General features: G+C 47.5%; 1 long non-coding RNA gene across 1 annotated transcript; it reads right to left on the reverse strand.

Moving 5' to 3' along the window:
• Positions 1–37,065: 37,065 nt before the first annotated feature.
• On the reverse strand, positions 37,066–109,545 carry LOC125429972. Its single transcript, XR_007244073.1, has 3 exons — positions 109,433–109,545; positions 48,782–48,897; positions 37,066–37,207 (listed from the first exon to the last, which is right to left on the reverse strand). It is a non-coding gene; the product is annotated as an uncharacterized LOC125429972 (long non-coding RNA).
• Between the last annotated feature and the right edge of the window lie 34,634 nt (positions 109,546–144,179).

The raw sequence follows: 144,179 nt of genomic DNA on the forward strand, positions 1-144,179 counted from the left end.
TGAGAATATTACTGAATTGGTTTATAGCAGCAATTCAGTAAGTTCCCATAATATTTGTCCAAAAGAGGGGGCTCCAACACAGAATCCAAGAAATAAGGGGGCACATTAGCGAATCAGTCTTTCTAGTCTTTGTCTGGCTGGCTCTGGAACCAGAGAGGAATGAGACTTAATAAGCTTATTCAGAAGTGGGCAGAAACTGACCTATCTCATCAACACAAGAGGGACAAGGGATGTTCAGTGCAGTGTAAGTTAGCCCTAGATAGCACTGTTTTATGTCCCCCCCCACCCCTAGCCAACCCTGCTATATTTTTCTTCACTTGTAATATGCTTCTTAACTACCTGTGCTTCCTGCTTAATTGTCCAGCGAGGTAAAAGCTGATGTTTTATAGAAGTCAGGCCCTGCCATAAAGTAAAGCAATATTGTTCTTAGTACAAAGCCTTCCCCCAGAAAGTATTCTATGAGTGCATTTGCAATTTGCTCAATAGTGTCACTCTTGAAATGTATTAAATATTTAGTATCCCCTTAAATTACAGACTTTATTGGATATATTTGCCTTGCTGCTAAACAATTTCACCATCTGCCTGATTTTTCATACAGAAAAACACTCCTCCATATTCAGTGCGAAGATATGGGGTGATACTGTGCTGGACTTTTGATAATGCCACTTAGAGCAAATGAGAGCATTTAAGAGCATGAGAGCAACGTAGAGCATGAGCATTTCTCCCTAGATAAATGGCTGATTATAGTCAATTTTGTAGCAAGCAGAGTGACATCACAATTCTATGTTGATAACACACCTGACCTATGGGCTAACATTGCTGAGGACAAATGAAGTCAATTGAAATGTTACAACAGATGTTAAGGTAAACATTTATGGTGTTTCAAAAAGCCATGGAGACAGGAAAGGTTTTTTTTTAATTTCAATTGAAAATATTTGCAAAAACTATATTTTCAGCTCTAAAGCTGGATGCTATGGGTATTGTTACCCTGAAATGCCAACTTGGACATTATAATAGCATTACTGCTGCCAAAGAATCAGACTATAAGTGCCACATTCTACCTGGTGTGGAAGAAAAATAAATATATCTCCAAAATGGCAGTATCTTTCTCAACCGCAGAACACTTCCCTGTCACCAGCTGCTTTCAAAGTAGTTGCTTCACTTGGAACACTCTTCATCCTTGCTGCTCAGAGCTTGACATTACAGTGTAATTTGGAAGTATAACAGAAGAGATGCAGAACATATTGCACTAATAATGTACCTGGGATACTTTGGGTTGGATTCTACTGAGGATTTCTTTCCTTGGAGTAGGCAGGGCTTTCATCCTCCTCCTCCTCCTCCTCCTCCTCCTTGCTGTTTCAAAAATGCTGTTCCTAGGGACAAGGAAGCCCCCAGTAACAGCATGATGGGAATAGTCAGAGGTTTGTAGCAAAACAGGGAATTGTTGAAAACTGTCCCCTTCCACATTGCATCTAAACCATCATCCCTTCTGCGAATAATGACTTGGTATTCTGTGACCGATTCAGATGTGACCTCATTACTCATTTTTAAAGTGAATTTTTAAAGTTTAAGTCCAAAAGTGAAAAACTTCTCTGGACTATATAATATATTTAGATATGAATTTCCACATGTTTATATATGAAGCAAACATTTGTCTACTTTTTGTTTGTTGTTTTACACACTTACTGTTTTCTTAATGAGAAATTGATGAATGACGACATCTGGCAAGGAGCAAAAACATATGGTCTGAATAGCTGTTTCTACAGAGGTTAAGATAGGCTTTGCAGTTTTCTCTGGTTGCCACTATGATTGACAGAATCATAAAATAAATCACTCATTTCTCTCCCCCTCTGAGCTGGTCCTCTGTATCATCAAAGACACTAGGGGGTAAATTTGCAATGCGGTGCATAAGGAATTAGACACGCAAGGTCTATTAGCATAAATGGGATTTGTGCACCTAATTCCCCACACACCATGCAGAAAATCTACCCGTAGGATATGATATTAATGTTTTCTTCTTCATTCTGTTTTTCATTTCAAATATAATTGTGTTTTTTAACAAGATGGGAGTGCCTGGTAAGTTATCTAAAATATTTTTAAGAGCCTTTTGGCCTTGATTCCTAAAAGGAGAGGAGATGGGTGTGCATGGGAACTTTAAAATGACACACACACACACACACACACACACACACACACACACACACACACACACACACACAGATATGCAATGGTTAAAAGGAATGGGGCCCTACAGCTCCATCTCCTTTCTCATAAAATCTTCTAAGTTCTTTCAGTTGTCCACTCTTTTTGTCTGACAATTGCCTCTTATTATCACAATACATTAAAAAATAACCAAATATTGTTGAAAATGTGCAACTTCAGAAATACAAATCATGATCAAGCGTTGTTCACAAAGTGATATAGTTATTACCAGGCAAGAGCAGGAGAAGGGGGCTGTAAGTACTCGTGTTTCTACTGCTTCTCTACTATCATGGAAATTGAAACTGAGAACCAACATATTATTGTGGTTAAAGTGTTGGTCTAGTATTTAGGAGACACAGGTTTGAATATTTGCTTCGCTATGGAAGTTTGCTGGTTACCTTAGACTGTTTAGTCTTTCTCAGACTAACTTATTGTAAATACTCGTATATAAGTCGAGTTTTTCAGCCCTTTTTTATGCTGAAACATGCTTTTTTGACTTATACACGGGTCCCACTTACCGGTCATTCTTGTGTGGTATTCTCCCTCTCCCATCTTCGCTCTTTCCTGCCTTCTTCTCTGCCCTTCCTTTCAGCCACTTTCTGTGCCTTGTTCTCTGCTTCGCTCTATCCTGCCTTCTTCTCTGCTGCTCCCCTTTCAGCCGCTTTCTGTGCCTCGTTCTCTGCTTCACTCTTTCCTGCCTTCTTCTCTGCATCCCCCTTTTTCATCCGCTTTCTCTACCATGTTCTCCTCTACCTTCTCCTCCACCACCTCCCATCCCGTTCACCCTCCACGGCCCCCAGCTTCTTCCCTCTCCCCGGACCTGCGCGCGCCCACCTTGCCCCTCCTAAAAAGCCTCCCAAAGGCTTCTGGGGCACTCCTTTCCCCCAGCTGTGGCTCCTTTGCCAGCTCAGTGCCCTGCCTCCCGGTGGACCTTTCCCATGCTTGACTTATACTCGAGTCAATAAAGTTTCCCAGTTCTTTAAGATAAAATTAGATGCCTTGACTTATATGCGTGTCAACTTATACGTGAGTAGATACGGTACTTCACAGGGCGGTTGATGATCGAATACCAGTGAAGAGAACAATGTCAGCTGTTTTGGGCCCCATTGGGAAGAACAGATGAGTATAAATATCTAAATAAATTTCTCTTAAGGAAAAAAGTCTGTAAAACATACATGCTATTATCAACTCTCACATAACCCTTTCTGTATACTAATATACAAAAGGGAATCCTCTCATTTGCTATTAAGGGGTGGCCACAGTTCTTACTGGTTTTTCTACAGTGGTTACAGAATATGGAACACCCTTTGTGGATTCACTCACTAGGCTACCTATATACTTTAGGATCAGTTGCAAACTCTCCTATTTATTCAAGCTTTGTAGAACATTTGTTTTTTTTTTGGGTTAGTTGTTGGTTTTTATTTTACTTGTCTAATTATCTTTTTAAACATTTAATAGTGTCCCTTTAATCATGTTTATTAGTTGCGTGCAGATGTGCGGAGGTTTGCTCCTTTGATTGCAGACACCACATTTAGATGGAATAGGAAATTGGCCACAGCCCGTTTATTAATCACAGCATCATAGGAAGCTGGGTGAACATAATGGTGCACATCCTGGTCCCCTGGTTCACAGGGCAGCTCCAGCTGATCTCTCAGGCCTTTTGGACAGCAACTACTGTCCAGCACATCCCCCCCCAAGGGGACCATGGAACAGAAAGTTACTAGGTGTCACTTGAGAGCATACCCATTGAGTGACACCCCTTCCTGCCGAGTAGCATGCTCTCCGCATGGCCCCAAGGCGTGCACAATCGAGCCCTCCATTACTTCTTATTGAGGCCCCCACCGTGGGAAGGCCTGGCATGCAAGCTCTGCCTTTCAGAAAAGGATGTGCTCCTTTGCCCGAAGTCACCAGCTTACTGCGTGCCGCTTAACCACTGCAATAAAGCATGTCTTATGGCATGTAGCCAAATGTCCAGTTCCCACTCGGACAGGTGAACTCTGTCTGGACGCAAATGTGCCTCCTGCACATGGGATATCTCAAATTGCGGGATAACCTCACCGCCCATATCCCGTACCACTTGGGCTGCGGCCTGGCAGGACTCACTTTCGAGACCATAGCTACTCCAATAATGTGTTCTTCATGGCATATCACCACACCTCTCTGCTTGACTTGGACTGGTGTGCACCAACAAGGCAAAATTACATTGCCGGTAATGAGAGTTTTCAACCTGTGGGATAACCTCACCACATGGTTCCCATATCAATTAGTTGTATCCTTGGATATCATATACCTGGCCAAGTTTTAGGTTATTAACTGAGAATAATAACCAGAGCCTCCCCCACTTAGCTCCAGAGAGCTAGCAGGATCAAGCCAGAATGCACTCTTGTAATAGCCTCCACTTTACTAGGGGTAATAGCACTACGGCATGTCTGCCTATGTAATAGTGTAATAAAGTATTCTGGCCAATGGACGCATCCCATTGCAAACCATGTCATCCAAGCCAGCTATCACAATGAAGGAGTCCCAATTGGGGCTTCACCACATCTGGATCAAGCAGCAAACCGACCGGCCCAATGGTCCAAGCTGTGTCCAACGATCCATACTTCAGATGGCTGGCTCAATGAGACTAAATGAATAAATTAGAAAAAATAATGTTGCATATACGCTCTGTAACGTAATGACCCCAATGGCTGACTTTTTGCTCTGGGGTGACTGTCCTGCGCCACTGCAACAGCAGCTCTTAAGTGGCAATAACCTGGCCCAGAATCCCTAGTGGTAAAGTCCCAAGCCACCACTCAGAGTCATAGCCCAGCACATCTGTCACCTAAACTGGGAAGACCCATCCCCAGTGATCAAGAAAAGTTCCTTAAGTTGCTGGTTGCAGAGCTAGGATCACCCCAGTCCAAGTGACTGGGCATGAAGACCCCGTGGTGTGAGTTATGGGTAAAGGTGTCCCTCTCTCAAACTTGCACCAACTCACTACTGTCTTGCTGGTTGGAAAGAGCATTGTGATCAGGGATCCCCTGCTTTTTTACCAAAGGAAAGAGGCCTATGAAGACTCATACAGAGGGAGTTTGCCATGGGCCATTTCTATGTAGTGGTCTCCCATCCAAATATCAACCGAGGCCAACCCTGCTTAGCTTCCGAGATCTGACAAGATAGGGTTAGACTCGGCCATGCAGGTGTGGATGGCTGTTCTGTAATGGGTGGCCCACTTAAAATGGCCACCCGCACACGTTCGGTAGCACCCAACCTGAAAATGGCCAACCCTATACCTGTAGGGCACCTGAAGGAAAGAGAGAAGGTGGCTATGGGAAAGCCCCAAACACACCGTGATCCTCCGGTGCCACTCCATAAGCCTAGATGGAAAGAAAAAAGAAGGGGAGGGCGTGAATGGCTACCCTGGCGCTCGCTGAGGCTGTGCGCCAATACTTTCCCTGGCTATGCAGCAACAGGCGAGGCTTCCAAGCTACCAAAGCCTGCTACCCGCTTGCGCCCGATTCTGCCGCCCCTTCTGCGTCCTCCGCTCTTTCCCAGGCCTGTGCCCAAGCTCTTTTGCATATAGGACCCAGTACAAGAGCGAGCGACTGCTCCTCTTTTGTCGGGCCTCGAAAGAGGCCGAACCAGCTGGATGCTGCCTTTTATAGGTATGCCCGGCCTCCCTTGCCCACATCATGTGACTCAGGACTCGATCAGCATTAGGGAGGAGGGCAACTGCTCACTCCTCCCTGCCGCAACTCTATCACAAGTAAACTACAATGCCTGGTCTTTCTCTGTTTCAGTTTGGATCATTTGCAGCCTGCATGTTCCCTCATTTTGGGAACTAGACCTATGCCTGGACCTCCATGGCTTCAACCCTTACTTATCCTCTTACTTATCCTCTTCATTTGCCTGCTGTTTTAAATGTAGTATGTTGCCCCGTGTGCGTATGCTTGGGATATCTGTCTCCTTTTAGTGGACTTTCCAGAGGTGGGCATGAGTCGCATGATATTACTTTGCTTGACAATTTTTTGATGCTTGATATTGATTGCTTGTGTTTGCTAATTCTGCAGACAACCTGTCTATATTATTCACAATGTTTTTTTTTCAGCAGGAGTATTAGCAGTGAATAAAATACATTTAGCAATTTATTTTGCATGACTGAAACTCACTAGAAGATTCGCATAGAATTCTACGGACAGAAAACTGACTCAATAGAGATTTGCCTTATGGGAAGCTATAAGTCTCCCCTAGGTCCTTAAATATTTCAGTGAATATGCTCAGGAGATCCCCAGCCTAACAAGTGAATATCAGCTCTCCAGCAATGCCTTCTGTTTGCTGTTCTTTTCTTGTGCTTTCTTTTCTGTCTTTTCTGATTTATATTAGTATTTTCCTGCAGTAAGGTGCCCTGATCAGAATGCAGCATTTCTGTATTTCCCATGTTGTTCAAGTACAGTCTTACAGAGCAGAACTATTAGATCCCTCTCCTAACATGCAGCTCAGATTATCACGCGCTGGTTTAAGCAACCATTTCACCTTGCAGTCTCATATTTAATTTACTTTCTACTCTCACTGTCAGAGTCTAAGGCCTTTCTCAGCATTATCGCTTTCTCAATTTTTACTTCCCAATAATTTCCTGCAGCAGCATTAGCTCACATTTCCCCAGATAAATAGCATGTTGATATTTACTGCTTATGCTTCCAATCTGTCTTTTTTGCACCATGTTCACCACTTAAAATGGACCTTTCTACAGTTTCGGTGCTAGTATTACTTTTGGTGCTGTTCTGTCTATTTTTGAGGTCTACAGATATAAAACAACAATGTACTATATGACAGCTTATTACATACATTTGCTGATATACCTAGTAATTGATAATGATGGTATAATTGGTTATGTGCCTATTTAAGTTGCAGTCTCCATGCTTTTCTAAAAAGTATTTGCACTGTTAAGATTTCATCAGACCCACTTTCAATCAGATGGCAGGATGCTGCCTCAGTTTCCCCCCATCCCTCACACCCCCAGTAAGCAATTTTTCTTACAGTATATTTTTTGAGTGGTCAGTAAAGTTGAACAGAAAAATAATCATGCTAGAAAACACACAATGGTCGATTCCACACAGCAATGTATAATGAGTTGCAATCATTATAAAGGAAACTGCTTTCTTTTTCCCATTGATGTACATGCCATGTGGGCAGTGATCTAAGCCCATGGGAACAATCTGGGTTGCTGTTGTGCCTTCTCATGGAGATGCTTCTCTTTTTAAAAAATTTCCTGCAACACATACACAGTGACATAGACATGCAGAAATGAATTCCCACAGCCATGCTGATTGTCCCACAATACTATCAGCTGCACCTGTGTAGCTGCCCATGTGCAACACACAAAATGTAAAAAAGGAAAGGAAAAGGGGCAACCCTGCAACAGCAGGGCAGTAGCAGGAAGATTCTCATTGAATGTGGATGGTATGGTGGAAGGGAGAGAAATAAAGTGCATCCTGCTTGGCCATTCATGCGGGAGCAGCTCCAACCCGGGATTTTGCAAAAGGATCACTAGTTTCGCAATTTTCGAAAAGCCTGGGTTGAGGGAAATAAAATGGGACAGACCCGTGTTGGGGACAGGACCAGTGTGAATTCCCCCCCACCAGTGGTTTCTATAGTGCTCTACACCTGTTATATTTGCCCTGTGTGGAATCCACCATAGTTCAGATGAGACCAAAGAGTGGGAGTGGGAATAGCAGTTTCACTTATCTCTCAAGGTACTGAAGCTCTGATTTGAAGGGTTACGGACAGTGGCCATGGAATGCTTACCTTAGGCCTGGGCTAGCCTCATGTTTCTCTGTTTGCACATGAGAAGGCAGCTTACAGCATGCAGTGCAGCTGCATGCTTTGGTTCTCCTGGTTCTCTTAACTCTGCCCATCAACAGCCTTAAAGGCTCAGAGATCTTAGCTGAGATTATCTTCTCTTCTCTTCTCCTCCGTTCCCCTCTACTCTCTCTCTCTCTCTCTCTCTCTCTCTCTGCTGCAAGAAAAGATAGAGGCTTGTTTTTAAAACAGAGCCTCATCAAAAGTAAAGTTTTAAAGGCCCTCCTGATAATTGGGAAGGGCAGAAGCTGAGAAAGGGAGGTGGGGCCAAAAAGACACCCTGCTTGTACTGTCCTTTGCAAAAACTCATTCTGTTCTTTTAGATTGAGAGATTGATCTCTTGATCTGTGCACTTAGACCCCTTCCGCATGGGTCAATAGACACAGGTATAGGACACTAATACACCAATTTTTGGGGGTGGGGGACTTCACATCGATCCCGCCCCCAAAACAAGTCTACCCCATGTTATTTCCTCCAACCTTGGGTTTTTTTTGAAAATTGCTAAACGAGTGAGTATTTTAAAAAATCCTGGGATGCAGCCACTTGTAAGCAAACAACCAGGCAGGAGGCGCCTTATTTGCCTCCCTTTTCCTTTTTTTAATTTTGCACCTTGCATCTGCGTAGCTATGCAGGTGCAGATGGTCATATCATGGGGCATTGGCATGGCTGTGGGAGTTCATTTGTGCATGCTCACTTAGCTACATATGGGTGGGAAGTAATTAAACAAAATAGACACATCTCCGTGCGAAGGCTCAACAATCTGAATTGTGGGCTCCAGTCACTGCCTGCACAGATGCATTGGAATGAGAAAACAGGAAAACAGGTTCCTTTATCTTGACTGCAACCTGTTATACATTTGATGTGCAGAAGGGGCTTTAGAGAAGCAGGAAAGAGCTGACAGCATGGGTGGGTGAAGGATTAGGGGCACAAAGTGGCACAAGGGAATGAGAAGTCTGGCTGGATGTGAGCCAGAAGATCTCTGGGGCAAAGGTGTTCACTGAGAAATCTGGTCTGGCAGCAAAGCAAAATTTAAAATCATAATAGAAGTGGTCTTACTTGTGGCTGAGGGAATGAAAAGTATAAGCGGGGCTTGAAGAAATACATTCATTCAAGAAATCTTGCTGTAACTGACATTCATCCTCACCATGCTGCAGACACATTTTGCATAATCACCATACCAGATTCTCAGGGTTGCATAAATGCCAAGTTTCAGTCACAGAGAGAGAGAGAGAGAGAGAGAGAGAGAGAGAGAGAGAGAGAGAGATGTTATGGTTGGAGTTTACTCAAAATGGCTTCTAAGGGAATGGGAATCTAAGACTCTTGAAAAGGTCTCTGTTTCTCTCAGGATCCCCCATCCCTGCACAAGTTAGCAACATGCTATTTCTCTGAAGTAACCTAACCTGCCTAGTACAGGATATCTAAGATAATTCTGCCTTGCTATAGATCCTAGAGTCCTACCTACTTATCTCTATCAATGTCTGATCCTATCTGAAGAATTTTGTTATTGTTCATTTTTCTACTCATTTTCTCCCTTTTTTTTCTCCCTCTGACAATTCCACAGCTTACCATTGGTTGGAAACTCTAATTTGCACCCAAAGCAGAGAATAAGGTATTGCCTGTGATGCATTGGAAGGACAATGGAATCTGTTACTAAGATCCCAAATCTATTACATCTGCTTCATTCTCAGTATCCACTACAATAATTTTTAATGTGCCGTTGGGAAGAAACTGATGCTAAAAGCTGTGACCTGTTTGATTCCAATGTGATCTGTTTGATTCCAACCCTGAATTGAGAGAACTTTCATGTAAAGTGGCAGACTCTAATCAGGTGGAAAGGATTTGTTTCCCCTCTCCTTCACATGAAGCCTATGGGTGACCTTGAACTAGCCACTTGTTGTGGAGATGAGAAGGGAAGAACTACTTTGAGACTTCTTAAAGATAGACAAAAGGGTGTATAAAAATGAATTCTTCTCCGTCTAAACGCTTGTAACAATCCCAAATACATAATTATTTGTAAATCAGTATTACAAAAATCTCTCTTTAAATATTATTTTATTCCCCCCTCCCTTTTCCCCATTAAGCTCAGAGGAATGTCTGGCTCACTCTCATCTATTTTATTTCTTTTTCTAAAATCAACCTGTGATGTAGGTTGATTGAATCCCAGTGCACAGTGTCTATTCACATGTTGAATTATTGCATGGGGAGGGGGAGCTGGCACTAGCTCAGGGGTCTGCAACCTGTAGTGTAAGAAAGGTGGTGTGTAATCCTGACAGTCACTTTTATAATCAGTCCTTTGCTGCATGATTTGTTTTCCTGTCTGTCATCAAAAGAAGGAAATCAGTAATTTCAGTCTTACAGACATACATTTGTTTGATAGCAAAGGCTGAACTCTTTGGACCCTGTTTATCTGTGTTATCTTAACAAACATTCCAATTGTGTTGTAGGGCCTCCCATTCTCCTGAATTCTTAGGTGGACAATGATGACTTTCAAACATCATTTTGCAGGGTGCTTTTCTCTATTTAGCTTTTTTGGAGGGGGTAGTTTTATTTTTAGCATTTTCCTGTCTGCATTCTTACATTAGGCAGTGACGTACCTAGACTGTGACAATAAAATAATATGGTGAAAATAATATGGTGAACAGTCAGTCATTTCTCAATTTTTTCCGGAGAGGTGCTGTAGAAATGTTATACATTAATTAATACGACTGGAACAGCTTGGGTTTGGTTGTTATCAAGAAACTGAGAATTTTTGTGGCACAGGGTCATCTGAGGTGGTAGCCCTCCACCAATATGCCTTTCAGGAATATTACCGAGAAGATACATGCCTTGCAGATTTAGATATAACAATGACCCTCCTGACATACTTATAATTCAGAGGATAAGAAATTACAAAGAGATACAAAATAAGGGTAAACACCCAGTTCTATATTATTCCTGAGCCTTTCTCATTCAGCATTGAGAGAGAAATGAGACAATTAAGAACAAATTCAACAAGAGAAGGAAAAAATCTTTCTGAAATTCAAAGAGAATAAGATTATTTTAAATTAAATCATAAATCTTGCAATTTGTCAAATTTGTAGTGCAGCTGTTGACATTTTTGCTCCTTTCCCTGAAGTCTCTGCTAATGATAAAAGATTGAAGTAGGGAAAGGAAGGGAAGTGATGAAACTCATACTAGTATAATTATAAACATCTGGTTATGATCATATTATAGATACTTCTCTTTATAATTATTTTTTAATTTAAAAATAGGAAGCTGATATCAAAAAGGAGTAAAAAGATTGAACTGTCAGAGCTGAAACATGAGATGATGATAGCTAAAGAATATTTGTTTGTAATACAGTGTAGTTACCTGCTGGTGGTGATATTCTAATATCACCAACTGACCAGAGGCATAGCTAGGAAAAATGGAGCCCAGGGCAAAATCTGAGTTTTGCACCCCCCTGGCAACTGCCCCCCCACCAAACAATGATTTTTTTTGCACCATGTCATTCTAAAAGGGGCTGGGAGGGGGGCTAGGAGAGCTTGATCTGTCCATGAATCCTATGATCCATGGGCAGAGTCAGATTGCTGGGATTGGGGGGGAGCTGGATGAGCTGACTCTGGGATTGGGGGGAAGCTGGAAGAGCTGATCCTGTCATCCATGGGCACAGACAGACAGCTGGGGTTGGGGGGGAGGCTGGGAGAACTTGATCTGCTCATGGATGCTATGATTCATGGGCAGAGTAAGATGGCAAGGGATGGGGACTGGGATAGCTTTCCCAGGAGAAAGGCTGGTCTCTCACCCTTGCAGAGGCGAGCAGTCCTGACTGGGCTTTTTGGGTGGGGGAGGAGGGAGGGGAGGCTTCTGCGGGGGCCCTGCAGTTCTGACTGGGCTTTTTGGGTGGGAAAGGAGGGAGGGGAGGCTTCAAGCTGCGCCCCCTCCCCTGCACCCCACTTACCTTTGGTGCTGCAGTGGTCTGGGGCAGCCTGGCAGGGCCTGGCCTCCTTCCCTCCTTGGCCTGGCCCTTCCCCAACAGACTGCTCTTTCAGCCAGCAGAGGGAGCAGTCCCGAACAGACTGCTCTTTCAGCTGCTTTGCCAGGAACAGTCTGTTGGGGTGGGGCCAGCCGAGGCAGGAAGGGGGAGGGGTTTGGGGGTAATTGTGCGCCCCCCATGTGACTCAACTGTGGGGCTCCCGGGTCAAGTGTCCCCGGATATCCCCATTATAGCTTTGCCACTGCAACTGACCCATGCTGAATCCATCCCTGACATATTAGGATTGAGCTCCATCTTGCAGTGAGATTTTTAGAAAGCACTCTCTGTGTGTGAAGTATATATTTGTCTGTGAAATGAGAGGGCTGAAGGGTATTAACAGGCAATCCAGCAATTCTATATGTGAAGGAAACTAATATATGCTGAGAGTGTTGACTCAATAATTGGGGAAAAAACAGAATTCAACCCCTCACTCACCAAGCTCATTGAGACTTATTTATTCCCTTTATTTATCCCTTTTACCCTCATGCTCAAACGGTGTGTCTACATTTTAAAAGACAAAGAAAACACTAGTTATCCAAATTACTTGTAAGTAAATAAAGATAAGTGTGACCAGTGCTACTAGTGAATCTGATAGGGAGTAGTGGTAAAGCAGACTAAATACAGTAAATCACAGTAGCAACTCCAGGGGGAAAATTCTATTCTACTTTTTTCTCTTTCATATGCATAGCTCACCTATTCACAGTCTGAGGTAGGATGAGTGGGATGAACATTATGATCAATGTCACAATCTGGAAAAAATATGATATAACACACTCACAGGTAATTGTATTTCACAGCTACGCTCAGCTGCTCCATAATATTTTAAGCCAAGCTAAATTATTAGGATCAATTTTTAACTAGGAAATATACACGGACACATGAAGCTACCTTATGCTTAGGTAATCCTCTTGGTGTTTCAAAGTTAATATTGTCTACTCTAATTGGGTTGTCTCTTCCAGTTCTCAAGCAAAAGTCTTTCATATCACCATTTTAAAACCTGAGATATCAGGGATTGAACTAATAATTTTATGTACGCAAAGCAGATGGTGTACCATTCAGCAGCAGCCTCATCCCTACAGATATCAAAAGGTATCTATCAAAATTCAAGGACTAAAGATTCTGCAAGGCCTTTTATGTTAACAAAATAATTATTAATGTATCCAAGAAGAAAAGTGAGGTGCAGTTTTAAAAACATTAATTCAGTTTTTTTAAGAACAATGCTTTTCAAATGTGGATGAGGAAAATTTGATTTGCAGAAATAAGCATAAAAAAGTAAAAGCAACAGTTCACACTGCTCATATTTTTGAAGACTTTTTGGCATTTTAGAATAATTGCTGAAACAGGAAGTACAGACATAAATAAAGTAGGTCTGAACTGCATGAGTTATCTTGTTATTCAGGTACCCTTCAGCCATTTAGGAAGATCAAATGTAGTTTCCAATTAAGAGGCAGTTATTCTCTCTGTATCCAAACAGTAACTCAGTAAAAGCAGATACCATCAGAGAAGTCCAAGGAGATGCTGTGATAACACAACATGTATTAGCTCCAACCTTAAATTATAGTAACAGTTCTGCTATGCCATGGATAGAATTTCATAATGGATAAATGACTAAAAGAGAAAAGGTATGTATGATACACAACACAAGGCTACTGTTGCATCCACTTATACATTAAGTAGTAAGGATACCTGGAAGGCCAAGCAGTCTCCCCAGTTTTGCCTGTCCTAGCTTATCACTCTTTTAAACAGTGTCATCCAATATTAATGTTTCAGGAATGGACTTGGATATAAGTCAATAACACGGAGACAAGTGCATCACATATGAATGTCTTACTGAGAAAACAAACTGATTTTGTACACCTGTTGCCTATTTACCAATATTTTCCAATTCATCACCATACACAAATGCCAGCAATGCTAACTGAAGTCTCTTAAGATGTTTCGATTTGAAGCATGGTTGATAGTCTGTTACCTTTATTGTCTTTTCCCCATTATTCTGCCATTTCATCAACAAAACGTTTTTCTTAACCAGACTTTTAACTGAAAGTTTTCACCTTCTTTTCTGCTTCTAGCTAGAGAGTAGTTTTATAGATATATTTCTGGTTGCTTAATCTTGTTTTGATGGCTTGTTTTGCATTAATAATTTTATGACTGTGTTATGTTTTTATTGTTTTTTCTTTGTGAGCCTCCTCAAGTAAGTCTCTGGAGAGGAAGAATATATATTTTTGTAAATAATTTTTTGTAAATAAATAAGTAGGTGTCAACTGATGGTGTAATTTAAACACTTAGCAAGATAAAATGAATATTTGAGCTCTATTCAAGTAACGTTAGCTTGCAATTCAAACACAGGAGATCAGGTCTTCCCATAGAAACTAATGGCCCTTTAAAGTGTAAAGTTTAAAAAGTGTGGACTGGATGTGAGCAAGGGCTTTTCCGCTGTGTCTGCTGCTGAGACCTCAGGGGATGGTGATAGTGGGGGTGGTTTCGACATTTTGTGTTTTAACAGTGTACACTATGGGGCTGCCAATGGCTGCTAAGCACCACTGCTGGAGCAACACAACAGCTCCACCTCCCATAGCCTGCTGGGCTGGGGGGGGGGGGGTCAGAGGCAGCTTGAACAGTCGGTGTGATCACTGTGTATGCACAGAAAATGCTTTTTAAGAAACTTAAAGGATTTAACCCCCCATTTTTAAAATTTCAGATTTTTCTGCGGACCTAGGGTATCCTCCAAGTCTGCAGAAACATCTGTTTTATGTGAGTGTATATCCTTGGGCAGGGGGCACATTTTGGAAATAGTCCTATCTAGATTTTTTATCCAGTTGAAATCAGAAGCTCCAACATAATTTTAAGTACAGGCTCCAAGATGTAAGTTTCAAAAAATAAGAAAAGTTTATTTTAATAGCCGCAAAGACAAATCTTCTCTCTCAGTAGCCCATCCAGCAGGAGCTAACTGACAGCTCGGTCTGCCCTGTGTTTATACACATAAGAGATCATCAAGTACAATGCATCACCACTTTTTTTCCACTTTTCAGTCCACCTTCTGTCCATCAACACAAATGCCTACAGAGTTCCTTGAAGTTCATAACATGGCTCAAAGGAGCTGAGATATGGCAAAGTGAAGGGGACCAGAGTTTGCTTTCAACTATGTCACAAGGTTGGATACCAGATAATTCTAAGCACGTCACCTGACCTAAGTGCTTCAGTCAGACTTCTGTATGCACTGTGCTTTGTTAATGTTCACTGTGCCCAGTGAAGCTAACTTTGTCTTATCAAGAGTCTGAGTGGTTGTGTATTGTCTACAGTAAGTTCAATAAGCAGAACAGCTGCAAAGCCTTTGAGGTCTCTGTCCATGTTTACCATACTTTCAAGAAACAGATTTCAAGTCATGGCTATTTCACAGTTGTAATACATTTCAGGTCCTTTTAAATAAACTCTTCATAATATAATCTTTTTTACTCTTAACAATACTATTCTCATATTATGTTATCCTAACAACTGATTATGGCTTATAGTATATTCTAAATTTACAATATATTCTTATCTTAACAATCTTATCACTTAATATTTAAAACGTATATATCTCTAATTATTTATTAAAATATAAATCTCTGGCACCGTTTCACAGATGTAACTAAGACATGGATCACTGTAGGTAGATTTGACTGAACCAGTAATGGGCATAGCTAATGTATCAACTACAGCTGGGCAAAACACTTGAAGCCACCATAGCCATCTGGTCAAGCATTGCTAGGTCAAGCAGCACTCTCAAGCTACAAACCTGATTTTGGAAGGGAGTTTAACCCCATTTAAGACAGGAGAGATTTTATCCTTTTCTATTCCTTTTCTACTAACCCAGAGAACCTTTGTCTTGTCAGGATTATCAGCCTCTGAGCATCTACAGAGTGAAATTCTGAAATCTTATTGAACATTTCTCCCTGCCCATCCCCTCTTTGAATTCCTCTGTTGATCAAAAAGGAATTGATTTGAAACAGATTCCTAATTCCTAAAAAGAGGAAGAGAAGAGCATTATTGAATTTCATGGAGAAACTGAAAAAATAATAATTAAGGGACTTTAACCAATAACTCCCCCCCCCCACTTTATATGTCAAAATTTCTTTATGAATTTGCAGCCATACAATGAAATTAGCTCTTCCTGACTTGTGATCTGCCTTGTGATTTAAAACAGTAAATCGATAGAATACAAACCTTACTAAGAAATGTACATGTTGATTTTTGTGTTTAAATAACAGGAAACAAGGGCATCAGCAATCACTTCCATTCTACTTGTTAAGTTTTGCCCTATTCCTTTACAAATGCAAATCAAGTTTCAGTACACGGCATTTAAAGCCTACCCAAAAACATAAGCCTGGCCAAAGACAACAAGCATGTCAATTTATGGAATACAACTTAACACAGATAAATGATTTGAAGGACAGATATTTATTGCATATAGTGACACTACTCCAGGCAATGAAACAGACAGACCTTGTTTATTTTTGTCATCTGTGTGACCTGACACCATCAATTCAGGTACAATTTTGCATAAATAAAGTCTTTGGTTCCCTATAAATTACTACTCATTCTTGTTTGTTTTTTTTAAAGCAGCAAATTTAGTTTTGCCAAGCACCTTTGAGGTGCCCTGTAAAATCTAGTCCAGCTCGATGGGAGATGGAGGATTTCTGCCGCATAATCTTCTTTGCGTGCCTCTTGAAAACAGTAAGATAGAGAGGAACAGTGGCGATTTACCCACTAATTAGCTGTTCTTATTAAGAGTAAGATAATTGATTTTAGGATGCACTACCCCTTATTTAAGACCTAATTAAGCTGTATATCAAATGCTAATTAAGTATCTTTATTTCATCTCCCTGATGGGTTTTGATGCTTGACAAACAGATTTGAATGGGGAGATGAACCCCTATAGTAGATTTCAGAAACAAACAGGTGATATATTATCCTGTTCTAACTGGCTTATCTTTAGTCTTGACAGTAAGATGCACAATTCTCCTTTCTTTTATTCTAATTTAAACATGCTTTTCATTACACTGGCACTGTATTTAGGAGCAGATATGTTTCCAGAAAATTCTAGCATTAATAGTCACTAATTAGATTAGAAGTTTTAAGAATCTATTATTAGAAAACATCTAGTAAAGCCCTGTCCTCGCTGGCATTGTCATCAGCTGTTTAAATGAAACTGAATAGCATGTGCCATTTCAGATTAATTTATTAAAGAACAAGAGCAAAAAGGTGAAAGGACTATTACCATCTGATTCCTTGCAAAAGTCACAAGCTGAGATAAACACAACAGATAGGAAAACAGATGCTGCTCTTGAGAAAACAAATGGTGTGAGCAGAGATTATTAATAAAGTTTGTGTTTTTGACACTTCATTCTCACATTAAATGAACTTGCTCAACACAAAACAAAATCTTTAACAGCTATGTCATCTGTCTGATAAAGAGACCCTTTGCATCTTTTTTGCATCTGATGTAAATCAATTCATTGTTATAATCTCATCAGACTAAGCCCCATTGCCAATAGAACAATATTACACTGACAACACAAAGTCATCATCCTGTTTAATCTATGAGGTTGTGACCCTACGGATTATGGTGGGTTGTCTCTGAAATTCCCCAGTGCTCTATAATACGGTGTCTTTTGGATAAATCACAAGATTGCCACAGAAAGTAATGATTTCTCTAGGAGATATTTGATTACCTCTAATAGTTATTTCCACTGGCAGTGAGATATTCTGCAAACAATAACATCAACCATATGTCACTTCAGAACTCATTAATAATCAAGGTATAACTCTCTCATTCCAATAATCTATATTTGTGAACATCTAAATTAAATGTCACTCAGTACTAAGATCAGGATGTTCATTTAACAGTGAACTTTCATAGGTACAAAGATATATTTAAAGTTATCTAAAGTATATCCAGTGCTATCCCTTGTATATTAGAAGCATCACAAGAAATAAGTACACACATCACTGAAACAAAATCTGTATAATAGAGGGAACAAATTAGCATGGATAAATTATGTACTCCAGGCTTTCTTTTAAAATACCATAATAAAACAGTGAGTTGTTTGGAAAGAACATCAATTAATTAGTAGTTAAACACAAAAAATCAAATCTATAAACTGAAATAAAGTTGGGGGGTACTAGAAACCTCCACAGTCAGAATATTAACATACTAGCAGCAAAGCCCTTGCGGAAGAGGATGGCAAGGGGTGAGTAGGAGTGAGGGAGGGTGGCAAGGGGTGGGCATCCTTTCGCCTGCTGGTGTATGATAACAGGGCTGAGGGAAATCGGTGACCTACTTCATGCTACCATATTTTTTAGTCACCTCTGTCCCTGGAGTGAAAAATGGGAAAAATAAAAGTTAGTGGTTTCCCTGCCTAGGGCGGTTTCTGCACGGGCTGAAAGCAATGACTTCAGCCCGGTAAAATACCATTTTGGCGGGGACCCTTCGCACAGGCATTGCTGCCAAATTGATGCAGCAGCACTCTGTGTCCGCCCAAATGGTGTTTTCGAAACTCACTTGGGGAGCGAGTTTTCCTGCAAACGCCGGCTTCCATCTGCTGCCATGCGAATGGCAGTGGGTGGAAACTGGTGTTTTCCCTGGCGTTTTCCCCTCCCCTCCCCTCTCCTCCCCGGCCCCAAATGCCTCCTTATCTTCTGCTGGCAGTCGTCACTCTGTCGTCACTTTGAGGAGGGAAGGGGATATGCCCCCTGGCCTCCGGTGCTTCTGCCATCGCTCAGGCCATGGGGGCGTGTCCCCTTCCCTCCTCAGAGTGACAACAGAGCGATAGCTGCCAGCAGAAGGAAAGGAGGCGTTTGGGGCCGGGGAGGGGAATAGGCAGCTGTGTGGAGCTTGCTCCCACAGCTGTGCATACCATGGGGCCGTTTGTACGAACGGCCCCAGAGCCTGCATCAGCATGATTAATGCCGATGCAGGCTCTCTCCCTTGGCTGTGCAGAAATAGTCTGGATGTTTTAGTAAATTGAGTGGGTGTCCATTGCAAACTCTGGCGGATTCCGCATGGGCCAAAAACAGCACTGTCAAAATGGTGTGAAAACAGTGTAAAACCTTTTACACCATTTTAAACCCTTTCACACTGTTTTCACACTGTTCTTTTTGGCCCATGCAGATTCTGCCCTTGCTTCACAGATATTAATAAACTGCTTAATGTAATTTCTTAACTCTTGCCTAGTCAATGATAATAATAAGACGTCATCAGCATACAGCATTATATTAACTGGATAACCTCCTAACAATGGGGCAATTACGTTCACCTTTGACCAAAAAAGGCCCCAGGTCAATTTTGTAGAATGCAAAAATTGGTTTTTGTTCTATTTCTCTCTCTCCTCTGCCTCCAAATTCTACAAACTGCTGTTGAAGAGACAAGAAATAATAGAAGTAGGTAAGACAAAAGTGGTTAAAAATAAAAACAAACTAATGGCCTTTTCTGCCCAAATTGTTTACAAGAAATCTTGCTGCCAAGTGCTAATTTTTATTTGAATTCTGCATGCTTTCCCCCACTCCATTTGGTTTCAGAAATGTTTCTCTTCATTTATATATTTATATATTTTTCTAAACATTTAACCACAAATTTTTCCATTTTCCAGCCAGCTTACCTAAAGCATGTGATCATTTTGAAACAGTCTTTATGACTCCACCCCATCAATTACCTGGCCCTTACCCAACCCTCATCCTGGCCCTTACTCATCCTCCATTTTTGAAAGGATTTTATTTTTTCTCCTTTGTCATATTGAACTAGCAATGTAACTTTGAGACATAAATAAGAAGTATGTATTATTACATCAGCTTTGTCAATTTCACCAACTGCATGTGATATTAATGTTCAGGGCCAGACAGAAAGAAACATCGGCAATTAGATCAGCTTTGTCAATTTCACATAGAGTTTGCTATAGAGATACAAAACAGTGGCGTGATTGGATCAGCTTTGTCAATTCTATATTGAACTAGTGAAGTAATGTTAAAGTGAAACTACACCATGTTCACAGTTATGATTGTGTAAAATTGGCAAGGGAATGCCACAGTAAGGATTGTGTGTCACTGTAGATCTAATCTGGCTGAAAAATGTAGTCTTTTGTGGGGGCGGGTGGGTAAGTGGCGGGTTATGTGTTTCTGTGCCTTTAGGTAACAGCACCTGCTCCAGCAGATTTTTATGGCTCCCATTTTGTGGGTAGTTCTCAATAGTAGAAATGGAAGCTGAGACAGTTTTTGAATTGCTGCTTCAATGTATCTGCACACTAATGTTAGAGTACATGTGAAAAAGTAAAAAACGGGGTGGGTAAGAACTGGTTCTTCTGCATCATACCACCACCATTAAGAATAATACTTTTTCAACAGTAGTGTGTGGAATAAATGCAACTGAAAAGACAGGAAAATGTGCGTGCAGAATGATTTCACAGAAGTGTGCAGAATGATCTCACAGAAAACATTTCCAAGGCACAAGATTTGACCACTAGGAAAATCTGTAGTAAGTAATCCATGTGGAAAAAGTCAGTAAAACAACCAATCAAGAAATCATCACTACCAATGGAGGTAACATTTATGCACCAAATACCAAGAGGTAATAAAAGTGTTTCAAGTATTTTATGAAGATGGAAAGCTTTTTAAAAACTCCTTTCACCAAGCAAAGCTCAGAGAGTTAGCACCCTTCATTAGAAAGACTTAATTCTAACACTAGAATTTTGCCTGTTGAAATGAAAGATCTCCTCTTCTCTACTGAGGTCACACAGAAATGGCTATAACTAGTTTATCTATTGCGTTGCTGTTCATTGAAAAATGGCTTGTTGTGAAACAGTCTGAAATCTTTAGATCTGAAGGGGCATCTTATCCATTGCTGCCACACAAGTGGAAATGTATTGCAATGCAATGGGAAATAGAAATAGACTCTCACTGATATTCCATCACCCTGTGCAATGTTAATACTGGATTGGATCCACCAGAAGAGTTCACAGAAGGATTTGGTGGAGAGGATCTATCTTTTCCCAAGCAGCATGTTGTTTGTACCAAAACATGTCTCTGTGAATATGGAAAATTTTGCAATCAAAATATATCATAAGATGGGGCCCACAGCAATGATGGGGAATCAAGCAAATCTGCTTCTTCCATTCTTTTCCACTGACACAAAGAGTTAATAAAATGAGGGTGGTTCGGGAGAGGAGAGAGATAATTTTCCTTGATTATCAACCATTACTGTATCTCTCCTCATCCTGTTGTCACATATTGCTTACAAGGTTCTGTTGATCCTCACCAAGGAGTCTTGGGACAAATAATTGGCTACTTGAGGAAAGGGAAGATGGCTCCTTCTGCACATGCACACTTTCAAACTGCTTTCAGTGCTCTTTGAAGCTGTGCGGAATAGCAAAATCCACTTGCAAACAGTTGTGAAAGTGGTTTGAAAACGCATTATTCTGTGTGTGTGGAAGGAGAAAGATCCTCTCTGCCAATATCTACTGTGGATGCCACTCACTTTCATCCTGACTGTGAAGACTGAACAGTAATTGACCTGAGTTGGGTACACTTTTTACCATGTAGGAAAACAGGAACTGGAACAGAGTCAGATTTAACTATATTCTATGCTTCTGCCGGAATGCAAAAAAAGTACAGAAGTATGAATGATCAAGATGCAGAAACCTACATTGTATCCCGGAAAAAGATATGCACATACAGAGTTTCTACTACAGATGCACACGTGGTTGAACTGGAAAGTCAGTTTTATCATGCATCAGAGTTTGCCTGCATATGTAGTTGTTATAGCAATCTCACTTCTGGCTTTTTGTGTGGTTTTTCCTCTTCATGTGCATCTAGCTTTGAAGGACTGCAGTTCCAAGTTATTCACTCTCCTAAACAGACACAGTGCAGCTATTGATGATAAAGCAGACAAAAAAATGCATGATTTAAATGCTGAAGCACATCTGAAGCATTCTAAGTAAACAAGTGTTCTGGACAACTGATGAACAACAAATCTGTAATAAGCCGTCTATAATTAGCAATAAAGTCCTTAAAATATCTGTGTCCTCTTGAGACAGCAATGGCTCTATCCTTGCCGAGTTATGGAAGTAACAGAATTATTTTTTTCTAGTGTAACTAAAATGGTAATTAAAAGATGATTTAGGATCAAAGGCAACCTCAAGGTTATAAAAATTAGTTGCTTGCTGTGAAGAATTCCCATCCAAATAACTTCAGTAGGATGCACTACTCAAGAGGTGGTAGCAGTCAAGTAAAAATCAGATATTTTCTCAGACAGAGAGCAGGTCACAGAGGAGAGATTGTTAAAATGCAATTATATAGCCTTAATGTAATTGGGGGAATAGGTTGACTGAAACATTTAAGGGTATTTTTACTAGCTGATGGTAATTTTCATTAATTAGATTTCTTTACCCTCACCCTTATTTTATTTTATCTTCATAACAGTATGTCAGGTAGGTTTGAAATGGTGAAATGGTGGCATACCCAATGCCTTTCAGTTTGCTTTATAACTGGAATAGGGATGAAATAAATACAATCATTTTAATTCTGAGGATAAAATTACTTTGCAATTGCAATAAGAACATAAGAACATAAGAACAAGCCAGCTGGATCAGACCAGAGTCCATCTAGTCCAGCTCTCTGCTACTCGCAGTGGCCCACCAGGTGCCTTTGGGAGTTCACATGTAGGATGTGAAAGCAATGGCCTTCTGCGGCTGTTGCTCCCGAGCACCTGGACTGTTAAGGCATTTGCAATCTCAGATCAAAGAGGATCAAGATTGGTAGCCATAAATTGACTTCTCCTCCATAAATCTGTCCAAGCCCCTTTTAAAGCTATCCAGGTTAGTGGCCATCACCACCTCCTGTGGCAGCATATTCCAAACACCAATCACACGTTGCATGAAGAAGTGTTTCCTTTTATTAGTCCTAATTCTTCCCCCCAGCATTTTCAATGAATGCCCCCTGGTTCTAGTATTGTGAGAGAAAGGGAAAAATTTCTCTCTGTCAACATTTTTCTACCCCATGCATAATTTTATAGACTTCAATCCTTATCCCCTCTCAGGCGTCTCCTCTCCAGGCTAAAGGAGTCCCAAACGCTGCAGCCTTTTCCTCATAAGGAAGAGATTGCTCCAGTCCACCTCAATCATCCTCGTTGCCCTTCTCTGCACTTTTTCTATCTCTTTACAATATCCTTTTTGAGATGTAGTGACCAGAACTGAACACAATTACTCCCAAGTGTGAGCACCATGGCTTTATATAAGGGCATGACAATCTTTGCAGTTTTATTATCAAAGTTCCTTTCCTGATTATCCCCAGCATAGAGTTTGCCTTTTTCACAGCTGCCATACATTGAGTTGACATTCCCATGGAACTATCAATTAAGACGCCCAAATCCCTTTCCTGGTCTGTGACTGATAGCACTGACCCCTGTAGCGTGTATGTGAAGTTTGGATTTTTTGCCCCTATGTGCATCACTTTGCATTTTGCCACATTGAACTGCATTTGCCATTTCTTAGCCCACTCACCTAATTTATCAAGGTCCGCTTGGAGCTCCTCGCCAATCCCCTTTGTGGTTCTCACCACCCTACATAATTTGGTATCATCTGCAAACTTGGCCACCACGCTACCCACCCCTACTTCCAAGGTCGTTTTATGAATGGGTTAAAAAAAAAGAGCACTGGTCCCAATGCGGATCCTTAGGGGACACCACTCCCCACATCTCTCCATTGTGAGAATTTCCCATTTACACCCACTCTTTGCTTCCTGTTTCTCAACCAGTTTTTAATCCATAGGAGGACTTCCCCTCTTATTCCTTCATTGCTTAGTTTTCTCAATAGTCTCTGGTGAGGAACTTTGTCAAAAGCCTTTTGGAAATCCAAGTAGACAATGTCCACTGGTTCCCCCTTATCCACATGCCTATTTACATCCTCAAAGAACTCTAGTAAGTTTGTAAGACAGGATTTGCCTCTGCAAAAGCCATGCTGACTCTTTCTCAGCAGGTTTTGCTTTTGTACATGTTTTATAATTTTATCTTTAATGACAGATTCTACTAATTTACCAGGAACAGATGTCAAACTGACTGGCCTGTAATTTCCCGGGTCCCCCCTAGATCCTTTCTTAAAGATTGGTGTGACATTGGCCATCTTCCAGTCTTCAGGGAATAAGTGTTCCAATAAGTGTTCCAATGGAATAAGTGTTATTGGAATAAGTGTTCCAATAAGTGATAACTGTAGTTAGAAGACAGACAGAAACTGTAGATAGAAGACAGACAGAATAGACACACAAATATTTACTAGCTTTTGGGATGAGTGGGTGACATGGTAAGCCCTACTGAGGCAAAATGGCTATACAGTCTAATGATACTGGGTAGTTAGTCTCTTGCCCTGTTCAAATATTACAATGAATACATCTTACTGAGGAAATGAAAAACCACTATCTCAGTCGTATTGTCATACATGCAAGAGTTCTTAGATAACTCAAATGTGAAAGTGTTGATCTAGTAACTAGTACACTAAACTTGCAACTTGTAACTTGCCACTAAAATCAGCCACCCCTAAAGGATTGGAAAGAAGCAAATGTTATACCAATTTTTAAAAAGTTGCCCAGATGAGAACCTGAACATTACAGACTAGTTAGCCTAATGTCTGTCCAAGGCAAATTAGTAGGAGTTTTAGTAAAAATAGAATTATTTGGCACATAGAGGAACAAAGTTTGCTGAGCAAAACTCAGCACAACATTTGCAAAGGGAAGTCCTGTTTAGCCAACTTTTTGGAGTTCTTTGAAAAAGTGAATTCCAACTTGTAGTGAGCTGACAACCTTATATTCTTCGACTTTCTAAAGGCTTTTGACAAGGTGCCATACCAAAGACTTCTGAGTAATGGGATAACAGGATGGTCCTTTTATGGATTAAAAATCAGTTAAATGACAGGAATTGAAGATTAAATGGTGAGTTCTCTCAATGGATGGAAGGAAGCAGTGGAGTCCCCAAAAGGTTGGTCGGGCTGGTGCCAGCCATGTAACCAGGGGGATTAGGCAATCCTTGAGAGGGTGCAGGAACAGTTCCCAGCTTGATTGATCTAGCCTGCCCTCACCACCAACAATCCCAGCCACTACACCATTTCTTCCTGCATCCCAGGCCCACCAGTCTCTGCCTCCTGATTAGAGGCGGAGCTACCATGGGTGGGGGGTGCATTGCACCAGGTGCATGCATGGGGGGTATAAAATCACCCCTGCCCCCCATAGTGCCCTCCTGCCCCTCCCCCGTGGTTCCCACACCCCTCACACTTACCTTAGTTCAGCCTGAAAGTGCAGACTGGAAAAACAGCCTGTTCGCTTGAGGCTGAAAATGGCTTGGTGGGCCTTGCGAGCTCCAAGGCTCGTATTTCCCACCAGGCCATTTTCAGCCTCAAGTGAATGGGCCGCTCTTTCCAGCCTGCACTGTATGTGTGTGGGGGGGGGAGGGCGGAGGGGCACCATGGGGGGGACACAGTGCACACTGGGTGCAGTATGGCCCAGCTATGCTGCTGCTCCTGATGCCCTGGGAGTAGGAGGGGAGAAAGGAGGGGCAGATCCAGTCAGAAATTGGAGCAGGGAATGAGAGGCAGATCCAAAAGTTGAGGAGGAAAGAGGCAGGTCCAGAAGTGTGGGAGAAAAGAGGCAGATCCAAAAATTTGGGAGGAACAGGCAGATCAAAAAGTTGGGGGTTTGAGAAGCAGAACAGTCAGAATAATTTTCATGTTGCTGACATTCAAAGCATGCACATGTCATTTAAACTGCAGATTTGTTCAGGTACTTGTTCTTGATTTCATTTGCAATGTTAATATGAGTTACCATTTTCTTATAAAAGACATGTACATGCAAGTTGTACATGCATTCACTGTAACAACACATTTTTCTGTTGTTTGTATGCCTTGTGGGTGGTGTTAAGAAAACAGTGAGAGTGGAAGCAAGCCCATCTGGAACTTTTCCAGCAAAACCTCTCAACTTATTATGTTCCACTACATAATTCAAAATATTTGGAAAGAAAGCAAGAAACTTGTGGGCATGTATGAATTGTGCTTTTGTGAAAGGTGAAACAGTACCTTACTTTTGCTCCTCCTTAGGTGGTAAATGTAACCCATACAAAACTGTTGCATCTCCTCAGGTTCTGTGCTTTTCATAGTAGTCAGTTAACACATTCACCTTTGCCATGGGTTTAAGACATGCCAGTGATGTAGGTATAGATTTTTATGGGGGGGGCGTTCTGGGGGAGAGGTCATGCCCCCCACTCACCCTGGGGGCATGGCCACACCTCCCCAAGCCCCACCCCTGGCCTCAGTGCTTATAAAAGCAGCTCTCTGAGGCAAGGGATGGCAGACTTCCCTGCCCCCCAGTCCACCCACCCCCACTGGCTGGGCTCCCAGCCGGCAGCCGGCAGTCCCTTCTCCCTCCCCTCCAGGCAGAGGGGTACCTAGCGAAAATGGAGCCTGGTGCAAAATCTGAGGTTTGCGCCTCCCCCACCCCATGGGCAGCTGCTGTGATGCTGGAATCCACCCCCAAACAGTATCACTTTCAATGGTGTTTCAACTAGGGAGCCCAGATTCTCCTTTTAAATCTACCTTAAAGGAAGAATCTGGGATTCCCAGCTAAAACAACATTGAAAGTGATGCTGTTTTGGGGTGGATTCTCCCCCACCCTGAAACAGCATAACTTTCAGTGTTTAACCTGGGGACCTCAGATTCTTCCTTTAAATCCATGCCGAAGGAGGTGGATTTAAAAAGAGTATCTGGGGAAATTTGAGGGGGTGCCTGCTGTCAGAGGTACAGTTGTTAAGCTAGCAGCACCAAACTTTCAGGGTATCTTTAGGAGACTCTCCTGATGATACCACCCATGTTTAGTGAAGTTTGATTCAGGAGGTCCAAAGATATGGACCCTCAAAAAGGTAGCCCCATCTACTATTAGCTCCCATTGGAAACAATGGGGGATGGGGCACCCCTTTTGAGGGTCCATAACTTTGGACTCCCTGAACCAAACTTCACCAAACTTGGCTTGTATCATAAGGAGTGTCACCTGACAATACCCTGAAATTTTGGTGCCACTAGCCTAAAACTGCACCCCGTGCAGGCCAAAAACCGAAAACACACTTTAAAATACAAAAAATCCACAAACGGGGGGCGGAGCTTCGGATGTGCAATGGGGGGGGCTTGAACCCGAGAACCCCCCCTACCTACATCCTTAAGATGTGCATGTGTGAACTAGGTCATACTTTCTAGGGTATTTCTGATGCAGTGTAGCTCCAAATACTTTAAGCGTTCTCCTCCTGTTCCATGTATAGGTACAGTTCTTTTGTGTACTGTCTTTGTCATGGTGCTCAGATTAAGTGATCTGAGAACTGGAGTATTCATGGTTGGAAATGCATTGGGCAAGTAGAGGCCAGGGATTGGAGATCAGGAAGGAATCTTAAGGAGGATAGTTGACACAGCAGGGCTACCCAAGTGTTCAGGTAGCAGAGGTTGGAGATGTGGCTAACATCTTAATCAGAAAATTCAGGCAAGGGACACATGTGGAGGCACAGTGTGGTATTCACTGGATTTGAGATTTATACCTTTCTCATTGCTTTTGTTGTATGTTGTATGCTTTTGTTGTATGCTCAATTTTAATAAGTACTTTAGATGATAATTTTGCTGATCGTGATAATTTAAATTTTGGAGAGTTGGGATTTTATTGCTGGAAGAGTTTTAAACTTGAAATGCTTGTTATTTTTCAGTAAAGATGAACTTGAAATTCCTTATTTGCATTAACTTTAAAGCAGTGTTGTAAAAGTTTTGGTTTGTTTGCCAAAATCATGGTTAAGCTTGGAAGTTAAAAAGAGGTACTTTGCTTCAACCTCCTTAAAAAAATAATTATTTTTCTTTCACAGAATTAGTTTAGTTTTAAATAGTTTGATTGCAGTTTGTTCTAGTTTATGAAGGAACCAGAGGGGTATTTTTGTATCATTGCAAAATAGATCATTCAGTGTTGTTGCTATAAACAAGTGTTAGAATGTTCAACTTTAATACAAATTAGCGGTGATATTACAACAATATTGAATAACCATCCAGTATCCTGTTTTGTTTAGTTTTGTGTTTTGTGTTTTTATGTTTGCATACTACATAAATACTGGCATAGAAGTGAGAGCTGTACAGTTTCCCTCTCATATAACATATGGAATCTATTATCTAGCAATGATATACCTTGGACATTTCACCCCTCCCAATGCATTTTTTTTTTGCAGTCTTTCAGGTATAAAATTTTGAGGGAAAATTCTGCAAAGAAACTAAGGCCCCTTCCGCACACGCAAAATAATGGGTTTTCAAACCACTTTCACAACTGTTTGCAAGTGGATTTTGCCATTCCGCACAGCTTCAAAGAGCACTGAAAGCAGTTTGAAAGTGCATTATTCTGCATGTGCGGAATGAGCCTAATTGAAGTAAAATGTTTCTGAAGGTTCATCAGTGAGCTTTCTTGCTAAGTGGGGTGGAGTAGGGTCAGTCTTGGCTCACCCAAATCCTAGTTATACTTTATACCACACTGGCTCTCCAAAATGTCTGTACAGGTATATCACACAGTCTTAACAAACTGTTGAGCCAATTTTAGCCACTTTATCCAAATGGAAAAATACCAGTTGTGTACAACTGGATACATAAAGAAAATATTTTGCATTCTTTCTCTTTTGAGCCTTTGCTGCTGCTGTTGTTGTTGAAAAGGAAAGTAGGTTGGACCAGTATCTAGGAGGCTCAGTTTCAAATTCCCATTCTGCCATTAAGGATTGATGTGAGGGTAAAATTTTTGAGTTGCTATTATGCTAAAGTTATCTAAAAATGGGTCTCAGATGTTTGGTTGTGTGTGCAATTTGAGAGCTTGCACCAGGCACCATTTTCTACACACACACCCCTTGCTGGTGTTATTTAATTTATCCATGAATGATCTGGAACTGGGGGTGAATAGTATAGTAGCCAAGTCTGCAAATGATACCAAATTATTCAGGATGGTGAAAACCAAGACCAACTGTGAAGAGACCCAGGAGGATCTCCATAAATTGGGTGAGTGAACAACAATGTAGCAAATGAAGTTCTATGCAGGTAACTGTAAGGTGATGCACACTGGAACAAAGAAAAAACCCAACTTCAAGTACAGGCTAATTACCCCTGATTTTGCTCATCTAAGAGGGAAAGAGATCTTAGGATGATCATGTAATGGATAGCTTAATGAAAATTTTAACCCAGTGTGTTGCTGTGGTGGATTACTAGAAAGGGGACTGCAAATAAATCAGCTAATGCTATATACCTCTGTATAGAGTTATGGTTCAGCCTCATTTTTAATACCGTGTGAAGTTATGGTCACTATATCTCAAAATAGACTTTGCAGAATTGGAAAAAGTACAGAGGAAGACAACCAAGATGATTAAAGGGTTGGAACACCTTCCCTATGTTTAAGACTGAAGAGTATGGAACTTTTCAGTTTACAAAAGAGTCAACTAATGAGGAGACAGACGTTTATACAATTATTCATAGTTAGAAAGAGTGGACAGAGAGAACTCTTCCTGTCTCCCAAAATACTAGACCTTGAGGTACTCAATTAAGTTGATGGGCAGTAGATCTAGGACAGAAAAAAAAAGAAATATTTCTTTTCCTCAACAAGCTCTTGAAATGTGGAATTTGCTGCCAGAGGATATAGAGATGGCCAAAGGCATAGATTACTTTAAAAGACAGATCCATGAAGGATAGGTCTACCTGGGGCTTCTAGCCTCTACATTTAAAGGTACTAAACCTCTAGATACCAGTGCCAGGAAACAGCATAAATTGGCACCCTCATGATTTATGCCTTGGTGTTGACCCTTCAGCATAACTGCCTAGTCAGTTGTGTGACAGCATGTTCCATTAGATGGATCACTGGTTTGACCAAGCAGAGTTCTTCTTATTCTGCACATACATGTATGTATCTCTTTGTCAGAATGAGTCAGTGTATGTTTACTTTTCAATTGAAAAGTACCTGGATAAATGTAACATTTAAATCAAACATTTAGCTTTTCAAACACTGAATGTAACATAAGAATGTCTTGATGTATACATTAAATACAAGTGTACATCTGTGAACAGGGCTTTCAGATTTGCAGTTGGAAGTCAACCATATTTAAACTATAATGAACAGTGTGCAATGATATTAGGATATAAGACAGCATGTAGAATAACAATACAGAAAATCTATCCAGATTCCCAAATGTGAAATATCACTTGTTTAACAATCAAAAATACATATATCACATACCACTTAAGGCAACAAATCATGTTCAAGATGAGAGAGATAACATTTCCCAAATGTATCATATGCTCCATAAATGTTTCTTATAAGGGGAAGGTTTTTTCCCCCTGTAAATTCACAAGTTTGTAAAACCCTAAATCATAGGTATGACAGTCTACAGATTTGCCTATCTGCATGAGTGGTCAGTTCTTGGCTATAAGATATAAGGATAACTTACATCTTTTTGTGTGTGATAAGGTTCACAAAAATAAAACAGAACTTCCAAAAGGAGAACATACCTTTTCCCTGTTTCTTACACATGATGCCAATGAAGTTCAGTGGTTAAAGGAGTCATACTAGTATCTGGAAGACCCAAGCCTGAATCCCCACTCTGGTGAAAGCTTTTCGGTGACTTTCCCACACTCTTACCCTAACCTTGCAGGGTTGTTGCGAGAATAAAATGGAGGAGAGGAGAATGATATAAGTGACTTTGAGTCCGCTCTGGGAAAAAGGCAGGGTATAAAGTAAGTAAACAAACAAATATGTGAACTGGAGAAGGAAGGTAAACTGCCAGCAGGGAAAGGCTAACTTAACTTGGAATTTTAATTTCAATCTTCCTTGGCTTTCATTTTGAGTTTTGAAGGCCACAATTTAATGGGATCTGGTTTTGACTAAAATATTGGCAGAGAATTGTTTAAATAGGGTACTGAATTACAAGCTCCTGTACTACTAAGAATAATGTTCACTTTCAAAAAGCTTCCCCTCACCTTGTCCTGTTTCACTGAAGAATCTACTGAATGGTAAAACACTGCAGGAAGGGCACTTGCTAGCAAAGATATTTTGCTGTTGTTGATAGGAAAGGTCAAACACTAGATTTGGAGTTTTTGTTCTTACTTTAGGTGGCACACAGTGAATGATTGTACCAAACTCCACAGCTCTACTTCAAAGGGAACACAGGAATTAACAGTGTCAGCCAGGCAAAAACATAATCCCTTGATGGATCACAATATTGATTTTCTCTCCTCCTGAGCTCTAACAATACAGTAACCTCTGGAAACTTATTCCAACCATGAGGGCAAGTTACATTTTGCTCCCTACAGTTTTACTAATGCATGGGGGGAGAGGGAGGTATAAAGGCCAGAAAGTTAGGGAGTAATGTTGTGTTTGAGAATGAAGGTGATAACTTGTCAAGCTCTAGTGATTCATTCATCTGTTATAAGCCTGTCAGTAACTCCAGTATGTTCTGCTGTTAGCAGGTAATATTAGAGGCACTTGAAATTTAAATGAATAGAAGTAAAAGAGAAAATTTCAAAGAGGCTTGTTTTCCATTAAATGTGTATATTCAAAAAACAAAGTAATGCTAAAATAACACTGGTTTATGCTATATATAATGAATTCTACTAGTCAACAACATCAGCTCAGTGTTCAAATCCTGAAATTGTCTCAAAGAATAGCATGTTTTTTTAAAAAAATACTTACTTTACATGTCTCTTTGTGGGAAAATCTATATATGATAGTAGTTCTGTGGAATGGTTTGTTCACAGTTTTTCACCAACCTTGTTTTCTTCTTCCAAGCAGAAATTCCTACTAAGCAGATACCTGAGAGGGGGCAGGGAACACTTTTCTCACAGGAGCTTTATGCTACAAAATTCTCCCCTTGTGGAATTCCTGCCTATTTACTCAAGCTGTTAAACTAAAAGAGGGCCTCCTTCATGTAAAGCCAGCAACTGTATTTTCTGAACATCATGATCAGTTCTATAGAAAAGATTTTAAAAAGGTTTAACACTTAAGAAGAAGACTCAGAGAAGCATTTAATAGCAAGACTGCTGGTGATGGTGGTAGAGGTGATGAAACATTGCAGTAGTCACTGTTTGCAAGCTGTTTCCCTGAACGAGTGACCATTTTTGGCAATTTCATTTATGACACACTTGCAATCATTCGTAACAATTACCTTAGAGGAGCTTCAGCAGGGTATATACTCCAAAAACATTTCACAGTGAAATGGTTTGATGCCTTTGTTGATTTCAGAAAACAGAAAATCACTAGTTAAAACGATCAACTTGTGACACAAAAGGTAGCTGTTAAGAAATAGTGGTGGAAAACACACAGACAAGGTGCCTATCCACCAGTCAGTGCATGGACCAAGGCCAGAGGTTGATATATATCAGATGTGTGCAGGATAATGTATCTGGCTAGAGACGGATCCTTTCCTTTTGAAGAAGATGCTAGACAGTTTGTATGAACAAAGGGCCTATTGTTATAAGAAAGTATGGCTAAATACAGTATTTCAATTGTAATATTAATCCAACACAGTTGTCTCCCACTCCCCAATAACGTAAGACTTTCCTCCCTTCTAATTGATAGAAGTAAAATTTGACACTCAAAGCTGTGTGTTTTATCTATCTGCAGAGAACAATGAAACGATGGTGAAATGACAGGTGGGTTGCTTACACTTTTAATCTATCCTTTACAGGTAAAAAATATGGGAATGGATTCAATTGGTAACAAGCAATGTGACTCATACATTACTTGAAGGCTGAGGAGTCTTTGCATTCATCATCTAAAGACAGATAATCAAGAAATCATTACACTGCAGAGATTAGACTCTGTACAATTGTGGCATAATTGCTTGCTGCAATATGCAAATATTACAGATAATAAAACACATAATTGTTTGCAGTATTGGACTCATCCTGTCTGCATTATGGTGTCAGATTTAATCTTGTCTGCAGAAGCTTTTTAAAAAAGAAACAACCATTTGTTCATAAAAGATATGTTTTCAGATAACAACCAATTTCAGTAAATAATTCTGAATTTTAAAAGTGTCCTTTTATGGTGCTTTCTAATTAGGAATGAGGCTGGGTTTGTGTAATTAAACCTTTTTGCTAAAATATAATGAAAACAAAGTCTATACATTGACATAGTGTGAGTCATTTTGAGAGGTCAGATTGGTTCATATTTTAGAATACTACAGGCTCACATGATCCCATGTATTATCTCATTAGCATCATTATGTTCCTATTCTAGAGTCGCCTATGACATATATCTCCTACCAGTGCAAGTAGTATAGAACTGATATCACCACACTGGTTGTGGTGAGTTTTCCGGGCTGTGGGGCCATGGTCTGGTGGATCTTGTTCCTAACATCCATGTGGCCATGGTCTGGTGGATCTTGTTCCTCGCCTGCATCTGTGGCTGGCATCTTCAGAGGTGTATCACAGAAGGAAGTCTGTTATGACCACGGCCACACAGCCTGGAAAACCCACCACAACCAGTTGAATCTGGCCGTGAAAGCCTTCGACAGTACATTGATGTCACCACAGTTCATAACTTCACAATGTTCAGTAGAAAGCTTATATTCTACAGGCTGCAGAGTCAGTGCTACAGAAAAGATATTTTTCACAAGGTAGTGTTGCTGAAGGCCAGATATTTTGAAGTCTATTATTTGCATTTGTTATATTAATGATAAATATAGATGATTACCCCAGAATTATGGTTTCTTCATCCTTATTGGGTTGGTAAATAGTAATGACATATCGATCTCATATTTATACATTTTAATGATGCAGAAATGGTGTGCCTACTCAAAGAGATTCCAAGTGCAGGATTTCCCCAAATCACCATGGAGATGCCTTATATTCCTCAGAGAGTTGACAATCCATTTGCCATATTTTTTGGTAACTGTTAGTGTTATTTCCACCAACAATGTTTTCACTGAATTATTACAAAATTAATGAAGCAGGCGGAATGTAATCTGATTAAATATCAATTTTTATTTTGGAAAGAACTTGTCCAGAAATCTTTGAGCATCTTGGTGTATGACCCAAACAACAAATGTGAAGAAACAAAAACTTGCTTTTATTCCGGAAATTTTGAGTGGTAGGTCTGGTATTTGTATTTATTGTGTGAGGGTTTGTCTCTTGAAAGAGAAATATGGTTCCTAGAACAGGATGATGCTGAGGAGGATGAAAGATGTACAGAAATGGAACAAAGATGGTAGAACATCAGGATGGCAGCACATCCTGGTTCCATCTCTTACATCTCCAGATAAAAAGGCTCAGATAATAGGTGATGTGAAAGATCTTTACCAAAGACTTCAAAGAGCTGATGCCACTATAAGTAGACAATACTGACTTTGACTAGTCAAGGATCTGACTCAGTACAGTGCATTTTCATGTGTTTTTCATGTCAGGGAGAGAGATTGTCTTTCTTTTCCTAAAAATTGAAAGTTTATGGCTTTAAGATTATGCTTCAGTCTTGGGAGGTAATATATTTTCCTTCCTTGTATGGTTGTAGGCATTTCTTAATTTTCTCCTATTCTTAGACAGAGGTCTTGAACAATTAAACCATAAAGCTTAAATAAGATCCATATTTTAAAATGCCTCCCTTCAATGTTCCTTTGCAGCCTCTAAAAAACAAGCAACAATGTAAGTACATTGAGGGTCAGGATCCTCTAAGAGGAATTGAACATTTTGCTCTAAAGTTGCTTGAGAAAATGTGGACCATTTATTAAAACACTGCATGGATTTCAGTATACTGCATGGATATCAGTTTACAATCAGAATAACATTGCAATTCAGAGGAACGGCACAGGCAGCAATGGTGCACTGAAGGCACCATTTAGCTTTCCCAGTGGTGCAGGGAAGAGAGAAGCAAAAAATCCTTCCCCACCATTGGAAATCTCCCAATAGAGCCCTATGCACTTACTGTGGGGCTGAGGCCATGATGTGCCGACCAACGTTGGCTCTACCTCTGGGAATGCCCCTACCATGCCCCCATCCCTATCAATGATGCACAATGCAGCTGGGGGTGGCTCTGTAGTGCCAATGCAAAGCTGGGAACTGCGGCCAGATTTCTCAGGGCACTGTAGCAGCTGGACATCAATGGATTTGTCCCTCTGCTAGGGTAAGTGCCCTGGGAAGGGCATTTCCACTGGCATAGGCCCATGCTACCTCCAGAATGGAATCCCCTCCCCCCCTCAATTGACTGCCTGTTTAGGCTGGCCTAAAAGAGATGAGACTTAACTATACTCATTGTAATAATGGGGGAAGTTGCTTTGTGCAATAGCTTCTGTTTGTAGGAGCAGATTGTAGCAGAGTTCAATGGGATTGGGCCCAGTAATTCTTCCTTACTGTGTCCTGTCAGCAGGTACCATGTACAAGAGCTTTTCAAAATCATGCATCCCATTTTGTGAAATATGTTTCCAGAATCAATCTGCACCTTTTAAACTTTCAGAAAACGTGTAAGGCTGGGTAGATAATACTTCAAAAAGTAACCAGTGTCTGTTGTCAGACATCACTACTTCAGCTCAGTATGAGGTATCTGAACCTAATGCTGTCAGAAGAGCTACTCACAGAGAACTCTGCTGGGTAGAGCACTGATGAAAGGCAAAAACTGGACTGTGAAAGACTGAACCTTACAGTGTTACAGGCCCATCACACAATAGTATATCTATTGCATCAAGGAGTAGTGTCACTGGGGTTCTCCATTCCAGTTGTGCCAGCATTGTTTACTAGACAGTACTGGCAATCTGAGTCACAAGAAACATAAAGTCGATGGCTATATTTCTTTGTATAGGCGTGTTCTGGCCAGGTTTAGTATCCTGTTCTCCTCAGTGAAAATGAAAAATGATTCTTTTCTTTTTTGGGTCCCTTATTGTTGATCCAGTATTTTCATGCTGAGGTCCAAAAAGTCTTTGCAGTCAGCTGCATTGGCATGAACAAATGCTTATTTGATTTCCACACATTTTATTTCCAGCAGGAAGAGTGGCAGTTTTGTTACTATACCCTTGCAGCTATTTCCAAGGGAATCTCATTTGTGCATCTCACTAATGATTAGAAGTATTCAGGAGCAGTGTTCTTAAAATGGCTGGTTAGTTTCTAACCTAACTTGCTGCTGGAGCTAGATCAATTACACACAGACCTGTGCCCCTGAGGTTGGAGTGAAAGATTGGCAGCAAGCAACTCCTGAGGAACTTCCCTGCCACCATTGACACTCTTGGTGGTCTAAAAAGAGACACTAATCTGCTTTGCTTCAGTTCCCTCATCTGTATAATGGGGATAATAACATACACCTCCTAGGGATGCAATGAGGATTAATTAATCACTGTTTGTGAAATGCTTTGAAGATGAAAAGCACTATACAGGTGTTAAGTAATAATTAGTATCACACTTTACAGTCAATAAAAGACTCCACTGTGTGTGGAGCACTATCTCAAGCAACCAGGAGGATAATATCAGAAGCAATTTGTCACTTCTCAAGTGTGCTCAGAAAGGCAGATGATAATCATATACCCACCATTTAAAAGGGGAGGGGAGAGAGCAATGATCCATTTGGAAATACAGCTGTTGTAATAGTGTTGGATGTCCAAAAATTAAAAAAAGAAAAGAAAGAGAGAGAGAGAGAGAGAGAGAGAGAGAGAGAGAGAGAGAGAGAGAGAGAGAGAGAGAGAGACGTAACACCATAGTGTATCTATTTTGTGCATATGTATTTGATTTGAATAATTGTCGTTAGCTTGCTTGGAAGTACTCTGGATTGCACTGGCTTTCAATTGTGAGAGGGATGCACCCTTGAATATTATGTTAGCCAAGAATTTAAAATCTAAGAAAGCAACTAATGGGACAAAGACTTCGCTGACCTAAAAGTTATGGCTTTTAAAGACCAAATCAATTTATTATTCATGCTTTGTCATCTTTCTCTTCAGAAAAACATATCCAAAGTATTCCCGAACAACACCTTTTTGCTGTTTTTAGTTACCCTAATAGTGACTATCTAATGTATGCTGAATGTTTCAGTGATTCTATGCATGCTTCCAAGTCATATTAATTTTCTTTCACTCAGCAGCAAGTACCACAAAGTAGCCAAGCATCCTCTTCACTGAAGGAATGCCTACAAGAAAAAAAACTGCATTTAGCTTAGGCAGGCTTCGATTTATCCAGAAAGTAATCAGTACACAGATACAAACCTCACTACTTAAAAAAAAAGTCTGACTTTCAGTAGTGAATAACCATTCACTGTACACCAGTTCTGGGAAATCAGGTAACTGGAATCTGAAAGTTAATGCAAGTCACTGTAGAAATAACTACAAATAAACTTGGAAGGACTGTGCCTGCTCATGAATTTCATCGAGTTTAAGGTATTTGTCTCATCTCTAGGACAGAAGTGGCATTTTCTATTTTGATCTGATCCAAAATTATTTTTTATATTAACACCTTGGGAGAAGATGTAAAGTGAAAATCATTTTACTTGACATCTTTTGCATACTAAAGCTAGCAAACATTTTAGTGAGGTGATGATTTTTAGAAAAAGAGGCGTGGTGGAAAAAGTTAAATGCCACCTGCCCAGCAGCATGCCCCAAATTCAAATTGCGGAAAGATTATTGAAGTTGATGGAAGATCCAGTCAAGGATCCAGTCAAGGATCTCCCAGTCAAGGATCTCCCCGCTATTATTTGCCGCCAGAGGGAGAGAAAGATTGCCTCCAAATAAAACGCAGTCACAAATCATCACAGAAATAAAACACAACACTTTATTTATGGTATAAAATTTGGCCATAGCCATGATTTTATTGGCTTGACAGAATAGAGAAGCGGAAGGCGCAGCATGGGGGTCGGATCCGGTGCTGAGCAGCCTTGTGGGCTGTTCCTCAACACCCGCTTTCCTCAAACCCGCCTGTTTGAGGAAACAAATATGTATAGCAGTGGTAGGCAGCAAGAGAGGGAAATTTCAAGTGGGCGCTGGGCCGCTGTATGAAGATTTCCCTGTTACCGTGGGGCGCAAGCCAGGACAGCCCACGCCTGGGCTAAATGAGCCCTGGCTAGCTCCACCCCAAACCTCGGAAGGAGGCCCCCAACTGGTTAGCAGGCAGCTAACCTGACGAAAGGATCGGTCCCCCATGCGCAAACCGCCACAGAGCCGGGCCAAGCCCTGCTCCCGCCAACGCCCCTATTCCGTCAGCCAAGTGAGCAGTTCCCCCCTGAGACTATGAAGCCAAAAGTCCATTCCCCAGTCCGACAAGTGGACCCCGTCCTTCCTGAATAATGCTTCCTGCTTGTGTGAAATGTCCCGGTGCCAGATGCATCTGCCTCCAGCTGAAGTTATCCAACATGATACCGTGTGGCAGATTTTTAACTTAGCTAAATCTACCTGCTTGGGGTTGGAAGCCCCACGCCAGGACCGCCGTTCCAACAATTTGGACCAGAAAAGAGTAGTTTCAGGAAGTAAGGCGGCGATGGCTGCAAGGTCCTTCATCATAGCCTGCAGAAGAATAACACTCTTGGTCGCTGGAAGGTCGTTTTCCCCAAGGTGTATCACCAATGCCTGAGGGGGTCCATTGCGCCGAACCAAGTCCTGCAAAAGTGGCCATAACGCTCCCCACTGCATGCCTCTGATGCCGGTCCAGGATAAGTTGACTCCGTTGGGAAGGCCGAGCTGTCTTCCCCATCCTGACGATGCCGCATATTGATACGCCCAGTAAACGATGCTGTGACCGATCACCCATACGTCGTAAGACCGGCCTGTAGGATAGACTGAAAACAAAAGAAATCAGTGGTGTAATTGTGGTCTGATGTATTATACCCTTGCCTAGGCGGGAAGCTTTTGAAATCGCCATAGCGCACCTTATAGGCAGCGGAACGCCAACGACCCAATGCCTGTAGTCTCTCAACGGAGAGGCCCAGCGAGGCGGCGGTGGTGGCAGCACCTATGCGAAAAGAATGCAGCCCGAACTCTCTGTATGGCAAGTGCAAAGCCCGCAGGCATAGGCGGAAAACGCAGGCCCATTGGTAGCGGGAGAGGCAAGAGCCGTCCCTGTGAATCAAAAGGGGGCCTTGCCAATGAGGTCGAACAGCTAAGAAGGCCGCCGTGTCACCTACGGGGCAAGGGAAACCAGCTGGCATGGCCCCCATGAATATTGGGGTGCCCCGTGCCGTCTGGTCTGTCTTAGAGTGACGTAAAAGGATGCGGATGGAGTTGCCTGAAATACAAACATCCTGGGTGGAAATGGCTTTGCCTGAGCAGTCAGCTCTGGAGGCGGATACCAGCTCGCTGCTGCGAAAAGCTCCGAAAAAAGCCAAGGAGAATGTGGCCCTGAAAAGTAGCGTTTCGTAATTACTCTGACAGATTTTAGGAAGGATCGCGGATAGGCGCTGCAAGAGGACCCAAGATATGGGGCGCCGTCCGTCCTTGCTCTTGCAAGAACTCCTGGACCAACCCTTGACTGCCTGCCGGGCAATGAACGACCGTGAAGGGTCCGGGAAGCCGGAGGCTTTGCAGTAGAAGGACACTGCGGCTAGGAACACGCGGGCGGTCTTAGCTGAGCGTCCGGAACATTGCAGGTGATCCAAATAACGCAGCACCGGTGCTTCCTGGAAGGCGGAGAACGGCTGGTCCCGAAGGCGCCTCTGAAAGAGCAAAAAGGCCTGGAGGGCACCATGATAGGACCGCTGTGTGGACGGGGCGAGGGAACCCAGGACCCTCATTGCTGTGCGCTGTTGCCAAGGCTCCATAGTTCCGAAGGGAAAGGTTCCGGGTGCACCTTCGCCTCGGGGGCCAGGGACCTGAACCTCCCCATCTGCGCCCGGGACAGGGCGTCCGCCACCTCGTTGCGTAGACCTGGGATATGCTGTGCAGAGAACGAGATGTTATTAATCAAGCAGCATGTCACCAAACGCCTGACCAATCGCATGACCCGCTCAGAGCGAGAAGATTGCTTATTGATGATCCCCACAACGGCCAGGTTGTCACACCAAAACCGTACTCTCTTATTAGCGAAAACCCGTTTCCAAATGTAAACTGCGCACAGAATGGGAAAAAGTTCCAAGAAGGTTAAATCGGACAAAAGACCACCGGTGGCCCATGGTTCTGGCCATGGCTGGGCGCACCATTGGCCCTGGAAATAAACACCAAAGCCCCAGCTGCCTGAAGCGTCAGACTGAACCTGAAGGCTGCCCTGCAGATGCCACGAGGTCTGCCAGAGGGACACGCCGTTGAAGTGTACCAAAAATTCCTGCCACACTGCGAGGTCAGCTTTCATGCCCGCTGTGAGCCGGATGTGATGATGGGGGGCGGACACGCCCCTAGTAGCGTGTGCCAGGCGTGCGCAGAAGGGGCGACCGGGAGCGACGACCCTGCATGCGAAATTAAGGTGACCTAACACCACCTGAATCTCCTTCAGAGTGCACTTTTGTCTGGAAAGCAACCCTTGGATTAAGGCCGAAAGCTTAGAGAGCTTGTCATGGGGGAGGTGAGACGTGCCCACCACCGTGTCTAGGGTGATGCCTAGAAAAACCAAGGCCGTGGCCGGGCCCTCGGTCTTTTCGCTGGCTAGCGGGACCCCCAGTTCTTTGCACAAATGCTGGAAAATGGAGAGCCCTTGGTGGCAGTGGGGGGTCCCTGCTCTGCCAATGAACAAAAAATCATCGAGGTAATGGGTAATGAAGGGGTGGGCGGCTCTGACTTTAGCGGCCCATTCGAGGAACGAACTGAAAGTTTCAAAGGCAGCACATGCTACGGCGCAGCCCATTGGCATTGCCTTGTCAACGTACCAGCGGCCGTCAAATTTGAAACCCAGGAGGTCAAAATCATCGGGATGGATTGGGAGGAGCCTGAATGCGGACTGGATGTCGCATTTGGCTAACAACGCCCCGGGACCGCAAGCCTGTATAAGGGTTACGGCATGATCCAGCGAGGCATACCTCACTGAGCTAAGGGCCGGGTCAATGAAATCATTGACTGATGACCCCCTGGGGTAGGAAAGATGGTGGATAAGCCTGAATTCTCCAGCTGCTTTCTTGGGGACCACTCCTAGGGGGGACACCCTCAAATGTGGCAGAGGTGGGGACAGGAAGGGGCCGGCCACCCTGCCTGCTTCCAGCTCTTTCTTGATTTTGGCCGCTACTACTAGGGGCATTTCTTTAGCGGACTTGAGGTTGCTACAATCGGTGGCCATGCGAGGGCCTGTATAAGGTATGCGAAAGCCGTGCTGGAAGCCATTGCTAAGGAAATGCGCGGCCGTTCTGTGTGGATATTGTTCCAAAAGCTGCAAGAGTGCTGCAGTGATAACTGGGGTGCGAGCTAAAGCTGTTAAGGGACGGGCGAGCTCTGTACTAATTGGGGCCGGTGGAGGTGTTAGTCCCCGACCCGCCATCCTTCCTGTTAGCGGGGTTGGAAGCGGGCCGGGCCCCTCGAAAGGACTGGGAACCCTTGCCCTTAGGGCATGAGGTGCATGCGTGGGGGCCTGCGCAAGTCTCGCAGGCATGATCAAACTTGCAGCGGGCGCGCTGGCATTTTCCTGCGTTGAATTCCCAGCAAACCAAGCGCCCTTCACCCTTAAAGGCGGGGCGTTTCTTAAAATTGTGGGACTGCTGGCGGGCGTACGGCTGAACCGAATACGTCCAAGCCGGGTTGTAGACTGCATCTAAGCGGGCGTGGGGGGAATAAGAAGCACTCTTCCGGGCCTCTTCGTCATAACTGAGTGCTGCCGCATCGCCTGCGATGGAACGGGCCCTGAGGACATGGCACTGGTGTGAGATTAACTGCCAGGCGCGGTGCGGGTAAGCTGCGGCAATAAGCCTGGCATATTCGCTGAACCCCCCTAGCCAATTTTCAAAAGACCTGTCCGCTCTAGCTTTGGTCTTGGGGCCGCGGAGAACCTTGCCGGACAAACCAGGGGGGCCGTAGGGGCGAACGAAGTCAAAGACATCCACAAAGTAACCATTAAGGGCCCTGGACCTGAGCTTCTTAGAGATGTGGAAGCCTGGGGGGTCCGGAAGGGAATTGTGATCGGCAATGCCCGCGTGGAGGCTGCCAGCCGCCTCCGCGAACACCTCACAGCATGCTGTTTTGCGTTTTTCTAACGCGGGGGGAAGGCTGGGGACTGCCTCAGGTGTGGCCCAGTAGGTGCCATCCTCATGCGAAAAACCTTCCCCAGAGGAGTACTCACTAGAAGACGAACTGTCCGAAGACGTGTGGTTTCTGCGGCGGCGTGAAGATCTCTTGCGCTTCTTCCTGGAACGGGACCTACGCACACCGGTGTTTGAGTCGCTGTCGTCTGAAGACGTGGACCTCAGCACAGGGGCCCCTGAGTCCTGTGTGTGAGAAGAATAAGCCCCCTCCATGGCCCCCTCTGTGGGAGCGGAAGAAGAGCTCTCCTGGGCGGGATCATCAGCAGGGGGTCGTCCCCCGGGGGCAAATTGAGCTAGGGCCTTAGCCATGCCCTGAACGAGGAGGTTGCTCATCTCTGCCCAGCTGGCTGACGAAGGGGCTGGGGGGGCGGGCGGTGTGCCGCTATGGGCAAACGCGCTAGCCAGACGTGCAGCTGGCACTTGATTGGCAGAACCCTTGGAGCCCCTAGTCTTAGAAGCGCCCTTTGTTGCCCTGCTGGTGCGGGGGCCCCTGGGTGCACTCCCTTTGGGACCCACGGAACTGCCGCTGGGGGGCTCGGACCCCTGCCCCATGGTGGCCCCATGACGCACGGTGCGCCTGGAAAGGGAAGGCTTTTGGCCGCTGGGGGGCTCCGACCCCCATCCCGTGGTGACCCCATGACGCCCCGTGCGCCCGGAAAGGGGAGGCTGCCGGCCGCTGGGGGGCTCGGACCCCCGACCCGTGGTGACCCCATGGTGCCCAGTGCGCCTGGAGAGGGATGGCTGTTGGTCCATGCCAAGCAAAGCCTGGTGGCGCTTAGTGCCACAACTCCGTGAAACGCGTTGTGGGCGAGAGAGTGGGGGTGGAGAAGCAGGCTCCAGATGCCTGCGTTTTGCGCTGGCCTTTTTTCCTGTGCTCGGGACCTGGGCGCACTCTGGCTGAGGCTTGGGCGGCATGCTGATGCCGACTGATGCCCTGCTGGGATACTCCCCTCGTAGCGTGGCTTTAAACCGAAGGTCGGGGAACAGCACCGGAACTAGCCGGAGCTGGCAGCCGGGCAAGAGGGGAGGGCCGCGGTGAGTGTGAGCCGCTTGCTGCTAAGCGGCGGCTGAGAAAAGAGATGCCGGGAAGAGCCGGAGCCTGCCCGCCGAAGGTCAAGGGGCCGACACGAGGAAAAAATTCCGGAAGCTGGTGAGCGAAGGAGCGACCCGGTAAGCGCCGGCCGGCCGGCAGTGCCGACGGCAGCGGAAGGGGCAGGGGAACAGGGAAACTGAACTCCTGTTGTAAGGCTAGGGAGGTAGAAAAAGGAGCGATCCCACCTGGGTCAGCTTGCACTGCTTCCGATGAAAGAAAATGGCCGGCCGGACGAAAGGAACAGTCACGCTAGATGCGATGTCGACGATCGCCGGGCAGCCAGTGAAGAGGGCTGCCACGAGGCTGGCTCTGGCTTAAAAGGAGGGAGGGCGGCGCCGGCAAGCCACGTCATGCCTGCGCGCGCCCCTCCCACGTCCCCTGTTGGCCCGCCGCCCGGCGCATGCGCAAAGCCGCAGGGTGTCCCAATCGGCAGGGGAGGGACCTGCCGACGCAACGAGGAGGCTGCTCCCTTCCCCAGACGGCAATGGCGGCCCCCGGTGAGTCGGTGCCGCTGCTTTAACATCTATATGCGACCCCTTGCTCAGTTGGTGCGGAGCTTTGGGCTGACGTGTCACCAATATGCTGATGACACTCAGCTCATTCTGTCGATGGAGGGGGGAACGGCTGCCGCCCCTGCGACTCTCCAGCATTGTTTGGTGGACGTGGCTGGTTGGTTGAAACAGAGCAGGCTGAAACTGAATCCAGCAAAGACGGAGATCCTCTGGCTGGGACAAGAGGGGGAGGTTGGGGATTTTCAGCCGCCGGTGTGGGAGGGGGCTACATTGGCACCTCAGCCCCCCCCCGGTTCGGTGGACGTGGGGAGTCCCACCTGGATTCGCCTCTTTCTATGGAGACCCAGGTGGCTCCATATAACCCGGGTGGCCAGGCTTTTTACACCATCTCACGTCCAGAGCCTCGGACTGCTGGCCCCTTCCTTCCCCAAGCTGACCTGGCCACTCGTGGTCCATTGCAACGGTCACCTCCAGGTTAAGACTTATTGTGTAACCCTCGCGCTTCACGCTCGGAACCTCTTCCCTTTGCGCCTTCCGCTGATCCGGAGATTGAAGATGGTCCAGAATGCAGCGGCTTGTATGCTCACAGGGGGTGCCATGGGAGAACATATTACCCCTGTGCTCCACCGCTTGCACTGGTTACCAATCGAATTCCAAATCATTTTCAAGGTGTTGGTATTAACCTTCCAGAGGCCTTTATGCTGCCTGGGGACCTCCGCTATTACATCTGCTCATGCGGACCCGCCTTTACCCCTATATATGTCCTGGGGCAAATAGGCGTTCCTCTAAGCTGCGTCGCCGCAGAGGCCAACTTACTGGTGATTCCTAGCCCCTCGAATGATAATGTGGGGCTGGCCTCCACCCGGGCCAGAAGCCTCTCCACAGCTCCTGGCCCCTGCCTGGGTGGGAACAAATTGCTCCCTTCCATCAGCTGTCCGGGCCCTGCAGGATCTTGCTGAGTTCCGCAGGGCCTGCAAGACCGAGCTGTTCCACCGGGCCTTTGGGGAGACCAGCCGTTGATAAGGGGCCCTCCTTTTCCTCTCCCCCCGCTATAACATCTTGGAGATCCTACCACCCCTTCCCTTTTGGGGTTTATGGGAATTGATAGCAGGCGCCATCCTGAGTTAATCAATGCTGTATTTTAGTTGGGGTAGGGTTTATTTTTATTAGAGCTGTTTTAATCCATATTTATTGTATTGAATTTGATGTTGTGCTCTATCTGTGTTGTTCACCGCCCTGAGCCCTTCGGGGGAGGGCGGTTTACAAAGTAGTAGTAGTAGTAGTAGTAGTAGTAGTAGTAGTAGTAGTAGTAGTAGTAGTAGTAGTAGTAATAATAATAATAATAATAATAATAATAATAATAATAATAATAATAATAATAATAATAATAATAATAATGTTTTGTCCAAATGAGTCTTCAGCTTTTCCAACCAAACAGAAATATTGGTATGATTAAATGAGAGCTATGAAACACTTTGTAAATCTAGAAAGGAATAATAATTCGAACACTTTTTGTCTTCACAGTTCTTCCTTCATTGCTGTGTGGTATGTCACAAAGGAACACTGACACCTGATTCTGACTTACCGGTACTCTTTTGAATTTGAAGCAAGTATGTAATGTGAAGGACTGAGTGTATCACATATAACTGCTTCCAAGCTATCAAAGGCATTTATCTTGCCAGGTTAAGCCAGTTTTAGGCAGCCTCAGGTTAATAAATCAAGGAATCAGCAGATGCCAACAGGTACCAAAGCAAGTGTTCAGCTGAATAGAATTTGTGTGGGCAAGTCATCAATTTGATGCAGTAAAGCCTATGGAAAAGTTGAGGTTTACAAGCAATCCATTTTCATTGAATGGTCTATTCTCTCCAGAAGGTTTTGCTTTGTAGACAACAGTTCTGAAATACTCAAACAAATATATATTCTAGATCTTTGAATATCCAATGTCTTAATTAGTTCTGGAAATACACAAGGAATATCATTCATCACCAACTTCTCTCTTCCTATTGTGTGTAGTATTTTATTCATTTTCAGAATTCCTTATTAGGTTTCCTCGACAAGCACACATTCACACAAAAATGCAAAAGGAAAGCAGCAGCAATGCATTCTTCAATGGTGATGGCCTCTATGTTATGTAAATTTGGACCCCAAAAGTTCTCACTCCATGGATCACAGTTACATCTGTAATTATCAGTCCAAAGAGCTTTATTTACTTTAGTTTTGAAATGAGATCTATATTTTAGAAAGGCTTGTAGATTACCAGTTCCTTTGTTGATAGCTGTTTCAGGTGGGGGACCATCTACCAACTGGAGACCGCATCAGGCAAGCCCCTTATCCACTTTCCTGAAACAGGGACGAGATGGCATGGAGGAAGAGTCACAGGTGGCATGTCAAAGATCCACCTATGACTCCTACTTCCCTGAATAATTTGTCTTTGGCTTTCTTAGCCACTGAAACTCTTAGCCAACACCTTCAATACTTTGGGTTAAGACCTAGTTCAGTTCCTGTAAGCCAGACTTTGAATATCCATATCTTCCTATAGACTTTCACAGATGTTTCCAGACCATTTTCTCCTAGTACTATGTATACACACTTTTCATTCCCATACCAATGTTTTCAGTAAATCCATTATTGACCTTTCCACAGAGACTAGATTTCTGGATTTATTCAGAAGTGAGCACTATTTTATTAAATGGGACTTACTTACAGAAAAAAAGTTCTTATGATTTCAGCCTGTTCAGTGTAGAAAAGGTAATTACAATAATATTTGATGAGTAGGGATAGGATGGAGAGTTCCAGTTTTTTCTTCAAGCTTATCCTCCAGTTTTACTATACCATCCAACTTTCTATGCATACATAATTCCCACACTATGTGCAGAAAAGCTGCCATCCATTCTATCCACTATGGTGGCCAGTGACAAAATGGAGGATGGCTGCTCACGGAGCTTTTAGGGTTCATTGCCATGAAAAATGATTCCTCTTTTTCAAACTCCTTGTTCAGTCATATTTCCCAAAAAGTACATTTTGAGAAAGAGACTGCGAGGAAAGTGATTTTTACAGTTTTGAAATAAGTCAAAATGTGCATGAATTAGCATCCTTCTATATGAACCAGAAAGATTGATCCACGTAACTGAGAATAGAACCTCCAAAGTTTGGATGAGATGACTTTTTCAAATAAAATATTTGTACAGTTTTTGTGACACAAATGTGAAATCTCCACATTGACTGTCTGTGAATTTCTACATTATGGATATAAAACAAAATGAATTAATGCTGGAAACTCAGCACAACTTATAATGTTCAAACTGCTCAATAACATCAAGTGGTATGGGAAGCTTGTTGGCCTGAGGGGATAACTCCTCAGAGTGCTTTAAAAAAGATGATCTGTGAGTCTGGCCAAAGCTTGGCACGTATGATGTGTATATGTATGACTGCTTCACCATATGTCCAGCTAGCAAATCAGCTCACATTTATCACATCACTGCCAAATCCACTTTTGGCAACTTGGTGAGGAGGTAGTCATTGTAGGTTGAGTTGCAAGCTGGTACATGGTGAAACCATCATATGGCCATTTTATCATGTGCCAAAGTTGCCAGACATATTCAGTATACATGCATACACACTATGCCAGTTAGATTGTATGACTTGGTCTCACATACTGTGGTATTCTGGCACATACTGAGGCATACTGTAGAGGTAGAGAATGAAGGCTAGAGTGACTTTCCAATAGCCTATTGATTGCACAGTTGTAATATCGCAGATGGCAAATGAAAAAAGATAATGGCAATATTGCCAATAAATAATGTATTCTGTCCCTAATGTTCCTTCCTTTGCAGCACATTACTCACACTAGACTTGATGCTGTGCCAATGAATACTGAACTATCCCCACCAATAGCTCTTATAAATGTGAGTTGCTTTTTATCAACAACACAGCACAGAAAGGAGAAACAGAACAATTTAAGCAGTGTTTAACACCTTTAGAACAGTTTGAAAGCTGAAATGAAGATGAATGCTGTTTTAGGTGGCTCAATCAGTGCTTATCTTGATGAAGGGAAAGCAAGCAACAGACCAACTGCTGTAGAGAATTAAAATAAAATATGTTTGGGACAGAAGAAGAACATGAAATCAGGGTTTTTTTGTTTCACATTCTAACTATGTTATATTAGAGAAGAACGTTATTTATTCATTTCATACATCATTTAAAGGCAGATAATCAGTAAGCCATTATGTGGTTCATATTGGGCAGCTATTCGATTATAATATAATTGAGCACTTTCTAATGGAGCCAGAGCTGACAAGTTGGGAATGCATAATACCCTTTATGTGCCATTTTGAAGGAGGAAAAAAAGTGTTTAAAACAGAGGTGCTTCAGTCAAATCCTGCCATACATTTGGGAGTGGCTGAAACATCATTTGAGACTACAAAAGAAAGACAATTTTACAGGTGTTGTCAATTTCAGGTCTGTTTCTTTGAATTGCGATGCATGGGAGCTCTTGTTGCTTCCCTTGGAGGGCAATTGTGCAGCCTGAGAACGGCAGTGGAACCACAGTCCCGGTAGGGAGAAAATTTGCTATGTCATATTTATGTTTATCTTTTATGTATGTCAACATATTGATAATGTTTGTATAATATTTTTGTATAGAGGAAAGTCATTGACTAAAAGCTCTCTGTGGTTTATGATAGTGCACTGGAACATAGGCCCACTCCACACGGGCCAAAAACAGTGCCCCAGGCATGGTAAAAACACTGTTCCTGGGGCACACTTTGCATGGCTGCTGCCTTCAAAATGAGGCAGTGCTGTCTACCCCCCCCCCCCAAACTGGCAGGAAAATGCTGTTTTTGAAACTCACTCAATGAGCTAGGTTTTTCAAAAACATTGTTTTCTACCTGGTGCCGAGTGAACGGCACTTGGTCAGAGACACCGCTTTTTGGCACATCCTGTTTTCTAAACACTTACCTTCTCTCCCACCGCAGCTCCGCATCCCTCTGGGATGAGGAGAAATGCCCATGCTGCCCTCCGACCCCCAAGGCATCACCGTGGCTGTGTGGGTGTGTCTCTTCATCCTTGTGGAGCTGCACAGGGAAATAAGGTAAGTTTTTAAAGAACAGGATGCGCCCCCATGCAGAGGCACCTCCGTGGGCTTTAGTAGCTCCGGGGCCACCTGCACAGGAGCGTGCAAACATTCTTGGGGCTTCACCAGGGTCATTTAACCTGGTGTGCAGCTACTTCCCTGGCCCATGAGGAAAGGGCCATAGTCACACACTAGTGGAGCATGGACTGTCAGCCAAAATCCAGTGGAAGGGCTAGAAGCCACTTCTGGACAGTCTGGAATACCAGTAGGTAACTGTTGGCAGTGAAGAAAAACATGCAAACAGCAAGTCTCGTTACAAACAGGAAGGATTTTATCTGCTGTTGCGCACACAGGATCACAAACAAGATGCTGTACAACGTTCTCCAAGAATTTACACAAAGTATAACGCACTACTTCACTCACAAGGCAAACCAACTACCACCATTGTTCTGTTTGCCTCCTTTATAGTTCTGCCAGTTTTGCCCATCTAATTACCAAATGGATGATCTCACCCAGCACCTGGACTATGACGTACAGTGACCTTTTGTGTTTTCTTGCCCATTCAAGACAAGCATATGTCACACATTGCTTTTTGCTATATCCTGACTTGTACTAAGTGAAATTATTGTATGAGATATTCTATGGATTGCTGCTATATGTTCCTTGATATGGACTCTTTGTTCTAAATTATATACAATTCTGTTATGTTTGCTTTATACATGGGCTGAGAAGTTCCTCGAAATTGATACTTAAACTGGTGATATAATTGTAAGTTCTCTTTTTTGTGAAAAAATTAACAACAAATAATTTTGGTTATATGAATAAGAACATTTATTTAATATTTGTGTGAATGTACAATAATTGATTTTGCACTTGCATATTTCAGTATCTGTGGAAAGAACAGAATAAGAGGAATTTTTTAGTAAGCAAATTTAAGTTGAAATTTATCGGTCTTCATTGATCTATAGCTGTTTGGTGCAGAGGTATATTTTCTACAAAATCAAGTTGGCTATGCATCAGGTGAGTAGGACCTTGAGAAGAACAGTGGTGAATGAAATGAGAGCTTTAATTTTGCATCCAACCATTAGCAATTAAATGTCACATCTGAATAGGTGTAATGGTTCACCTTTTTCCTGAGTACTGTGACAAAGGAGGGAAAAGAGTTGTTATACTAAATTAATCCCCTTGTGTGACTGGAATTCAGGGGTTTGCTTATCATAGGTAGGGTGAAATGCTGAGCACCGTGGGTTAGCATGAAATCTCTGAGCATGCTGCATTATCATGAGATCCCTGAAAAGTCCATAATTCATTCCATGATGGGAAGGAACACTCTGAGGCCTACTTCGCATGGGCCAATGAAGTGGCTGCACACAGGGATAAATGACCCTGGTACAGCCCAGGGGCCATTCACACGTTTCCATGTGGGTGGCCCCTGAGCTGCTGCGGCTCACGGAGGTGCCTCTGCATGGAGGCACATATTTTTGAAAAAAATCTTACCTTCTCTTCCCTGTGCAGCTCTGCAGGGACGAGGGGACATCCCTCCCATGACCATGGCAATGCCTTGGGGTCAGAGGGCAGGAGATGTGTCCCAACCCTGCGGAGCCATGCAGGGAAGAGAAAGTAAGTTTTAAAAGGGCATGCCTAAAAGCGGCACCTCCCACCCAGTGCTGTTCACTTGGTGCTGGGTGCACAATAATATATATTTTTTTAAAAAACTCACTAGTTTAGCAAGTTTCAAAAACACCGGGTTTGGGGTGGGGGTGAAAGGACAGTGCTGTTTCATTTCGGAGGCAGCAGCTGTTCAAAGTTTTCCCCCCAACCAGTGTTTTTACTGGGCTTGCGCCGGCGTTGTTGACATGTGTGGAGTGGGCCTGAGTGTTGAGCAGCATCAACCTAATCTTGGTTGTCTGTGTGGTACATTGGAGGAAGGAAATGAAACTCAGTGCAGTTACCATGCAAATGAGGAAAAAGACAGGCAAATAAATTTCTGCCTGCATTTGGAGCGGGATGATATTGCCAAAATGGAGGGAACCATGCCCTTTCTATAGCTAAAAGACTCATGTTACAACATTAGAAAGATGAATGCCTACAAAGATGACTTCCTCTGTCCTGCCCTGGCAAGGTGCACTCCAGAATTTCCCTGCCAACATTTTGTTACTGTAAGGGTTCGCTGAACATCCCCCTAATGTGTTTCAGTACCAAGGTGGTGTAAATGGATATTTATTTCCCACCTTACAAACATGAGTGTATTACATTGCTGCAGATGGTGAGACTTACTTGCACAATAAATACACCACGACGACAGGCTGGAAAAGGAATGGGCCGCAGCCCGTTTATTGAAATATCAAACATAACAGCAATAACTATATACAAAAGAGCTGGGCGGCAAACGGGTCGCACATCCCATCCCATCATATGGGACTGGCGGGAAGGGAAGCCCCAGAGATAACACTCCTTGCTTCCACCCTCTTCCCGCCCATGCTGAGGAGACGGGCACCGGCTAAGCCCCAAGGCCGCACACAGCCCGTCCTCCTGCCTTGCTTGCTGGGGTGTCGGGCACCGGTTAAGCCCATGGCCGCCTACCGGCCCGACCCAACCCCACTCCCTGGGGTGTCGGGCAGCGGCCCGGCCTGCCTGCCTGCCAGCCTGCCCGCACCACCCCCCGGCCCATAACAGGGCACAAGCCTGGGAGCCCTAGCCGGAAGGCTCGTTCTCTCCCCAGATGTGCGACACCGTTGCAAACCCGCCACGAGCTGCCCTCCCTCGCAGCTCACCGCCCAGGCTCCTCAAGCCTGAGCCTGTCCCTATCTCAACCATTGGAGGATAGTAAGTTGAATGGACTGAAGCCACATGTCCAAACCCCATTGGGTCAGGCGGACGCCATCCGGCTTGAAGAAGTCTCTGTTGTCCCGGGAGATCTCGGAGTGGTCCGCCACCGCTCCCCCAAGGGAGAGGACCACCTTGGCGGCCGCCTTGTTGACCTTTCTGCAGGCTCTGTCCACGGCAGTGGGATCCACAGCTCCCCTCCAGTGGACCCGCTGCAGCATCTCAGACCAAACCAAGGTCATACCAGGCCGATGCCTGGCAAAGCTCCGAAGTGTGGTGGCCATCGCACACCGCAGGTCAAGGCCCGACCTGGCAGGGAGGTCCTCCTCCCCCAAATGAATGACCAATAGGTCCGGTGTGGCCGACTGGAAAATATATTCAATTATTATGGGCTCCAGCTCATGCCACAGCATGTGCCCCTGCCCCATCCACACAATCCTCACGTGCGCCCCGAGTCCGAGATGTCGGCCCCAGTCCGAAGTGCAGGCGTATTCTTCAGCACGGTTGATGAGGCTGTGCCCCACGACCCACACCTGTCGATAGACAGTCTGCGGCGTCCCTGGAGGCACTGTGGAAAGAATTAACAAGTCAGGTGTGGGCGAATGTACGCCCGAAAGGCCCCGGACCGCCACCTGCCCAAAGCGCAAATGTCTTCCTGCGTCCTACCATCCTGTGCCGCGGCCGTGGCGGCACCTATCCTGAAGGAGTGCAGGCCAAATTAAGCGGCCGGCAGCCCAGCCCGGGCCAGGCATGCCCGGAACACCGCCAGGAACTGGAACCTGGTGAGGGGGGACCCATCCTCATGCACTAAGAGCATGCCACCGACCCGTGGCCTGTGCCGGAGCCACGTGATGAGTGGAGGGATGGGGCAGGAGGCGTCGCCCGGTAGGGCTGGCATGGTGACCCAAGCACCGCGACCCTCCTGGTCGGTTTTTGAAAGAGCCAGCCACGCATAGACCATGTCCCCAGACAGGACTAGGTGCTCCCTTTGCAGCCCGGTGCTGGAAGGCCGATCCCTGGTGGGGGCGACCAGTTCCCCGGGCCTGAAAGCCCCATGGTGTGCCAGGTGGAAAGCGGCTGTGAAGAGCAAGCGCTCATAGCGTGAAGCGCACACCTGCCGCAGCACCCCGGTGACTGCCCGAAGCACCTCCCTGGTGACTGGGCGCCTGAGATCCCTCTGCCTAGGGCCGACCCTGCGCCAACCAGCTACCAGCCGGCGCACGACGAACGCCTTGATAACGTCCGGAAAACCCGAGACCCTGCAATAGAAGGCGATGCCCGCCAGCTGCACCCCAATGGTGCGGGGGTGCATCCCCTGCCCATGGAGCCGGACAGGTACTCGAGGAGGAGGCCCGTGTCCACCTCGCCGCGGACATCCCTCCCGGTGGTCACGGCGAAGCTCACGAAGTCCCGCACGGCTCGGTCGTACAGCCTGCATGTGGCCGGTGCCAACGAGTTCAAAACACCTGTGACGACTGCTCGCTGCCAAGGTTCCAGAGGGACGCCGGCACTGTCGCCGGGAACAGCTCCGCCCCGGGGGCCAGGCGCCGAAAACGATCCACCTGCTGGCAAGATAAGGCGTCAGCAATCTCATTCTGCAAACCTGGAACGAAAGCAGCTTAAAAGGAAATGTTAAAAGAGAGGCAGGTAAGAACCAAATTGCGAACCAAGCGCATGACCCGTGCCGACTTGGAGGACTGCCTGTTCACCTCACGAACCACAGCCTGGTTATCACACCAGAAAAGCACCCTTCAATTTTGCCAAAGGTCGTGCCAGACGTGCACCGCCACCAAGATGGGAAACAGCTCCAGAAAAGTGAGATCCCTGGTGATACCCTGTGAATGCCAGGCCGGGGGCCAGAGACCTTGAGCCCACCGGCCCTGAAAGTAAACCCCAAAACCAAAGGCACCGGAGGCGTCAGAGTGCACCTGCAACTCCAAGCCGGGTTCCAGAGGTGCCTGCCACAGGGAAATGCCGTTGAAGCCCCGAAGGAACGCCAGCCAGACCTGCAGATCCTCCTTCAGACCCCGGGATACCCTGATGCGGTGATCAGGGGCTTGCAGCCCGACAAGGACCTAGCCAGCCGAGAGCAGAACGCCCTGCCAGGCGCCACCACCCTGCAAGCGAAATAAAGGTGGCCCAGTAAGGATTGGACCTGGCGAACCCTGCATGTTTTTTTAAATGGAGCACGGATTGCAGCAGGGTGGTGAGGGCCAGGAGCTTATCCGCAGGGAGCAAGGAGACGCCTTGAACCGAGTCCAGGTGGAAGCCCAAATAGCAGAGGGCAGTGGAGGGCCCCTCTGCCTTGTTGGGAGCCAAGGGGACCCCCAGCTCAGCCGGCAGGGCCTGGAAAGCCTGCAAAGCAAAATCACATTCCCTGGTGCCCTGCCCACCGATGAACAAAAAATCACCCAGATAATGAGTCACCCCCCCGGAGGGCACCCTCTGCTGAACGCCCATTCAAGGAACTTGCTGAAAGTCTCAAAAGCTGCACAGGCAAAAGAGCAGCCCATGGGCATGGCCTTGTCCACAAACCAGCTGCCTTGGAAATGGATGCCCAGCAGCTCGAAGTCCAGGGGGCGGGAATGGGCAGGAGCCGGAAAGCAGATTGAATGTCACATTTTGCCAGAAGGGCACCAGTGCCAATTGGTGAGACCCTGAGGCTGAGGAGGGGCGGGTGGCTGAAGGGGCCCGCCATGCGACCGGCCCTGATTTTCTTGGCAAGTTTGTCAGCCACCACGCCAGGGAGTTCTCGGACCGACTTTAAGTTGTCCGCCTGGTAAGCCCTGCTAGGGCCTCGGTAGGGGATTCGAAAAACCAGAGGAGAAACCTGCCCCCAGCAGGCACGCGGCATGCCTGTCTGGGTAACGCTGCAGCCACACCAGCAAAGGCTGAAGGCGAACAGGTGTGGGAGCCAGCGACTGCAGTTGGGAAAAGTCGTCAATGTTTTGCGGGGGCGGGGGCACTGCTTTGACCACCGGAAACTTTTTGTGTGGGCCCGGCGCCGGGAGACCGGGCCTGCCGCAAGGGGGAGCGCCCCGCCGACTTGGGGCAGCTCCCTCTGCCATGACTGCCAGAACAGTTGGAACAAACATGCTCAAACCTGCACTTGGGCCGCTGGCAAGCGCCCCGGTTGAATTCCCAACAAAGCCCTTTTGCCCCCGCCCGCCCCGGGAAAGCTCTTGCGGATTTACGGGGGCAGATGGCTCGACGGCCCCTTTCACGGCCAGCTGGACGACGACCATCCAGGTTTGGTCGTGGATGAGATCCCAGCGGAACCGGCTCTTGAGGGACGCGTTCTTCCGGATGGCATCATCGTAGGCAATGGCTGCTGGCTCGCCGGCCAGCGCCCGAGCTCGCAGCACGTGGGACATGTGGGCCGCCAGGTGCCAGGCCCGCAGGGGGTAGGCGGCCCCGACGAGGGCCAGGAATTCAGTGAAACCCTGCAGCCAGTTGCTAAAAGTACGCTCGGCTGCCGCCGGGTCCCACCGCTTTCTGTCCGCTTTCCCCCCCGACAAGCCATATACGCCCTCCCGCCGGGGAAACTTGAATGTATCGACATAGTACCCATCGAGTGCCTGCTCCCGGAGCTTCCTGGGGAGGTGGGACCCAGGCGGGTTGCCGCGGTCGTCCTGAGCCGGGCTGGGAAGGGTCGCCTCCGCACCCCCCAAGCGCCTGCATTTTGCGATCCAAAAATGGGAGAGCGGGCACGTGTTCCCCTTGGAACCAGAATTCCCCCCCAACCTGGGCATCGTCGTCCTCGGAGGACTCACCCGAAGATGAAGAGCTGGGAGACCGTCTGGAGGACCGGGAACGCCTCGACGACCGCTTCCTCCTCCTGCTCTCCCGAACGGAGGGGCCAACGGATGCGTCCACTGATGTGGACGCGCTGACTGGCGGCGAGAGCTGGAGGGCCTCCGCCGCCCCGCTCGAGGTGCCCGCCCGGGCCACGCCGGCAACCGCTGACGTGGGGGGCTCCGGCTCCCCTGCACCCAGCGGGGGACCGGAATCGCTGGCCACACCGCCGAGGGCCTGCGAGAGGTGCATCAGCGTATCCGCTAAGTTGCATACCAGGAAAGGATCAGTGCCCGCGACGCCGGCCGGCTCCGTAGAGGCCGCGGGAGAGCCCTCCCCCGCCGGGAAGGGGTGCTCCACTGGGCCAGCGGGCCCGCCCCGCCAATGGGGGACAGACCCAAAGCCGCAGCCGCCAGCTTCGCTGCACCAATCCGCCCGACCACCGGGCCGCCTTCCGGAGATCCCGGGCCGGTCTGGACCTGAACCCTATTTAAGAGGGCTCGAGCTCTGCCCGAAGGTTCCTTGCTCTTGGCCCGCTTGGGACCCAAGCGAGCGCGAGAGTGGTCACGACCAGCAAGGAGAAAGAAGGAATAAAAGTGAGAACAAGCAAGGTGAGGAAAAGTCAGAAAAAAGGAAAGAAAAGGCAAGTTTAGAGGCCGCAACCAGTCTCCTTCCAGGCCTTATGCGAGACGCCAACCACACCACCACGCCTTGCTGGGTCTCGCCGCCGGGAAGGGCGCGGACCTGGAGAGGCGTCTATATATACCCAGGCTCCTCCCGCCAAAGCGGCTGGGAGCCAATCAATGCACCCGGTTCTGCAGCATGCAATTCCTACCTTGCAACCCCTTATTTTGCTGCGCTGCTCACCCCAGCAGCAATGGCTGCCCCTGGTTATTCAGGTGCATCTTATTAAGAGAACAAGAAACAGTTCAGTGGAGACAGAGAATTATATTAGCAAGATAAACATTCCCAAAACTCTTTTATTTTCCTGTCAGACTTCCTACCAATGAATAGAGGTACAAGAAGCTTTTAGTGCTTTCAAAAAGTTAAACAAACATAAGAAGTTTTATTTTCAGTAACACTAAATGATGTTGGCAAGGTCAAAATATTTACAAGTTAACTGAAATTGGGTAAGTCAGCAAGCTGATTTAGAGTTAAATGCAGGCTGCAGCTTTCAGCCATGTTTGCCACAAGTTATTGCTTTACTGGAGTTCAGCCACTTTCTCTCTCTCTCTCTGAGTTGTTACAATCTCAGGCTTCCCCCCTAGAATGTTTCATTAAATAAATAAATGAAGTTGTTTCAAAACAAACAGTAGTGCTTCTTTTCCTAAGAAAATTGTCCTCAGACCTATTTTAAAATTTGATGTTACATTCTCCAAAGAAAATCCTATCTTGGCCACAGGTTGATTTTTTAACTGGGTTGCATTGAGCTAGGTTTTTCTCTAATTTTCAGATCTTTGTGCATAAAATAAAAATCCACTCCTGTTCCTTTTTTCCAGGATCACCACCTCAATAAGTATTCCACTTATTTTCCACAATGGATTTTTTCCCGTTTAGAGAACCTCAAACATCAACCCGGTCCCTGTGTCAGCTTTAGTGTGCTTCCTGTTTAAACCAGGGACAAAGTATATTTTCCTTTCCTCTGCTTTTTCAGTTCCTATTACACAGGCCATTTCCGCACGGCGGCGGAAACGGCTGGGTCGGCGCATTTCGCGCCGCCCCGAAGACGCTGGGACCGTCCGCACAGACGGTCCTGGGAGGAGGCGGGACGCCGGCGCCACGGAGCCCCGCCACCCCGCTGCCCCGGCATGTCCCTGGGCCTCCAGCACGTCGCCGAGGCCTGGGGACACGCCCCCCTGGCCCTGCGTGCCTGCTCGAGCGGCGCAGGCCAAGGGGGCGTGTCCCCAGGACTCGGCGATGCGCCGGAGGCCCAGGGACAAGGTAAGTGCCAGGTGGGGGAGGCGGCGTGAAGCCGCTGCCGTTCGCTCGGCAGTGGCTTCACGACGGCGTATTCCCGAAAAGAACGCTTCCCAGCGTTCTGGGAATACGCCGGCTGCGGGCTGCAGCTGCGCCCCCCGTGCGAATGGTGGCCTGGAGACGGCGTTTTTACCGTCTCCAGGCTGTCATTTTCTGCCCGTGCGGAAACGGCCACAGAGTCTTCTGGACACTGCCAGAGAATGAAGCAGTCTGGTTATGCTTCCGTTCAACCTGCTCTGACTGAATAAAACCCCTCCACAGAGCCATCCCAATATTCAGTCCTCTCTCTGAGCAAAAACTCCATAAAACTCCCCCCCCCCCGAATTCCTGTGCACTGGCTAAAAAACCTCTCTTCCCTACCCCCACCGATTCCCTCCAGCCAACCACATGGAGTTCTAATTTTAACCCTTTAAAGTCTGCATTCTACTTGCCTGAATGTGTCTAAGTGCCTGTATTCGTCACACTGGTAAATCAACAGACTGAGGACCTTATGACACTATCAGTATTTGAGCACGTGGCATCTATCAGTATTTGAGCACATGGCATACAGACCACAATTATGTATAAATTTATTTTTACATATTTAGGAAGCTTTTAAAAGAAACTTTTGAGTAGAATTGCTGTCCCTGTTATTATATTTTTGTCTTTGCTTATGTGTACCTCCCCCACTTAAAAATTCTGATTTTGTGATTTTCCCCATTATTTTTTTGTATTTTTTAAAATAAAGGAATTACAAATTGAGGTAGCCATGAAAGGCTGCCTTGCACAGCCCACCATTATACAGATAATGCTTTATGATGCTGATCAGCCATTCAAAATGAACCAGTTAGACCAGTTAGACCCAATACTTGGTTATCTTGTATTCTAATTTGGGGAGAGTACTGGACACAATAGGAACGACAACAGCAGTAAACTAATCAATGAATCTGGCAACTATGCGATTATCTGCTTCCTAAACATCTTTTGATTACATACAGTGCTTTAAGGTCATACATCAAACACTTCAAGAGACTGATAGGTTCATTTACATCTTTGAATGCTTCCAGTTTAATCCCTGATTTATGCCTAGCCATTAATATGTCTTATGTAGAGACTGACTTGTTTGTCCTATGTAAACCTTAAGAAAAGCATTCTTGGCAGGGATGCTTTATTAAAACTAAAACAACCTTAGAAACTAGCCATATTTGTAAAGATCCCTCAAGGAGCAGCAGTGGAGTAGTGGTCAAGAGCAGCTGCGTTCTAATCTGGAGGAACCGGGTTTGATTCTCCGCTCTGCTGCTTGAGCTGTGGAGGCTTATCTGGGGAATTCAGATTAGCCTGTGCACTCCCACACACGCCAGCTGGGTGACCTTGGGCTAGTCACAGCTTTTTGGAGCTCTCTCAGCCCCACCCACCTCACAGGGTGTTTGTTGTGAGGGGGGAAGGGCAAGGAGATTGTAAGCCCCTTACAGGAGTCTCCTACAGGAGAGAAAAAGGGGATATAAATCCAAACTCTTCTTCTTCAAGGGTGAGAAGTCTAACAAAGATGCATGAAAATGATATATGGTTAGTTTTTTAAAAAAGTAAACTCTGGAGGAACAGGAGGCTATGGAAGAGAATTGTATGGTAAAATAATGATATTAAAGAAAGAAAAAGAAGAAGAAGCCATGAACATGGGGCCAATAAAAAGTTACTTTGTACTTTTCCAGAAAATCAGAAATGAATAAATCACCTAATTTTTATTTATAACAGGACAAGTGCATTTATTCAATCCTGGCAAAGATCAAAATATCTAATTATCAGTTAGGCCATGATGAAGATATTTCAGTCTGGAGACTGGACTTATGAATGGACAAGACAGATATTTTTACAAAAAACTTTTTAATACTGAGGATACTGCCCAGTGAGATCACAGAACCTGGATGGGTCTGCCCAGCTCAAAGTTGGTGACTCAATCAAGGAAGGCCTCAAGGAAGGCAACCCAAAGTTGGTGACTTCAATGAAGGAAAGCATTTAAGTCATTAAGCTGCCTGCCACCCAGGGATATAGAGGGGGAGAAATGGTGCCCAGGGCAAAATGGCCCCTGCCTCCTGCAGAGCCCCCTTGTGGAGCCCCACCCCCTCAGAGCCCCGCCCACTTACTTTATTTTAGCAGGCAGCCAGCTGAAAAAAACATCCTCGCCCTGCTGCCAGAGCCTGTTTGGTTGGGCAGGGTGGAGCAAGGGTTGGTGTTAGGGGGAGGAGTATGGGGGCAATTTCCATCCCCACATGACCCCAATGGTGAGCACCCTGGGTGAGGCACCCATCCCACCCCTGCTGCCACCATAACCTGATTAGTCATTTTTGCCTCTCCTGTATCTTTGTGCCCATGTAGATCTGGCCCACAATAATCTAATCAAGGTAATATTCCCATTCCTTCCCTCCCCCACACCAAAGTATGACAGTAGTTAACTTTAAATCTGTCAGTAGCAATCAATTTTCTTATCTTGATCCAATCAAAGTCAGGACAGTCAAACCCCCACTATGACCTTCTGTCCATAAAAGGACCCCAAGCACCAGCAATCTCAGATCTCTGGTTCAGATTTCTGCAGGTGAGAACTCTAGTTTCCTTCTTGGATGCCTTGTGGCACTTTGCAGGTCTTTCCCCCTTGCTTTGTCACTCTGCTGCTTAGACTTCTGATGCTTCAACCAACTGGACCTCTACAGATCTCAAGTCCCAGATCCAAGATTGTATACCCCTTCCCAAAACTTACCATTTTTTGCCTTTCTCCCTCTAATAAGGTGCACTCTTGTTCATGTGTGTGAGTGCTTAGGGAAACAGTTGTCAGGTGTTTAGTCAAAGCTTTTTATATTTTTATTTTTATTATTTATATACAATAAAGTTATTTGTGTATGTTTACAACCACTTTCTTTCCCTTTCTTGTAATTGTATTTTGGAGTATAATTACTGAGATCTACCCTGGTATACACAATCTATAACAGTGGTTCTCAACCTTTCTAATGCCGCAACCCTTTAATACAGTTCCTCATGTTGTGGTGACCCCCAACCGTAACATTTATCCATTTTGCAGATGGAGAACACTGATGAAGAGAGTCTTAGGCGACCCCTGTGAAAGGGTTGTTCGACCCCCAAAGGGGTCATGACCCACAGGTTGAGAACGCTGATCTATAAGATGTTGTGTTATCTAAACTCCTTCATTCCTTCTCTCGTCTTCCAGTTCTGGTAACAGCTTGAAACTGCATAATGAACATTATCAACATCATTTGTATCCAAGTTAGCCTTTTAATAATAGCAAAATTGATCAAAGCCTGACATTTTGTTTTAGAAATGGATAAAAGAGTGGAAACAATTGGATTGTAGAATGATTCTGAAGCTGTGGGATTAGCATTTCACACTGTGGTCACCTTTTGCTCTCTTTTTCTGCTACTTCATGACAGTCACAGTAGCTATGATCAGTAGTGTAGTGCCAAGGGGGAGCGTGATGCACCCAGTGTGTGCCCGAGTGGGGAGTGGCGAGGGCGCGTACCCCTGTGGAAATGTGGCAAGGGTGTTCTGGGGTGTGGCAGGGGTGTTCTGTGGCATTCCAGAGTGGGGTGGGGGCGGACAGGGGCGTGGCAAGGGTGCAGGGTGCATGCATGCCCCAGACACAATTCCCCCTTGCTCTGCTCCTGGCTATGCCTTTGCTTTGCCCGTACACAGAAATCTTTCAACATTCATAACGTAAAGAAGTAAAGTTTCCCTGTCAACTGCAGCCTTGCTGGGTCATGTCAATGTTCTCCACAATAGCAATGGGCAAGTCACTGATATAAATAATTCCAAAGGGTAGCCACATTGCAGCAAAAATGAGTCTTGTGGTACTGACATCTGATTTATTGTGGCATATGTTTTCATGGACCATAGCCCACTTCATCAGAAGAATGACGTATGCCCTGCTGCATCTAACAAAGTGGTCTCTAATCCACAAAAACCATATGCAACAATAAATCAGTTAGTTCTGAATGTTCCAATACACCATTTTGTTTACACATAAATAATGTTGGCCTATTTATATTTAAGAATGTATTAGTTATTTTAAGCAGTAAGCTATGTCAGCTATGTAAAAATGAGTAGAGAAAAGCTTTAGAATGTGTATTAGTATGTATCACAAATGCACTGCAATGGAAATTCATTAAAATCAGACAATGTTTGTAAAGATATGGCCTGCAGTGATTCTTAACCAGTGCAAATCTAGCCAGTCATTTTTACTCTGCCATTCCTGCCTATTTCCCCATTCCTGCCTATTTCCCCATTGTATTCTCACAACAACACTACAAGGTAGGACAAATTCAGATTGACTGATTAACCCAAGATCACCTAGTGAGTTCAGGCCTGAGCAGGAATTGAACCAGAGCTTTTGCAGTCATAACTGAACAGTCTAATCATTACACCCCATTGGAGTATTCCTACAAAGAAAAATGTAGAATATCTTGTAGAGGGGAACAGGGTGATGTCACAATGGTGCTGTGACCCAAGCAGAATGGCACTTCCACTGGCAGAGGAAGAGAGGATAATTTTTGCAAATTACTACTCACACTGCATTCCCCCCATCATTTGCCCCCTTCTGTTTATGAAGATAGCTTGATCTCCAGCAACAGAGTTTATGGGGGTTCCGTGGGCTGCAGCAGGAAGGGGAAAAGAGTCCTGCTCCACCAGCTTTTGGATTCAGCTCACAGCTTTTATCAAGATGCACAATTTCCAGGTGTAATTGAGAATCAATTACACTTGGAAGATGTAACATGAGATGAATTGACTCAATAAATGAAGTTATAGTTCTGAGTTTGCAAAGACCTGAGCAATGCTACTAACAATAGGATGGGGTTTTTTTTGGAGGGGGGTGTCAATAATTCATAGGGTCAGAAGAGACACACACATGGCTTTGTTAAGAACAATGATGGAGGTGGACACAGTTCATTCTTTAAATGATATGGCCGCTTTCACTTGTGAGATTATACTTGTTTAATTCTCTGAATCAGATTTTTTTTATAAAAAAACCCTCTCCTCACATATATTTACTCTGCATAGAGAATAACTTTGTTTTCCCTTCAGGGAGGAGGCGGCAATGACAGTATTTCAGACTCACAGGAGATTTTGGCTTTCCTAGTCTTTGAAAGATTTTGGCATTCCTTTCTTTCTCTTTGGCTAGATGTAGTGTTCCTAGTGTATCTGAGTAAAAATATAAAAGTATTTTCTTTATTTTGAAGCATCTATTGGTACATGAAACAGAACGTTTCCTTGTAACCTACAAATGAACAAGGCCCCACACTTATGAAGTTAAAAGAAAAAAGAACACAATAGAAAATTTGTTTCACAATACATTTGATGCATACCTGACTATTACCAAATGTAAAATTCATTAAGAGTATTTGTCTGGCCCGAAAATAGAGTTTGGCTTAATTATTGCACTCTGAAGAAAATAAAATTTCTGCCTCCCCCCTTCCCAAAGGTAATACTATAGCTTGGGAGATTTGTACTCATTCATCCAAAATAATTCAGTTCTACATGCAGCTACACAACCTGATTATAATTCATGGTGCTAAAAAAGTAGATGAAAATATATGGATTTTTCTGTTCTCACATAAGTGGAATGTAACAGATTGTCACAGAACTAGTAAGACAGACATCTCCATCCAAGTGACAAGGCAGGTGGATGTGGCGCCATGACAGCAAAGCCCCGCCACTCCTAGAGAGGCTTCCTGGCAACATGGGGAGGCTTGCAAAACAGAAGGCTCTATGTACTTACACAACCCCAAATGGTCACATAAGTCTGGATTCCCTGCTGAGGGTGTAAACTGGTGAATGGCTGGAAGGAAGCTGACTACAAGCGGCTCCTTTCCTTCCTATGCCCCCCCTCACCCTGCCCCCCCCCCCGGTGCTACCAGCATGCCACATCTCAGAGCTGGGGGAGGCTGGTTGTGGCCGCATGCAAGCGGTTTCACCCCTCTGCTGCTGGGTAAGTGCCCCAGGGAGGACATTTCCACCAGAAGTCCACAGTACTTCCATCAGCAGCCTCCCCAACCTCCAGATGGGGCTTTGAATTTATTTTTTATTTTAGTAATTATTCTTTGTGTAGTGCATATAATGAAATCCATTAATTCCAGAAACAATCCAATTTAATGTATTGTCAGAGGCTTTTGGGGTTTAGAATCAGCTGGCTGTTGTGGGGTTTCCAGGCTGTGTGACCATGGTCTGGTAGTTTTTGCTTCTAATATTTTACCAGCATCTTTGGCATGTCACAATAAGATGCGTTTCTCTCTGGGGCAGTGTGGAATGATTGTACAGGAAGGTATGTTTTTTCCACTTCATGGTGTTGGGCACATTTGCATGTATTTGGGTGGAGTTCATTTACAGTTGAATTTGCTATACCATTTGCAATCACATTCACAACTGCATTTGCAATCATATTTGTATTTACATTCACATTTGCATTTGAAACTGCACTTGCAACTGCATTTGCAATTTCATTAGCATTTGTCTGCGTGGACTTCATTTGCAGTCACTTTTGAATGTTTCTGGGTTTGGTGTTTTTCTGGTACTGGTAACCAGGTTTTGTTGATTTTAAGACTTTCTTCTTCTTTATTGAAACTGTTCTGGCATTTGTGGATTTCAATGGCTTCCCTATTGAAAAAAAAAGAAAAGGAAAAATTAGTAGTTTGGCCTATTGACAGAGCTGATGGTTACTGAATTTTGGAGGGAGAATGATTAGGAGGTTAGGCAGGGAGTCCATTACAGACTTTAGGTGTTTTAAAGATTGGTAGGATTTGGTGCTGTAATCTGACATAATAGTTTTCAGAGTTATCAAGAATTGCTGAGTCCAATAAGATCCCATGACCAACTTGCTTTAGTATAGAGCATGTTTAGCTACTGGTGATTTCTCAAGCTGGATTAGTCAGTGTCATGTCTCAAGAAACAGGAGTCGGAGGAACAAAACATAGTACTTTATTCCATAGCTGCTACTCACACATAGCCTAAAATCACTCTGCAGCTGTGCTCAATATAACACACTTACTGATTACCAATTACAGTGCAACAGCTGCAGACTCTTAAAACAATACAATACATTACACCCCTTCCCCCTAACTCCTGTAATAATCTGGTGGGATTCTCTTCCATCACGATCGTCTCGAAACAAAACTCTTAGCTCCTGAGTCTGTGACAACCTGGTTCTGCAAAACAATTGGTATTTTGCTGTTTCATTATCACCGCATACTCCATCTGCCCCCTTAACGCCAGCTGAATTCCCTCGAGGACAATTGGACCCCGCTGTTTTGCGCTTATCCGCCATCCTCATCCTAAGCCCTTAGCAGCCTAGATTCCCTCGAGGACCTGGGGTTCCTGATCCTTCTATCGGACCTGGCACTCTCTTTCTTACTTGGTCAGCAGCATGTCTGCGGATCACCTGCCCACTTCTTCAGTTTCCACCCTATATAAGACAAGGGCCCTGTTGGCTGCCTCACAGCTGCTGGGACCCGGCACGGATTATGCTCCATAATTCCGGACATACACCGTATCATCCCTATCAAATGTCCGAGGTGCTTTCAACACTTGATCTTCTTTTAGGTGGACGATCATCAACTGAATCGGGGATGCGATTCGATTATGGCGATAAGTAAGTTTCCGATTCATTAGCAACTCTGCAGGACTCCTCCCGGTGGCTGTACGCGATGTTATGTAACAATGTTAACACAAAATTAAGCCAACCGGCGGTGCCAATCCCCCCCCCTCTACTATTAAGCGCATAATGCATCCTTTGTTGTCACCGCCACCATCGCTGCCTGCGCATTTGTAGCCGGATGAAAAGGGGCCGAGGTAACCTGGCGAATAACGCCATTAGCCAGGAATGCTCTAAACTCCTTGGATACAAGCGCTGTCCCATTATCCGATACCACCGTATCCGGGAGGCCATGGGTTGCAAAATGCTTCACGCGGTGCCCTAATTACTGTTTGTGATGTCGTTGACATTACTGGCACTTTCACTTCTAGCCATTTGGAATATGGAATCCACTATTGAGAAACACCACAACTTGGAAAGGCCCTGCAAAATTCAATATGTAGCAGACCCCACGGTCTTTTTGTGGACTCCCATTGATAGATAGGGGCCTGAGGTGGGGCAGATAAGTTATCTGACACTCCCTGCACCTGGCCACCCATTCTTCTATTTCACTATCCATCTTTGGCCGCCACACATAGCTTCTGAGGCCAATGCGGCTGAATTCTCACTATTCCAGGGTGCCCTACGTACTAGGGCCTCCAGCACCTAATCCTTAAAACTGCTGGGATCACTACTCTATTTCCCCGCAGTAAGCACCCTTATTGGACGGATATCTCGTGCTGCCTCATTCCAAATGGTCTGAATTTTGTCCTCTAACTTACCCAATGGCCAACCCTTCCATGGCCAATTCAAGACTTCGGGCAAGCACTGGGTCCTTAGCTGACCTCTCTGCTATTTCTGCCGCTTGCACTGGAGGGCTCTGATAATGATTCCAACAATAAAACCTCCAAAGGTGGGGGGTGATCTTCCTCCTCCCTTTATTGCTGGCTTGGCGACTCAAAAGCGCATCTACATGCCGAATTTTCTTTTCCGACTGGTGCTAAAGGAACATAATCATATGCATTCAGGAACGGCCTTGCGCAGCGCAGCATTCTAGGGGACAATATCCTGTGGTGTCTGGCGCTCTGAGGGAAAATAATCCCAACAGCGGCTTATGGTCTGTAACAATCACAAATGGTAGCCCATACACGTAATCCATGGAAACTTCTTAACCCCAGCCACTATTGCTAATGCCTCCTTATCTATTTAGCGTGATGCGGCTCCGTTGTAGATAGCGTCCTAGAATATCTCTGCCAATTGGAGCTTCCAGCATATCCTCCAATTGATGGCTCAACTACTGCTCCAACTCCATCACGGGGAGGCATCGCTGCGTCAAAATTAATGGCTTCCTCTCATCAAAATGAACCAATACACTTTCTATTGACAACAATCTTTTGATATCACCAGATGCCTTCTCATGCGGACTTGTCCACTGCCACACTGCCATACTATCTAATAAAGCGGTGCAGTGGCTCTGCCACTGTGGCCTATATGCTTTAAGAATGAATGGTAAAAATTGCTTAATCCCAAAATATGCCTGTAGGCTCTTGGCACTTTGAGCTGTGGTGCTGGGGCATCCTGGATGGCCTTCACAGCTTTGCTGATGTCGGGTGGATTCCCCTTGCGCATCTACCATGTATCCCAAAAACTCTACTTGCGCTACTCCAGAGCACACATTTTTCACGCTTCGGCAGCGCAGCCCTACATCTGAGAAGCACTGCAATTGCTTTCCGTTACCCGTGTCATCGGTTGGAACCTCCTCAGTTGCACCCACTATCAAGACATCATCAAAATACGGTATGACTCCGGCAAGTTTCTTAATATTTCTTCCATCAAGCTCCTGGTCAATGTCCCAGGAGCTACACTCACTCCAAATTGCAGCCCGGCTTTATACTCTGAATGCCCTCCTGTGAGGTCACTATCGTCTGGAGCTTCTGCGAGTGGCATCATCCGCACTTCCAGCTGTTGAGGTATGCCTGCGCTAGATCTAATTTTGCAAAAACCCTTTCCCCACTGCCATATGTTGCTAACAACTGACTGACAACTGGCGCACTGGAATACGGATGTTTCTGCAATGCCTTGCCCATTAATTGTGCACTTATAATCAGCAGCACAAATTCGCTTTCGCATCCCCATTAATGGCCTTCAGGGGAGGTCACAATTGGAGTTTCCCATTTTGCATTTACCACTGGTTCCAGTATTCCCTGTTCAATAACCGATCTAATTCTGCAAATGTCCTACTTTAGAGCATAAAGCAAATGGAATCACGGCGTGATTTTAGGCGATATTAGCAGTGTACTGAAGGATCAAGATACAATGATATAGGTGGACCCTTATACTGCCCCAGTCCCTCAGCAAACCACACTCTTAAAATTCTTCCACTAGCACCTCCCATGTTAACTTTGCTAACCTCATGAATTCCAGTAATTGCTGTGAAAGATTCCCAACCTCGAACCAGTCCAGCCCCAATGAAGCTGTCAAAAGCCTTCCTTCCACTATTAACAATTGCAAACATCCATCAAACATATGCGTCTATTTCACATGCACATTACACATGCCAACCACAGGTACTCTATGTCCTTGATAATCCGTAAGTGGTAAAGTCACAAGGAATCTAATGTCCAAATCATCACTGTGGGCAAAATGTCTTATAAAGTGTCCCCATGAAGCGATGGAGAATGCTGACCCAGAATCCACTTCCATCACACAAAGGGACATCCTGGATCCCTCCACAGTCACCCGTCAACTTATGCTGGATCTTTCCGGGTTGCACGTGGTTAATTACATCCACAGCTGCGCGAACACCATCACTGCTCAAAGTGGGGTTGGCCAGTAAAGCCAGCTACATGGGGACTTGGCAAGATTGCATCCCGCAGAGTGTTGTAGCAGACTGAGCGGGGAACATGTCTTCTTGGTTAGCGCCCGATGCCTTTTTTTCTCTGCACACTCTCCCAATATGCCCCAATGTTTACAACAAGAAACATTGTGCCTCTTTAAATTTACACCTTTCTCTCTCATGGGGCCTTTTACCACAACTCCAAACATTTCTCTGTTGACATCCCTCCCTCTCTGTTGTGGTGAGTCTCCCCATCTTCACATTACACCATGCTGCAGTCTCTGAATTTCACCATTGCCAGGGTCTACAGTCCCACTGCCAGCTGTTTGCAGTCTCTGTGTGCTCCTGGCACAGTAGCACCTCCCAGTAGAGGCTGCAGCAAGTTCAAAATTCAAGGCTTCTTATCTGCCATTTGGAAAGTCAAGTCTGTCTTTGCCAGCCAGCAACTTTTGCAATGATGCCTCTCTCAGGCCACGAGACCAAAGCGATCCCTTAACATTTCTTCCAAATTGGAGAAATTGCATTGTTGTGCCAACCGTCGTAAGGCTGCAACATAATCTGCAATAGCTTTCAGACCCCTCCTGATCACGTTTGCTTAAAAAAACACTCCGTCTGGCTATTTCTGACAGATTTGGGGAATAAGAAATGGTTCCTTAATGCAGTCAATAATATCTCTACAAGTGGCGTTGCTGATAAAGTCTCTTAGGCTATCAATGCTAAGGCGAGGAGTCCAAACACCCTTCACCACAGAGGCTCAAAAACACAGCTCTTTTCCTTTCTGGGTCTGTTGCCATTTGCCAGAAGATAAAAAAATTCCAAGTCGGGCCTCATAACTCTGCCACTTCAAAGGAAACTCCAAATTAAACTGTTCCAGCTGCCCTTGAAAGGCCATCATTTACTCACATTCCACGCTTCACTAAAAACCTTCCAAGACCTTTCATAAGTTCATCACTCGTTAAGCCAATATGTCATGTCTCAAGAAACAGGAGTCGGAGGAACAAAACATAGTACTTTATTCCATAGCTGCTACTCACACATAGCCTAAAATCACTCTGCAGCTGTGCTCAATATAACACACTTACTGATTACCAATTACAGTGCAACAGCTGCAGACTCTTAAAACAATACAATACATTACAGTCAGCAGTGCCTTTCACGTTCTTTAATTCTTGAAAGAATGCTGGAGTTTTGTATGTATACTTGTCCACACCTGCATGGTATTTTTTATTTATATTTATTTATATATCAGATTTAATATACCGCCCCAAAGGGCTCTGGGCGGTGTACAACTAATAAAACCATCACATTAAATCATGATCACTAAAACAATATTTTCAGTTAAACGCAATTAACAATCAGCTTCAACCTGAGTATGTGATAAACTCCGGGGGGGGGGGGGAGGGGGAAGGGGATTTCTCTTTGTTGTTTGTAGCATTTGTTCTATTTTTCTGGTGGATGTTAAGACTTTTTAAAAGTTATGTTTTTTAATCCGTTTTCCGATTTAATGGGGGGGGAGGGTAGATGAGCTGTTTTTCCTCAATCCTACATTTTTCTTTTGGTTTTATATCTCTTCTGATTTCTGTTGTGGAGGAGAAATTTGCTTGCAGAGTCCAGTCTATTCCTCAGAGAGAAGGTGAAGTTCACAGATTTAACCCTTTTAAGTCCCATTAATTCCAGTAGGAAAGTTAGCATGTGCTTAAATATTTCCAACTGAAATCAATTGGCTCTCATAGCATTGACTGGACTGTGACTGGACAATGTCTTCTGCCATTAAAACTGGATTATCTGCACTAATGTAAACCATTAGTGTTTACATTAGGTCATGTGGCTGTATGCTGCTTTAGTAACTAGCCCCACTTAACTAGCCCCACTTAGTTAAATTTTTGGATGTAAGAAAGAAAGGTAGACAAGAAATCATCATTTGCTGGGCTATTTGAGGAATCTTGTGAAGATCACATCTTGTAAACTAGATTGACAAATACAGGGGATAGTTTAAGAAGTGCAAAAGAGACAACCTCTTTCTACTATATGACTTGTGGATTGAAAGGGGCTTGTTTTCTCGTTCAAACCTCTATCCTGATCACCTTTTCATTTCTTCCTTCAAACAATTGGCAGTTTAGTATGAAATAGAAAGAATAAATTATATTCAGTTCACTTTTATTTGTTGATCTCAAATATCTTTGGATCACCAGTGCTGGATTTTTTTTTTGAGTGTTATATTTTTGTGTAAGATCCAATGCATTCTGTGTGTCCAAAACTTAACTACCTAGTTGCAAACAGTATCATAAAGAGTCACATGGTTTGAATATTGCCTCATTTTATACTGAAAAAGATCATGTCTTATCTAATCCATAAAGAACATATGGTACTCATTCAACCCACAATGTTTTTTTGTAGTAAGTGACGCGAGGTCAAGCATAAGGAGAACAAAGGCACAGGCGGTGATAACATCACCAGTGGAAGGGGGGGGTCCCTACTTCGCGGGAGGCCTTGGTGTCCCGTGTTCCTAGCTACTTCTGCGGCGTGCTGGTTCCACGGCACGCGCATTATGATGATTCTAGCGTGTAGAAGAGAGCCGGAATTCCGAAGGAGAGCAGGGAGGCGGGGGAGACTGAGAGATCATCATGTGATGCATGATCTCACCTGGCTGCGCCTGCGTCGCGGAGAAGAACATCAGCGTCTGGGCCTGAAATCCTCACCTGGGGGGCAAGACCATTGTCCACTTTTGTCCGGGACACCCGATTGGTTGTGAAGCAGGTAGTTTCATGACCCATATGACTCGTCGAGGATGAGGGGTAGAGAAGCGAGTCGCGACCAGAAGGCGTGAAGACACCCGGTGTGCCAGCTCTACTGCGGTGCTACTGGGTCAGCGAGTGCATCCTATCGCCTCCTTTTACATTAGAAGAGGCGGCGGCGAAATGTTAGGGAAGCGATTTAAAGGGGAAGCTTCGTCTCCTCCGCGTTTCGTAGCGGCCGAGCTGCTTGTGCAACAGTAGAACTTGGATTTGTGATGTAAGGGAAAAGTCGAGGAGTTTTCTTACACTATGTTACAAGCAATATTAGACGAATATACATTGAATGAAACAGGATCAACGATGAGGACACGAAAATCAAGCCAATGCAAGAGCTGTACAATAGCATAACCATCCCCGGTAGCCAGCTCCAGGGCTGACCACCAGTGGGGTAAAGCGTCATACCACTGAATTAGATACAATATCTTTGCGGTTCCGCGCTTTCATATGAATCAAATGGGAATTATCAGAAAGATTAAAGAGCAACACGTATCATGTACATTCTCACAACCTTGGTGATGCAATAACAACAAATAATCCAATAGCGTACGCGATTATGCTAAAGGATGCGAAGCGTGGACCTGCTGCTTCCGGAGGCCAAGAGCATCCAGAGTAATGGAGGTGGAGTTGATGGACCGCCAAAGTGCACAGGCCAAGCCAGCCAATGGTCTTAGCGTTGTAAGAAGCCCCTCGGGGACTCCACTTCGAAATCGCCCGAGGAAGACAAACTCCGCTTCCGGAGAGGGCAGCAGCGTCGCTCCGCGGCAGAGAGGGGTTAGAGGGCAAGAGTGGAAGCGGCGGCGGCAACGTCGAGCTCCCGGGGGGTGGAGCCTGAGGCAGGAAGGGGCGATAATTGGCGGCTAAAGGCAACAGAGAGTCCCGGCGAAAAGCCGAGCAAGGGATATGGTTGAAAGTTCTCTCCCGCATGAAGTCCAGAACCAACCCTTGCGGGGGAACAAGATATTTCCATGCGGGGGAATGTCACTCGATGTCTCTTGGCGTGCAGTTCAATTGGCGGAAGGCGATTGAATGGGCACTGGATTAGGTCTCTCATCTTGCCACGCCCGGCAATGCGAGGCGCCAAGTATTGGACTTGTGATTAGCGACAGTCTTGGTGACAAGGGGAAGCGCCCGGCAGGAAGGTTTTGGCAGCGGCGGAGTCCCCAGTGGAAGTGCTCATAGAGTAATTGCCGTGGCTGAAAGCATTCATAAAAGGGCTTAAACCAGACTCCGCTAGGAAGTGCCAGGGGAGCTTACAAGCGGGGAGCAGGCAGGAGCTTAGCAGGCTCCGACTCGTATACTGGCCCGGAGCAGAAGGGCTGGCGTTGGCAGTGGCAACCAAATTGCTTCCAGATGTTGGTTTTGGTCAAAGCTCATCAGGGTGGCCGACTGCCACTGGCAGGAAAGGCAACAGCAGAGCAGGCAAAGGATGGTGGTCGCCCGAGTTAGCGGTGATGATTGCAAGAAGAGGCGGCACAGAGGTTCTCCGGTCACCGAAGGGGTGTGCTTGCTGGCGCAGCTGACTCTTGAGCTTGAAGCTGCTGCGGTTTAGCTGACATTCCCCGGGTCATCGGGTCTTTTGAAGGCCGTCACAAAGTGGTAGGTGGCGTTCCCGTTGAAGGCAGCTGGGCGGGATCACTCAAAAGATTGCCGTTCCATCTCGGGATGGGGTTGGTTTCCCTCCCTGGCTCCATTCCATGGGCTGGCCTGTCATGGCGGATCGGGGATCCGCGAGGAGAATCTGTAGGAAGGAAAGGACTGAAGCACACCCCCTTCCCCAGGTTATAGGGAGGGGGCGAGGGTCCTGCCAGGCTTGGAGAGCGATGGCGGGGAGGTCAAAATCAAAAGTTTTGTTGAATTTAGTGTTTGTTATAAAGGCGACTATATCACGAGAGGCTTATCTTGCAGCCTGCGTAGGGGTTGCTTGCTTCCCCAATACACAGTCTGCACAGGGGCCGCCCACTCCTCTTTCTTTAAATTGTTGTTTTGACAGGAAGGGGCAGAGGGTAATTGGCGATCCTGATAAGAGCTGGCTTCAGAGGCGTCATCAGGGAGTCGCGTCAAGAAGCGAAAAGTCCGAGCCTCGAGGGGGCAAAGGACCCTGGGGGAATTGTGGGTATGCATGCTAATTTGCAACATAAAGAGGGCTTGGATGCGCTTTTGGGTGGTGAATGCATCCAGGAGACAAAGCAATCAGGCTGATTGCAGGGGTAAACTCCACACACAAAAGGGGAGGGCCTTTCTTTGCATGGAAAATGTACTACCGTGACCTTGGTGGATTGTAATGCCAAAGAGGCTGGAAATGGTGCAAGAATTTGTATCCAATTATAGCGGGGAATTGCATCGCTGAAGCAGCTTCATAAGGAAGCGGTTTTGATTAAGCACTGGCTTTGGACATGGTATTGAAGTAAAGTTGCCAGAAGCTAGGCAGCCATAGCTTAAACGGGTTTGGGTATTAGGGGCATAATGGTGGCGGCCCTTTTTTAACCTGGGGCCTGTCCTGGCAGTGCCTATAGCGGTACCAGGGCCGGGCCAGACCTGGGGAGGGCCGGTCAGCCAATTGGCCCTCCCGCCTTTACTGGTTGAAAGTTAGGGGGGAAGAGAAAGAGAAAAGGAGATGGTTTCCTTCGCGGAAGTTCGAGAATGAGTTCCAGAAGGCACAATTAGGATCAATAATCTGTGTGATGGGTTTATCCATCCCAGACTAGAGTGGATTTTGACCCTGAGCTCATGAGGTCCCTTCCCAGAGAAGTTGACATGGATGTCAGAATGATGGGAGGCCCGGACTGTGAACTGCCTTTCGAGAAACCCTGGGCTGTGGGCCGTGGCGAGGCGGGGCCAGCTCCGTCTCATGATTTTATCTTCCCCACCCCAAAATGTCGCGGACAGGTCTCCGGTTGGCCACTGGTCGGAGCCACTTCGGCTGCTCTGATAGCGGTCACATCAGCGCCCGGTGTCCACCGAGCCGCTTGAACGGAAATACCCCTCCATGGTGAAGGCTCCAGATCTGCAGTGAGGAAAACTTCCGATGGGTGTTTCCACGCTTCGCGATGGTGAGTACTGGCTGCGCCTGATGGCTGCCCGGGGCTGCGTGGCCTTTATTCGTCGATGGCCCGAGGCAGCGCGCATGGGGCAGGAAGGGATCAGCTGCGCCCAGCTGGTTCCGCTGAACAGCAACTCCTGCTTGGGATGTTCATCCAGACGCGGGAATGGATGGGTCCCTGGTGCGTGGAGTCGATCACTCCGAGGGCGATGATAGAAAAATCCCTGTTCAGCGGCGGAGGCCTTTGGCAGCACCAGCCCAATGGTCCCGGTAGGGATGGGAATTAGCCATACCTACTGGGTTGAGGCGGCGAGGACCTGTGGGGAGCAGAGGGAGATGGGCTGGAGTGCACGTGGGCGAGATGCCACGAGAAGGGTGGTTTGGGTGTTGTGGGTCACCGGTGTTTGGGCCTGTTCCTAGTACTCTCCTCCTTGGTCCTGGGCTGGGGGGAGATGCCGGTAGCCGAAGTTTCCCAGCGAGCAGTCGCTTCTCCAGTGGGAAGCCTTTCTGGCACCCGGGGGCATCGGGTTTTGGCGGCCTCGGGGGCCTTAGATCTCTTGGGAGAAGACCCTCCTCCGCCGGAAGTTGTAGAGCCCCCCGCCCGGGCTGCCTACCTCCCCTCCCGGAAGTGTCCTGACCTGCACCCATAATTAAAGCAATCATCCTGGGGCTGTCCCCTGGCGGTGGAGAGTGCTGCTTGGCCGAGGAGAGGCTAGCTTGGTGGGTGGAGGATCCGATGTCCTGGCAAGCTTTAAACATGTCGGCCAGTTCAGGATCTTTGCCTAGGCCCGTGATTGCTCCTGCGGCACTCAGTGGGCCCGTTCTCCTTGGCGGCGCATGAGGAGCTCGTTTTGGGCCTCCTCCGCTATCTACCTGCCTCTTGAGAGCCTCCTGGAGCCTGTTCACAAATTCAGCGTGGGAGCTCTTGGGGTTTTGCGGATGGCGAGGAGAAACTTTAAGGGTTAGCTGGCCGGCATTGGGAACCTTGATGAGCGCCTTGTAGAAGCATTTAGAAGCGACCTGGGGTGGCCTCTGGCAGGACTAATCTGATCGTTGGGGGGGTTGGCCCGAAGGCATGTGAAGCCAGTAAAGTTACCGCGGCGGTGAAGAAGGCGCCGCCGAAACCCGGCTTTCCTAGCGGGCATTGCTGGCGAGGAACACTGCTTTCCCAGATCACATATTGTGCAGGGCTCAAGCGCATCACGAAAGGTGGTCTTCCAGTCATCCGGAACCATTAGGTGATTCCTTGCAGCACTGCTTCCAGCATGCCTCTCACATAGGGGGGCTGTTGACTCCCTCGTCCGCATGGCTTTGCAAGACTCGGTGAGGAATATTATAAGCTTAAGGGCCCGGTGCTTTCGACAACCCGCCGGTACCAATGCCATCCCCTCCCCTCGGTATCCAGTGAAGTGAAGCGGGGCATAGAAGCGCGGATATCGGCATCATCTTCACGTCCGGGGTTTCCGCTTTTTTCGCGGAGTGGAGTGGCTAATGCGTTCTCGCGAGGGTTTTCGAAACCGCGCCGTGCGCATTGGCGCTGGCGAGTGATATGAAGCTTCAGAAAAAATGAAGGCGGAACAAAGGGGAGGCCCGAGCAGCGGAGAAGAGTGGAAGGAGGCAGAAGGGGAGCAAAGGGGGGGGGCAGAAGGGGAGGACGAAGCGTCCAATTTAGAGGATAGAGAAATTCGAGGTGAAACTGAAGTTGAAGAAAGGTCGAGAAAGGAGGCGATCTACAGCAAAGGGAGCCATGGGCAATGCAGGCTGATGGCGTGACATAACATTGTCACCGCGTCGGTAACGGTGACATCGGCGCCCGAGGCTCTGTCGCGAAGAGTGCGCCCGATGTTTTCCCCAATCTTAAGATTCAAATGTCCCCCTCCGGTGCACCATGGACATTGAGCCAATCTCCTCAACCAATTTGCGCAGCTCCCCTCTCTTTATGGGGACCCTGCGGCGTTTAAGCTAACGCTTTTAGTTAGATTAGCGATGCTTGTCATAAGCCCTGCTTTTGCAAGCTCCCCATACTACGGTGTTCGACCGGACGAAGTGTCCCTGGGACTTCGGGTCCCTGAATCGCGCGATCCAGCGGACGAGGTGATACAGAAAAGTGGAGTCCCTGAATGCGCCCGATCCAGCGGGCGTCGGTACGCTGACCGTTCCCAGGCGGCGGTAAAGCAGGGTGGAGGTTCGAAGGATTCCGGGTTTAGAAGGCACCAACGTATGTGGGTATTGACCCGAGATCAAAGCGCTAAGAAGCAGAGACAAAGGCAGCGTGATAACATCTGAGGTGGAAGTGCCATGGCAGCGGGGCGAATTGTCCGTGTTCCTAAGCGACTCTGCCGCGATGCTGGTTCCTGGCACCTTTTATTATGATTCTAGCCGAGTGTAGAAGCGGAGCAGGGGAATTCGAGGAGGCGGAAGCGAGGAGACTGAAGATCATCATGTGATGCATGATCTCACCTGGCGCTGCCTACGTCGCGAGGAGAGGAGCATCAGCGTCTGGAGCTATTATCCCCTCACCTGGGGGCAAGACCATTGTCCCCAGTCCGGGGACACCGGTGGTTGTAACCAAGGTAGTTCATGACCATTGACTCATCGAGGAGATGAGAGGTGGGGGAGCGGTGCGACCAGAAGGCCGTAGGAGCGCCGGTGTGCCAGCGCTCTACTTACGGTGCTGCTGGGTCAGCAGTGCATCCCTACAGTTTTTTCTATAACGTGTTGTCATCAAGCAAAAAAGAGAAAAAAAGAAAAGGAAATTTTGGGAGTTTGGCCTACTGACAGGGCTGAATTTTGGAGGGAGAATGATTAGGAGGTTAGGCAGGGAGTCCATTACACACTTTAGCTGTTTTAAAGATAGGTAGGATTTAGTGCTGTTTCTATAATAACTAATTATAAGAGGAAGAGTCTATCTATTCTGTATTATAAAATTTTTGGTGCTGTTTCTGTCAAAAAAATTGAAAGCCTTTCTGTTTCATATTCTAAGTCTGAATCAGTCATACAATAAACCTCTTTTTGGAATTGTTATGCTCTCCTATAACCTTGCTACTATAATACTGACAGGGGTGAAGAAAATTAAAACAAATGCTAAACCAAGACATACACATCCTTAATAAAAATCTGTAGGTTGTTGCTTTAATCTAGTCTATTGTGGGATTCCTTTAAATCTATAACTCCCTCATAATAGGTCAAGTGAATGTTAGGTGACTCTCTGAGCCCAGGCATTGCTCTCATTGAGACTAGACACATGGGGAAGAGGGTGGGACAGCCCTGAGAAGGGCCCAGAGCTGTCCACAGCCAACAGGGGGGAGGGACATGTGCTTGAATCCAGGCCTTTTCACTAGCAGGGAGGGACAGAGGACAAGGGAAAGAAGGAAGGAACAGCAGCGAGCAGCAAGGCTCTTTCTACCCAGCCAGTAGCCTGGCCTAGCCAGGCAGTCAAGAAACACATGAGTATCCTCCCTAACAGTTTTCTAGAGCCTGCTGTATTTGTTTGCACAATGGACTTTACTGCTAGTCTACAATAAAGGTTTTCTCAATGGGCAGACTAACATAGGGAAAAGAAGTCAAGGGCATACTGGCCAAGTGGTGTCACATGTCTCCGAGTGCAGCCCATTTGGTCACATGGAAGTGAAAAATCACTCTACACCCCCTCCTTACCCCCCTGCTGTGCACTCTCCCCCAGCCCGAGCCACCCATTCATGTGCCGGCTGTCTTCCTGACCTCCCTCAGGCTATGCCGGGGCTCCCCTCAGGCCGCTGTGAGGGGCTGCGAGTGGGGAGGAGCCATGGTGGGCAGGTGGTGACAGCCTGTGGTGTGGAGTGAGATGGCATCAGGACCCCTCTTGAATGCTGGCCAGCCCCTCTCTGCTTGGTCTTCAGTGCTAGGGCCAGTGAAGTCTGTTGGCGGCGGGGCAGAGCGAGGGTGGAGGGGAGAAGGAGTTGCAGCTGCTGGCAAAGTTACCTGGCCTGCTGTCTGCCCAACTCAATTGGGGGGCCTCAAGCGAGGCAGGCATGGCCTCCAATGGAGGTGGCGGGCCGGCAGCAGCTGATGCCCAACCGGGAGTCTGCCAAGGGGTACTCCTCAATGGGCTTGTGGCAGGTCTCCCAGCCTGGTGCCGGCTGCTGCCACCTGCCACCCTCCACCTTGATCAAAGGCTGTGAGGGCTACTGCCACTTACTGCCCCCCCCATGATAGATGGGACACGTGTGGCGCAAAGGGCATGGAGGGGAGTTGCCCCAGGTGCCATTTATTGCTGGTACGTCTTTGAAGGAAGTCCTTCAGAAAATCTGGTTCCAGGCCACTCAGAGCTTGCTAGATAAAAACCAGGACCCTTGAATTTCACCTAGAAAGAAACTGGCAGCCACTGATACATGCAGCTAATAATTTGGCTACCATATGCTAAACTAGTTCATCTTTCTGAATGACTGTGAAAGGTAACCCTGTATGCAATACTTTGCATGCAGGAGGTCCCAAAAGAAATTCCCAGAAACTTTAATTAAAACATTCAGATAATGGAATATATGATAGATTTGTACCTGACATCTGTAGAGATGCTAATAATGCTGATCTTAATAGACATTACAGAGAACTCCTGGACAATCTGGGTATACATGCATCTAGTAATTCTTATGTTACATTCAGTGTATCTGCTGGTAACAAAATAATCAAAGCCAAACTCGGTCTGCAGTTACATTGTATGGTCAATGCATATTTCTTACATGCAGGACATTCATGTAATATGTAAACAGCACTATTAAAAAGCATTGTCATCTGTTCATGTGTGAAATAATCTACAATTGTAGTTGTACAGGAAATATAGGCTAACATTGGAATTCATCAGTATAATAAAGGATTTTCAGCCAGAACAGCTGCAGGGTAGTTAAAAACCATGGTTCTGAGTCATCAGCATAACAAAGGACTGTTCGGCCAGCTCCCCACTACTCCTCTCACCCCTCACTCTGAGAAGCAGGCATCCATATTAATGTTCATTTTTTCTCTTAAAAATTGTATGTAAGTGGAACATATTTTGCAGCTTTTATTTCCTCTTATGGGTCAAAAAAGCCCAACCCAAAATGATCACCACTATTCAAATAAAATTAACAAAATTCTTCTGCATCCCATATCATTAGCAACTCACTTCTCTTTTCTGTCTGAGTGCAATCAAACTGATCTTGTTTGGTTGGGACACCAACTCCCTTTGATGTTCTGGCTGGGGATACTGATGTTCTGGCTGGGGATACTGACTTGCACTTTGGAATTACTTTACTTATTCCTTTGCTTCCATCTTTTCCTGGAGGACTTCACTCTTATCCATACTTTTATTAATGGGCTTGATCATGTAAAAATAACTGCTATTTTCTGCCTAGCGAATGCTTGCACACAATAACCTATGTATGAAAAGATGGAAGGAGTTAAGTAGGGAAATGTGCAAAAATATGAATTTAGACTGATATAAGGACTGAATTTGCATTTGATTCTTTAGTGTCTAATCATATTACAAAATCAATTATATATGACCCCATCCAAAGGGGATGTAATTACCACTGTGATGCAGCATGGCCTCACACTGGTGTTCATGTTCCCTATGCTGGCATAAGGAGCGTCCCTGCTGGTGGAGAGTGCAAAGATACAAGCGTTCTGCTGACCCTAAGCTCTGTGGTGGCAAAAGCTGGAAATGGTTGCTGCTGCAGAGCTACACTGGCATCCAATCAGATGCCAGCACAGAATGCCACAAGCCGGGGCATTCCTAAGAGTTGAATCCTTTTGATAACACAATTCCATTTAGCCCTAAAGAGGGATTTCTGATATCAGTTTTTTTTCATTTTCTTTGCCTCCCATTCCACCAAAAAGCTATAGGAAGGCACAGCAGCAGCACTGTTCCCAGCAGCTTTGGTATGTGGATTGGACTGCCCATCATTTTTACTGGTTTCAGTGGGAAATACAGATTTTTAAGTGAAGCTTAGGCATTCTTTTTGTAATGATAGGTCAGACAGGTTCTCTGAATTCCCAGCTTCCTTTTTTAAATGTACGTTTTCATCCCCTTTCCCTTGCAGAGATATGCCCTTTTCCGTATATCTCCACAAGGGAAGAGCATGAGACATATTTTAGAAAAATGAAAACAGGGAATTCAGAGAACCTGCTTGACCTATTATTACAGCAATATATCAATATTTTAGTGGCATTTTTAAAAAAAAATGCAGCTATAATCTTGATATATCAAAACAAGCATGCACAAAGAATGAAAGGGGGTGCTGTGATGCTACTGATGGCAACAGCGGTGATGACAGCATCCTCCCCTGAAAATTCTGATTAAGGCACACGTGGAAGAAAATAAACTGACTCCCCAACTGTGAAAATGCAGAAGAAGTGCACACATGTAGAATAACCATGCATTATTCATTGACTGACCAGAAAATCAGGTGAGTGTGTAGAAAAGCCCTCAGACTGGAAGATTTCTGACTATTCATGAATAATAGATATACTATTGTTTGGATTCATAAGTTTCACTATATTAATAACTGGGTGCCATTGAGGTTGGATCTCAGTTAATTAACAGATTCATTTACTAAAGTAAATAGTTTACACATAACTGAATTGTCATACAGCCTTAAAAAGTGCTCAGGAAGCAGACTGGCATCTTAAACCTTTTTTATGAACTGTTTTATGTGCCTTGTCATGTCTGTCTCTTCTTAAAATTGAAATAACCACCCTTTAATGTTCTTGACAAGAATGTGTACGATTCAGGGTAGTTGAATAAATTATTTTGGTTCTGTTTTTCAAACCTAGCAATGTACATGGCTAGATATACTCCATCAGTGACAAAAGGATCTGACTTTGCTGGGTTCTAACACTTGCTGGATAACTGAGGGACCACTCTGCAATCTTGGAAAGCACTCAGGGCTAACCTGAGGGTGGCTGGATCCTAGACCTTATTTGAAGTCCTGTCTGTTCCTTCGTCCATTTTGGTCCTGGCCCCCCCTCCCCCAACTCCTTTTTGTCAGGGCGGACTTTTGACCTTCCCTGTTATAATAGGAATAGTGAGGACCATGGTTGGAATAGGTCACAAGCTGGATGGCCTCTGGGTATCTGGACTCTGCATGCTTCCAGGTGGTCTTAGTGGACACTTTCCAGACTCCCATAGGATATCTGTGACTCCTTGCATACATAAGAACATAAGAAAGAGCCTGCTGGATCAGATCAGAGTCCATCTAGCCCAGCACTCTGCTACTTGCAGTGGCCCACCAGATGCCTTTGGGAGCTCACATGCAGGATGTGAAAGCAATGGCCTTCTGCTGCTGCTGCAGTAGTGTAGTGGCTAAGAGCAGTGGCTAAGAGCAGGTGCACTCTGATCTGGAGGAACCGGGTTTGATTCCCAGCTCTGGTGCTTGAGTTGTGGAGGCTTATCTGAGGAATTCAGAATAGCCTGTACACTCCCACACACGCCAGCTGGGTGACCTTGGGCTAGTCACAGCTTCTCGGAGCTCTCTCAGCCCCACTTACCTCACAGGGTGTTTGTTGTGAGGGGGGAAGGGCAAGGAGATTGTAAGCCCCTTTGAGTCTCCTACAGGAGAGAAAGGGGGGATATAAATCCAAACTCTTCTTCTTCTCTTCTTCCTGAGCACCTGGTCTGTTAAGGCATTTGCAATCTCAGATCAAGGAGGATCAAGATTGATAGCCATAGATCAACTTCTCCATAAATCTTTCCAAGCCCCTTTTAAAGCTATCCAGGTTAGTGGCCATCACCACCTCCTGTGGCAGCATATTCCAAATACCAATCAAGCGTTGTGTGAAGAAATGTTTCCTTTTATTAGTCTTAATTCTCCCCCCAGCATTTTCAATGTATGCCCCTTGGTTTTAGTATTGTGAGAAAGAGAGAAAACTTTCTCTCTGTTAACATGTTCTATCCCATGCATGTTTTATAGACTTCAATCATATCCTTGCTCAGACGTCTCCTCTCCAAACTAAAGAGTCCCAAATGCTGCAGCCTCTCCTCATAAGGAAGGTGCTCCAATCCCTCAATCATCCTTTAGTTGTGTGCAGCCTCTTCCAATCTTTTGCTTGCAGATGCACTATTGCTCTGGTCTACTAAAAGCTTTAAATTTTCTGTTTGGAGAGCAATAATTTCAATTTTGTAGGCTTCATTGAGCTTTTCTGGCCATTCCTGTAGGGCTACGCAAAGGCCCCATGCAGCCGCAGCATCTTTCCTCAATCCTTTGTTGCCATGCTTTTGATTTGCATTGATCCTGGAAAGTGTTTTTTTAAGGCTTTCCAAGGATCAAGGCATCCCAGGAGTTTGTCCCCTTCTTTGATTATCCATTTCTCCAGGTTGTCAAAAGCTGAAACTTTCTTGAGTTTGAGCTTAATATTGGACATTTTCTCATTTGCAAAAGAAAATTGCAACGCAGATGGGATAGAGCTGCTCCTGGCCAAGGAGGGTCTATACCTTGATATACCAATTGGCTCCACAAAATTTCATGCATATACCTCACAGTTCTGGAATCCTCCACAACTGCGAACCTGTGCAGCAACTGCCGACCTCAGGGATGGAGTTTTTAAAACTCTGTCACCTACTATTCAGTAGGACTGACCAAGACTCCTGTCCCTGTGTCATGAACACTCTGGAACTTACAGCTGTTCATCCGGGGGGTATTTCAGACCAATGGGGGGGGGGGTCGAAGTTTTAGAATCAAATTGAGTGGAAGTCCTTTTAAAGTGTCTGGATTTTGGGAAGGGAGGGGCATCTAAGCTCGGCAGTCTGGGATTTTTCTCTAACCCTTGAATTATGGCAGGTCTGTCACCTTTCCTGATGCACAGGCAACCCTTCTCAGATGGTGCTGATGATTCTAGTCACCAAGAGTCCCTAGCCAATTACTGTGGCCCTAACCAATTTCAGAAGAACCTAACATGCACAGCCTCCTAGAATAACTACAAGCTATCTCCCGTGGCAGGAATTGTCAGGATATGACCTGGATCTTGCCCCCTTGCAATACAAGCATGCCTCACTGATGATGCTAGTGGCCATGGGTGGGTGGCTGAACCACGTAATTCAGTCGGTGAAGGAAAAACCTCTTAATTTCTCAATAGTCACTGCTAGGTGCAAGTATAAAAAACTCACTCACACAAACGCTCTTGACTTAGCAAAAGGCTGGGCAACTTGTGACATTGATTTCCTATGTATACGAGCCAGTTTTTGGAAGAAACTTGCAGGAGGGCAAATAAAGTTTAACAGTTTTTATTGAGGGATAATGGGGATACAAAAGTACACAATAAAAGTAGCAGAACCCACACATAGTCTGAGGATATAGACAGTTTTGAGGGTATAGGTCTGGAAAAAATAAGGAATATATGGGTAGGGACAATAAAAGTTATAGTCACCTGATCTCGGAGTGGAATGGTTTAATGGACAACTGAATGACCCATGCTTAGCTCAGAAGGAACAGGTCTATGAAACAGTATCACAGACAGAGAGATGTTCAGAGATACTGATCACTATCTGTTGGTAGAGTGGGCTTCTTATAGAGAAAAATGGACCCACAGGGTTATGTAGAGTGATCCTTATTTTTCCTAGACAAAGGGATTTCTAGACCTTCCTGGGAAGACAAGAGACAGACAACAACCTTAATGATTGGGTCATTAGTCAAATGGGTTGAGATATAAGCCTGTGGTTCCAGACTCGGGAGTATCTCATAGGGAGAAATGAGCTGATGAAATTACAGCTGTGAAACAATGACAATGCAAAATAAGATGGTCATTAAAGGTAGTCAGAGGAAGAAACATTAGTACAACACTGGGTAGGTAAGCCCAGTATGTTCCAGGACTGGAGATGGAATCTCTATCCAGGACAAGGTCTTTTGTGTAGACTTAATTCTGTCAAGAAGGGTGTGAGAGAGCATTATGCAAGTTGATTTGGAGGGATACAAGCCCAAAGTTTTTTTCCTTGTAGGTACACTGAGCCAGTGCCCAAAATAGGCTCCCCATTTTGCACTGCGGTTCTAGTCACCCCATGGGTTGACTGAGATGGTGGAGATGTCACTGTATTCCAAACAGGATCCTTTTGATCCTCCATAGGTAGGCTTGGCAATACTCTCAGACAAATTTTGTAATAATCAAAAGCCCCAAAGCACTTTTAAAAGTGGGGTTTAGGATAAAATAGGAAGCTTTAAATTAAACTTGGATTTAGTGAGAACATTAATAGGGAGCTTATGGGATCTTCAGTTCTAATTAATAGAATCATAATTTATCATGTGAACAAATAACTGTAGTTGAGTCTCCCACATATTTATAATCCTGATACAGTATTAAATACCCTTTTGCAATAGTCTATTAAAGATATATCATCAACCTTTAAATATATAATTGAAAATGTTACTACTCCTCGGCAGGCAATCAGAATTCTCAAACAATGCATTTAGATGGGTGAAGTCTGTGACATTGAAGCCTTTTGGAGTTCCTAGTTCAAGTGTTTATAAAGCTTTCAATGCTACTGTGAGTGTTGAATGTTTTGAAACTCAATAAGGAATCATGTTAGAATTAATTATTGCATCAGCTCTGACAAAATGGTGTCAACACCAGTGGTATAATTAATGTTCCTGAGGTTCCTGCTGGGTTTTCCCAGAGTTCACTTTTCTGATGACCACTATGTCCATTCCATTAAATCTATACATTTTCATTTCATTTTCTTTTCAATTATATTTGTACCCACCCTATCCCAGAAGGGCTCAGAGTGGCTAACAACATGATAAACAATACATTTCAACAAACAGTAACAATAATAAAATACATAAGACTAAATAGAACCAATTTCAGATGGTGACTAAGCATTTCAAGCTATACAACTTATAAGAACAAAAACAGCAGCATTAACAGACAATTCAAGTATCAACTAAATCCATACAATATCTAATGCATTAATATAAATCAATACATTAGCAACGTCAGAGTAGCAATACACATCAATCAAGTAGAAATATATTGATACATTTCCAACCATGGGAAATCCAAGTCCATCACTATGGGAAAACCTCTGCCACCAGTTCTCCTTTGCTTGGCCCCCAGCCTCCCCCAAACAGGTCTCCCCACAGATTGAACATGAGGTCTGTTACTAGTCCTGGGCATCGATGGCTCTCGGCAGCAACACTGCAAGTCAGGAAAGCAATGGCTCAGCCACACAGAAGTTGAAGATGTTCCACAGCTCTGCATACCAAACATACTGAGCTCTAAGTTTGCTGCAGGCTGCACTGACTTCATCACAAGCTCCATCACCAAGGTAGTTACAAGAATTTACTGAAGTCTAACAAAGTCTTTTTAATTAGCTAAGTTTAGAAAAATACCGGAGCCTCTCCTTAATGACCTGCTCTGGACCCCATCTTTACATATTATCAACTGTCAGCATATTTGAAAGACTCTTTCTAGTCTGAAAGCTAAAATGTTATGTTAGAGAAACTGAATTATCTGGAGTTAGTGCAGCTATGAGAAGTTTCTCTGAGAATAAATCAAGCTAAGTTCTACTGCTAGGTAACCAAGCTACCAACAACATAAGGAGTAGATTTCTTCACAGATCAAAAGAGACCCTCTAGTTCCATGAACATATCTTAGATGTGCAAGATGGATTCTATGGACTGATGTTTCTATGCTGATTTTTGTGGTTTTAAACTGAGATGAAATTTAACTGGGATTACAGAAAAGTACTCTTTTGCTACTTGGTTAACTCAAAGAATTGCATCATCCTTGCAAAAAGATTAGCAATTAAGCAGCAAGTTAATGGCAGATGCACACATGTTCACCCACTTAGGAGAAATGCAGAATGAATTATAATTATATTTACAACTGTGATTTAGGGTCATGCTTCCATTCCACACCCCTGAACTAAACAAATCAAGCAAAATATCTGGTAACAATTAAAAAAAACAAAATAAATCAACATTACAAAATTACCTTAATTGCCATAAATAACTGGTAATAATTTCAGTCAGTCCCCTGTAGATAATTGGCATTAAGAATATTTTTTTTAAATCTGTCTTTGAGAAATATTTAGGAGCAAAGCTTTCAGTATTATGTGGGCAAGACAACTTGAGGATTCTACAGTCTTTCTGAAACAATGTCTTCAATACAAGATATAGCATGCCCATTACATTACACCATAGCACATATATGCATACTTGCCATTTGGTATCTTTTTAACCATGTTATATTTGGTTTGAGTAGAACATTTTCATTTCATTTATCATTTAAAGATAGATAACAGAAAGTCATTACATCAGCTGACACTGGGCCCCTCGCTCGATTGTATCCTAATTGAGCACTGCAGAGCATGTGTCAGATCTAATGGATAATGAATATATTATGTCAGCAGAATCGCCTCAATGAGGCTCCTGAGGGATAGGAGGAGGGGGCTGCTACAGTGACATAGAGGGTCACAGATGTTGCGCTGATTTACTGATAGAGTGACTGTGTAATTAGGTAATCAATGATGGATATGAGAGTATCTCTGAGCAACTCACTCCATACATATAATAACTGCTAAGCTATGATATAATGTATAACAACATGGAAATTTTTTTTTTTGGTTTATTCTGGACAAATGCTTGACTGATACCTTGAACTAGGATTTGTTCAATTATGGAATCCCTTGATTATTCATCTTATTAGAATGTTTCAAATATATCTACAAAGATCAGACTGTAGCATATATTTCCTTATAAATATACAAAACTTGCACAGCTTTATCACAAGCATTGCCATTTCATAGACTGGAGTTCACAAATGGATCTCCTGTCAGGTGAAGACCATGTCAAACTGCTTCTATAAGGCATGACGCACCGGTCAAATACAGTGGCTGGCCATCTCATCAGCTGGCACCTTGGAGAGTGTCTAACATTTTGCTACATAATATTCCTTTTGGTAGATGGAGACAATTGTACAGGGGCCAGTAGTCCAAGTACTGATTTGCTGGGCATGAACTGTTTTCTGTGGAGTAGCCTCCACATGAATGCTATTCCAAGTTGTTACCATATGTCCATGATGGCGAATCTTTGGCACTCCAGATGTTATGGACTACAATTCCCATCAGCCCCTGCCAGCATGGCCAATTGGCCATGGTTAACTGTGATGTTGACAATAGCATCCCATTCTCTTCTAGCAGATACCATTAATTAGAAGCACAGGTGGGGTGGTAGCATCATTTTTTCCTTTTCAGAGTATCATTAAAAGTATAATTCATATCTATCTAGCACTGAAATAGCTAGCACAGTGAAAAAGCAGCCTTCTCCAAGTTAAGTGGGAAGACTGAAGTCTATATAAATGATGAGATCTTCACCTTCTTTTCTCTGCTTGCAGCATGGAATGACTGACTGTTTGATGCTGTCCACAGAAGTCGTATAAACTGATTGCCTAAATTCTGTGGAGCAGCTCCAGTGAGTGTGTAGTCGTGGTCGCATTGCCCAATGGGAAAGTGGTAACCCTGCTCAACTTCCATCTTAGCCTCTGAATTAACCTCTCTCCCAGTTTTATGGAGGCCAACACTTGGTCTTTCTGACTGCAAAGGGGTGCCCAATTCCTTTTTGTTGTCTGGAAATGGCTGACAAGCGTCCCAAAATAAGGCTTCGTCACGAAGTCACTTGCTCCATCTGCCTGGAATACTTCACGGACCCACATAGGATCGACTGTGCACACAGTTTCTGCCACGCATGCATTGCCCTGTGCTTGGCAGAATCTTCTGAAGAAGCTACCTTCCCCCAGTGCCGAGCACCGATTCAGCCCCAGAATTTTGAGCCAAACAGGGACATGGTGACTTTTGTTGAAATAGCTAAACAGATGAATGGCCACAGAGAGATGGAAACAGCAGGGAAAGACTGGTGACAGTCACCAGGAGTTCCTGAAATATTTCTGCAGGAACGATCAAGTCCGTATCTGTCTGTGTGACAAATCGGAAAGCCACAAGGCCCACAATACCATTCCTGTGAAGGCAGCTACACTAGAGTTCAAGGAAAAACTATTAAGTTGCATGAGGCATATGAGAAAACAGAGAAACAATGTGAGGAACTATAAGTGGAAAATAGAAAACGCAAAAGAGAAAATGACAACTGACTTCCTAGAGCTGCAGGAATTTTTGGTAGATGAAGAAACCAATGTAATGAATGAGCTGAGCAAAGTGTCCAATGAGACTGTGAGAAAATGGAGAGAGGACACAAGCTGAACAGGGGAGAAACTCACTTGTTACAACCACATCCTCCAATAGATGGAACAGATGTGTCAGTTGCCGGAGGATGAACTCCTGCAGCAAGGTGGAAACTTGGAGATGTGGGCAAAGGAGGTATTTCAGAAACCAGTGGCATGCCCCCCCAGCACTGAAATGGAAAGTATGGGAGCTGTGTGATATTCAACACTTTGTGAAGAATTCTGTGAATCAACCAGGACTTGTTTGACACTGGATTGAACCTGCAATACCAGAAAGTTGATTTACTTTTGGATCCTGCTACAGCACACCCAAATTTTGTTCTATCTGAAGACTGCAAAGCGGTGAGGTGGGACAACCAGTCTCGAGAAGCACCTGACAATCCACAGAGATTCGACTTGTGTTGTCCTGTGTTAGGATGGAAAAAGTTCAGTTCTGGCAGATGTTAGTGGGATGTTGACGATGGGACTGAGGGCAACTGGGCTATCAGGGTGGCCAAGGAGTCGGGAGAAATAGTTCTGAGCTCTAAGAAAGTATGGGAGAAATAGTTCTGAGCTCTAAGAAAGGTATCTATGCTATTGGGATGCGCGAGGATCAATACTACAGTTTTGGAGAGTTGGACATCGCTTTGCCAAGGAATCCTTTAAGGCCCATGAGAATCAGGGTCATTGTGGACTAACTTGGGAAAGGCGTGGCATTCTCTGACACTAACAACGGAAAAGTGCTTGTTGAGCTCAGAGAAAATTCTTCCTTCAGTGAGAGCCTTTATCCCTTCTTTTGTCTAGGGAAGGACGCCCAACTCAGAATTCATTCTTAGGACTGCACAAGTGAAAGCCTACCCATCTTTGCAATCCTGATTGGTTCCACAAGCTTTGCCGGGAACCACAGGGTGGGCCTTTTTGTCCAATTGCAAAGCTTATTTAACTCAAGTTTGTAGGATGCATCAGTCTATATTTGAAGCATATTTGAATGTTTCTCGAATATTGAATAACGTTTGTAATTTAAGTTGTCTGATTTTGTTGTTATAAATGATGATAAACTACAGTGAAATCAGACTTGACGGACAACAAATAATTTGGAAAGGGTGATGCCATTTCAATGCTAAGATTTTACAGAGTACAGTAGCTCTCAATCTGAGTCTACATGAGCCTTTTTGTTGTATATTTTCTGCCTCAATAGCTTATAACACATTCCAGTATATAAAACAGGCCAGGGTCTCTATGATTTGTATGAGAAACTGCTTTACATACTTTAGAACCACTGACTTGGTCCTGGCTAGTCTAAAAAAAAAAGGCTCCTGAAGGGCTGACTTCCCTTTACTGACTCTTCACTATACCTGTGCCCTCTCTAATGCAGCTGTTTCCTGTTTAGTGGAATAAGCAGATCCCTGAGTGTTCCAATATACCTCTAGCACCCTGGGGACTCCCCACCACAAAAAAAAAGCCCAGAGAGATCCAGAGCCTGGACCAGGTGAAGGAGTTCATCCTTGAAAGTTCAATGAGTTTTTATGCTCCAGTCTTAGTCTTATCCTTTGCATTAACCAAGATCCAATTCTGGATACAGCAAAGGGGGTTATCAGCATTCACCTGACCTCTGGCTTTTGGTGCATCCACACTTCTCCAACCTAGCTCATTCTAGTCCTGGCCAACTCCATTTTTCCAGATCCTACACCAAGAGCCTGTGTTAATCTGGCTCAATATTGATTATCCACTGGAACCCTTGTGTTTGGATGGCCAGATACAGAATGGAAAGATAAAAAAATTAAAAGTCATGGAATACAAAAATGTTTTTGTATCCCATAAAATATGTATCCCAAATGTATCCCATAAAATATGTATCAAAAAAGGAGGAGGAGGAGGAAGAGGAAGAGGAAAAGGAGGGTAGCATTTAAATGCTCCCACGTATCTAGGAACCACCAGAAACAACTTGAACATGGGATTGCATCAATGGAGGACAATGGTGTTGGGAGTCTAATACCCAAAGGATATAAGAACATAAGAAAGAGCCTGCTGGAACAGACCAGAGTCCATCTAGTCCAGCGCTCTGCTACTTGCAGTGGCCCACCAGATGCCTTTGGGAGCTCACATGCAGGATATGAAAGCAACGGTCTTCTGCTGCTGCTGCTTCCGAGCACCTAGTCTGCTAAGGCATTTGCAACCTCAGATCAAGGAGGATCAAGATTGGTAGTCGTAGATCAACTTCTCCTCCATATAGAAGGAGAATGAATTGAACGATGCACTTATACCAGAGTTTGGGTAGCAGGAAGGATGTTTATGTTTATATCATATTGAACACTGGCATAGGCACTGCATAGTCATGGGATCATGCAAGATTTCATATCACAACCAAAGACATGTGACCCTTAGAATTTCAAATAAATGTGCTAATCTCTTCTTTTGGTTTACCTTTTCTATATGCCAAATCTGTTTCATGCCCTGTGTTACTTTTAAAAAATCCCCTTCAACCAATAATGGTTCAAAGTAAGTGTCAAATATATATCGCAATAAGCTGATGCATAGTACTTAGCTGATTCCATTAAGCAAATCTAAAATGCTTGTTTACTAAACAAAGGGTCATAGGCCACACCACATAGTATGAAGCACTGTATAATGTTGTAGCCTTGGGAAAATCATCTGGGTTTACATTTTTGAAATAGTTGCTGATTGAGGAGCTTCCATACATTTTGAATTTGTATATTGAGACTGCTAAGCTTGATAAAAGTTTTAAAGATCTCTTTTTAAAAGGGCAGGATACTAGAAAATTTTGATTTATTTATACTCCACTATTCCTCCAAGATGTAAAAGTGAGTGTAATGGGTTTGTTACATTTTGTTTGTTTCACTTATACCCAATCTTTATTCCACCATGGAACTTAACAACTCATATCCTGGAGGAAAGGTATTTTATTCTGAAAGCCATCTTATGAAACAGTATAGCTCAAGGGAGTGTGAATAGCCTGAAAACAGTAGGACAGCACTTCTTCTCTTAGCAGCCATGCTGAGAGGAACAGGACAGTAAAGAAAGGTCACTCAGCAGGTTAGAGAATTCCTTTTAGCATAGGTTCAGAAACTTACTTCCCACAAAAAAACCCTTTCTTTTGCTTCCTTGGATTTCACATAGAGCACAAATACAAGTATTTGGTGGTATTTGGGTCCGCTGATACCATTTTAGGATTTGATCCCCTCCCCACAATTCTGGAATTATTCAGGTTTTATCGTTCCCTATGGGGAACTATTTTGGACGGGTTGAAGTGGTTGTTTTTCAACCAAATGACATCAACATTGTAGGAGACATAATACTTCATGTCCACTAAAGACCTCCCAAGTTTTAAGCAAATTGGATTAAGGAGTCAAATTCTGTAGGCTTCGAAGATGTCCCCAGCAATCTTACTTACCTCCATTGTTTCCTGTGGTAGGAAGAAATCCCTGCTTTCTCCAGGGTAAAGACATTAGATAAGCACATAACAGCATGCATCAAAAGCCTTCCAATGCAAACAGAACCAACAAGCTTAACAGAACCAGCACCAAGACCAGAGAAAACCAGCACAACTGTAGGACAATGTGGAAAGCCAAACAGAACTGCTGTCAAACTACAGAATCCAAGACAACTTAAGCAAGGGATGCAGCTACAAACCCAACAGAACCAGTATTAAACCTCAGAAGCTGGGCAGGCTCCAGGACCTATGTGGCAAGTCCAACAGAGCCAATGCCACATAGAGAACTCAAGCCAAACTGACTTGTCTAGCCAGACCCAAGCCAGACAGAACTAGCAAGACACTGACACAGATACACATACACTAGAACAGTGTTGGCGAACCTTTGGCACTCCAGATGTTATGGACTACAATTCCCATCAGCCCCTACCAGAATGGCCAATTGGCCATGCTGGCTTGAGGGAGCTGATAGAGGAAACCAACAATCGCCTGGAGTGCAAGTGCTCCACATCACTAGAAAGATATCAGAAAGCAAGTGGGCTAGGTACCTGAGGCACCCAGGTACTCTCTCTGCAGTCTGCAGCCTATACCCGTGGTGGCGAACCTTTGGCACTCCAGATGTTATGGACTAGAATTCCCCATCAGCCCCTTCCAGCATGACCAATTGGCCATGCTGGCAAGGGTGATAGAGGTAATAGTCATAACATCTGGAAGAACCATCCTAACTTTCATCAGTGAAAAAACCCGATGAAGAGGAGGCTCAGGAGCTGTTGCTGCCCTCATTACCAGTGCTTCTGTTCTTTCCCACTCCTGGAAAGTAGAAACACAATGGAAATCAGAATGTATGAGCTTCATGTTAGATGCTCCTGTGGGCTTTGCTTGGTTTGTTAACATGCTTGAATCTATTTTGCAAACATCTATTCTTGTTCCAATTATATTTGAAGTTTTTTCCCTTTTGAGACAGTCAAGAACACTCCTTTTTGGCTCTATATTTATTTATTTTCTGTACAGAATTGTGCCAAGAAGTGCTGGGATTCAGTTGAGGGTTATTTTTAGGGTTTTTAGAAAGAATATAATTTGGAATGTGAATTTTATATAGTGACAGTCAATTTGGATAACTTTCCTGTTGTTTCTTTCTACTTCTGAGTTTAAGTTTTGGGAACAGCTTTCCCTCAGCTGATTTTCCAGCACAGACTGAGAGGATGCAAGCACAAGCTCACTTCACTCAGTCTCAAAAGTCCAGGACTGGGTAGTCAAAGAGCAGCAAGTTGACCTTCAGGAAGACCAATTGCTTAACCCTTCATCAAAGCATACATAAATGGTGTGATCTGATGATGTTGCCCACTTGGTAAAAACCATGCTCTCTCTGCATGCTCATTGGAAGACACAAGATGACTTTCTGAGGCACAAAAGAGGACTGCCCAGTAGCTTACATGCCCAGTAGCTGAGCAGATTGAAAGAATGCAACTTGTAGGAATCAGCCAGGTCATTCCTCACCATTGTGCTTGTGAAAACCTGGCATGTGTACCTCATGTTCCCAGATGGGGGGACTGCCTCCATCTCCATAGACATCTTGGGAGTAAGTGACAGTGCTTTGATCATTTCTTTAATGGGTTTAAAGGCTTCCAGCATCTGGGAGAGACTCAGTTACTTCTAATTGCTAAACACTCTCTTCTCTTGCACAGTGTTAACCTCTGAAGTCGAATTGGTCAAGACTCTCTTCTGCTCCACCAGACAATTAAGCATGTCACAGGTGGCGTTCTAGCAAGTGCTGACATCACTGCCAGTCATGGTCTGCTTCTGGTGCAGCATATGGGTTGCCTTTACCCTGCATAAGAATTGAGTTGTGAGATTTCAGCATTTATGGAGCAGACACTGGAAATTATGAGATGAAGTATTATCTTCAGGATTCTCTATAGAATCCAAAGTCAAGGCATATCTCATCAGCACATGAAAAAGATGAGCCATGCAGAAAATGCACCTCAGGCTTCCTAAGTCTCTCCCCCAACAAATGGTACCTCATCTCTGTCATTGAGGGTTAACCCAGGCAGAGGCGTACCTCCCATTGGGCAAAGTGGGCAGCTGCCACCTTGTGGTGGGTGACAAAATTGCAGGTTTGTGAGGGATTTTGTATTTTCAGTGTTTTTTCGTTTTTGGCCTGCAGGGGGTGCAGATTTTAGGCTAGCTGCACAGGGGTAGGGAACCTGCGGCTCTCCAGATGTTCAGGAACTACAATTCCCATCAGCCCCTACCAGCATGGCCAATTGGCCATGCTGGTGAAACTGATGAGAGTATAATTTATCTGAGCTGGATTCTAATGCTGCCTAAGAAATTTCCAGGGATTTTTTGGGAGACTCTCTGATGATGTCACTGCAGGTTTGGTGAGGAGTTTGGTTTTAGGGAGTCCCAAGGTTATGGACTCCCCAAAGGGAGATGCCCCATCCCCATTGTTTCCAATGGGGAGCTAATAGGAGATGGGGGCTACACCTTTGAGGGGTCCATAACTTTGGACCAAACAAACCACATAAATCTGGTGGTATCCTCAGTAAGAGATCTCACGAAGACACTCTGAAGATTTTGGTGCTGCTCTTAATAATTGCACCCCTGACAACAGGCACCCCTAAATTTCCCCAGATTCTCTTTTAAAATTCCTCCCCTTCCCACCAATGCTTGTTTTCTTTCTTTCTTTTATTCTCTCAGTGCCTAATAAAGGTTGTTGTTGTTGTTGTTGTTGTTGTTGTTGTTGTTGTTGTTGTTGTACCTGCTCAGGGCATGGATTTCAAGGGAGAATCTGAGGTCCCTAGTTTAAACACCATTTAAAATGATGCTGTTTGGGGGTGGATTCCAGCATCACTTGTTTAAACCAGGGAGCCCAGATTCTCCTTTTAAATCCACCTTAAAGGGAGAGTCTGGGGCCCCCCCAGTTTAAATAACATTGAAAGTGATGCTGTTTCCCCCAATTGGGGGGACTGGATACAACACCATAAAATGTTTTCATAGCAGTAATAAAACATTTTGAAAGCATTTTGAAAATGTTTTCCAAATATTATTTCGGCTGTGTGGCATGGCCCATTGCTATGTTCAGATTTGTGAGTTGTGGGATGTTCTATAATGTGATGGTGACTTTGAAACGATCTGGTGGAAAAAATTATTGTTTGGTCATGGTGGGGGCCACCCGTGGGGGGGGCATCAAACTCAGGTTTTGCCCAGGGCTCAAGTTTGCCTAGGTACGCCCCTGAACCCAGGTCTTCCCCTTGTATAGCTGGCATTGGGTGGAATTGGGATCCTCCAATCTTCTGGAAATGCTTCCAGACTGTGGAAGTATAGGGGCACTTATACTGATTAGCAGCTGTGGGCACTTCCTGGGCAGGGTTTATTGCAGACATTTGGGTGGGGGGAGAAGAAGAAGAAGCTTGAGGGAGAAGGATTTGAAATGGTAGCATTTTGGGTTGTATCTCTGGTTTTTTTTTGAGCTACCTCCAGTCACACCTTTTCCATCTTCTTTGAAAATCCTGCTGAACTCCAGAGGAACTGAAAAAAGGGGCTCTGGCATACTTTCCTGTAGTTCCTTCAGCAGCCTCCAGGTCTGTGGCATGAACTCAGGAGCCAGAGGTCTCTAATGCTCCAAGTTCAGCTGAAAGACAGTTCCTTTTGCTGCTGATGCTGCTGAGGGTCAGCCTGAGCACCAGACCACTGCCCATTGCCAGTACCTACCTCAGGCATCTTGTGAGCCATGTTCCAGCGACAGCCTTTTCATTGTACCATTCCCCTCATCCCACTGTACCTGCCAGTCACTGCAGGATGTAATGACAGAAGGCTGCTGTGGGCCTGCCCTCTTAGTATTTTCCTCCAAGACCGCACGTCCTCTAATTGCTAGCTACTACCCTTCACTCTAAGTCTGCACACTAACTAATCTATTCTTGAACCTGATGCACTAACCTGAAGTCTGTGAGTTTTCTTTCCTCAGCACTAATCTGCAATTGCTTTTTTTGATGTCCCCTCACATAAAAAGGTCACAAATTTTTCCTTTACTTTAAGGATCAATTTATCTGACCTAAAGTGTCAAGTCAGGGCACATTAATTTGTTTTAATTGTTTATTGTTATTGGTTGATTTCACAGCTGCCAGTTCTTTAGCTGGTTCTTTCATTACAATTTGAGCCTCACCCAGAGGCCTAGAAAGTTGTAATGTATGAGCATAGTATTCATGCAGATCACAACAGGGCTGCCTTCTAAATCTGATAGATGTTAATTTTGTTGATTTGAAGATGTTTCAAATGCTGCCCTGTTGTTGTTGTTGTTGTTGTTGTTGTTGATTTCACAGCTGCCAGATCTTTAGCTGGTTGTTGGCCTTCATTACAATTTGAGCCTCACGCAGAGGCCTAGGAAGTTGTAATGTATTGGTGAAGTATTCATGCAGATCCCAGCAGGGCTGCCTTCTAAATCTGACAGATGTTAATTTTGTCAATTCGAAGATGTTTCAAGTGCTGCCCTAGTGTTTTCGGCACCCAGCGTGCCAATTACCACTGGAATGACCTCAGCTGGTTTGTGCCATAGACATTGAAGCTCGATTTTCAAATTGTGGTATCTAGTGACCTTCTCATGTTCTTTTTCAATGATCCTACTGTCACCAGGGACTGCTGTCGATGATGGTCACTTTCTTGTTCTCGAACACGGTGATATCTGGTGTATTCTGTTTCAACACTTTGTCAGTTTGGATTAAAAAGTCCCACAGGTTCTTGACCTTCTCATTTTCCATTACTTTCTCCGGACAATGTTCCCACCAGTTCTTAGCTGTTCTTATGTTGCAATTCTTGCATAAATTCCGGTGGACCATCTTGGCCACTAAGTTATGCCTCTGTTTGTACTCAGTCTGGCCAATCTTTTTGCAGCAGCTGAGGACATGATCTATAGTTTCATCAGGTTCTTTCCATAATCTGCATTTTGCATCATTTGAGAACTTTTCAATTCTAGCCTTGATTGAATTTGTTCTAATGGCTTGCTCTCGAGCAGTTTAAATCAGGGATTCAGTTTCCTTTTTCAGACTTCCAGTTGTTAACCACAGCCAGGTCTTCTTATTGTCTACCTTGTCCTTGATCTTCTCCAGAAATTGGCCGTGCAGTGCTTTGTTGTGCCAGCTTTCAGTCCTCATTTTAGTCACATTTTTCTGTATTCCTGTTTGGTTTTCTGGGTCTTCAGCAAATGTCTGTTCTTCACTCAATCAATGCCTGTTCTTGACTTCCATTCACGTAATCGGCCAGCACATGCTTCTCCTTTTCCACTGTTTGTTTTACTTGCAGTAAGCCTCTGCCACCAGATCTCTGGGGAAGGTATAATCTGCCAGTATCACTGCCTGCTCTCGATAACCAAAAAGATTTACGCTAATTTTTTTGTTCAACAAACTTTCATCTTGGATGGATGCGAACAAAAGGGTCCAGAACAAATTGGCTTCAAAAAAGGACATTCCACTTTAGACCATAGCATGGTCCTTAATATGGTTATCTCCAAATATATTAAGAGAGGCAAAGTCAATCTCTACACTGCCTTCCTTGATCTCAAAGGGACCTTTGATTCAGTCACTAGGGAGTTCTTGTGGCAGAAACCTGAGGTTATGGGAATTGATCCCAGACTCCTCGTGCTTATAAAAAACCCATTGCATTTTTTGCACAACAAGCTTTATTGATAGTTTAGATAATATTTAAAAACAAAATGCAAAACTGTTCTGGCACAGAACAAGAAGAGGCAAGTAGACAGCAACAGGTGAATTTATTCAAGGCACAGACAAACCAAAGCTGCCAGGCCAGAGAAGTAAAAAAAAAATCTCATCCTAAAATGAAGTCATGTTGAATTCAGGCCCATTTTTATCCTCTTTGGCCATGGTCAAAAAGCTATTGGCTATAAGAAAACCACTGTGATTGGGCAGATTGTTGTAGTGCCCCCCCCCCCCAGTGTGTGATCCTAAATGTCTGTGAGAGCTGCTTCTGCTCCCTTCTCCAATTGCCCATATAACCTGTTAAAGAAAGAATAATCAAGGCCGGGATCCTGAAATATTTCTAGAAATATTTGGGACCTAGGTACCAGCACTGCTGAGAATCCTGAATATCATTCCTATACCCAAATATACCTGGAAAATATCAATATATTTGGATCAGTTACATCCTAGCACACTTCCCTGTAGCTGCCATTTGAAAATAAACAATTACTAACCTTATCTACTAGTTAACCTCAATTTTTTTTCTTCCACTGAGACTGGTGTGTGTGTGTGTGTGTGTGTGTGTGTGTGTGTGTGTGTGTGTGTGTGTGTGTGTGTGTGTGTGTGTGTGTGTGTGTGTGTGTGTGTGAAAAACCAGCCAAAAGTCAATGATGATGCAAATGTTCTGCGGAACACCTCAGAAAATTGTTTTAAATCTTCAAGTATGGATTTAAAAACCAGCCTATTTAAAATCCTTAAGTTCAACATATGTTCAGTTGATGCTGAGAAAAAAGTTTTTGATTAATGAGTACAACTGATAGCAAATCCTACCCTTAAATAAGAAGATATTGTTAATGTGAACACTTTGCTCCTCTTCCAATTAATGACAAGTTACCAACAGCAGAAATTATCAGAACATGGATAGAGCAGGTACAAATGAGCCAACTTCGAGATCCTTGTCCTCATGAAGAATGACTAATTGTCTCACTATTTACTCTATGTTCTACTGCTGTTCTAATTGCTTTGAACATTCAATGGTTACTAATAAATGTCCTGAAGAAAATTCTCATTTTACCACATGCCACTCTACCATCCTGAGTATTTTTGACTACATCATTATTGACACAGTGCTGCTGAGAAGTGTGGCATGCTGACTTATGGCACTTATCTTATCTTACATTACCATTTTCTGAAGTTTACCCTTTTAGTACTGTATACAGAACTGTAAGAGTGCCCAAAGACCACATTTAGTATATATTACCTTCAGAAGATTAGTTTCTGCTGCCTTAAGATGTGGCGCTTTGATGAATGAAACAGCCAGCATACCTGCCAAGCATGTCTACGTTGTATAGATTTTGAAAAAGCTTTCAAAATGAATCAGAATACAAGGAAGGGGTTGTGTACATTTTCTCTTCAACTCCAAAATTTCTTTTAAGCACAATTCTACAGTGGATAGTAGACAACCTTCCTTTCAGTGTTAGCTTTGTCCTTGCTATCCAGCTCAGTTGTACAATACTACAAAGTGTGTCACAGATAGGGATGATTTTTAATGGAATTTTTCATTGCTAAAGAAAGTAATGATATAGCAACTTCACAGCACAGCATCCTATATGAAAGATGAACTGTCATTTCATTCATGTCACTCAAACAGACCCCCCCCCCTCCTCTCAGTAAAGCAAACAATTTGGTATCCTCTTCATTTCAGAACTGTAACATTTCCAAAAGGTCTTTTAAAAACATTGTTGCATGCCACAAATCACTCTTTGGAGTTCAAATGATAAAATTCAAAATGCCAAACATAGTTTTGCTTGTCAAACTGGTATTATTCAGGTGTATGTTTAATGAGTGTGTATGTGTATATATGTGTATATATCTTTCACCTTACAAGATGTTGTGATATTTAGTATTTGTTTTCCATCGAAATTGGACAAAAAAAGCTATAAAATTCTCATTTTACAGATAAACTAACAAATGTGGACTACTGTAGCTAGCACATAAGACACTCTTTTCAACCCTTCTGAAATGTTTTATCATGAAATATTTTTATCCTTCTTCAAGTTCACCCTAAAAGCTTTATTTCTCAAAACTTTACTTTGGCCCTTTCTGCATGGGCCATTTACAGCGCCCTAGGGACGGCAAAAACACCGTCCCTAGGGAACTGTTCACATGGGGGCGCAGCTGCATCGCAGCCGCGCCGCCCTCGCTCCCCCCCAGTGGCGCGAAGCTGCTGTTTCCAAACCTCGCTCCCTGAGCGAGGTTTTCTGGAAACAGCAGCTTCCAGCTGCTGCAGTGCCATCCCCCCTTTCCCGATCGACGTGCCTTCCCTGCGACCTTCTAGCGCATCACCCAGGCCTGGGGACACGCCCCCCTGCCCTGCGACTCCAGAGCTGTTGCACAGGACAGGGAGGCATGTCCCCTGGCCTGGGCGATGCACCGGAAGGTCGCAGGGAAGGTACATCGATTGGGCGACGATGCAGAACTGCGCCGTCTTCCCTGCCCCTACCGGAACCGTTCATGCGAATGGTCCTGGGGTGTGTGTGCGTCGACGTTGTATACACCGACGCACCCCCCAGCATGGCCGTGCGGAAATAGCCTAAGTCATTAAAATATCTAGTGTTTGTTATCATGGATATTTGTTATCATGGATATTGTATAATGTTACTGAAGCACAGGCAATCACGAATATTTCTTTCACTTCAGCTCTAAAAAACTCTTCCCAAGATAGCATAGCCCATACTCTACCTTGGCAAAGTCAAGAGACCTCTATGCTAAAAGGCTTGTCCTGTGACTCATTGAGATCACCCCAAAACAAAACATCAGGATGACTGTGTGTCACTGAAATCCATTCCAAATATTAATAAAACATTCTGAGCTATCTAGGGTTGTCAGATCCACCCTGACCACTAGCAGGGGATGAGGAGCAGGGTTGCCAGATCCAGGTTGAGAAACTCCTGGAAATTTGGGGACGGATCCTGGGGAGAAAAGTGACATCAGAAACTGGCCTCCAAAAATCTGTTTTCTCCAGGGGAAGTGATTGCTGTTGTCTGGAGAAGAGCTGTAATTCTGAGAGATCCCCAGGTCCCACCTTTTAATCTGTCTGCTTCCCTATAAGTAGGATAAACTTTGTATGCATCTCACTTAGAGAAGGAACTCTGAAGTTCTTCTCTACATGTACATAAGGCTTTTGTGTACTTATTGCTTATGGTTTGGCTGTTTTATCTTGCACAGTAGTTTCCCTGCAGCTTTCTGTTTCTGTTTGCAGGGGAAGTCTACTGCTGTGAAGTGGCCCAACCACACCAAGCTGATCTGCAATTTTGCCCACCCATTGTTTTTTTTTGTATCTGTGGCCTTTTATGTACTTGTTGTCTGCCTTGCTTTAATACCACATTCTGTTCAGATTCCGTTTAGATTGGAGTCTGCCACTGGTTTTTTTTTTTTTGGTGGTGTCAACTTGGGCCTATCAATAATGTAATAGACAATGACAATTTCATGGATTTATTGCTCCATTGATAGACCTGTAGTGCGAAAAAACCAGCCCTTTTGATCCTGCTCGGGACAGCTGTTGTGTGGGTGGACCTGTGAGGAAGAACCTGAAACCCCAAAGGAAGAGTAATGCATGCTAATTCCTCTTGCCTTTCCTTCAAAGAGAAGAAAAAGCAGAACTTTGCCAAGTTTCAAAAAACCAAGGAGCTTCTCAGAGACTTTTGAAGAGGACAAAATGTACATAATTGAGAATCCAACCTGAAGGAAATGTACTCTTAATGTGAGGCAGACTACAAGTGCATAAAAGGACATAGATTTCCAGAACTTGTTCAAGGTTAAGTGTGCCTTTATGAATGTACATACATGTGGACCCTCTTATTTCACGGTAGAACAACCATGATTTTTAGGTGATGTGTCACTTCTGGAAATTTTCCCTTTCTTGTCACATTGTTTGGATTGGAAATGCAGCATGGACTTCAACAGCTTAACCTAAGAATTCTTCCACAGTACAGATTGAAGGAAAGTGGGACAGTTTGCCTTTAACCCATTCTTACAAAAGCTAATATACAGTCTCTAAAGCTCTTTGAATTTCACTTCTCCTTTGTGTGAATGAACCCTTTTGCTCTTTATTTTCATGCAATTTTCAGTTTTCAGAACTTTTCCTATCAAATATATGCATTTTAACAGTAATTGTACATTAATAAACCATTATTGTTCATAATCTATACATTATAAAAAAATAAGATATAGTGCATGTATAAATTCTGCATATGTAATATTATCAATGTCCTGCAATGTAAAATGTAATAAAATACAAATAAATACTCCATTCATTGTGCATACTTCATGTGTACACCATACAAATAAATATAAAGCATCAACGCCAAACAGTAGGGAACTAAAACAGGTGGTAAAAGTGTTGATGATTTTTTAAAAAATAGGGAACCAAGACATTATCTCTACAAAGATAATCTCGGAAGTCTCCTAGTCACCTAGAAAAGTCACAAGTCTTCATGATAAAATGGTGTCAATAGATTTTAGACAATACACAATTCTCAATAATATTTTGACTCATTGTCAGGTATTTGAAAATTTGACATGAGATCTTGTTCCTACGCCTTCAATTTGAGGATCTTCAAAATCTCTATGCAAATGTTTATACCTTTCCAATTATTCCAATGCAGGGATGCATGCAAATAAATTGAACTGTTTGTTCCGACATTCCCTTGGCATTCTTTGTTCTATATTTCATTCATTTTATTTTTACATAGCCTTTTAAAAGCATTTCGCAGGTGTTTGCTGAAACTCGTTAGATTATTTGGAACTCCTTCATGCTCCCTAAAAGGCAATTAAAATGTGTCTGCAAATTACTTCATGTGATCTAAAGCACAGCTGCCTCTGGTCCTCCCTGTTGTTGTGCTCTATGTCCAAAGTGAATGAAAAAGCTGCTTTCACACTTGGGGCTTATAAAGGCAGACATGATTTCATAGGTGACTGAAATCTTTGACATTCTTTGATTTGCTTTACATTTACCTGTGTTGCCATAATGAAAAGCAAAGCTGAGAAAGAGTTAAAAGAACTAGCAAATTAGGCAACTGCTGCTGGTGGTCTCAAACAACATGAATAGCAGTAATTCAAAGGGACTAACACTTGAATCTGTAAGAAAGCAACACTTTTACCAACACAGAGGAAAAGTCAGAAATGAGTTCAAAAATTGATTCCTGTGATTCCTTCAGATCATAACAGAAAGCAGAACTTTTTTTTAAAAAAAAGCTCCACCTTATTTTTCAACACAATTTTAGGAACCTATTGCCTAAAGCTGAATAGAATAGTAGGTAAAGAGGTATGCAAAATGTCCAAACTAAAAAGGCGTTATAATATTTGTTTTAAAGTCATTAAGGATTAAATTAGAAGGACTGTTCAGAAATGTCTTCTACCCAGACCATTCAACAGATGCTTAATTTTGCATGAGCAGAAGCAGAAGGATTACTATACTTTCTTGTGGGGTGGCTCTGCAAAATTTCCTAGCCCTGCAGGCTTAAAAGTGCAATCCTATGTATCCTCCAATGTAAGTCAATTGAAATCATATAATTTCTCCTCTCTGTGAATTCTTGAGGATCCCATGTATCTGTCAAATGCCACAGGAATAGTACATTTTTACAACTACGAGTGCGTTAACTCTAAGTCAGAGTTCCCAACCTTTTGAGTCTGTGGGGTCCTTTGGAATCCTGAGACAGGGTAGAGGCCACAACTATAAAGTGGCTGCAACAGAAGGTGGAACAAAACATTACTGCTGTAAGAGATGAATCTAAGCACAGAGTAAGGTTGTGCATAATTTTTATAGTAACTCTTCAACATTCTAGAGAGAAGCTGTGTTTAACAGGATGCTTTATAAAATAAACATATTGTTTAAATTGTTTTTTTTTTTGCATACTCACAGCTTGCCTGAAGTCAGCAAATGAAGATTCTTGTCCTGTGATGACAGGTGCTGCTACTTTTTAAAAAGCCTACCAGCCTCATCCAAGAGCCCAGGCAGCTGGCCATGGCGCTGCAGCCACACCACCCTGATGATCCCATAGGGGTTTCCAGGTGGTGTGGAAAGGCTTGCAAGGCAAAAAAGCCTCCCCACCACTGATTATTCCCCATTATGCCCCCATTGGGCATAAAATATTTACAGCACCTTTTCAGATGCTTTAAGTCCAAAGTCTAGGCCAGGTGAGTTGCCAGGAGGAAGCTGGCTACTGTCAGTTCCTTCTACAGTCATGCCCCCAACCCACCCCCACTACTTTGGCTGCAACACGAGTGCCAATGCAGTGGCACCACAAATGGCACAATGTCCTACACTGGCTGCATGCTGGTGGAATCACTTGTCCACCAGGGTGGCCGTGTGTCACTTCCACAGGCAGATTCAACCCCTTATTTGGTTGAGGCCATATACCAGTGATGGTAAACCAATGACAAGCGTGTCAAAGGTGACATGTCTGTGTTCACCAACACATAAGAACTATTCTCACTGGTTGTGACATTTTTGTAATTATTTGACATTTCTTCACAAAATACATAGAATCATACATTATTGGACAATATTTTTTAATTAAAAGAAAATGTGAAAAAAATGTTTCTTATTTATTTGGGGGTGGAGTGGGTGGCATGCCAACAGAATCAAGTAAGGCATTTTCTGAATTTTTGACCAAAAGTTTCATTACCACTGGCCTATACTTTTATTTTAGGCAACAAGGAGGTATTCAAACTCTTGCAGAAACTCTCATGGCTACATGATAAAACAACTGCATTCAGTGATTCACATGCTACAAAAGATGCTATGGTAGCTGCAGGTGGCAAGCATAGTCAAACAGTTCAGAGCCAAGCAAGTCCAGTAGTTCAAGCAGGCAGCCAGGGTAAGCACAGCTGTAACTGGTGTGGAGCAGGGACCCAATACATGGTGCTTTTCAGTTAAACACACTCCTTGCACCCAGGCACAGCCAAGTCCAAGGCAGGGTTTATATAGGAGATCCTGGCTAATGAGGCTGGGATCCTGCAAAGACTCAATCCTCCTCAGAGGCAGATGCCTCCATTTCACAGAGCCTTCTGCAATACCTAGCAGTGATGGGAACACTTCTCCTTTAGAACTTAGCTGCTGTCTTTGTCTTTTTCATGCAGCTGGCTCATTACTCAGCTTGTCTGAGGTAACTGATGGCTCTCCAAGCTGCACAACATCAGGCTCTGCCTCAGCTGGCCAGGAAGAGCTTGGAGTTGGGTCTGCCTTGGCTGGCAGAACAGAGCTTGGAGCTGGCTCTGTTGCCTGCAGCTCCTGGTCCACAGTGCTTTCAGACTCCGCATCAGATTCCTCATCTCCCAAGAATCAACTCATGACAACAACCCTGTGAGATAGGTCAAGTTGAAAGTATGTGACTGGTCCAAAATGACTCAGTGAGCTTCCACAGCAAGATGGAGCTCTGAACTTGGGTCTCATAGGTTCTGCTCTGAAGCTTTAACATTACACTACACTGTTTTTCATAGGGTAGCTGCTGTTGAACAATAGCAAGCAGCCAGACCTAGTTGAGTCATGCTAGTCAGGTAGTATCAAATTACTCACATGTTGCTGCCAGGCCCAGGGTTTTCAATGTCCAGGTGGGACCTGGAAATTCCCCTGGAATTACAACTGAACTTCAGATGACAAAGAACTGTCCCCCTAGAGAAAATGTATTCTTTGAATTGAGAAACACCTGCTGATTTATTGGGGTAGAGCCTGAGGAGGGTGGGGATTGCCATAGAGCCCACCTTCCAAAGTGGCCATTTTCTCCAGGTGATCTGATTTCTGTTGCTTGGAGATCAGTTGTAATAGCAGGAGATCTCCAACAGCCATGTGACCCTAGCTGCTTTGGTATGTGACCTCTACAGCATTATCCCCTGCTGAGGCCTCTTCCCTTGTTGGCATGGTCATTCCAGTAATGATTTGTAGAAAGATCTGTCTTTTCTAATCAGGGTTCCACTCACCAGATTTAAGTAGCCAAAAATTTGACCGATTTCACTGTTAGTATATAAGGTTTCAGTAATATTGTTGGGAAAAAGGACAACCACAGCTTCATCTCAAACACAGAGAAAACACAAATGAAATGTTCACATTTGATCAAACATGAACTTTCAAATTAAATCATTGTAGTCACACTTGGTAACATCCCTGTTCTGTAGCCGTAAAACAGGTGCATAAGGTTATGTAAGGTGTGAAGTGTGCTTTATTGTGCTGCATTCAGCAATAAGCTTTTGCACATAAATTTACTTTTAAATGCCATGTAATATGCATGGCAAGCAAAAACGTGTCAGGTAATCTCAATTAACATCTTTCTATGTATGATCCTTTTAAGTAGGAACATAAAGATCTATGTTACCCCCCTAACCTCACAAAATGTTTCCACAATCTGTTCAAGTTCCAAGGATTCTATTAAATCAAGAAATAAAAAATGAAAGGGTAAAACTGAAAATAAATGCAAATGAAATCTTTCTTTTGCTAGTGACCTGTCAACATGACTCATTATCACCATATGCATGAATTTATTTTGCACACTGATACAACGAATGCAACAAAATGAAAGAGATTGCTCTACATTTCCAAAGTCTAAACAAAGTGTCTGGAAAGCAACAACAGCAGCCGCACTAATCAAATAATATGCAAGCTGGCTTTAAGGAATTAGGAGATTTCTAAGAAATTTAATTTTTTTCAGACTGAGTTTTTTCTTTTAAGTACTATGAGGTTAATATTCAATTTCCCTAATGTTATACACCCCAAATAACTAAAGACAGTTAGGCAGTTTCCTCACGGGCCAAAAATGGCGGCCTGGGGATGGTAAAAACACTGCCCCCAGGCCGCCGTTCGCACAGGCGGCGCTACTGAAACGCAGCAGCGCCGACCTGGCTCCCCTTCCCCTCCCTCAGGGCGGCGTCAGGCCATCCTCAAAAACACCCCTTTAAAGGGGTGTTTTTGAGAAAACAGCGTGTTCCCTGTGGCGCGGTGCGAACAGCACCGCCGGGAACACGCTGTTTCCCCCTTCCCTCACTTACTTGCCTTGTCCCCATCGTCGCCCTGCTGTCTTCCTAAGCCCTGCCCACGCTGTCCTCCGACCCCTGGAGGTTGGAGGGCAGCGTGGGCGGGGCTTAGGAAGACAGCAGGGCGACGACGGGGACAAGGCAAGTAAGCGAGGGACAGGGAAGAGGTGGCTCCATGCGGAACCGCCTCTCCTGAGCCAGCCTCTGCTGGGGCCACTCGCACGCTTGCGTGCGAATGGCCTCCACCCCCATGCCGGCAGAATTCTTGGCAGTGTGAGGGCGCCCGGAGGCCTGTGCGGAAAGGGCCTTATTTTTTAAAAAAATCTCTTGGAAAGAGACACTGTTTTGTCATAAATTCCTGTTAGTACAGTTACAGCAAGAGGTACATGTCAGGGGAAATTAGGGATGTAAACTTAAAAAATCAGAATTTTTCAAATTTGGATTTCAGGAAGGATATCCACGCCTGTATACTGGATTCTTTGGATTCCCAGTACTATGTCAAAATTTAGATTCAGGTGTCTCTCCCCGCCCCTGCCCCCTCCCCCTCCCCCTCCCCAAATTCCATTTTTTGTCCAATCATTCTGTTTCTGGAGGACTGGGGTGGCTGTTTTTGAAGCAGATGGGACCAAAATGTTAGAGAATCTTGGACTGCCAGTCTATTAAAGCCTTCCCAAGTGTCAAAGGAAATTGGGTCAAAAATCTAATTCTACAAGGCCCTGAATATCCTACTGTCTCCATTGGTTCCTATGTGAAAAATCATGCTGTTTCCAGGACAAAGAAGCCAACACACAAGACCAACTGTTGGCCAAAAGCATGCAAATGCAAATAGAAACAAGGCCAATAGAACCAGTGTCAAACTAGAGATCCCATGCTGCACCTCATGCTTCTTTTCATTCTCTGTCAATAAAACGGTTTGGCTATGGCCAAAAAATTTACCCCACAGACAAGAGTGTTGTGTCATTAATTTTGGTTGGGGACTCTGAGCAGTGCCAGTCCTGCCCTGGGGTGGCAAAGTCTTATTCTGAGAATCTGCCCACCTACCCTCCATATTCAACAATATGAGATTAGTTGATGTTGTTTTGATACTAAACAGGATTTGGGGGGCAGAGGAAAATTCCACACACACATGAATAATTTTAAAGTGAGAAATTTATATTAACGGTAAGTAATGACGTGAATAAGTGGAATATAGGTACAGGTACTGATTTTAGTATATTTCATATGTCTTTCAATTTATGCTGAGAATTGCAAATTTTTGAAAATGTGTACATAATGTTTTGGTCTTTGACTGTAATAAAAATTGACTGACTGACTGACTGACTGACTGACTGACTGACTGACTGACTGATTGATTGATTGATTGTGTGTAGCTGGAGGAAGAGAAGGCTCAATACCTCCTGGCAATATTGATAGTAAGTACGGAGACAGGATAGGCTGGTCTGCCCAAAATGTTAGTGTCCATGGTAGTCTACTTGGTGGCAGCAGTCCCTGCTAAAAGTTGGGGCCCTTTATGTTGATGTAGTTCAAACTTTATTAAAATCTGGTGCAACCCATGCATGGACTCATATCTTCATCTGGGTGCTTGTACAATTGTTAGAGTTAACATTTATTTTACAAGCAGTTCAGCTCTCTGAATTTTTTTCCTACACTCATTTTTTTTGCCATCAAGTCATATCTGACTTATGCCAATCCCAGTGGGGTTCTCAAGAGACATTCAAAGGTGATTTGCCATTGCCTGCCTACACATAAAAACCCTGGTATTCTTGAAGGTCTTCCATCCAAATATTTGCCAGGGTTGACTACTTAGCTTCTAAAATTGGACAAGATCAGGCTAGCCTTACCATTTCACAAAATTCATATTATCTTCTACTGACCCAACTGAACAATATATATGGGTAAAATGTTCTCCTTGTATTCTTTGCTTTCCCTTTCTTCATTCATCATTGATGGTGCTTCATATGCTTCCTGAAATGGGCCAGAGGGAACAAATCTATCTATATAAAAATCTATCAGTGCATTTTCTGCTGACAGGTAATCTCCCAAACTACTGAACCGATCGCTTTGAAATTTTCACACAATGTCGCAGGTTTCCATACTGTTTCCATGCCTCCTGTTGTGTAAATGTCACAACTGTGCCAATTATTGTGTACATGCCACACCTATGACAGTTGGAACCACAGTTCTGTTCCGCAACAGCGCCATCTGCTGGCCGTCAAAGCAACACCCTCTGATACAAGGGAAACCATGCCTTCTTTGAAAACTGCTGTCATCTGGAGTGAAAGGGATGGCCTCACCATCTGGACATGGCCCACCCACCCTAGTGGAGGAAGGGGAAGGTGAGGGAGAGGGAGTCGAGGAGATTTCTTGAGGGACCAAACACTCCTGAAATTTGAACACAGCGCATTAGCTCCATGCCTCCCAAGCGTAGACTTTTAAGCTACTTACCTAGCTCATGTACCACACTGGCCAAGGTAAACCATGATAACAAGCTACGTTCCACCCAGTTCTCCCCCCCCCCACACACACATAGGAACCGAAAGCCAAGCAGAAACGGATAACCTTTCATACACACATCTCTTAGGGGTGCGTTTCAGTCGAACTGTGAGAGGTATTGTGTACCTGCCACACCTGTGACAGTTGAAACCAGGGTATGGTTCTGCAACAGCGCCATCTGATGGACATCAACAGCAACACACTTCGCCTGCAAGGAAATGGAATGAAAGGAACAGGGTCCGCCATCTGGACATGGGCCACCCACCCTAACAGAGGAAAGGGAATGTTAGGGAGGGAGGGGGCGGGGTGCCATGGAAGAGAATGGGAGAGAGGGAGGGGAGCGATGGACCCCTTGCCCCTCCCCTCCCTTGCAAGCATTGTTCAATGAGACATGTTTGAACCATTCGCTTTCCCTTTTCTTTCTTTTCCACTTCACCAGACTGAAGCCACAGCAATGGGTGGCTGGGCACGCTAGTGACTTTATATTTCCCATTCAAGAATGGCTTATATGGGGCTCTAGTGATTTTTCCCTATATACTTATCAGGTTTGTCCCAGCTTAGCTTTTGTACTGCTACAGCACTGAATCTTTTCAGATGATTCAACTTATACCTTATCCTTTGATTCAGCTCTAATGTTAAATGTGAACAATCCCAAAGGGGAGAGGGATGATAATAGAAAACATAACAATTATGAAAAAATTAGTTCCACAAATGAAACTAGTTGATTTCATAATTAATAGATAATACATTTGTCCTGTACCATAGGGAGAAAAAAGCAAAAGAACAGACTTACAAAAGAGAGAGAAAGTATCTAAGATGTATTGGTTTATGTCATTAAAAGCTTACCGTATTTTGATCTTGCTCTATTGGACTTTTCTAGTGTCACACTGTCATTTGAGCAAATGCTGCCGGAAACTTAAAAATAAGGCTACAGATACAATGGAACTCCTTGGAAGCAATATAGCATCTCCTTTTGGTAGTTCTCCACAGTTTAACAAAGACTAGGAATATATTAATGGAGTTTCAAAGGGAGAGCTTTTCTAAATTCAAGGAGGCACTATCCCAAACTACAAAATGACTTTGTGCTTGCAGTTCCTAGGACTCTATTCTCTTCAGGCCACTGTTCATTTTGGATTCATTCTCTCTGTGTGTTTGCAGATAATTAACAAAACATATGCCAGTTGTGTATATGTGGTGTATTGTTACCAGTTTGCCTATTTGTCCTTGGACTGGAAAATCCTCAGAAAGATTTTGGCATTCTTTAATAAAATAGCTAGACGCTGTTCATTTTCTTTCCTCCATATTTAACTCCTGGATGTGTTATAATTTTCACTTCTATATCTCTAAATATGATTTGTCCTCATTTACTTAATATTCTCTTAAACCAGTTCAGTCTGTACAAACCTTCTCTTTCCTTCGCACTTTTTCACTCACTTAGCCTCATTCCGCACATGCAGAATAATGCACTTTCAAACTGCTTTCAGTGCTCTTTGAAGCTGTGCAGAATAGCAAAATCCACTTGCAAACAGTTGTAAAAGTGGTTTGAAAGCACATTATTTTGCGTGTGCAGAAAGGGCCTTAGTTTTTTCTACTTCGATTGTATCTGACAGGTGTATTTTCTTTTACAGACCCAGTGTACCCAGGAAACCAAATTAGTTATTGGTATGATTTTTCTCTATGCTATGTATTATAATTGCTGCAGACTCCACCGATATTATATTTGTGTTTATTGTAGAAAATGTGTAAAATATGGAAATTATGTGTGTTAAGGTTGCTGGGCATGGAAACTGGTGGGAGATGGGGGAGGCAAACCCTGGGAAACCAGTGAGAAATGGAGGGAGGATGGAGATGTGGGGGAGGTGGGTACTTATTGCAGAGGTGCAACACAAATCTTTGTCACTACATGATGACATCACTTCCAGTGTGACCCAGAAGTGGCAGCATCACACCAGAGCAATGCCCTAGGACTCACCTCATGGATGCTAGAGTCACCCCAGTGCAATGCTGGTGTCCCAGAATCGTGCCTGAAGTGATATCATGTGGTGATACAAGATCACTGCCCCATTTTGCTGGCCTGCTTCCGCCCATCAACCAGATGAACGTCAAAAGGCATCAGAAAAAATTACTGTGAGTTGCATGCAATTAGCAAGCATCTGGAAAGCCTATGGGAAACCTTGCCAACCCATTTCTCCACTGCATGCACACAGAGTTATAAAGGAATATTTACAGTTTTGAAGCCCAAAACAACAATGCTGAGATTCTACTGAAAAATGTGAAGTTTGGAACTACCCTTAAATTGTTATTGAAATTTTACATTTATCACAATACTAGGTAGTCAGTCACTTTTGACTACATGATGTAGTAACTGAGGATGGGACAGCAATTGAGAGTGAAGGAATGTAAGTGAATAATCAACATTTTTATAAAAACTTGTCAAAAAGGAAAGATATTTTTAGCACTGTCAAAAATGTTCATGATAAGCTGGGAGTAGTTGGGACCACTACAGTTAACAGTGGTATGTCAGAAATAAAACTCAGTCTGAATTCAGCTTCTGGAAATGTACACCTATGTTAGGCATGAGATGAGGCAGTTGGAAAACAATATATATAGTACTTTCCTGTTACTATCCACAGTGAACTGTTCACATTAACCAGGCCCACTCTTATCTAGTTTTGCTATTGATAAACACATAAACACTTTTGTGCACTTTGATCAAATTGCTGTATTATGATTAAGTTTGCTATATTGTGATTAGAGTCATTCTGTATAATATCAAAATTAGAGCAGCTATAACAGAACAGGATGAACTTAGAAGGTAATGTATCAAGACATCTGTGCTACCAATTGTGAAAGAAGGAAGCACGGTGGATTATTGAGCACATACAGTGGACAGTTTGCATACCTGCAGGTACTATTTTGCTGGATGGTTCCTCCACTGGACAATTCCTATTTTTTTTCAGTACGATGACCTGTGATCTTGACTTTAGTGAAGCAAGAGATGAAAACTAGCAAGTACAGACATTCTCTTTGTTTAGATTTCTTGTAACAGAGCATGATAAGAGTAGCAGTAGAAGTGTTAAGAAAAGCTGTGTCTAACTGGAAAATTTTCTGTACAGAAAACAGAGAACAGAAAAATGGGAGAAAAGTGATAAAATTACCTGTTTTAAGGAAAAGTAGAAATTTATGATTTTGTCTGCAGTTGAAAGAAATTTGGATTTGGTACAGAGAATAGAATTAAAATAGTAAGAACACAACCATGGGAGGGGTACAAATAGTTTCAGAGAGTCAACTGATCTTTACCCCAGTGTATCTTCGAGAATCATTGGAGTAAGGATCAGTTTTGCTGGCACAGGCCCCCAGTGCTGCTGCACCATATCCAGGTGCAAATGTAGCCTCACTGCAGCTGTTCACTGGTGCAACTGAGGCATAAGCTTCTGTCCTGGCATTGCTATGGTGAGTTCTGGGTGCATGGCTGGAGTTAGTTGGCTTTCTAAGTCCTTTCAGCCTGGGAATGCCCCCTGTCAGATGCACAAAGTTACACCATCAAAAAACACAGTGTAGCTCATAGGCTCCAATTGTACATGAGGCTTGAAACAATGCAGAATGATGACTACAAGCACAACAAATTGACTGACTCCCTTGTGGTTGCCAAGCCCCTTCCCCAGCACCCAGATGTTCCCCCACACCAGTCCTTCAAAAGCACCAGTTAGGTTGACACACCATTCACAAAATATAGATTTAGAGTGAACAGCGAGGCACTTTGGTTGTGGGGAAAGAACAGTGTCTGGGAGCAGGGGTGCACCTCCCACACACTCACCAGCTCGGAGGGGGAGGGAGACAACAAGTCGTGGCCCTGTGTCCAGGAGTGGGGGTGGCCCCCTCTCCAGACTCCTGCAGCCCCTGGCACACCTGCCCCACACTTGCCAGTTCAGAGGGGGAGGGGGGTGGGCTGTGGCCCCAGGGACCCAGTGGGCTGCAGCCAGTGGAGATGCCCGGGCATCCCAATGAGGTAGGAGGAAGCCTGGAGGCCGGTGCAGGACCACCTAGGCGGCTGCAGCCAGCAAAGAAGATCCAGCCAGACGAGTCATCCAGAGGCCCCAGCAGGGAGGAGTGAGCTGGGATGGGCCAGCTCTGACTGGCCCAAAATGAATGTACAGAGAGCCCATGGTGTTTGGTGTTTGGGAGAAGAAGGGAGTGGGAGTGGTGGAGGAACTGAATGTCAGAAAATGGAACATGGAAGAGGAGAGATAGGAAAAGTTGTTGGAGGGAAAAGTCAATATTTAACTCTGCATTATGTTTCAAACAATGGCAAAACAATATAAATAATTGTATTTGGCTAGGTAAGAAGGCAATAATTAAATATAAAAATATTCAGGATCCTAAGGAAAGAGAGGGTTTCTCACTGCCAAATGAAAAAACTGTTATTTTGAAGCTGCCTTATTGGTATGGATAAAGGAATGGGTTATGTTGAAGAATAGTAAAATCTTGGATGGGGGGGGGAGTTGACAGGAGATTTGGATGGCATGGATATTTGTGGTATAATAAGGGGAAAATGCATATTTTTTTCTAATCATTAAGTTAGAAGGAGTCTTCTTTGGATATGGTTGAAATATGAAAGGTTCATAGCAAGTGTAACTCCTTTATAGTTGTCCTCAGTTGAAGCTTTTGCTAGAAAAGAATATGCAAGAAAATGGCCTACTTACAGAGAATTGCTAAATTTCCAAGATGACAAATGTGAACTTAAAGTTATGAATGACTTTAAAAAATGGCAAAGATGTATAAAGATATGTCTAACAGATGCTGGAATTGGCAACAACAGGAAGGCTCTTTCTTTCATATGTGGTGGATATGTAAAGAAGCTAAATTCTTCTGGGACATGATATTAAAATAAATTCAAAAGATCCTGAAGACAACAATTGTGAAAAAAAAATAGGCTTTTTTGTTGGGACTCATGGGAGATGATATTCTAAATCAATACAGACTGCAAGGACTCTATATGCACAAAAATGGTCAGACAATAAAATACCAACTAAAGTGGACTGGATTTTGAAAGTCACAGAATATTTATAAATTTCAAAACTGACATCTCTATTGAGGTACAATAATGTGGACAATTTTTAGAAAACTGGAAACACTGTGTGGCTATCTATAGAAGTTGGTAGTAAGGAAGAGGCAGGCAGCAAGTGAGAAGGATTCTGCAGTACAGGCTGTTTGCAAGACTGGGGCCCTTTCTATACAGCAAATGTATAATGGGTTGGAGTTGAGATAAAGTAATCTGTTTTCCTGTTTTCGCATTCACATGCATCTGTGCAGGCTGTGATTGGAGCCCACAAAACCAATCCAGGTTGCTGTCATGCCTTCTCACGGAAACACATCTCTTTTTCAAAATTTACTTCCCAATCCTATGCACACAGGCACAAATGAGCCCCCACAACCATGCTGATATCTCACGATATGACTATCTGCACCTGTGTAGCTATGTAGAAGTAAACCACAAAATTAAAAAAGAAGGAAAGTGGAGGCGAATAAAATACCTCCTGCCTGACAGTTTGCTCGTGAGCAAGTGCAAACCGAGATTTTTAAAAAGACTTGCTAGTAGCGCCATTCTCAAAAAACAACAACAACCACAACAGTTGTGGGGAAAATAGCATAGGGCAGACTTGTTTTAGGAGTGGGATCTGTGTGAAGTCACCCCCCCCCCCATGTTTTTTTTTGCTATCCTACATTTGTGTTTATTGGCCAGTACAGAATGGGCCTGAGTGAAAGCAGCACTGGATTAGCCTTCTGATATCACTTGACTCTCCAGGCTGAAAGGATGCTGGGCTGTTGCATGATTTCCAGCTGGAAGGACCTGGAGTTTTCTCCCCAACCCGCTGCTCATGCAGGGAACCAATGTCTGAGCCATAGGGCTTGTGACTCAAAAGCTGAGTTCTGTGTTTTTGTTTCAGCTTTCACACTGAGGATAATATTCTTGGAAGAAATCACTAGTAGGTGGATATATAGAAAAGAGAAAAGCTGTTTTTGGAGGCTAATGTCAAAGTAAAAAATAATAAATGATTAATGGCTTAATTAAGGCTCTCGCAGGATATATGGCAATTCATGATTGGTACTATTGTATTATTTTGAATACAGTATTTCATGACATATATGCTTTCAAATGGTTTATTTGGACATGTACATTGTAGAATTCCCAGCATTAATGGTGGGGAGTATTTGCTCCAGTCAACTGGAATTCAAAGGAAGCACAAAGCATCAATAGTTACTGAAAAGAATTGTCACTCAATAGTGAGGCATGAATAGTTCATCTTATAGTTTGACTGTGCCTTCTCAGAATAGGCTTCTGCTGCTGGCTGCTGAGGAGATTGGTAGTGGAGCGGGTCTGAGTCTGTATGCTGGATAACTCTTGATCATTTCATGAGATTCAGTTGATGCCAAAGAGTGATTGTTAATGAATATTTGAATGATTTGTGGGCTTTGGAATTAAGGAGGGTTGCATATTTGAGTGAAAAGGTTCTTTCCCCTCATTCCTTGCTCTTTGGAAGGGTGTGTGACTTGTTTAAGAACTATGGGAAAAGACATTTTTAGCCCAGGACCCTTGTTTCCTTTGGTAGAAACAAACCTTGAAGATAGCTTTGTCCTTTTCCTTAGTGCCTCACGCTTGAGTGGGGAGAATAAATTTTGCCTCCCCATCTTCCTTTTTCTTCTCTTTCCAGTTCTTTTTCAGTTCTCTCTTTTGCAGTGCGAATAGGATTCAGAGCCCCCCTCATTTTGACACAGTTCCAATTGACATAGTTCCAATTCTGGGTGGGGCCCTTCTAATCCACCACATCATGACTGGTTTAAACTGCTTCAGATTGATCCTTTTTTACAGGTAGCAGTCACACAGCAGCTTGTGAGAGGCACTATTTTGCCTCATACCTTTTTTTGACTAGCAGCTTAGGCTAGGCATGTGTTTCCAGGCTATATAACAATAACAACAATATTTTAAAAAGAAAAGTAGATGAAAAGGGGAGCAAGTTGTTGTAGTTTTCTAAAGAACAGGTTACTCCCATTTTCCTGTTCTTTCCAGGTTTCTATTGCATCCCCCTTTCTCCTCTGGAAGTATTGCCATAGACAACAAGCAAAAAAGAAGAAGAAAAGTTAGGCAGAATTAATTCAATTTATTTTTAAAAAAAAGTTTATGTGTATGTGTGTGGAAATAAACAATGTGTGTGTGTACACACACACAAACATACACATGTTTTCTATGTGTAAGATATCTAAGACAGTGTAGATAGACAGTGTTGAACTGGTCAATGGTTTGATATAGTATAAGGCAGCTTAATGGTAAAGATAATTGGCAAGCATCTGCAGATGTCTAAACTTGTGGAGGCCATGTCCTAAACAACACATCACTAGTTGTGCAGCAGGGTGTGACTGGGAAGGAAGTGCCCTTAGTGCTGAGCAGCATATTTCTGAATCTGGTGGTGGCTGTGCAGCACATTTGGTGAAAGAGATATGGCTGGTGACTAAACAAAACCAGATTCAAAGATGCTGGCTGTGTTTGGAGTCAAGGTGTGTCTGCTGTAAAAGGAAGATATGGGCAGGCATCCATAGTTCCCCCATTTAAATATGTTAGCATATTTCAAATGACGCAGATCAGTTTAAGCTCAGATTTTGTAGCAGCTTGAGGATTTTCTCCCCTGCATTTTTACTCTGCTTTTTTGCCTTCAGTAATCAAAACACCCTGTTATGTTTCTTTTGCAGCTAATAGCTGGTCCAAAGATAATTCCCATGTCTATTAGACAAAAGTATGTCAGACAAAAGGAGATTCAAAGTAGTAACAAAAGTCCATTTCGTGCTTGAATCTCACTACCTTCCTTTTTTCATTTTGATTTTTTTTCAGATTTCATATTCTCTTTCTTCCCATGAAAATGATTGGAATTTATTCCACTACTTTTTACCTCTCAAACATGCCCAAAGTCTCTTGATTCCTGCTTAGGCCTTTTCCTCAAACTGGAATATGTATTGTCATAGTCATGGTAAAATTCAAGTATTTCCTCCATATTTTATCATTGTAGGTTCTGAAACCAGTTAATTTTGAATGAAAAAATATGCCAAATCCCCCCCCTCATTTTCTGCTTTTCTTGTTTTCATTTTTAAAAAGTGACTTCTCCCTATACTCCAAGGTGCCTTACAGAACTCTGTTTCACCTTTATACACCCTTGGTAAGCATGTAGGAGGGCAGTGGAAGGAAAACATGGAACATGATGGACAAAATGAGCAAAGGCTAGAAGAAGAAATAAGTACAAATAGACCTCACATTGTTGGTTATGTCTATCTTTTCCATGTGCATAACTTTTTTGAAGGAGGTAAGGGGGGGGGTCTGCTGAATCCCACTGGAACCCTCCACATGTGGGTGATGTGCCCACAATGGATTAGATCATTCTCACCGATAGTTTATCTGTCTTTATAACCAAATACTGTTATTAAATATATCAAGCAAATATTTGCATCTCTGGAGAGTAATTACAGTTCAGCTCTTATATGTATGACCTGCCGAAGAAGGTGTATAACTGAAAGGAAAGCCAGCGCATGCACACAAGTTCCTCCCTTCTTGACCTTTTTGCCTATGTTCAGTTGGGATTGATAGACTAAAGAGAACAACATATGTGAGAGCAGCAAAAGTACATTCAATTGTGTCATAGAATAGAGCATGACAATTCTATTAAGAGCCACAAAATATGACTTAAGATGCTCTTACTTACAAAGGCATAAAAAGCAAGCAGAAATTTCATGCCCTAAGAGGTCCTGCATGACTGAATTGCAATAACACAGTTCTATGTACATTGGTCTGTAGCTGTGAATGAGCCTGAGGATTAAAAAACCTGATCTGACTTCACCCTCCTTTAGCAATCATTTTTTTCAAATTCAATTACTTTACACAATATATTCCAAGCAAAAGAGAAATATCTTCCTGTTTAACAAGAAGACCCCTCCCCTCAAAACCTTACTTTTCATTCAATTAGCTACACTACAGCTATAGATTTTTTCATTATGTGAAGGAAGGGGTTTTTAAAAATAAATTTTATTTAAGCTTATCTTTTAGAGGATTAAAACTTAATGTGAAAGCCTGTCTACTTTGGGATTTAAAAATACCTTTGTCACATGTATACCTTATATCAAAGAATGTTAAAAGATGGAAGGTAAAGAAAGATTTTACAGTTATAATCTCCAGCATATGTAAGTTCATATTGATATCAAGTTAATCACAATAATGTCATATTCACATCTAAGATGCACAGCAGAGGGCCTCAGATATGGCTCGACTCTCGTCCTTCTTATGGGTTGGGCAGCCTTCTCTATCCTGCACTGAATATACTGTGTAACATATATGTTATTGCTCAAGAAAAGACACCGAGTTTGACAAATGGAAAGACCAATCCTATGGATTTCCTACAAAAATATGAATTGCATGTTTTATTACATCATCAAAAGCAATATCCTGTATATACCTCACTTAACACATATTTCCACCAGATCTGTCTGTTAAGCAAACTGCATGATGTCCTAATCCCAGCTAGTTGCCATGTATCAATGTCAGTTTGGAATCTGGGTCCTAATGCTAACAAGAATCCCATCAGTGAAGATGGAACCAAGACAGAAAGGCCCTTCCCATTAGACAGACATCTGTGTCCTCACCATTCTCTTGCAAAAGCTCTGAAAACAACGAGCTGTTCTCTGTGAAAAATGGGATTTAAAAAACCAACTCTTCTTCTAAAATTGTAAGTTGTAAATAACGGCCTCAGAATCAACTGGGCCATAATTGCGACAGGGAGCAGGGCACATGGTGAGCTCCGGAGCAGTGATCATACATGCCCTGGGCTGGCTGTGCAGCTGAGCCACACCCAGCCTGATTGTGTGATGCGCATGAGTGTTAGGGGTGGAGCACACTCCCTATATATTAGTCAGCACGTGGTTTGCTCTGGCCTTCTTCGACGCCTGGAACAAACTGATCATGTGCTGGTTGCTAGGCAGGGAACTAGGCTAAGAAGGGGTTGAGGTTTCGAAGTTGGTATTGGTTGCTACTTAGGGGTTTGGGTTAACCCCTCCCCCTCCCTCCCCCTTCATTTGCCTTGGTTTGGAAAAAGCGTTGGGCATTGCGACAGCATCCCCCCACCTTAATTTATGTGGCGGGTGCAGTTTGCTCGACTGTGGCGGCGAGTAATCGCAATGGGGGCAGCTTGGCTCATCAGGTGGCATGTGAGTTAGCGTCGGCGGGAATAGAGAGAGAGGAGCCTTGGCCATGCGGCTTGGGGGTAGGTCCCAGTCCTAGCTTGGGTGGTGGTTTTCAGAGCATGGGATTCTACCAGCTGTGGAGCCCTCCTCTGCCTTTTATGGGGAGGTAGCTCCGGATACAGAGAGCCGGGTACTGAGTGAGAGCTTCCCCTCCGTGGGTTCCTGTTCTCCCTTGCCAGTCATGGCACCACTGCCTCCTAGCTTAGCGGCCCCACCATTGGCGGCGTTGGGACCAGGGTGTGGTACTTCTGTGGAGATGGTGCAGTCTGCAATTAACTTGGCCCCGGCCTCCATGGGCTGATCTGTTTGGTTGAGCAGCCTTTTCCCCTATTTCATACCCTGAGCCGGGGCATCAGAGGTAGATACGGCAACACCTGGGGTTTCAGAGGTTCTGTCCACATAACCCATACCTCAAGGCCTTGCTAGTCCTGTATTGGTAATGACGTGGCTTGGTCAGATTGCGGGCGCTGCCAGCCTTCCTGGGGCAACACCCCAAGCAGGAATGCCAGCTCCCGGGTGGGAGATTGATGCGTTGGCCCCGTCAGCGGAGTCATCTTGTCAGCCGAAGGAGCGGGACCTTGGAAGATGCCATTCACCCAGTCGGGTTGGTGTGAGTGGCCGGTCTCCCAGTTCGTCTCCTCCCAGTGAGTTTTTGGGCCAACAATCTGTGCTTGTGTCAGGCACCCCTTTTCCAGGTTGGGGTCCCTGCTCAAGAAGGGGAAGGACCCTTTGGCAGAGTGCCTCCTAGAGGGTTTCACAGACTATTGGCCGGTTTGGCCCCCCCGTCCCACCAGGGGTTTTTGGAGTCATAATGGGATAATAGTATCTGGACTGGCTGGACATTGGCCCTCGCAAGTAACTTGGGTTCCTATGGAGAAGCACATGGGTTATTGGTTTTTTACAGTTAGACTGGGCGTGGCTACGAGTTTGTATCCCACTTCGTCACAGGGGTTGGCATGGCGGGGGGTGCCCCCTTCCCATTTGTGGCATTTCAGGCCTGGGGGAGCACCGCCCAACCCGCTGCCCCCTCCTCTACCCCCCCTTCTCTTATTATTGTACAGGGCATTGCAAGCTGTGTCGCTGATCATGCGGCGGTGCTACATGACAGGCTTCATGGCTTTTTGGCCAACATAATGGGTGGGGCCTCGACTCTAATGTACTGGCGGGTTGAGTTCCTTGGAAGTAGAAGGAGCCATGATTGTAGCTGGATCACCTGGTGTTCCTTGTTTTTGCATGGCTGGGTTTTCGCATGGCTGGGTTCAGATCTTGTTTCGATGGCGAGATGCATTTGACCTTGGCGGTTACACCAGTTTGCCACCCTCTCTTTCAATGTTATGGGAGGCGGGGTTGTTGGTGGCTACCCCATCTGGTGGAGTGGGTTTTTTCCCCATGGGCAGGAGTCCTCAAGCGTACGCTGGTATCCTTGGATGGACAGCCATTTGGCTGGCACGCCCGATTGGCACGCAGGCTATTGTCCAAAGTTGTGGACCCTCAAAGGTGTAGCCCCCATCTCCTATTAGCTCCCATTGGAAACAATGGGGGATGGGGCACCCCCTTTGGGAGTCCATAGCTTTGGACCCCCCTGGACCAAACTTCACAAAACCTGGGTGATATCAATAAAAGACTCTCCTGATAATACATCCCAGGTTTGGTGAAGTTTGGTTCAGGGGGTCCAAAGTTATGGACCCTCAAAGTATAGCCCCCATCTTCTATTAGCTCCCATTGGAAACAATGGCGGATGGGCACCCCCTTTGGGAGTCCATAACTTTGGACTCCCTGAACCAAACCTCACCAAACCTGGGTGGTATCATCAGGAGAGTTCCCCAAACAATCCCTGAAGGTTTGGTGCTGCTATCCCAAACAATGTGCCCCCTGCAGGCCAAAAACCGAAAAAGCACTAAAATGTTTTAAAAACCCACACACGGAGGGGCGGAGCTTCGGACATGAATGGGGGGTTCAAACCCAAGAACCCCCCTTACCTACGTCCATGCCAAAATGTTAGCTGGCAACCCGGTTACTGTGGCGCGGTTGGATTAGGCATTGGTTGCCTTGTCGAGGGGGACACTGTCATTTTGCTGTTTACCCCAGAGCATGGATTAACACTCCTGACGCTTTGTTTTGCCCAGGTGGATCGCTTCTGTGTCCAGGTCCCAGTGCCTGATAACCGGCCAGGGGCAGCTGCAAAACCTTGCGAATGGTCCATAGTCGACAGATTTTGGCTGTCCCTCGGCCTAGTCGCAGATGGACCATATGAAGGGATGACTTCTTCCAGTCGGGGCTTTGGCTCTAGTGTGGTCCTGACCCCAGGATGTATGCATATTACAGGTTTCCTGATTTGCTGTCTGGGGACACTTACCCTTATATTGGGCTTTGCCTGCGGGGTATCAGTTAGCGAGGGTGCCTGGGATTTTGTTCCAATCCCATGATGGCCTTCAATGCACTTGGAACCGATGTGCCAGCTTGGTTACTGGATGAAGGGGGGTGCAGGTATCCCCGATTCTAGGAGCTCAATTGACCCAGGGAGAACAGGGGGCTTGTTTGGGCTACCCTCCCAATTTTCTTCAATGCCCCTCCTGATTTTTCACCCTGGCGTTTGCTGTACGCAGTGCTTGGAGGGGCGTGGGGAGCTAGGGGGTGGTTTGTCCCCCCCTCTTCCTTGTGCCCCTTATGGGCATCTGTAGGGCTTCTAGGGTCTATGAGCTTTGCTGCCATGGGTGAGACGGTGGTTCCTGTCAGCTGGCTTTATGGAGGTGAGGTGGTTTACTGGGGTTCCTCCCTCTTTGGGCCCATGTTGGGCGCCTGGTGGTTATGCTTCCAACCTTTGTGTCTGAGGTTTTGTTAGCACAAGGTCCGCCTGATGCAGCTTGGCGGTAGCCTATCGCACGACTGGGTAGCTTCAGTGTGGTAGGGGCATCAGCAGATGGAGTCTTCCATGTGGGAGTCCAGATTCATTTGCCAGGATGGGAGTGGCCTCCTATGAAATCAGGGATTGGCTGTCCCCGAGCAAGGAGCCTGGTGGTGGGATCATTGGCATTGGTGGTGCCAAAACTGGATGTGGGATCTCACCTGTTGTTTTACTGTTTACACAGAGCTGCAAGAAAGCCAGACCAAGATATGGATCATCGGGCATAGTAACATCCACTGGGCTGGCATTTACACGCACTCAACTCCTTGAGGAGCAGACCTGGCCCTTGGCAAGGGCTTGGATGTCGTTTGGCTCGGCCATCAGGGTATGCACTGGGAGGCCTTGTTGCCAGACATATGGGAAGCACTTTGGCGGTTTGGTGCATCTCAGGGGCTTGTCATTCACTTAGGCGAGAATGACCTCCCAGCTTTAAAGGTATTGGAACAGTCCTTGCGGATGGCAGCCGGCCTCTGTGAAGTCCTAAAATTGCTCCCAGACATTAAACTGTTTTGGTCTCGACTGCTCCCATGTTTTCGCTGGAGGTATGCTTGGGAGCTGAAGAAAGTGGATCTGGCATACCATAAGGTGTGTAATGCAGTAGCTTGGGTGGCCTGGGAGCTCTGTGGTAGCGTCATCCCGCACCCTGACATAACCACTCGGGAGCGTGCACTCTTCTGTTTGGACAGTGTGCATCTATCTGAATGTGGACTGGACATCTGGCTACGTGCCATGTGGCGGGTACTCTTGAACTGGTTGGAGGGCTTGCGAAGCTGTGGCGGGAGTTGAAGGGTCAGCTTGGTGGCAGTTTGGGCAGAGGCGCGCATCTTTAGGGGGAGGCAGAGCTTGTGCACTGGTCCTCCCTGTGGTTGTGGGCCTCCATAAGAGGCTTGGGGTGGGTTGGGGTCATGGCGCATGCTGCGGGGGCCTCTGCAATTTGAGCCTGACACCACAGCAGGAAGGGGGCCACAGCAGGTGGGTGTCTGGGTGGCCCAGTACCTCCTGTCCTCCCAAATATGGATTGGGGTATGGTGCTGGGGTCAGCAAGGGGTGCTGACTGGCCACAAAATGGATGTGCTCCTCTTGCTTGCCCAGCTTCTGCCTCAATAAAGGGCTGTGGCTGAATTTAATTCCAAGATGTGTCCTGTGGTTATTCACCAGACGGAACCTCTGCACATTTCGGCACAATCATCATAATCATCAAGAAACAGAGGGATGTAAATATTAACATGGTTTGAAGGCACATAAGATCAAAACCTATTAAAAAGAAATAAATCCATATCTGGTCAGTGTCTGGATGGTAGACCCTCTTGGAACCTTATGTATACAATCTTAAAGTCCATAATGGAAGGAACTAGATGCTAATAAAAATACCTCATACTATCATGAACAAGCTCTGACCTATATAACCCCAGATTAATTTTGTTTTCTCAGATCTCAGAAGCTAATCAGGGTTGTCCCAAATGAGTATTTGAATGGGTGATTTCTAAGGGCCACAAGGGTCATGATGCAGAGGCAGGCAGTGGCAAACCACCTCCAAACATCTCTTCCCTTGAAAACCCTATGGGGTCACCATAAGCCAGATGTGAGTTGATGGTACCCGCCCCCCTACCATACACATTGTGAAAGTACATGTATAGCAGGCTCTATATGTTATTTGTTATGGGTTCTCATGACTACTCCATGCATCTTTCTGACTCACTTTTGAAGTACTTACATAAAGCAAGGAATATTTGGCCAGCTGAATTCAGAGTTTCCAGTGCTGGAAGAAAACAACTGTTACACTGGGATGCTTAAGCTTAATTCTATGAGCTGTCCTGCCAAGTTCACTGACCCATAGGATAAGACCACGAAAGTTGATTTGGCATGGCAAATGAAATGTTTCTGCTCTGACTGGTTTCATGAGAATAAATGAATCATTGCACAATATTGATCAACTACAGTGCTTATTTAACTTCCCAATTTAGCATTTTGACAAATGCTTCCCATTCATTTTGCAATATTTTACTTTCAACTGAACTTTACTTACACTGCCTTCATAAGTTTTATGTGATGGAGAGTTAGCAAGGGAAGTCAATATTTGGCATAGTAGTATGCAGCACTTATATAGTCTCAGAGATCATTTTAGTGATCTATTTTAAGAGATGGATTGTGCCAACCTCTGCTGTTTTATTAGCACTGTACAAGCATGATGGTTTAATAGGAGTAGCATGAGAATTTAATGCCTTAAACCGAAGCTAAAATAAGCATCTGAGTGTAAAGCTTGTATTCTACTGATGTCAGAGAACAGATACCCTAAAAAGAATCACAGAAACTTCATTTATCTCCCATTTGACCTGTGGACAAGGCTTAAAATTGATTCTTTGTCAAGTAAAGAACTATGATTTTAGTAAAGCACCATGATTTTCGGAAATATATGGAGGTAATTTGATATTTCTGAAACAACGCTTCAGTAGTGCTACACCAAAAACCTATCAAAAGTATGTGTATGTATATAATACCATAAAAAACCCACTGAGACTCAGCACCTCAGATATACTTTACAGTGACAGATACAATGCCAATGCAGTCAAAAGACTTCTAATTAATAAGAGTGAAACCAGAGCCCAGATTTTAAAGTCTCATAAGCTACCTATTTTACAGTCCCATCCTAACTCGGTGGCGGCAAGCTGTGATGTTGATGTGGCACCACCCGGCCCCTAAGATGGAGGCTTCCTGTTGGTGTGGGGAGGCTTGAACTGTAAACAAGCCTTCTCACCACCAAGAAACCCCCATTGGACTGGATGGATGTATGCCATGTTTTTAGCAGCACAGGTTTGAGGCCAAGGCTGCTGGTATAACTCTGGCAAAGGGCTGGAGGGAGCCGACACCTGTGCTGCAACAGTGGTGGCCATGGAATGCTGCTGTGGCATCCAGTGCCACATTCCAGTGCCAGGAAGGGCTGTGGGGGTTGTATGCCAGTGAAATCATCCCTTGCCAGAGCAAGTGTGCTGTACACAGGCAGGAGCTAGAGCGTTGCTGGGCAAGCTAGAGTCATGGGCAGCATGTGAGGCATGGTCAACCAGTCTTAAGTCAAAGTAGGCAGCAGACAAATCTGTAGTCAAAACCAGTCCTGAGTCAGGGCAGACAGTAGGTACAGGCATAGTCAAAGCAGTCCAGGGTCACAGCACAGGCGGGAGATCAGGTAGGCAAGCAGGCTGAGATCCTGAGGCAGTGATAGTGAACCTTTTCGAGACCAAGTGCCCAAATTGCAACCCAAAACCACTTATTTATCGCAAAGTGCCAACATTTATTTTATTTATTTATTTATTTATAATTGGTTTTATATACCGCCCCTCCCCCGAAGGGCTCTGGGCAGTGAACAACACAATAAAACAATAGTTACAATAAAACCCCCATTAAAACCACAATCAATAATATTATATTGGCATCCAATCATAAAAACAGAACTTCATAGATCCACCCTGGAAAATAAAACAGAGAAGCGGAGAACCCAGAATGTAAAGAAAAGGAGGGGGAAAGGGGAGGGGGCATCAGCGGCCGGTCCCTCCAAATGCCTGGTGGAACAATTCAGTCTTACAGGCCCTGCGGAACTCTCCAAGATCCCACAGGGCCCAGATAGTTGGTGGTAGCGTGTTCCACAAGGCAGGGGCCAGGGCTGTAAAAGCCCTGGCCCAGGTAGAGGCCAGCCGCATCATCGAGGGGCCAGGGACCACCAGTAAATTGGCCTCTAACGAATGTAGAGGCCGTGTAGGGACATATGGGGTAAGACGGTCCCGAAGGTACGAAGGTCCCAGGCCGCGTAAGGCCTTAAAGGTAAGCACCCATACCTTATGAATGATTCGGAACTCAACTGGAAGCCAGTGCAGGCGGCGCAGCACAGGTTGGATATGTTCTCTAAAGGCACCACCTGTGAGAACACGCGCCGCCGCATGCTGGACCAGCTTCAGCTTCCGAAGCAGACGTAAGGGGAGGCCCGCATAGAGCGAGTTACAATAGTCTAACCTAGAGGTGACCGTTGCATGGATCACAGTGGCGAGATCCGCCTGGGAGAGGAAAGGGGCCAACCGCCGGGCCTGTCGAAGATGGAAAAACGCAACCTGGGTTATATGGGCCACCTGGGTCTCCATTGAAAGAGACGAATCCAGGTGGACCCCCAGGCTGCGAACGGAGGAGGCCGGTGCCAATAAAGCCCCCTCCCACTCCGGCAGTTGGAAATCCCCCACCTCCCCCCTGCGGCCCAGCCAGAGGATCTCCGTCTTTGATGGATTCAGTTTTAACCTGCTCTGTTGTAACCATCCAGCAACCGCCTCCAAACAGTGCTGGCAATTTAACCTGAATACTGAGGTTTTAGTTTAGAAAAAAACCGGTTGGCTCCGAGGCATGCGTTACTCGAGAGTAAGCTTGGTGGTAGTCAGTGGCTTTGCTTTGAAGGAACCGTGCAACTCTTCCAATGGGTGAATCACGACCCTAGGAGGGTTTACTCAGAAGCAAGCCCCATTGCCAGCAACCAAGCTTACTCCCTGGTAAAGGATCATGCAATCAGTGGGTTTTACAGTGCTTAACAGGGTAACCTACTCTGTTTCCCCAAAATTAGGTCTTAGGTTTAATGCTAATAATCGAACCCAGCGGCCCAGGCCAGCCTAGATGTGTGGTGGGGGGGACGACTCTGTTTGTGTGTTATCACAGAGAGGACTCTGAGTGCCACCTCTGGCACCCATGTCACCACTGTCTGAGGTCAAAGGGAGCCAAGGCAAATGGTACTCACCAAGAAGTACACATGTTGCACCCAGGCAGAGCCAAGCCCAAGACAGGGTTTATATAGGGAGTTCTGGTTCCTATAACTGGGATCCTGCAAAGACCCAGTCCTTCCAGTCTCCATTTTACAGAGCCTTCTGCCATACCCAGCAGCACTGTGAGCACTTTTCCTTTTACCCTGTAACTGTAGCATCTGCCACTGTCTCCTTTGCACAGCTGGCTCATTACTTTGCTCCTCTCAGATGCCTGATGGTTCTTCCAGCTGCGCAGCATCACACTCTGCCTTGGCTTGCAGGGAAGGGCTTGGAGGAGCCAGTTCTGGCTCAACTGTGTCTTCAGGCTCTGCAGCAAATCCTCAGTGTCCAGGGACTGGCTTATGACAGCAAGTGTCCCAAGAAGGGTGAATCCACTGGCATGACCAACTGCTGCTCCCACAAGTGGGTTTCATCTTCCATCTTTTGCATGGGTCCATTAATCAGTCAAAAACACCTGGTTCTTCTGCAGTAAATGATCTAAATACCAAGGAAAGAGACCCACAGATAAAAACATTTACAGAAGAATGCTATTTTTCTTTGTCTCTCCCCTTTCTTCTCTTTGTCGGACTCATGTTTTTGGCAGTAGCCCAGGGACTTTTAAAAATACGATTTATCCATCAGTCAAATGTGAAGAAAATGGTTTTATTTTATTTTTTAGGAAGAATAAAGAACAATCACAGTCTGAAAGTATAATGCATGCTTATTTAAAATTAGATTTTTTTTCAGGACTGATGTGACTAACTTTGACATTATCCATTAAAATAATTATTATGATCAAGGATTTGAAATAGCAGCTCAAGTCACATCCTTAACTTTTGAAGCATATAGTCTGTGACCCACCTAGGTTCTTCCAATGTTATCATGAATTGCTTCAGAATCCACATGAAATGGCCTGTTGTGAGCTTACATTTGTGCTACAGAAGTCTAGAAGGTGGAAGATAGACTGCAAAATCTCTGTGGCAGGAGAGAAAATGGACATAGATATCTTAATAGAAGCAGAACTTCTCCTGCCATTGAACCTTATCAGTATTGCTACTCTTCAGGATTGAACAAATTTTGCATGTCACCCTTACTATAATTTTTTTTCCTATGAGATGTTTATTAGCTGGTAGGAATCGAGTTTTAATCAGTCCCAGAGTGAACATAGGTATGTCATATAAAGAGGTGGGCAGCCCAATCCAGAGCCTTTAACAGCTGAGACAGCACTGCTGTGGTGGCATCCTGGAGCTCTTCTGAGGGCTTTCTGGTAGTGCAGGGAGAAAGAAAAAGTCAACCCACCCTACCACTGGAAATGGACTTGCACCACCTGGGCAGCAGTACAACTCGCCATAAACTTGAGGTAGAAACTGACTAATGTCAGCTCCATCCCTGGTAATGCCCCAGCCTGCCCCCCACCAACATCTGATTGGGATGCCAGCAGATCTCTGTGTAGGCCCACACTTCTGTGTTACATTACTGTGCAGCTTTGCCCCCTCCACTGGTGCAGGTACCTCTTGCACTGGTGGAGGGGGAAAATGCATTGGTGTGTCCCTCCACCACTCCCTAAGGACATTCAACCCCCTGTCTGGATTGGACTCTACAATCATTCTCAGAGTTTTCCAGTACATCGTTGATCCAACAGGTGAATATACCTGTGAATCAATTGCCATATGAAGTATATTCTGCCAGTTGATTGGCCTATGCCATCTGTTGACTCCTTTGCTGCTTTTTGCAGTGGAAAGTTAAATTTGCCTGAATTGGGTGCTTAGGAGTGCAATCATTAATATCAGTGGACTGGAATAATTATACATAAGATTTATCTGTGAAACAAATAGCTTCTTTAGTGAGGTAGTGAGTAGCTTAGAGGGGCAACACCGATATGTTGATTCAGCATCTCCTGTGATCAGCTGTTAAGTTCATTTGCTTTATATCCTTTTTATTTTAGATCTGTTTCTAATTATTGAACATTTATACTCCTAATTATTTTATACTAGCATAAACTCCATTCTTCTCTGTATAGAAGTGTTGCCAGTCACAGTTCTTTGAAGCTCTCTCAGCCCCATCCACCTCACAGGGTGTTCGCTGTGAATGGGGGAATGAAAAGGAGATTGTAAGCCCCTTACAGGAGAGAAGGGGGGGGGATATAAATCCTCCTCCTCCTTCTATGACAGTGTTCCATTTTGCCATGATCCCTTTTCCCTGTCATTGCCTTTTTGGTGCTGTTCCAGGGCTAGCAACCGCACAGCTAACTGCTTAGGAGGTGGTCAGCTGTGATCTTGTTGTCCCAGCTTCCCCCCCCCCCCAATTGTGCTGCCCATGACTGAAACCTCTTTCTTAGCAGTGTTTTTGAGACAAGTCATGAAGGACCGTGTTGTGAATACAAAGGTGATTTGTATAATTTCAGGACTCAGGAAATACTGAAATCAACAGCAGGAGGGAAAGAATTCACATAATAACACAGCAGCATTTGCATGGCTCATTTATGCTTTCTTTTTATGAAATGAATATTGAGTTGCCTGATAGAAGAGCTGAAGCAGTAGTTTTCTCTTGGGATCATACATCTTCTAGCAGACAGTGATAAGAAAACAGCCTTTCAAATTATTTTATTCTGTTTAAACTTCAGGTTGGTAGAATATAACCTTCTAAAGCCAGCAAACTACTTAAAAAGAAAACTCCTGAATATTCACTCTTGCTGGCCATTCCCGCAAGAGTTTTCACCCTGCATGGCATATTTGAACTTCTTATTGGATCTTACAAAAATATGAATATTAATGAATATGATGATATGTAACATACAGTTTCCAAACATCTATGCATCCTTTAAATTTTTTTGAAAAAGTTAAAGGAACAACAGCTTTGTAGTATTCTGCACACAAAGAAGTTTCCCCCTGCACCAGCATAAGATCTATACTTCATTATATTGCTATGTGTGAGAACACACCAAAAATGTATAATTTTTCATAATTTTATTCTTAAATCTTCCTGCCATTTTTTCTTCTTCAAATCACAGCAGGATACAATTAGCAATATTGTAAATGGTCTGGGACCAGCATACTTGTAAGACCGTCTCTCCTAGTATGTCCCCCTAAAATTGCTCCATTCAGTGAATTTCAACCTACTGGTAATCCTTGGCCCAAGGGAAATCCAGCTGGCCTCAACTTTTTGGCTCTGGCCCCAACCTGGAGGAGCACTCTGTCAGAGGAGTTCAGGGTCTGATGACACCTTGTGCAGTTCTGCAGGGCCTGAATCACAGGCACTTTCTGCACCTCCACCAGCATGAAGAGGCTTGGGGACTGTTCTCACGCTGGAGTGTGAGCAGCCCTGACTTTCCCCTCAGCCAGAGAGGTGGCTCCGTATGGAGCCATCTCTGGTCACCCCCCTCCACTCACCGTCCTGTCCACCATCGCTCTGGAGGGCTGCAGGGACCCACCATGCTGCCCTCGGACCTCCAGGAGTCGGAGGGCAGCGTGGATGGGTCTCTGCAGCCCTCCAGAGCAATGCTGGATGGGACAGTGAGTGGAGGGGAGGAGGAAAGCGGTGTCTTCCCGCCGGTGCTGTTTGTACCATGCCGACGGGAAGATGGCGCTTTGCAAAAACCTCATTTGTTGAGCGAGGTTTACAGCGGCAGCTTCACACCACTCCTGGGCGGCCAGGACGGTGCTGCTGTGATGCAGCAGTGCCTCCTGTGCCAACAGCAGCCAATGGACGGCATTTTTGCTGTCCTGGATCGCTGTGTTTGGCCCATGCGGAAAGGGCCACAGAGTTGTTCTGCCAGACATATGGTTGAGGCAACTACAGTTAACCATCTAGGCCTCCATCTTCAACCTCCAACCTCTCACTATCAACTTAGTTCCACAGGGACCCCTTGGTGTGCTGTTATGTGTATTTATTTAATTTTTTTACTGAATTCAAATTTAATATTCTACTTGGATTTTATTATACTTTTTAGATGTTCATTATTAGATGTTTCTTATACTTTATTGTTAGATGTTTCCTTATATTAGATATGTTAATAAACTTTATTGGATGTTTTACTAAATATTTTAGATATTTTATATGTTGTGATCCACCCCAAGACTGAAAGGAGAGGGCCAGCATATTGAATCCAATAAATCAAATCAAGAATCAAATCAAATTATCTGATTTTTTTTTAAATCACAGAATGAGTTCACAATTAATCCACAACCTGGCTGGAACTGGGAGTGTAAAATTATACTGTAATGGACTGACTTTGGTTCACGTAAAGGCAAATGATTCTTTTGAGAAACAACTGACTTTTCAAACACTACCATAACAAAACTGTGGGATGACCATGTGTTTAAATCCGATGCTGCACTTGAAGGTTGAAGTGGGAATAGCTTTATACTTGACCCTTGGATAAGAGCTAAGAAGGCAAGGACAAGAAAGAGCCTCACCTCAGTACACCCATGGGAGGGAGTGTATCCATGTACTTTGCTAAAGCTTACAATTCTTATGAAGAACTTGATTGCCTTCCTTACTGGTCCAAAGGCAGATGGGAACACTGTCTCTTTCCCACAGGTGTAGTTATTCACAAAACTAGGTCCAAAGCCATTCTGGTCCATTATGAATAGCACAGCTATGATGTCCTGGAAATGTCTTTTTTAAAAATCTCCTAATTTTTTTGTTCAGACAGCAAGGACAAAAAAGCAGTGGCATATTTGTCCGGGGATAAGGGGTAACCCCTGTCCCCGGGCACAACTAATCTGGTTACTTGGGGATGCAAAATCAGCCCCCCCATGTGACCAGATTCCTTTGTGAAGAAGATGAGCCTTGTTGTCTTCAGGCTCCCTCAGCCCCGATCACATCATGGGAGTGATGATGTAGGTGGGGCCAAGTGACCCTGAGGATGATGAGGCAGCAGCGGTGCCCTGTCCCCTCTCAGCTTCTTCCCTTCCCAGGCTCTTCTCAGAGCCTGGGGAGAGCAGAAACCACTACCAGCCTCTGGAGATGTGCTTTTAAAAGCACGGAGGTTGGGGGTGGGACTCAGGGTATGTGGCCCTTACCCCAAAAGGGAGGGGCTTAGGTTGTAGCCCCATCCCCAAACCCTACCCCTGGCCTCTGTGCTTTTACAAGCATGTCTCTGGAGGCTGGCAATGGCTTCTGCTCTTCCCAGGCTCGGGGAGGGCAGAAGCTGGGGGCAAGGACCCCACTCTGAGGCATGGGGGGCACCCAGAGAAGGCTTGTCTCTGGATGCCATTTCTCCCCCACCCAACCATTTCTCCCCCACCCAACCATTAAAGCCTCTTGTCAGTTTCCTCCGCTGCTGTTTTGTTTTGCAGGGTGTCTCCATGGGCACAGCTATTTGGTGAAGGTTATGCAGGCATGATATGAAAATCAGCTGTGATTCTAAAATCATATCTGTGTGTCTTCAAAGACAGCTCATTGAAAAAAAGGGGGGGAACTATATATTGTTGGAATCATCAGGACAAGCTGAGTACAACCGTTACTTTTTGGGCTGAAAAGGCACCCAGGATCAGAACCTGCCAAGCATATGTCCTGGGAAAAAAGCAAATAGCTGCAGGCATGAAGAATCCCTGCAGCATCACAAAATGTCAGGCTCTGACAGTGAATTGAACTGAAAGAGGCTTTAATGGTTGGGTGGGAAAAATAAGATGTTTCCTCAGCTCTGCAGAGGAGATGACTTGCAGATGAATTTGTGGGGGAAAGTCAATAGTTTTGTATCCTCAAAATAGAATGGCTCGAGCAGAAATAAAATGTCCTGAAGACATCTTGAGGAAAAAGCTGTGCCCAAGATGCTTTGGGGGGGGGAGCGCGTTCTCAGGACATCTTATTTTTGCTGCACAGAATGGACCTCTCTTATATTGTAGTTGGACAGAGATAACCCACACAAACATATTATGAAAAGGATATCTAAATGGCATAGTGATCTTCACAGCATAGTGATCTTCACAGGATAGTGATCTTCACATTCTTATGGTATGACATTGTGTCATAGAAGATTTATAAAAAATATGTGCTCCTCTGATTTTATATTTCTAGGAAGAACTAACATTTTAACAGCAAGAAGTGTTGCGTATCTAAGTAGTAGATGAATGTTCTTCTGAAAGGCAATTTCACTAAACACCATTGATATTAATCTTTCTGACTGCTAATTATACTCTTTTTGATGTATAATTCCTTTATGACCTTTTCTGCAGAATTCTGTTAAGCCATGTAGTATAGCAATGGAAGTTCATACATGAACACAAAGTAAATGGTTCTTTGGAATGTGGCAAGAAATATGGGATACTACAAGTGATATGACTGAAAATATTTGAAAGTTTGAAACAGAGAGACTGCGTTTACCCTGCTACATTTAAGTTCTAATGAATTGTCTAAGAATTGTCTTAGAATTGTCTAAGAATTTAGGAACTAAGGAACTGCTGAAGAACTTAGATTTTTTTGAACTAGAACTGTCCCAGCAACATTTTAAAACAATTAGTCATGGCAGCCCTTAATAGAAGAACCTGATCTTAGGTTGAAAAGAGTGAGGGTTGACAGTCCCAAGATTAAAAAAGTAATGATTCTGCTGCTAAACCACTTTTACAACAATCAATACTTCAAAGTATCCAGATTTTATTAGAACCTCTGAATAAGCAAAAGAAGATAACATAGGTGTTTAAGACTTTTTATAAAGAACCCTTTTTATTGGACTGCTGAGAGCCAATTTCTATATAAAGTGCAGGATCAATTATTTTGCAAGAGGGATTAAAAGAGAACAGGGTTTAAGGAAACAAACTCTAGTTTGGCATCTGTGGGTTTTATGAGACACTGTAAAAGACTCAAATTCTGCGAATGCTTTTATTTTTCAGAACTTAATTACACTCTCTTAACATTGTGTCAAATATACAATTGAATCAACATATTTAACTCTGTGCTGTTAGCTGAGAGATATCTGTATCAAAACGTTTTTTTGTTTTCTGTTTTTCTTTTCAAAAAAATATTTGAGAACTCAGCGGTTTTGGGGTATCTGGAGAAAAGAACCTAGGATAACAAGACAGGTATGGCCCTCCCAGGCCTGGTCTTGTGACAGTATTTTGAGGAGACTCTCTTGATTATATCCTCTAGGGCCCTTTCTGCACAGCGGAAAGGGCGCCCCTGCACCGGCAGGAATTCTGCTGGTGGAGGGGTAGGGGCCATTCACACAGCAGCGTGCGAGCAGCCCCTGGTGAGGCCGGCATGGGAGAGGCAGCTCCGCACGGAGCCGCCTCTTCCCCGTCCCTCTCCCACTCACCTCGTCGCCTTTGTCACCCTGCCAGACTCCTAAGACCCGCCCACGCTGCCCTCCAACCTCCAGGGGTCAGAGGACAGCGAGGGAGGGTCTCAGCAGTCCTGTAGAATGATGACGGCGACAAGGTGAGTGGGAGAGGGACGGGGAAAACAGCGCGTTCCTGGCGGTGCCATTCTCACCGCGCCGCCGGGAATGCGCTGTTTTCCAAAAACCTCCCTCCAGGAGGGAGGTTTTTGGAGGTGGCCTGATGCCACCCTAGGGGTGGTGGAGGGGAGCCAGGTCAGCGCTGCTGCGTTTTAGCAGTGCCGCCTGTGCAAACGGCTCCCTGGGGACGGCATTTTTGCCGTCCCCAGTGCGCCATAAATGGCCCGTGCGGAAAGGGCCTAGGATTGGTGAAGTTTGGTTCAGGGGGTCCAATGGGAGCTGATAGGAGATGGGGGTTACCCCTTTGAAGGTTCATGAAATTGCACCCCCTGAACCAAACTTCAACAAATCTGGGTGGTATTATCAAGACAATCTTCTAAAGTCATCCTGAAAGTTTGGTGCTGCTATCTTAAAAAGAGAACCCCTGACGGGCACCCCATGAAATTTCCCCAGATTCTCCTTCTGAACTGACCTGGCTCTATTGCAGCCAATGGGACATTTCTGGGTGTGTACAAGCAGACTGCACATTTTTCAAGATAGAGGCACCAAACTTTCAGGCTATCTTCAGGAAACCCTCCTGGTAAGAGCACCCAGGTTTGGTGAACTTTTCTTCTGAGGAGAATGGGAGATGGGAACTACACGTTTGAGGGTCCATAAAATTGGACTCCCTGAAACAAAGTTCACCAAACTTGGGTGCTCTTACCAGGATGGTCTCCTGAAGCCACCCTGAAAGTTTGGTGTCTTTATCTTTAAAAATGTGCACTCTGCTTACACACATCCAGAAATGACCCATTGGCTGCAATGGAGCCACATCAGATCTAAGAATCTGTCAGGCTATTCAGCAACTGTCTATGGTGGGAAAATAGACTTAAATGGGGCTTGAACTTATGTTCAGCTGGCTCTGTGCTGGATATTTTATTGGGGGGCTCTGGTGGGGTTTCTGCTCTGGGTAGGGGCACCAAATTTCCCTTAGGGCTGCTGGTTAATCTTCAAAAAGAAACCAGCCAATTTTGCTGAAGTTTGGATGGTTATGGACTCATTTTGTGGGCACCAGGTTATCCTTCAGTTGTGTGCCTATAGCATTTGCCTCTCCCAACCTAACTTTGCTCAAGTTAGCAGGTTCATTTCAGGAGGCTCACCAGCAGCTCTGCAGGAAATTTGGTTCCCTGGTACAGAACAAGACCCTAATCAGAGCCCCCCGCTCAAATAAAATCTCCAGCACAAAACCAGAAGGGCATAATACCAAGGCTCCCACACCTCCCACTGTTTCACATGGAGGGAGAAAGTGGCATTTTCCCCTCCAGGGGAACAGCAGAGGGAGGCTCTCTCTTCCTTCCATGCCCACAGCAACACCTCTACCTCTTAAAACAAAGCTACTCTACAACCTAATGAAGAAGACATGAACTAAGCCAGGGGTAGGGAACCTGCGGCTCTCCAGATGTTCAGGAACTACAATTCCCATCGGGGGGGGGGTGGGGGGGGGGGGGGGTGGGGGGGGGGGGGGGTGGGGGGGGGGGGGGGTGGGGGGGGGGGGGGGTGGGGGGGGGGGGGGGTGGGGGGGGGGGGGGGTGGGGGGGGGGGGGGGTGGGGGGGGGGGGGGGTGGGGGGGGGGGGGGGTGGGGGGGGGGGGGGGTGGGGGGGGGGGGGGGTGGGGGGGGGGGGGGGTGGGGGGGGGGGGGGGTGGGGGGGGGGGGGGGTGGGGGGGGGGGGGGGTGGGGGGGGGGGGGGGTGGGGGGGGGGGGGGGTGGGGGGGGGGGGGGGTGGGGGGGGGGGGGGGTGGGGGGGGGGGGGGGTGGGGGGGGGGGGGGGTGGGGGGGGGGGGGGGTGGGGGGGGGGGGGGGTGGGGGGGGGGGGGGGTGGGGGGGGGGGGGGGTGGGGGGGGGGGGGGGTGGGGGGGGGGGGGGGTGGGGGGGGGGGGGGGTGGGGGGGGGGGGGGGTGGGGGGGGGGGGGGGTGGGGGGGGGGGGGGGTGGGGGGGGGGGGGGGTGGGGGGGGGGGGGGGTGGGGGGGGGGGGGGGTGGGGGGGGGGGGGGGTGGGGGGGGGGGGGGGTGGGGGGGGGGGGGGGTGGGGGGGGGGGGGGGTGGGGGGGGGGGGGGGTGGGGGGGGGGGGGGGTGGGGGGGGGGGGGGGTGGGGGGGGGGGGGGGTGGGGGGGGGGGGGGGTGGGGGGGGGGGGGGGTGGGGGGGGGGGGGGGTGGGGGGGGGGGGGGGTGGGGGGGGGGGGGGGTGGGGGGGGGGGGGGGTGGGGGGGGGGGGGGGTGGGGGGGGGGGGGGGTGGGGGGGGGGGGGGGTGGGGGGGGGGGGGGGTGGGGGGGGGGGGGGGTGGGGGGGGGGGGGGGTGGGGGGGGGGGGGGGTGGGGGGGGGGGGGGGTGGGGGGGGGGGGGGGTGGGGGGGGGGGGGGGTGGGGGGGGGGGGGGGTGGGGGGGGGGGGGGGTGGGGGGGGGGGGGGGTGGGGGGGGGGGGGGGTGGGGGGGGGGGGGGGTGGGGGGGGGGGGGGGTGGGGGGGGGGGGGGGTGGGGGGGGGGGGGGGTGGGGGGGGGGGGGGGTGGGGGGGGGGGGGGGTGGGGGGGGGGGGGGGTGGGGGGGGGGGGGGGTGGGGGGGGGGGGGGGTGGGGGGGGGGGGGGGTGGGGGGGGGGGGGGGTGGGGGGGGGGGGGGGTGGGGGGGGGGGGGGGTGGGGGGGGGGGGGGGTGGGGGGGGGGGGGGGTGGGGGGGGGGGGGGGTGGGGGGGGGGGGGGGTGGGGGGGGGGGGGGGTGGGGGGGGGGGGGGGTGGGGGGGGGGGGGGGTGGGGGGGGGGGGGGGTGGGGGGGGGGGGGGGTGGGGGGGGGGGGGGGTGGGGGGGGGGGGGGGTGGGGGGGGGGGGGGGTGGGGGGGGGGGGGGGTGGGGGGGGGGGGGGGTGGGGGGGGGGGGGGGTGGGGGGGGGGGGGGGTGGGGGGGGGGGGGGGTGGGGGGGGGGGGGGGTGGGGGGGGGGGGGGGTGGGGGGGGGGGGGGGTGGGGGGGGGGGGGGGTGGGGGGGGGGGGGGGTGGGGGGGGGGGGGGGTGGGGGGGGGGGGGGGTGGGGGGGGGGGGGGGTGGGGGGGGGGGGGGGTGGGGGGGGGGGGGGGTGGGGGGGGGGGGGGGTGGGGGGGGGGGGGGGTGGGGGGGGGGGGGGGTGGGGGGGGGGGGGGGTGGGGGGGGGGGGGGGTGGGGGGGGGGGGGGGTGGGGGGGGGGGGGGGTGGGGGGGGGGGGGGGTGGGGGGGGGGGGGGGTGGGGGGGGGGGGGGGTGGGGGGGGGGGGGGGTGGGGGGGGGGGGGGGTGGGGGGGGGGGGGGGTGGGGGGGGGGGGGGGTGGGGGGGGGGGGGGGTGGGGGGGGGGGGGGGTGGGGGGGGGGGGGGGTGGGGGGGGGGGGGGGTGGGGGGGGGGGGGGGTGGGGGGGGGGGGGGGTGGGGGGGGGGGGGGGTGGGGGGGGGGGGGGGTGGGGGGGGGGGGGGGTGGGGGGGGGGGGGGGTGGGGGGGGGGGGGGGTGGGGGGGGGGGGGGGTGGGGGGGGGGGGGGGTGGGGGGGGGGGGGGGTGGGGGGGGGGGGGGGTGGGGGGGGGGGGGGGTGGGGGGGGGGGGGGGTGGGGGGGGGGGGGGGTGGGGGGGGGGGGGGGTGGGGGGGGGGGGGGGTGGGGGGGGGGGGGGGTGGGGGGGGGGGGGGGTGGGGGGGGGGGGGGGTGGGGGGGGGGGGGGGTGGGGGGGGGGGGGGGTGGGGGGGGGGGGGGGTGGGGGGGGGGGGGGGTGGGGGGGGGGGGGGGTGGGGGGGGGGGGGGGTGGGGGGGGGGGGGGGTGGGGGGGGGGGGGGGTGGGGGGGGGGGGGGGTGGGGGGGGGGGGGGGTGGGGGGGGGGGGGGGTGGGGGGGGGGGGGGGTGGGGGGGGGGGGGGGTGGGGGGGGGGGGGGGTGGGGGGGGGGGGGGGTGGGGGGGGGGGGGGGTGGGGGGGGGGGGGGGTGGGGGGGGGGGGGGGTGGGGGGGGGGGGGGGTGGGGGGGGGGGGGGGTGGGGGGGGGGGGGGGTGGGGGGGGGGGGGGGTGGGGGGGGGGGGGGGTGGGGGGGGGGGGGGGTGGGGGGGGGGGGGGGTGGGGGGGGGGGGGGGTGGGGGGGGGGGGGGGTGGGGGGGGGGGGGGGTGGGGGGGGGGGGGGGTGGGGGGGGGGGGGGGTGGGGGGGGGGGGGGGTGGGGGGGGGGGGGGGTGGGGGGGGGGGGGGGTGGGGGGGGGGGGGGGTGGGGGGGGGGGGGGGTGGGGGGGGGGGGGGGTGGGGGGGGGGGGGGGTGGGGGGGGGGGGGGGTGGGGGGGGGGGGGGGTGGGGGGGGGGGGGGGTGGGGGGGGGGGGGGGTGGGGGGGGGGGGGGGTGGGGGGGGGGGGGGGTGGGGGGGGGGGGGGGTGGGGGGGGGGGGGGGTGGGGGGGGGGGGGGGTGGGGGGGGGGGGGGGTGGGGGGGGGGGGGGGTGGGGGGGGGGGGGGGTGGGGGGGGGGGGGGGTGGGGGGGGGGGGGGGTGGGGGGGGGGGGGGGTGGGGGGGGGGGGGGGTGGGGGGGGGGGGGGGTGGGGGGGGGGGGGGGTGGGGGGGGGGGGGGGTGGGGGGGGGGGGGGGTGGGGGGGGGGGGGGGTGGGGGGGGGGGGGGGTGGGGGGGGGGGGGGGTGGGGGGGGGGGGGGGTGGGGGGGGGGGGGGGTGGGGGGGGGGGGGGGTGGGGGGGGGGGGGGGTGGGGGGGGGGGGGGGTGGGGGGGGGGGGGGGTGGGGGGGGGGGGGGGTGGGGGGGGGGGGGGGTGGGGGGGGGGGGGGGTGGGGGGGGGGGGGGGTGGGGGGGGGGGGGGGTGGGGGGGGGGGGGGGTGGGGGGGGGGGGGGGTGGGGGGGGGGGGGGGTGGGGGGGGGGGGGGGTGGGGGGGGGGGGGGGTGGGGGGGGGGGGGGGTGGGGGGGGGGGGGGGTGGGGGGGGGGGGGGGTGGGGGGGGGGGGGGGTGGGGGGGGGGGGGGGTGGGGGGGGGGGGGGGTGGGGGGGGGGGGGGGTGGGGGGGGGGGGGGGTGGGGGGGGGGGGGGGTGGGGGGGGGGGGGGGTGGGGGGGGGGGGGGGTGGGGGGGGGGGGGGGTGGGGGGGGGGGGGGGTGGGGGGGGGGGGGGGTGGGGGGGGGGGGGGGTGGGGGGGGGGGGGGGTGGGGGGGGGGGGGGGTGGGGGGGGGGGGGGGTGGGGGGGGGGGGGGGTGGGGGGGGGGGGGGGTGGGGGGGGGGGGGGGTGGGGGGGGGGGGGGGTGGGGGGGGGGGGGGGTGGGGGGGGGGGGGGGTGGGGGGGGGGGGGGGTGGGGGGGGGGGGGGGTGGGGGGGGGGGGGGGTGGGGGGGGGGGGGGGTGGGGGGGGGGGGGGGTGGGGGGGGGGGGGGGTGGGGGGGGGGGGGGGTGGGGGGGGGGGGGGGTGGGGGGGGGGGGGGGTGGGGGGGGGGGGGGGTGGGGGGGGGGGGGGGTGGGGGGGGGGGGGGGTGGGGGGGGGGGGGGGTGGGGGGGGGGGGGGGTGGGGGGGGGGGGGGGTGGGGGGGGGGGGGGGTGGGGGGGGGGGGGGGTGGGGGGGGGGGGGGGTGGGGGGGGGGGGGGGTGGGGGGGGGGGGGGGTGGGGGGGGGGGGGGGTGGGGGGGGGGGGGGGTGGGGGGGGGGGGGGGTGGGGGGGGGGGGGGGTGGGGGGGGGGGGGGGTGGGGGGGGGGGGGGGTGGGGGGGGGGGGGGGTGGGGGGGGGGGGGGGTGGGGGGGGGGGGGGGTGGGGGGGGGGGGGGGTGGGGGGGGGGGGGGGTGGGGGGGGGGGGGGGTGGGGGGGGGGGGGGGTGGGGGGGGGGGGGGGTGGGGGGGGGGGGGGGTGGGGGGGGGGGGGGGTGGGGGGGGGGGGGGGTGGGGGGGGGGGGGGGTGGGGGGGGGGGGGGGTGGGGGGGGGGGGGGGTGGGGGGGGGGGGGGGTGGGGGGGGGGGGGGGTGGGGGGGGGGGGGGGTGGGGGGGGGGGGGGGTGGGGGGGGGGGGGGGTGGGGGGGGGGGGGGGTGGGGGGGGGGGGGGGTGGGGGGGGGGGGGGGTGGGGGGGGGGGGGGGTGGGGGGGGGGGGGGGTGGGGGGGGGGGGGGGTGGGGGGGGGGGGGGGTGGGGGGGGGGGGGGGTGGGGGGGGGGGGGGGTGGGGGGGGGGGGGGGTGGGGGGGGGGGGGGGTGGGGGGGGGGGGGGGTGGGGGGGGGGGGGGGTGGGGGGGGGGGGGGGTGGGGGGGGGGGGGGGTGGGGGGGGGGGGGGGTGGGGGGGGGGGGGGGTGGGGGGGGGGGGGGGTGGGGGGGGGGGGGGGTGGGGGGGGGGGGGGGTGGGGGGGGGGGGGGGTGGGGGGGGGGGGGGGTGGGGGGGGGGGGGGGTGGGGGGGGGGGGGGGTGGGGGGGGGGGGGGGTGGGGGGGGGGGGGGGTGGGGGGGGGGGGGGGTGGGGGGGGGGGGGGGTGGGGGGGGGGGGGGGTGGGGGGGGGGGGGGGTGGGGGGGGGGGGGGGTGGGGGGGGGGGGGGGTGGGGGGGGGGGGGGGTGGGGGGGGGGGGGGGTGGGGGGGGGGGGGGGTGGGGGGGGGGGGGGGTGGGGGGGGGGGGGGGTGGGGGGGGGGGGGGGTGGGGGGGGGGGGGGGTGGGGGGGGGGGGGGGTGGGGGGGGGGGGGGGTGGGGGGGGGGGGGGGTGGGGGGGGGGGGGGGTGGGGGGGGGGGGGGGTGGGGGGGGGGGGGGGTGGGGGGGGGGGGGGGTGGGGGGGGGGGGGGGTGGGGGGGGGGGGGGGTGGGGGGGGGGGGGGGTGGGGGGGGGGGGGGGTGGGGGGGGGGGGGGGTGGGGGGGGGGGGGGGTGGGGGGGGGGGGGGGTGGGGGGGGGGGGGGGTGGGGGGGGGGGGGGGTGGGGGGGGGGGGGGGTGGGGGGGGGGGGGGGTGGGGGGGGGGGGGGGTGGGGGGGGGGGGGGGTGGGGGGGGGGGGGGGTGGGGGGGGGGGGGGGTGGGGGGGGGGGGGGGTGGGGGGGGGGGGGGGTGGGGGGGGGGGGGGGTGGGGGGGGGGGGGGGTGGGGGGGGGGGGGGGTGGGGGGGGGGGGGGGTGGGGGGGGGGGGGGGTGGGGGGGGGGGGGGGTGGGGGGGGGGGGGGGTGGGGGGGGGGGGGGGTGGGGGGGGGGGGGGGTGGGGGGGGGGGGGGGTGGGGGGGGGGGGGGGTGGGGGGGGGGGGGGGTGGGGGGGGGGGGGGGTGGGGGGGGGGGGGGGTGGGGGGGGGGGGGGGTGGGGGGGGGGGGGGGTGGGGGGGGGGGGGGGTGGGGGGGGGGGGGGGTGGGGGGGGGGGGGGGTGGGGGGGGGGGGGGGTGGGGGGGGGGGGGGGTGGGGGGGGGGGGGGGTGGGGGGGGGGGGGGGTGGGGGGGGGGGGGGGTGGGGGGGGGGGGGGGTGGGGGGGGGGGGGGGTGGGGGGGGGGGGGGGTGGGGGGGGGGGGGGGTGGGGGGGGGGGGGGGTGGGGGGGGGGGGGGGTGGGGGGGGGGGGGGGTGGGGGGGGGGGGGGGTGGGGGGGGGGGGGGGTGGGGGGGGGGGGGGGTGGGGGGGGGGGGGGGTGGGGGGGGGGGGGGGTGGGGGGGGGGGGGGGTGGGGGGGGGGGGGGGTGGGGGGGGGGGGGGGTGGGGGGGGGGGGGGGTGGGGGGGGGGGGGGGTGGGGGGGGGGGGGGGTGGGGGGGGGGGGGGGTGGGGGGGGGGGGGGGTGGGGGGGGGGGGGGGTGGGGGGGGGGGGGGGTGGGGGGGGGGGGGGGTGGGGGGGGGGGGGGGTGGGGGGGGGGGGGGGTGGGGGGGGGGGGGGGTGGGGGGGGGGGGGGGTGGGGGGGGGGGGGGGTGGGGGGGGGGGGGGGTGGGGGGGGGGGGGGGTGGGGGGGGGGGGGGGTGGGGGGGGGGGGGGGTGGGGGGGGGGGGGGGTGGGGGGGGGGGGGGGTGGGGGGGGGGGGGGGTGGGGGGGGGGGGGGGTGGGGGGGGGGGGGGGTGGGGGGGGGGGGGGGTGGGGGGGGGGGGGGGTGGGGGGGGGGGGGGGTGGGGGGGGGGGGGGGTGGGGGGGGGGGGGGGTGGGGGGGGGGGGGGGTGGGGGGGGGGGGGGGTGGGGGGGGGGGGGGGTGGGGGGGGGGGGGGGTGGGGGGGGGGGGGGGTGGGGGGGGGGGGGGGTGGGGGGGGGGGGGGGTGGGGGGGGGGGGGGGTGGGGGGGGGGGGGGGTGGGGGGGGGGGGGGGTGGGGGGGGGGGGGGGTGGGGGGGGGGGGGGGTGGGGGGGGGGGGGGGTGGGGGGGGGGGGGGGTGGGGGGGGGGGGGGGTGGGGGGGGGGGGGGGTGGGGGGGGGGGGGGGTGGGGGGGGGGGGGGGTGGGGGGGGGGGGGGGTGGGGGGGGGGGGGGGTGGGGGGGGGGGGGGGTGGGGGGGGGGGGGGGTGGGGGGGGGGGGGGGTGGGGGGGGGGGGGGGTGGGGGGGGGGGGGGGTGGGGGGGGGGGGGGGTGGGGGGGGGGGGGGGTGGGGGGGGGGGGGGGTGGGGGGGGGGGGGGGTGGGGGGGGGGGGGGGTGGGGGGGGGGGGGGGTGGGGGGGGGGGGGGGTGGGGGGGGGGGGGGGTGGGGGGGGGGGGGGGTGGGGGGGGGGGGGGGTGGGGGGGGGGGGGGGTGGGGGGGGGGGGGGGTGGGGGGGGGGGGGGGTGGGGGGGGGGGGGGGTGGGGGGGGGGGGGGGTGGGGGGGGGGGGGGGTGGGGGGGGGGGGGGGTGGGGGGGGGGGGGGGTGGGGGGGGGGGGGGGTGGGGGGGGGGGGGGGTGGGGGGGGGGGGGGGTGGGGGGGGGGGGGGGTGGGGGGGGGGGGGGGTGGGGGGGGGGGGGGGTGGGGGGGGGGGGGGGTGGGGGGGGGGGGGGGTGGGGGGGGGGGGGGGTGGGGGGGGGGGGGGGTGGGGGGGGGGGGGGGTGGGGGGGGGGGGGGGTGGGGGGGGGGGGGGGTGGGGGGGGGGGGGGGTGGGGGGGGGGGGGGGTGGGGGGGGGGGGGGGTGGGGGGGGGGGGGGGTGGGGGGGGGGGGGGGTGGGGGGGGGGGGGGGTGGGGGGGGGGGGGGGTGGGGGGGGGGGGGGGTGGGGGGGGGGGGGGGTGGGGGGGGGGGGGGGTGGGGGGGGGGGGGGGTGGGGGGGGGGGGGGGTGGGGGGGGGGGGGGGTGGGGGGGGGGGGGGGTGGGGGGGGGGGGGGGTGGGGGGGGGGGGGGGTGGGGGGGGGGGGGGGTGGGGGGGGGGGGGGGTGGGGGGGGGGGGGGGTGGGGGGGGGGGGGGGTGGGGGGGGGGGGGGGTGGGGGGGGGGGGGGGTGGGGGGGGGGGGGGGTGGGGGGGGGGGGGGGTGGGGGGGGGGGGGGGTGGGGGGGGGGGGGGGTGGGGGGGGGGGGGGGTGGGGGGGGGGGGGGGTGGGGGGGGGGGGGGGTGGGGGGGGGGGGGGGTGGGGGGGGGGGGGGGTGGGGGGGGGGGGGGGTGGGGGGGGGGGGGGGTGGGGGGGGGGGGGGGTGGGGGGGGGGGGGGGTGGGGGGGGGGGGGGGTGGGGGGGGGGGGGGGTGGGGGGGGGGGGGGGTGGGGGGGGGGGGGGGTGGGGGGGGGGGGGGGTGGGGGGGGGGGGGGGTGGGGGGGGGGGGGGGTGGGGGGGGGGGGGGGTGGGGGGGGGGGGGGGTGGGGGGGGGGGGGGGTGGGGGGGGGGGGGGGTGGGGGGGGGGGGGGGTGGGGGGGGGGGGGGGTGGGGGGGGGGGGGGGTGGGGGGGGGGGGGGGTGGGGGGGGGGGGGGGTGGGGGGGGGGGGGGGTGGGGGGGGGGGGGGGTGGGGGGGGGGGGGGGTGGGGGGGGGGGGGGGTGGGGGGGGGGGGGGGTGGGGGGGGGGGGGGGTGGGGGGGGGGGGGGGTGGGGGGGGGGGGGGGTGGGGGGGGGGGGGGGTGGGGGGGGGGGGGGGTGGGGGGGGGGGGGGGTGGGGGGGGGGGGGGGTGGGGGGGGGGGGGGGTGGGGGGGGGGGGGGGTGGGGGGGGGGGGGGGTGGGGGGGGGGGGGGGTGGGGGGGGGGGGGGGTGGGGGGGGGGGGGGGTGGGGGGGGGGGGGGGTGGGGGGGGGGGGGGGTGGGGGGGGGGGGGGGTGGGGGGGGGGGGGGGTGGGGGGGGGGGGGGGTGGGGGGGGGGGGGGGTGGGGGGGGGGGGGGGTGGGGGGGGGGGGGGGTGGGGGGGGGGGGGGGTGGGGGGGGGGGGGGGTGGG

The sequence above is a fragment of the Sphaerodactylus townsendi genome, linkage group LG03 (assembly GCF_021028975.2).
Source record: "Sphaerodactylus townsendi isolate TG3544 linkage group LG03, MPM_Stown_v2.3, whole genome shotgun sequence".
Lineage (NCBI taxonomy): Eukaryota > Metazoa > Chordata > Lepidosauria > Squamata > Sphaerodactylidae > Sphaerodactylus > Sphaerodactylus townsendi.